The 144,179-nt window shown below is 45.0% G+C and overlaps 7 protein-coding genes across 11 annotated transcripts in view; 6 read left to right on the top strand and 1 right to left on the bottom strand.

Annotated features, from left to right (window-relative positions):
- Nucleotides 1-1,633, bottom strand: part of LOC105695351 (toll-like receptor Tollo) — a 6,186-nt gene extending 4,553 nt beyond the window's left edge. Inside the window, exon 1 of the mRNA XM_012416852.1 lies at nt 1-1,633. This exon is cut by the window's left edge and continues 4,553 nt beyond it. Coding sequence (XP_012272275.1) covers nt 1-1,289 — 1,289 coding nt within the window. The 5' untranslated portion in view covers nt 1,290-1,633.
- Nucleotides 1,634-25,762: 24,129 nt separating this feature from the next.
- LOC105695344 (52 kDa repressor of the inhibitor of the protein kinase) lies at nt 25,763-27,876 on the top strand. 4 transcript variants are annotated; one of them, XM_012416843.2, is made up of 4 exons: nt 25,763-25,926; nt 26,077-26,378; nt 26,509-26,690; nt 26,799-27,876. In XM_012416843.2, the coding sequence occupies exons 2-4, from the start codon at nt 26,082-26,084 to the stop codon at nt 27,148-27,150; spliced, it is 831 nt and encodes a 276-aa protein (XP_012272266.1). In that variant the 5' UTR covers nt 25,763-25,926; nt 26,077-26,081; the 3' UTR covers nt 27,151-27,876. The 4 variants fall into 4 exon arrangements, with proteins under 4 accessions (XP_012272266.1, XP_012272265.1, XP_023289342.1 ...); XM_012416842.2 differs by having other exon boundaries at nt 25,763-25,994; nt 26,081-26,378; XM_023433574.1 differs by having other exon boundaries at nt 25,763-25,994; nt 26,077-26,366.
- A 143-nt stretch (nt 27,877-28,019) lies between these two features.
- LOC105695343 (major facilitator superfamily domain-containing protein 8) lies at nt 28,020-36,854 on the top strand. 2 transcript variants are annotated; one of them, XM_012416838.1, is made up of 12 exons: nt 28,020-29,384; nt 32,581-32,690; nt 32,847-32,949; nt 33,174-33,334; nt 33,444-33,591; nt 33,677-33,920; nt 34,040-34,128; nt 34,201-34,420; nt 34,824-34,923; nt 35,061-35,195; nt 35,260-35,369; nt 35,447-36,854. In XM_012416838.1, exons 4-12 carry the CDS (start codon nt 33,204-33,206, stop codon nt 35,959-35,961), a joined length of 1,692 nt encoding a protein of 563 aa, XP_012272261.1. In that variant the 5' UTR covers nt 28,020-29,384; nt 32,581-32,690; nt 32,847-32,949; nt 33,174-33,203; the 3' UTR covers nt 35,962-36,854. The 2 variants fall into 2 exon arrangements, with proteins under 2 accessions (XP_012272261.1, XP_012272262.1); XM_012416839.2 differs by lacking the exon at nt 28,020-29,384 and adding an exon at nt 31,124-31,599.
- Nucleotides 36,855-38,590: 1,736 nt separating this feature from the next.
- On the top strand, nt 38,591-41,255 carry LOC111674178. Its single transcript, XM_023433573.1, has 4 exons — nt 38,591-38,627; nt 39,538-40,473; nt 40,837-41,000; nt 41,142-41,255. Exons 1-4 carry the CDS (start codon nt 38,591-38,593, stop codon nt 41,253-41,255), a joined length of 1,251 nt encoding a protein of 416 aa, XP_023289341.1.
- A 1,217-nt stretch (nt 41,256-42,472) lies between these two features.
- On the top strand, nt 42,473-47,605 carry LOC105695393 (SCY1-like protein 2). The gene is made up of 8 exons (XM_012416918.2): nt 42,473-42,572; nt 42,658-43,410; nt 43,649-43,987; nt 44,066-44,368; nt 44,441-44,825; nt 45,024-45,399; nt 46,165-46,744; nt 46,859-47,605. The coding sequence occupies exons 2-7, from the start codon at nt 42,748-42,750 to the stop codon at nt 46,700-46,702; spliced, it is 2,604 nt and encodes an 867-aa protein (XP_012272341.1). The 5' UTR covers nt 42,473-42,572; nt 42,658-42,747; the 3' UTR covers nt 46,703-46,744; nt 46,859-47,605.
- An 8,312-nt stretch (nt 47,606-55,917) lies between these two features.
- Nucleotides 55,918-57,983, top strand: LOC105695384 (cell wall protein IFF6). The gene is made up of 3 exons (XM_012416903.2): nt 55,918-56,112; nt 56,618-57,310; nt 57,451-57,983. Exons 1-3 carry the CDS (start codon nt 55,990-55,992, stop codon nt 57,763-57,765), a joined length of 1,131 nt encoding a protein of 376 aa, XP_012272326.1. The 5' UTR covers nt 55,918-55,989; the 3' UTR covers nt 57,766-57,983.
- Nucleotides 57,984-85,475: 27,492 nt separating this feature from the next.
- On the top strand, nt 85,476-137,454 carry LOC105695206 (toll-like receptor 6). Its single transcript, XM_012416560.1, has 3 exons — nt 85,476-89,180; nt 136,183-136,330; nt 137,109-137,454. The coding sequence occupies exon 1, from the start codon at nt 85,476-85,478 to the stop codon at nt 89,154-89,156; it is 3,681 nt and encodes a 1,226-aa protein (XP_012271983.1). The 3' UTR covers nt 89,157-89,180; nt 136,183-136,330; nt 137,109-137,454.
- Nucleotides 137,455-144,179: the final 6,725 nt, after the last annotated feature.

Genomic DNA, 144,179 nt, shown 5'->3' with positions numbered 1-144,179 from the left:
TGCAGACTGCTGGCATTGGAAAAGGTTAATGGATGGATCGTCCGGAGTCCATTCCCGTCCATGAAGAGCTGTCCGAGAGAAACCAGACCGACGGTATGGCTCGGATCGAGACCGACGATGTCGTTGTACGATAGCGTCAGCAGGTGTAGGTTCCGTAGCGACGCGAAACAGCCCTCGGACAGAGCCTCGATTTCATTGTGTTCCAACTTCAGCACCCTGAGATCGTGCAGCCCTTTAAATATATTCCCGTCTATTCTAGTCAGCGAGTTGAAGGAGAGATCGAGCGAGGCGAGGCGCTCGAGAGAGGCGAACGTCTCCCGATTCACCCAGCGGCTGGTAAGTTCGTTGTTACCGAGATCCAACGAACGGAGCTGCCCCAAGCCCTCGAAAAGTCCCGGCGCCAAGACGGCGAGGGAATTATTGCTGAGCACGAGTTCGCGCAGTTCCGTGCTCTTGGCGAACAACTCCGGGGGTAGAGCCACCAGCCGATTCCCGGAGACGTTGAGGGATCTGAGATTTCCCAGGCCGGCCAAAGCGTGATCCCCGATCGCGGCGATGGCATTGTCTTGAAGCCTGAGCGTGGTTAGCCCGTCGAGGGCGCTGAGCGCCCTCTCGGGCAAGGCCCCCAGGTCGTTTCCGCTCAGATCCAATTCCTCGAGCTTCTTCGCGCAAGGGGCTCCCCAATCGGAGAAACCCAACGACACAACGTCCTGTAACTTGTTGCGCGAGAGGTTGAGGCTGCGCAGATTTTGCAGCGGACAGAAGAGCTCGGGGGGCACGGTCCACAGGTTGTTCTCGGCGAGGTCCAGATGCCGCAGCTCGGCGAGTCCGCGCAGCGCGTCCGGGTGGACGTCGAGGGCCATCGCAGACCAATCGCCGTTGCGGGTTCTCAGGGTCAGCCGGCGCAGCGCGTGGAACGAGGCGAACGCGCCCCCCGGCAGGTGGCGAATCTTGCACGAGTCGATGCGCAGCCGCTCGAGACGCGGCAGCGGCGCGCCGAGACCTCGCGCCTCGTCCGACCGGCTCTCGGAGAAGAGGACGTCGCCGCACTCCAGGCCCAGCGAGGTGACGGCGTCGGCCTGCTCGCCGGTCAGGTTGCCCACGAGGGCGGCGGCGCCGCCGAAGCTCCGCAGCCGACACACCAAAGCGGTGCCCTCTTCCTCCGCGCGCCACTCGCAACCTCTGGGGGCCTCGGGACTCCCGAGCCTGCGACCGGCGGTCTGGTCCGGCGCGGACAGCACCGCTGCCAGCAGCGCGACCGCGACGGCCAACGGACCGAAGTTGTCCATGTCTCCGACGCAATCCGGGGTCCTTCCGAAGACCCGACGGACCTAGGGGACCCAGAAGCCAATGGACTCGCGGCCGCGCGCACGGTCACGCGCTCATGGTTCCTCCCTCGACGGGCGCGCACCCCGACGGCGCGATCCGCTTCGCCGAGCACCCGGAGACGACTCCTACGCGCGGCGCCGACGGCGACGGTGGATCCTTGACTCTGCTTTGCCCTCCTTTGCCGGCCACCACCTCGCCATAAGAAAGCTCGGCACTCCGGGACGCGACGCTACGATCTGGTTCCGGCGCACGCGCGCACCAACCCTCGACTCGACTCCGCGGCTCTCAGAGTGCGACTGACCGAGAAGAGCGCTCCGCGTTCTCGGCCGACGATCTCGCTTCCTGCGTGTTGTCTGGTAACGTACATCCCCTCCACCGTCGACTCGACCTCTAACCGCCGCCGCCGCCGCCGTCGTGCCGCCCCACCTCCGCTGCCAGCGTCGACCCCCCACTCGCTCCGCTGAGAGCGTCTCGCTACCACGTGACTTCGAATTCCAGCCGACCGAGACCGACGACGAGCGGCGGATGCGACCGATGCTCCGAGACCGTCGAGCGCCGACGAGGTTAACCCTTGGCCCGCGACGTCGCTCTCGGACAGCTACTATCCTTGTTGATAGATTTCCTATGGCGGTTGAGCGTTTCTGCCAACTAGGTAGCTCACTCCTAACTCCTTCCTATCGCTGACTGTCACCTCGTTTGTTCTTCGCGAGTACCAAAAACAATGTAATAGGTAATGAAAAATACAGTTTATTTATCGCTAATGCGATGGATTATGTCAAATGCAAAGTATACTGTTGATTTTGATGGTTGGACCACGGTCTGCGAGACGGTCAGGAAATTCATTTTTATTTTGTCATTGGAGCGGATATGAACGCGGGTCTATGTCGCGTCATTGGTGTGTCTTTGGTTTCGTTACAATTTGAAGGCCAGTCCTGGCCAGGCATTCCGCGTGACCGTGAAAACTCCGGGTTTCCCTCGGTCGTTTCCAAGGCTCCAGCCGAGAAGGCGAGTCGCATGTCGGCGAATCATTTCTTCTCGACCTGTAATTAAAATATCCGTCGTATAATTACCGAAGTATCAAATTGCACGGGGCCGAAATGTCGTGCCACTAAACAGGCTGTAAAGAAAATGCCGAGACCGGCTCGGCGGATGCCTAAGCACTCAAGCGAGCCGCGCTTTCGACGAACTGGCCGAGAAGGGCCGTCCCACTTTGTCCCGCACGCCACCGAAACTACCGCGAACGTTTCTGAGCCTGGTCGACGTGTAGCAGCGTATAACTAACGTTTCGAGATTTTCTGGATAAAGGAAGGTTCCAAAATACCTGCCGCATCCTGCCCAGGGGACGAAAGTTCTGTTTCCCGGCCGCAGAGGACCTTGCATAAAATTTCACTGAATTCCAAGATGGCGTCGTACCGCTTCCCTCGGTTTTAAACGTAATCCGGATGTTCCACGGCGATCGGACCTTTTTCCTCCAGTTTTTGCTCGGGAATGGTTTCGCGGATTCACGTTGTACTTGGTTTTGCCTATATTTAACCGATCCGAAACGCTCTCGCAATTGGAAGTCCTTTTACAGGGCGAGGATGAAGTTGCGCCGCGATACGGTCATCACTCGCTGCCAAGACCAGATGTTCGGACTCGTCCGGAGGTTTCTCTCTCGACCTGGTAGCCCGCGTTTGTCGAGTGCCGTTTAGCTTCTTCTCGGGTCCCGACAAGCGCGATTGCGATATGCCGTGACTCGCTATGGAACGAATCCGAAAGGGTACAGGGAGATCCGTGTCGAAACGCGCGACCGATCGTTCCGCCCGATCGAGTCCTGCGCGGTGGGATCCTGTGGGATCCTGTGGGATCCTTCGGGACCTGGGACGTCGATCGTGGAAACGAGGGGTCCGAGCTGCAACCGAGATCCCTCAGTTTTCGCTCGGTACCGCCGGAAGTGCGCTAAACCGTTTTTATTCCGTACACAAGGGAGATACTCGAGCCGTACTTGCCGAGATTTTCTTAATTATGGGATCAAGATATTTATATCACAGGGAGTGTTTTATTTCCAAGCCCGTTTTAAAAGACAGGGCAAAAACCGCTTATACCTATTTCACTGTACCGTGCTGCTTAGCATACAATGAGATAAAAAGAGAGAACGAATGTATCATGTCTACGTATATGGAACTTGCCCTGATGATTGGACAAGATATTTCGCGAGGGAAAGAACGCGGATATTTTGTTGTGAAATAAAAGTAAGGGTTTCCCTTAAAAACTAATTCAGATGGGTATCTTAAGCCCAAGGTACACATTGAATAAATTATCATTTTTATAAGTCAGACTCGACATGGAAGAAAAACAATGATCAATCTGAACACGGCTCTTGCGGAATTCACAATTGCACTTTCCGGGGTAAAATATAATGGATGGAAACAAAAATTATTGCTTAGAGACTTGAACGTTAATAACCTTTGTTTGGCCAATGGTATTGCCATTGTCCCTTATATTTTCCCGTGACGACCCTACATTTTAATTTTGTCATTGTCAATTTACGTCCGCTTATTAAATCATTTTACATTGGAGGTAATTGACGGAGGGTTAGGGGAAAGCCACTAATTTCTCTATGCAAGAGTATAATTGCAGAGGGAAATGCTCAAGCCATCCCGACTGTAGCTTTAACCTTGACCCTTAAATTAGCGTACTATGACATTAATTCTAAGAAAATAAGGGTATCCCTTTATAGTTCCCTGGGACCCTAGAATTTTTCTCGTCGTCAAGGGCGGTGCTAGGGATTCGTGCAAATTCCAGCACGACGTTAGGTGCTCGTCCGCACAGGTTACAGTTTACTTGGGGGTAATTACTGCAATTATGGTTCAAGAACGCAATGTTAGAGTACCTCCCTCGACCGGGAGGCCACGACAAAAGAAATTTTATGCGCGGGCGAGCGTCTCGATTATACCTTGTGACGCGAGGTGCATTCCTCCTCTTTTGGTCCCGGAGAAATACTCCTTTTCCTTTGAAGTGGAACTTTTTCCCTCCTTTGTTCCAGGGATGGAGAAAAATTGATGGCGGCCCGACCCGAATTGACAGCAAACGTGCGCCTTCAAAATGGTGGCCGGTCACCTACGCTCTTAAATCTCCCTCGAAAAAAAATGCCCTCTGGCCATGGGAGGTTTCATCTTTCGATAAATCGTTTCCATTCAACGGAATCGCCGAACGCGTCTTAATTGAATCGGATTAATTCCCTTCCCCTATACTTAAAAGTGTAGTTTAACTAAAAATCCCATCGATCTCACTCTTCGGTCCGACTTACTTCATTGGGGAAAATATATTTTTAGTGCCACTGACAATATTCATTTTTAAGGATTTAATAAAGAAAAAAAATTTAGTCATTAGCTACACCGTTGACGGAATTTTGGGTACTCATTGTTTTAGAACACTCCATTTTAATGGAGAAACTTGAAATTCTTTTTTTTTTTGCGTATGAGGGAATTGCAACGCTTGGGAAGAAATGTTTCAATTCGTTATAGGTCATTTGGGTAGATACTATAAATTTCAGAAATTCCGTTATAATTATTGTATTGCTATTATTATGATGTCAGTTTATTACGCGTTGTATAACAATCTCTATAGGACGTTTTCTCCTTGTAGGATCACGATATGGCTCGCACCATGATGTCACTTACGTCCGGTTTCGAGCAAGTTTCGATGATTTAGCACAGGGTTAATGGCGTCGCGATGACAAATGTGTCTAATTAGAGGATATAGTAACAGGCAAAACCATTAGAGCCAGCCTAATAGAGTCGGGGACGAATTTACCTGTAATTGCCTGAATACCGACAAACGCTTAGATCGTCGCGATAGAACCGTGGATAGCTTATGGGAATTTCCATGAAATCTAAATTGCGAGAGAAAAGCTTTCTCAATCCACCTACTCAAATTAAGTTCATATTAAGCCAATGCGTTTCATCGTGATACAGACAAGAACACGCAGCCAAAGTAGCGGGGAAAAATGGCAGGCTACATTTTTTTACTCGTTCATATAAAATTATTAAACCGGGGAATTATTAAATGACGACACTTTTAAGTACGGTCCATAACGGCGCGACGCAAAGATGTGCAATTTAGAGTAACAGTCCACTTCTAGCGTACCGTACACGTCATATCCGTTCCTGTAAATGGTTTTCCGATCTCCTAATGTCACGGGAGTTTGTCGAATTTTATCACGCCACTTAAAGGGGTCATAACTCCCTCGGCAGGCAAACCCGATTTGCGGCGATCAAATGTACTCGGAGGTATTGCGCGGACTGGAAAATTGCGCTTCATGAATTTATTATCCCGCGATGAAAGTTTGACCGGGCGCGTTATCCGCGGCCCGGGGAAGAAATATATGAAGAAATTAGCGGGATCGAGAAAAACTGAAAACTGTCCGGCAATGAATCATACGCCAACCACTCGTGGCATCGGGTCTCTGTTACTTCAATATTTATAGACGGAGCAAACGCGCGCGCCGTGAAATATAAATGGGAATTCTGTCGGGAGGCCCCGGCCGAAAAAAAAAAAAATAAAAAAGAGGAAAAAAAAGATGGTAATGAAACGAAGCGTTTTTCAGGCCCGGCCTTCAATATCCGAGCAGCACCGCCTCGTTAAAATTCGAAACAGGTGGCGTTTCGAAGACGCCGGCACGGGCCGCGTCATTGTTCATGGAAACGGATTCCTCGCAATTAACCGCGTGCCCGCTCTTTAGAGATTGCCCGAGCTGCATTTCGCGTTGCAAATGTAAATCCCGACTAAAGTACGGATTCGCCGCTGTGATAGATTAAAGGGAAAAAGGAAGAAGAGATCGGCCCCCACTCATTCGGAGGCTTCATTCAAAACAGGTGTCTTCAAGACTTCGACGCGCGGTCTTGTACGTTTAATCAGATCCCCGCAATTAACCGCGTTTTTTACAGCTCGTCCAAATTGGAACATAGGGATGGAGTTTTAAGGTGAAGTGAAACACGTCGAGGAACTTGATCGACGTCGATAAAGAAAATTTTTCTAAATGCCTACGTTGCCGACGTTCGTTTTTATATTAACAGCTGGGTCGAATTATATTGTGTATTGTACCAAATGGCATACTCCACCAGTCGTTTTCGTACAATAATTATAAAGAAATCGAAGTAAAACTCAAGAAATCCTCTGGATTCATGCCTTCTGGGGCCCCAATTGACTGCGGAGGGACCCCCTGCGCCATCTGTGATTTCCATGTCAATTAAATTTTCACTCCGAGACCTCGTATTCCCATCGTTTTAGCAAAGAAGCGCATACAACACTTTTTTTGCCTTTATCCCGTTCAAATGCGAGTTTATCGATTACCAGAGTGTTCTAAATTGTCGTAAAATTGTCCTGACCCTTTCGATTCTCACATCAGAGCCTTCGATAATTGTATATTGATCGAAATATGAGAGCTCGACGCCATTTTGGTTCTGGTCTGGACTGAGTTAAAAGATTTTTTTGAAAAATCCAAATTTTGAATGTGTCAGGACAATTCTTAGATGATCAGGAGAGATGTGTCAAAGTTTCGGACAGTTTGGTCTAATACCCTTAAAAAAAAGTGTTGTATTCGAATCGACTGATTTGAAGGATGTTTCACTTCACCTTAAGGTGATATGAAAGAATCATTCTATATATATATATGTATAAAACTTTTCTAATAAATTTTTTAGCGAAGTTAAGACTACCTCAATTATTTGTATTTCCGATCCTGATACTGATTGTCGATGAAAGATGCCAATTATTATTTTATTCCTGATTAAGCCGTTCAATTTTTAATATGTTTAGGGCCTTCGATCAGTTTCTAGTTTATGTGTGAGAATATTTCCTTAATTGTTTTCCCTCCGTTGGTTTCGCCGTTTTGTAGGTTCTTTACGTACACGCGAGTACGTAGTCGGCCATTAAACCTACTTGGCTGTTGCTTAGCGGTGCAACGGCGTTATCCGATAAAGTGCACGAGATCCGCACTTTCAAGGAGTTTAAATAGCGGCCACCGCGAAGTAGGTAGTTGTAATCCTTTGAATTCACTTCTGAGATTAGACGGCGAACTTGGGCAGGTATCGTTAAGGCCAACGCGCCGAGAGTTTCTCTGTTGAGGAAACGGCTAATGCCAGTAACCGCACGCTGGCAACAATCGTTTCGAAATTATCCGAGCATCAGGTTCTCGACAACTGACAGACATCTTGTCCGTCCCCTGGAATCCGATGAACCGAAATTTAATTGCAAAGTTTAATCTACATTCGCAGAATATTCTGCATGGACGGCGTTAAGGGCACCGAGCGGTTTATTAAAATAACGTTAAACAGGGGATTGCGCAAAACTAAGTGCCAGAGGTAAATCAGAAAGTTACTTCGTTTTGGGAAGTTACACCTGCTTACGGTCGAGGCAGGATTGCTCTAATGTGCAAACACGCGAACGCTTTTCTGCCTCAACTACGACATACATTATTCAGTTAACGCTCTTCAGTTAATGTTTGGGGTAACAACGCTCTGGGCCGATCGGCTTAGTTGCGAAGTTTGCCGGTAATGGATTTTCATTTTTAGAAATAAATTTCTAATACTACGGATAAGATGAAATCTTACGTGGGGGGAGAAATTTCAGGAAAATATCGGCGATCGATATTTACAAATTGCGAAGATGAAAAAGATGTTCGCCCTTAGTTGCAAAGTTTGCCGCGAATGGATTTTCATTTTTAGAAATAAATTTCTAATACTACGGATAAGATAAAATCTTATGTGGGAGGAGAAATTTCAGGAAAATATCGGCGATCGATATTTACAAATTGCGAAGATGAAAAAGATGTTCGCCCTTAGTTGCGAAGTTTGCCGTTAATGGATTTTCATTTTTAGAAATAAATTTCTAATACTACGGATAAGATAAAATCTTACGTGGGGGGAGAAATTTCAGGAAAATATCAGCGATCGATATTAACAAATTTCGAAGATGAAAAAGATGTTCGCCCGGGCTCGGCAGGTTTGGATAATGCCAGGTGGTACTCGCGACATCCTTAAAAGTCGAGCGATTTACAAAAAGTTGCCCTTGTTGAAATTGAATCCGGATTACTCCGATGTAGGAGCATGCGAGCTCCTTTTGCTCCCCCGAGAGGATCTTGTGTGCACCTGGCCGATGAAATTCTTCCTTTTTCTTATTATCACCTGTAATACCTTTTCATTGTGTTTACGTGAAATATGAGACCATGGGGTGTGCACGATTATTATGAAATAATTTCACGAGATTATAATAATTATCTGCTAGGGGTAAACTGTTCTGTCAGGGGGAAGACACCGTAGATCGGAATGTGAAAAATGCTCGGTGAAGAGAATGGTACAATGCCAGCTGGTACCTGGGACATCGTTGAAGGCTGGACGGTTCAGAAAAATTTTCTCCGCTTAAAGTCTAATCCAGATTACTCCGTTGTGCAAGCATGTGAGAGCTTTTTAACTTCGCCTCCAGCATCCATTATGCAGGAAAAACTCTTTGGGGTAATTCCTTTGGTAAAAATATAGGTCACCGTGTGACACCGAACTAACTGCTGGAATTCCACACGTAATTTCATTGAACATATGTTTATATCAGAGTTTTGGTTCGTGAATAATTTTTAGTGGCCATTGAAATCAAGAACAAAGGTGATATATTTCTTAATGTTCCTTCATCGTGCAAGAGATGATCTTTTCATTAGTTTTCATTTTATGAGGCAGTTTGCCCTGTACTATTACCAGTAAATTTGTAATACTAGCCGTCATAAGTTCAAAGAAACATATTTTTGGGTAACCCCCGACAGATGTTATAAAGTGGAGTAGGAATAACATTAATCGGGGGTTCTTGCAAGACCAGGTGGACCCTCCGGCGGCACCGTTCAAAGTTTCTCGATTTTGAGAAGTTGGCCGCCCTTAAAAATTAATCCGGATTACTGCGATGTAGGAGCATGCGAGCGCTTTTTGACTTGGACTATAAGATCCATTATGCAAGGACCACTCTTTCGGTTAATTCCTGGGGTAAAAGCGAAGATCGCTCGGCGGTGGTCGGCTTAAATATTAACTTGCTCGGTAACGCGTTTCCCTTTTTCCCTCCCCGGGTTTTCTGAAAAGGGTCCCGAGGGATTTCCAAGGACGGGAGGTCGCAGCCAGATACGGAGACATAAAAGGGAAGAAATAGCCAACAATGAACTAACAATAGGTCAGCGTGCACCCCGCCGCTGTCAACCGCCAGACTTCTGCATTTTGTGGGAACCCATTTATATATTTCCCTGACGTACCTGATTTTCGGAGGGCAGAGTTTCTCAAACTCGGAGACCCCGTCCAGGAAACGATTCGCAGGGACATCAAAACTTTTTTCATTACGTATCGTCGCAAGTGCCATCCGAGAGTAATCCCGAGATATACGACGGCCGTTGAGGAATCCCTCGACATTACTGCCGATAATGGTACATTAGTCCCGTGCCGCCTCATCTGCACGTTAAACACTTTCTCGGATTTTTTTTAATATCTAAAAACCGTACTCGTATCTCGCAACCGGGTTACTATACCGCGCGAAGAGGAATTTCCAATAAAAAGAACACCTCGAAAGAGGAGTTACTCACGTACTCCATATTACAAAGTCCTACAATGGTAACTCCTCTAAACGTTCCCCTGAAAAAAATTTATAGTATAAAATCGTCCAATAATTAGTTCCTTACCATGCATTTACTGGTGATTTTAACGAGCAGTCAAACCTCCTACTCGTATACCCTAGGATTGAATTCCACAGGTATTCTGGCAGGGTCCCTTCCTCCGAGAAATGAGTACCGCTGTAAGTGTTTCTTCTGCGGGACAATGCAGAATAATAGGATTACATAAACAACGACAACAAACCATTGTAGCCCGGGGTAGGTAGGTTTAAACGTGTGGTCGGCCGGGCGACACAGGCAGGAAATGTTTGCCGGATCGCATTCAGCATTTTGTCGATACTCCTCCGTGGATTTCAGACAATACCGTCGCCAGGGCCAGGTGGAGACGCGAATCCTCTCGGGGTGTGCGTGCGAGTGCGTGCTATTGGATGCCGCGGCATTCTCTACACGTGCCTGTATAAGTGTCTCCTCGAGGAAGAGAACGCCTCCTAGCCGCGGGTCCGCGCCTATAAATGCCGATATATTGTCCAAATATTGCGGTGGGCCATTCGGTTCGGGCCTCCCGGGCGCACCCCGTGCCCCGGGGTGACTTCCACCTCCGGTGGCCCTTCTGCTTTCCGCGCTTTCTCCTCTCTGTATCGGCCCGCTGCCTCTGCGGTTGCGGAGGGCATTTTGTGGTCGAGCCGAGGGACGCGCACGCTCGATCGAGATCCAAATGTATCCAATGGACCTTCGGGCTTTTCAGACTCGGACCTCGGACCTAACCTTTAAATTTAAGGTGACCGCTATCCCTGGTAACCTTCAGGATCGCGGATCCCTAAGCGGCCATCTTGGAAATCTTATTTCTTTTTAAGGCACCCTTCAAATCAATCAATTCGAATACAACACTTTTTTTTAAGGGTATTAGACCAACTGTCCGAAACTCTGACACATCACTCCTAATCATCTATGAATTGTCCTGACACATTCAAAATTCGGATTTTTTTTTTAAATTTGTTAACTTAGCCCAGGCCAGAACCAAAATGGCGTCGAGCTCTCATATTTCAATTGATATACAATTATTGAAAGCTCTGATATGACAAACGAAAGGGTCAGGACAATTTTACGACAATTTAGAACACTCTGGTAATCGATAAACTCGCATTTGAACGGGATAAAGGCAAAAAAAGTGTTGTATGCNTAAAAAATTTAATTTCACGAGGGTCAGGACCTTCCTTATAGCTTCTGTATTCAAATGGCTCCGATTTAGGAAGTATTGCGGATTAACGGTAAGCTGATGAACGCTCGGAATAAAATGGCACAATTGTGTTGTTAAATGTAATAATACGTTTTTCTCCAGAAAATTGTTTTTATAGGAATGTAATGAAACTTGGTAACGATGTCGACTATTCGGACTGCCAGGTGCAAACTATTCCTCGATATGACTCCTCCGATGGGCTTCCGGCTTTCTATCTTCTGCATTTCCCCGTTTCGACTGCGGTTTAAGACGGCATTTTGTGGTCGCAAGTAAGAGGGATGAACGCGGTCGATCGGTTTCCGCGTGTCTTCCTCCTCAATGGACTCCGAGGATTTTAAGTAGAAACGGGCCAGGCATTATACATTGTGTAACTGTAAACATTGAGGGTAAGAAATATCGAGGGCGAGGCGAATAAATGCCGGAAGCAAATAAGGATCGGCATGCCACTGTGTCAATGTCTCCAGTTGTATGCATTTCCGCTTTCTAAAATTACGATCCTTGGCTTTTCTAGAGGCGTAAGCTTTATTTTCTGCAATTCATTATATGCAAATACATATTTCGAGATATATATTAGTTGTATTATTTTATGGAAAGACGCTTTCTGCCTTTTAGAGCGATTATCCGCCTACGGGCTCGTCTTTAAACAGGTTCGCTTTAAGAATCCTATGAGATCAGTAAAACATTCAGAAACCGATAAAGGTCGGTCATAAACGTATAAACGTTGTAAAATATTAAAAAAGCAACACTGAGATGAATTTACATTTAGGGTCCAGGTGTCGAATGTAAGGCGTAGCGGAGCAGTTGTCCATATTGCATGCACTACTTATTTTGATATTTGCAATTGTGATTATTGTCAGGACTCGCATGGAATGCGGTAACGATGGTTTAATATTTCCCCGATGGGCCTTAAAAAATAATGTGGGCTCGAGGTTCGCTGCACGCATTGGGGAGAAATTCGTACGTTCGCCTCTTTAATACATCAGGGAATTGGAATTTTTCTCCAAGAAACGCATGAAATATTGAGGGATCGATAACGCGCGCTCGTAAATGCGTTAACGTTAATAAATAATAACGCGATCCTGGGACGAAGACCAGGAGGGATCTGTTCGTAGACGCTGCCACGCACTCCCGTTTAATGCACATTTTATATTTTCCACCGATAAATGTCAATATAAATCTCCCGTCCTGCAGTTGCAGAGTATTATAAAATAGTATTGCCGGGAATTATTGGACACAACGTGTGTGGATAAAACAAAAGCTTCCCCTTACAGAGTCGTATTCAAAATGTTGAAATGAACCCACTTAAAAAAAAAACAAAAAAAATGCAATTACTTCCAAATACTAAATAAGACTCGAGTAATTTAATCATTAGGGAAAATCTAAAGGAGGGTATCGGCGAATCTAACCATCTCACGATACCAATTAAGGGTTAACATAATACATGTTATCATATCTTAATAATTTCATGCAACGTTGTTATCAATTTTTTATTTCGTACATGTGCATGGTTTCATTCGTCATAACCATCTCGGGAGGAATGAAGGAATCTTCATGAAAGAATGAAGTTAACGAAATACGTTCATAACACGAGAGCCCTTCGTTTCGGCATTTCCTCTCCCTCTGATGATACCATTTACGTATCTCCAGGAAGGGGCTTGAAATGAGGGTCAGTTCTGCATTTTTTCCTGGTCTCGGGGAAAGACGGAGAGAAAAGGAGCTCCACCCACGGATCCAGGTCGACCTGTCTCCCTTCTGGACCCAATCGAATCTCCTTCGGGGATTTCTCTTCGCGACGCGTTAAAAATTGAGGAGCCGACAATACACACGCAGGCGCGGAAATTTTAATAATTAATGCCGTGTGTTCCGAGATGAAGACTGTGACTTCGGCCAATATTGGCCGGGGTGCGGACGATTGCGTAAATAAAATATACATTTTTATGTGCACAACGGGGCACCCTCTTCCGCGTACGAATTGCCTGGTGCCCTCGCATGACGTATCGGTGCGGATCCATCTCTGTGGTTTATCGCTACAAAAACTTCGTGTCACTCTTTGTTGCGGGACCGAACACACCGTCAAGTACGATCCTTTTATGCCAGGAGTGGTCTCCTGGATCACCGGGTCCACAAAAGGACTTCTCAAATATGGACACAACAAGAATTTTTCAAGTAGACGCGTGACCCTCCATTACACACGTGCTCGCTCAGATGCGCGGCTGCTTTAGAACGGATTACGGGAATGACATCCGATTACGCTGCCCGACTTGGTCCAGACAATGGGACGACGATTTGCCCAACCGTCCACGTAATTCGTTATTGAAATTAAGGGACATTACATGGTGTGGAAGTAATGCCGGCACCGACCGCGAGACTTCGGGGCTGAGGTGCAAGTTCACCAAAGTGGGGGCTCGATTAACATTACGCGAAACCTGGATAAACTTTTTACTTAAAAACAGTTGGCAAAGTAGTCCGGTAATCGTTATCACATTTTCCATCGAAAGGGTGTATTAATTCGACTATCTTATATTTATGCAATTGCAAAGTTCGGTATTACATCCTACAGTAGGGTTGGTTTCATAGTTCGTTAATAGCGTCTTTCTTATCCAGATTTTTTTATGTAATGTTCTGCTGATATGTTTGTAAATTTCGGTAATCGTTATCACATTTTCCATCAAAAGAGTATATTAATTCGACTATCTTATATTTATGCAATTGCAAAGTGCGGTATTACACCCTACAGTAGGGTTGGTTTCATAGTTCGTTAATAGCGTCTTTCTTATCTAGATTTTTTTAATGTAATGTTCTGCTGATATGTCTGTAAATTTCGGTAATCGTTATCACATTTTCCATCAAAAGAGTATATTAATTCGACTATCTTATATTTACGCAATTGCAAAGTACGATATTTCACCCTGCAGTAGGGTTGGTTTCATAGTTCGTTAATAGCGTCATTCTTATCTAGATATTTTAATGTAATGTTCTGCTGATATGTCGGTAAATTTGAAGTTAATTAATATGCTGGGGTGGGATAAAATGTTGGTTTCTATGGTTTATTTGTCTCGTGGCTTGCTGGAGCCGATCGTATCCTGTGACATATTGCAATATGGCACTATGGAGGAATAAATGAATAGTCCGAAAATGACTTGCCAGGCGATTAAGTTGTGGCGTTTGGAAATGATTCGGCTCAGGCGGAAGCTGCCAGTCCTTTTTAGGGCTTTCAAAATAAACCAACGTCTGTCGATTAATGCGTAGGAAAACTAACGATAAGTTTCTCCGCACGAGGGTGTTTTCCACCTGCAGCAAAAAAGAGCATTCTTCTATTCCACTAAGAGCGAGGCACTATAATAAACGACCATCAAGATCAATCTTTCCCTGCTTACAAGGGAAACGCATTACATTTTCCGTTTTCTCATAGTCATCCCGAGGGTCGCATCATTTTAGGAGGTCTACTCGCTGTTTGACGAAACGTCCGTGCTTTTCGAAATCCATTATAAATCTATTAGCCCTAACGGCGAGTCGATCTTAACGACCAAATGCGAAGACTGTACCCTATGTTTACGGGTAAACAAAATAGAGGTTGCATCTCCCGGGATGCTCGAATTGCCCTCGTCGATTCGAGCTCGACAATGCGAAATGACTATAATAAAAATACGACCGATGCCTCGTTCCGAGTACCCTTCTGCTAGTAATTTACCGGTAACGAGCCTGCAGTCCGTACCACGCGTTCATGAGTTTGTAAGAGTTACATCCGCATACGACGAGAGAAAAAAAAAATGAAGGTAATCTAACTTTTGTGAATCCAAAAGTCAATTCACTATTTCCGTTCTTCCGTTTCGCTCAAGATCCGTCAACGAAAGTATTTCTTAAATTTATTCTCTAAACGATACATATCAAGAATGTCGCCACTGACAAAATTATCACGCATCGTTAATCCATTCCTCCTTTAAGGTGAAGTGAAACACGTCGAGGAACTTGATCGACGTCGATAAAGAAAATTTTTCTAAATGCCTACGTTGCCGACGTTCGTTTTTATATTGACAGCTAGGTCGAATTATATTGTGTATTGTACCAAATGGCATATTCCATCTGTCGTTTTCGTACAATAATTATAAAGAAATCGAAGTAGCACTCAAGAAATCCTCTGGATTCATGCCTTCTGGGGTCCTAATTGACTGCAGAGGGACCCCCTGCGCCATCTGTGATTTCCAGGTCAATTAAATTTTCACTCCGAGACCTCGTATCACCACCGTTTTAGCAAAGAAGCGCATACAACACTTTTTTTGCCTTTATCCCGTTCAAATGCGAGTTTATCGATTACCAGAGTGTTCTAAATTGTCGTAAAATTGTCCTGACCCTTTCGATTCTCATATCAGAGCCTTCGATAATTGTATATTGATCGAAATATGAGAGCTCGACGCCATTTTGGTTCTGGTCTGGACTGAGTTAAAAGATTTTTTTGAAAAATCCAAATTTTGAATGTGTCAGGACAATTCTTAGATGATCAGGAGTGATGTGTCAAAGTTTCGGACAGTTTGGTCTAATACCCTTAAAAAAAAGTGTTGTATTCGAATCGACTGATTTGAAGGATGTTTCACTTCACCTTAAATGCGGCGCATGGCGCGCCTCTAAAGCCCCTACTTTAGCCACATTAAATACACATGTGACTAAAATACGTATCCGAGAGGCATCCCAAAAGAGACAGTGTCCACTCTTTGGTAGACAAATAGCCGGCAACCTGACAGGACGGCGTGACACATCGCGCACGTGGCAGCATACGTGATGTCAATAAGCGCCCACGAAATCGCCGGGAATCGTTGCAAATCGGTGGAAATCGCGAAATGGCCAATGAGTCGGTCAAATTGTCGAAATATGTGTCACCCATCGTAGGAGTCGCACGTATCGAAGAGGCTCTCCTCAGGATTGGCCAGGAAGGGATCGGATCCGAAAAGGTCGTCCCGGATAAGTAGGATCGCTTTCGACGGCGTAAGTCTCAATATTGTTCGTACGTGAGTTCGATTGGCTTCCGCAAATCGAACCTATCGTTAGGTCGGGCCTGATCGAATCATTATACATTCCCTTCATGCATGTATTCACGGCACGCGTACCAACCACGTCGAAGCCGGCTTCGGGTTCGCCTCGACAATACCTGCGCCGGGTTTTTCCTCGTCGCCTTAAATCTACGGGGGACGTGATTTGGGAGACGAAAATCGAAACAAACACGGACGTTTCGCCGCCTTTGTCCGTTTGTCGGCGTTTCCGACACGATCTGACAACTGCCGTTGTCCTTCCTCGGCACGTGCACAGCCGCTGGTTACAGAGGTTTCCCCAAAAAGTCCGATTCGATCGGGCCGGGTCGGGATTGCTTTCCCGGGCTTACTTGATACCACGGGGAATCTCGAGGACTTCTTGGCCGTGGCTCGGTCAGGACTGTTAAGGTGAAGTGAAACCCTCTTCAAATCAGTCGATTCGAATACAACACTTTTTTTTAAGGGTATTACACCAATCCGAAACTTTGACACGTCACTCCTGATCATCTAAGAATTGTCCTGACACATTCAAAATTTGGATTTTTCAAAAAAATCTTTTAACTCAGTCCAGACCTGAACCAAAATGGCGTCGAGCTCTCATATTTCGATCAATATACAATTATCGAAGGCTCTGATATGAGAATCGAAAGGGTCAGGACAATTTTACGACAATTTAGAACACTCTGGTAGTCGATAAACTCGCATTTGAACGGGATAAAGGCAAAAAAAGTGTTGTATGCGCTTCTATGCTAAAACGATGGTAATACGAGGTCTCGGAGTGAAAATTTAATTGACCTGGAAATCGCAGATGGCGCAGGGGGTCCCTCTGCAGTCAATTAGGGCCCCAGAAAGCACGAATCCAGAGGATTTCTGGAGTTTTACTTCGATTTCTTGATATTTATTGTACAATAACGACAGGTGGAGTATGCCATTTGGTACAATATCCAATATAATTCGACCCAGCTGTCGATATAAAAACGAACGTCGGCAACGTAGGTATTTAGAAAAATCTTCTTTATCGACGTCGATCAAGTTCCTCGACGTGTTTTACTTCACCTTAAGGACTGTCGGGAAGGACGATTCGATTGTCGCGATACGTGGCACTGTCAAAACCTGAGGTCCGCTGGAGATGAAAATCTCCCTCGTAAACTGCTGATCGAGGGGTAACCGCTTTTTATGGGGTGGACGTTACGTTGATTCCACGGGACATGTGTTCACTTACTCCGGGATATTACCCATCTTTCGGGAAAAGTAAATTACACGGGAGGGAAGGGATGCGGAAATGCTCCCGGAAAGCTCCGACGAAATTTCCAGATTGCAGATACTGCAAATTATCCCCCGGATCCGAAGTCATGAACCGAGGCAAATAATCGTCAGGTTCGTGGTTCATTAATTTCATTGGAGGAATTTTCCTGGATCCCTTTCGCCGAGCCGGGTCAAACCTGGATTAACTAACCCAGTTTGGAACTAACAAAAGTTAAACCCACCGGTATAGATATGATTTATCGGACCCAAGCAAATCTTGGGTTGATTGGAATCTTATTGTTTTAGGGAGATCGCGCGAAATGCATCGGTCTATCTGCCGGGGCCATTAAATCGAGGCGAAAGATTCGATCCGAGGGATTTCTCGACCATTTAGTATTTGCCGATGTTTTCAAGCCAGGCGAATTTACTGAGCTTTCGTGGATGTCCGTCCTTCGGTCAACACGTGCAAGTTGATGAAAAGCATGCCCGAGAGGCGCTGTAACTTTTCGATTTACACTCAAGGAAGGAAGACTCCCTATTCAAAGGGATTGATTAAACACCGTTAAAAGATCTCCATCTTAAAGAAACGTAAGTGGATTTTAATTGCAGTCATCCATTTCGCAAAACTCAATTTGCCTCTTTTATACGTTTTACGCTCTGCAGACGTGTAAGCTCGAATCGATCTTGAAAAGTCATCAGTCGCGCCGTGCTAACTGGGAGCGAATGTTTGAGTAATTAAAAATGAAAACAATAAACTACCTATCGCGTTTAGTTTTAACATTTCTCAGATGTTTGTCTGTCATGCGATCGCGCTGAATTAACTTTCGCGAGTAACAGTATTCCTGCTTTGAAATATAATTCTTCTAATCTCGGTCTATAGCTCGCGTGATGTCGAGCGGTTAAACTATACCCACGTGATGCAACTTTTGTCAGCGATGTGGTCAATGAAAGCCAGAACAAGACTGGTCGACGTGAGAAAGAGATCAGTGATAAAGAGCAAATGCCTTTTGCCGGTGACTTAACGCCAGAAATGTCACCGAAGACAAACAGTTACTTTCGTTCTCGGCTGTTGTTGCTCCATCGGATGGGAGAAAGTTCCTTGAGGATAAAAAAAGTTCCCCAAGGAGTTACTAAATTGACGCAAACGACTCCCATCGCTTATACTCAACCGCGACCACGGAAGTCTCTTCTTGTAACGTTGACATACATTTTTAAACAATACAAAACTAGAGTTATTTAAATCTCGAGTGAAATCCTACGTTCCATGAAACCTCCTGAAAAATAAGCGAACGTAAGACCATTCTTTTTTATTTAAATTCCGTTCTTAACCCATTCGCAACCAAGGGCGCCGAGTCCTAAAATCGTTTACACGTTATCATAAGTATTTAATTTTCCAGACGCAGCGAATGCGTTAAACAATGTATAATACTATCAATAGAGGAGGAAGGATACATTTTGAACGTCGATTACTCGGCACGCTGCATAAAAGACTCCGATTTACCTCCTGGTGGTCCAGTCCATTATCGGCGGAACCAAGATGGCGTCGATGGCGTCCGATGTGTTAATTAATGTGCGGGATTTCGCAGACTCGTTCAGACGACGATCATCTGCCCGGGAGTGCATCGTTCCTGTCACCGGCTGCTAAATAAGGGGCATTAAGATTAAGGCGCTTATCCTCTTACCCGCTACTTGGCGCTACCGCCACGAGGGGCGCCATGTGCCATCGAGATCCATACGAGATCGGAGGAAGACGCGTGAAAGCGCGAAATGAAGTGCGCCTATTTCATTCTTTACGACGCCGGGGATAATTTTCCGAGGTGATAGTTAACACTAGCGAAGTCTACGGACCGATGAGGAGATAATGGTAAGTATTAATTCCCAGTTACGGGCCGATAGCCGTCGACGAACCGAAATTCTTTCCACGCGCGTCTTCGCGCGCGTCCGGCGGCCATTTGCAATAATTATCGGCGCGCCCGGCGAGGACGCGCGCATATTCTTTTCGAGCCATAATTCAGCGGTTCGGTCCATTTGTCAAATCTTTCAGAAAACATTTGAATAGGCGGCACCTTTCACGGGCCACCCTTTGTTCCGTTCGCCGAGAGAAGATTAGTCGAGGTTAAATAAATAGCTGCATTCAGAATTCATTTATAGGCTCCGGATAAATGTTTCTCGCCTGAAAGGAGGTATCATTTAACTTGCATGAGGGACTTTTATTAGGTCCGTTTAACTTTGAGAAATTATAATTAAAATCTATTCGTAACCCGGAAAGAAAAAGGTCTCCCCTTGGAATAGGATAGACGGCGTAGGTCTGCGGAGGGAAAGAGAAGGTGGAAGGTGAGGTGGAATGTGTGACCGATGAATAAAAGAATTTCAAATTACCCTCGATCGTCCCGTGAAATACTCTCCGTGGGTGGGTACTGCCTCCGGTTATTTGATTGGCGTATTGAACGGGACTTTCCATGTTAATTCGATAATTTTCTGGATTCCCGTCAGGTACCTTGAGTCCCATTCGTATGCAATGATCCGGAGAGGTGGGGAGAAAGAGGTCAAACTCCGGTAAGGAAACGGGCAAAAGGCAAAGAAATTTTAAATTAGCCTCGACCACAACCCCCATCACCCTCCCTACATAGGCAGGACCCAGGGCTGTTTGATCGGCGCATTAAACGCGACCTTTCATTGAAATTTCATAATTTTTCGAAATCTCGCCAGCCCAAGTTTCCAACCCGTGCATCTGGGATATAAAAGGAGGGAAGAAGCGCCTAAGAAAGCTTGCACGAGGGGTTAGAAATTTCGGAAGAAACCTCAACACCAAACGTAACGTAATCGACCCATTGTACGCATTTCCTCTTATTTTCAATAATTCCGAAATATCTGAAATTCCCGCAGGTTTGCTTCTCGTCTGGAAACTCGTACGCAAGGAAGAGGGAAGCTCGCAAGAAAACTCTCACGAGAAGCAAAGGAATTCGGCGGGGACCTCCGTAGGTGGGCTCGGCTTCGGGCTATTTGGTTGACGTATTAAACGCATTACGGGCGATCCGATCTGCATGAGCTTCCGACATACGGCGGGGGCCAGGACTATTGTTATAAATTCCTCCTCCCTCGTGGCACCCTTTCTGCCCGGCTCGGTTCTAAAGCGGCCCGAGACCCGGTGGCGCACGCACGCGTGTACCAGGACATTTTACCCTCGAGTATCCTTCAATCTAATCAGCCTCATTCAAGCCTCGGCGAAATAACCTGCCACATGGCGGCCCTTGCGGCGCGGCCCTCGAACTCGTTGATATTCCCTAGTTTTATGCGCACATGTTATATCCCCTCGAAACGAATCGGTGGGGGGTTACTTTTATCGCGCAAAGGTTGCCCTTCTTTTTCGGCAACCCCCGAACCCTGTACGCAGGGTAGTCTACGCGGGTTTGCGAGGGACCAAGAGCCCACTCGGGGAATCCTAGGGAATTCCGCCGTTCGGCTTTGCATATCAAAGTCCCGGCGAGACGGCGAGCTTTTTATGCATCCTGTCCTGCTTGAAATTTCGACCGATCCTTCCTAAGGTCCACTCGCGTGACGGGGGTGAACGAATTCCTTCCTTGTCTCGCGTATCTTACGTACTTTGGCGTGGTCAAAGAAAATAGAGTTATGTTGAAAACCACGTGGAAAAAAAAAAAATAGTAATTTGGATACAATTACTAAACAATATCGAGTATTAAGACCGGGTGAAGGAATTCCTTCCTTGTCTCGCGTATCTTACGTACTTTGGCGTGGTCAAAGAAAATAGAGTAAAGTTGAAAACCACGTGGAAAAAAAAAAAATAGTAATTTGGATACAATTACTAAACAATATTGAGTATTAAGACCGGGTGAAGGAATTCCTTCCTTGTCTCGCGTATCTTACGTCCTTTGGCGTGGTCAAAGAAAATAGAGTTAAGTTGAAAACCACGTGGAAGAAAAAAAATAATAACTTGGATACAATTACTAAACAATATCCAGTATTAAGACCGCGGAGAAAAGAGACGAGCGCGTTTCGACGGTGGATCGTTCCATACGTTCGATCTTCGAGTTCATAAATATTATCTCCTCGTTATGGCCGATAATTGGCAGCTTTGATATTACTCCCTGACGCTAAAGGAAGCGACGCGGTGTTTTACAAATTTCGCTGAAATTGCTAGTTTATGAGAGGACTTTCCGCTATGTAGGAAGTTTAAGACCGTAAAAGAGGGAAAGTAGAGATGCTCGTATGCCCTATGTACGGTTTATAACTGCATGCCGTAACTTAAGAAAGTTGGGCTGTAACGTAAAAGTTGGTCCATCTCGTGTTATTACCCTGAGTGCTTGCCATCCGGCAATTAGAAAAGAGCGAAGACGCGCAACTTTGAATTCTTCGTCTATTCGGGGCGGTGCACTTCTCGATATGGATTGAATATGAAGTGGCACGGTACGGTAATCAGGGAAGGTTTCGTCAATTTTCTATTACCCGATTTATACCTATATGATTATTAGCCCGTAGTAAGAAAATATTATACCAATTTGTTGGGAGGAAATTTCAATAAAGAGACTTTCTTTATCGTAGATTTTTTTCGCGGAGGTCCGAATCACCTCGTGTACTTATCAAATGATAAATGTCGTTGTCAGAACTTTTCACCTCGGTGTGATGTGGATAAATCGTATATCTTTTATTTAAAAGTGTTTATTAACCCACGCAAAGGTTATAATTAGTTGAGCCTCGTAAACGAGGTTTACAACTTAAATGTCTTTCTGGGCAAAATTGCGCATTAACACCAAACGAAGGCCTCAGTGATTATGACAAAGTTTACGAGTTGGCTGGAAAGCTCGAAGTCGTTTAGTCTCCCTAAGACACGACTCTCTAGAGTAAGGCGCAATTATGCATATAGAATAAAAGATGTGCGCTTTCGAAAGATTTTATTTTACTCCCATACACATAATTGGTGAAAGTGAAGTTTATCCCTCGTGACCGAATGTTCGTTTAAGTAGGGTTCAATTAACTTTATTTCCCTATTGGAAACTTCCTTGTGCGGAAAGAGAAACTCCTGTCGCAAAGAAATCCGTTGGCAAAAATTTATCGGAACGGGTCATAAAAGAGTCGAATGAAACTTTAATAATTCAGAAAAGAATACCCGCGGTGGTCAGAGTTTTAATGCGAAAAATGTGCGTAAGAAATGCGGCGAGCGGTATTTTAACGTTTAAATGCTACGAGCGTAAATTTCTTTTATGATCCCCCTACTTTCAGCAAAACGGAATGAATTACCTTTTTTTTTGTTTCTGTTACGTTAAATTTTAACTTCCGTCCACTTTTTCCATTTTAGGAGGAATACATCTTTGTAATTTAGCGTCTGTTTATGTCAGGCAACTGTGTCGAACCTATGAGCCGTTCGATTTCTATAGTCTGCCGAACACTGGTATCCCCTTTTACACCGACTTCCCCTTCACAGATTTCCGGTGGTCCCGGCCAGAAATGTATTGTGTCAAAACCACCACTTTCTGGACATACAGCGCAGAAAATTACAAAGGGTCAGAATATAATTGGAAACGTATCGCAACTGGTCCCGCAAAATCACAAGAGAATATAATTCGGTCCAACAATAAGTGAAAATGTGCGAGCATTGCCCGGAATAATGAAACAGACATAACGTGGAAATAAGCCATTAATACAGCCATTATCACCGCAGTGAACGTTAAACGATATTTTATCACCGATTGAATGCGTACTTAGTGTAACTAGCTTAGGGGAAAAAATTATATCCGGATATTTCGAATGAAAAGTGCGTTCCCGGATTTACGTGGCATTTAAGGTGAAGTGAAATACCCTTCAAATCAGTCGATTCGAATACAACACTTTTTTTTAAGAGTATTGGATCAAACTGTTCGGAATTTTGTCACGTGACTCGTGATCATCTAAGAATTATCCTGACACATTCAAAATTTGGATTTTTGAAACAAATTTTTTAATTCGGTCCAGACCAGAACCAAAATGGCGTCGAGCTCTCATATTTCGAGCAATATACAATTATCGAAGGCTCTGATATGAGAATCGAAAGGGTCAGGACAATTTTACGACAATTTAGAACACTCTGGTAGTCGATAAACTCGCATTTGAACGGGATAAAGGTAAAAAAAGTGTTGTATGCGCTTCTATGCCAAAACGATGATAATACGAAGTCTCGGAGTGAAGATTTAATTGACTTGGAAATCACAGATGGCGCAGGGAGTTCCTCTGCAATCAATTAGGGCCCCAGAAAGCATGAATCCAGAGGATTTCTGGAGTTTTATTCGATTTCTTTATAATTATTGTACGAAAACGACAGGTGGAGTATGCCATTTGGTACAATATCCAATATAATTCGACCTAGCTGTCAATATAAAAACAAACGTCGGCAACGCAGGCATTTCAAAAAATTTTCTTTATCGACGTCGATCAAGTTCCTCGACGTGTTTCACTTCACCTTAATTCCTACGGTCCATCATCGGCCATTACGTAGCCTATATGTGCCCATAATTATGAAAGTGGTCTAAGTCAAAATTAAAAAAAAAAAATGAGTTTATCAGTTATTTCACGCCATATTATTTCAAACGAAATGAATTCAATGTAATTTCGAAGCAAAAAATATATGACTTAGACCACTTTCATAATTATGGGCACATATTACACTTGCTTCCCCATGACGTATTTTTTCGGTTGTCGGGGGCAGAACTTCATTACCCATAAAGTACGATTCATTGGGCAGGTAACGCGAAGAATCGCAAGGAGCATAATCGGTAGACTCGGGCCCTCTAGAGTCAAAGCCGTCCACGAGGAGCAAAAGTGACTCGGAGGCTTAAATATTCGGCTCTCCGAGAGGACAAGGCCAGAAGAGAAACGAGGGAGTATAAAGGAGGCGTGAAAAGCAAGGTCGTGCGGTAGGGAAAAGGGAAAAGGGAGAAGGGAAAAGTGAAGAGGGAGCGCCGGGACAGCAGGGGTGGGCGGACGAAGGACCAAGGCGAAGAGACAGATGGGTCGAGGGACGAGTCGGGAAGCTATGGCTGCTCCGACTGCCTCTGACTATTTACCGCCTTTGTTACAGCTTGACTTTATGCCCGGTGGTACGGCAGGACGCCGTATTTCCACCGCAGGTATAATGCTCCTGGCCAACAGTCGACGCGGTGCCAATATGCTGCGAAACTTTACGGCGGATCGTTGTCTCATTAGCATTTCGAATCCAGGCATAAACGATACCGGCCAGCCCCTACTGGGACCGGGGTTTCATGAAAATTCCCTCGAGCCTCCTATACGTGTCCGGAATCGGGGGAACTCTTGTTATTCGTCTTAGAAATCGACAAAAAGAATTCAACAAGATAAGTCGGTCATTTCAAGTTGCCCTGTTAAAAATAAGATTAAATTCACACACTTTCGGTACATAAGGTTGTAGTGAAATGATAAGATGCTTTTAGAGAAATTATGAATTTGATATTCGAAAGTCATTTAATACGCAATGTTTACAGTTTTATTTAGATGGGCTTTTAATTTTATGATCGTTTTCCGTGAGTTGATTTTTTAATAAATTTCAAGAAATTTAGCTTTGGGCTTTGTTGAATGTGGTTGGTACCTCGAAATTATGTATTAATTGTAATGCGTGAACGTGGCTTTTTTGGTAATCTAGTGGCATGCGTTTGCGCTGATAAACCTGCAGTTTTAATTTTCTGGTAATATTCCAACGTGGAAGTTAAGCCGAACGGAATGTAGGGGAAAGGCACTCATAAATTATCCCTTATGGACAAGCGCTGCTTCTTGCAACTGCAATTTTCACCTTTTTGGTGTACCTACCTACTAATAATAAGTCCCCGGCAGGTTTTCAATAATCGGCGTCGATTAGCCGACCCAAACCCAAGCAATTTCTGCGAGCCCCGAGATCGGGAACTAAACGTGGTTAGAAATTCGCTTTTACTATCTTATGTTCTATATGGAGAGAACGACGTAAAGACCCAGGGCTCGGATTTTTGTTTATATCGCACTTTGTATGCAGCAATGAAAAGTTGAAGATATTCTTCTGAAAATATTTTCAAAGCTCGCTGACTACTATTGAATTTGAATTAACGTTTGAAATGTCTGGCTCATTAGTCTCCGTTAGTTTTCTCTTCTTTCGGTTTCGACTGTGTCTATTGTTCCTAGACAATGAATATAGTGGAAGGTAGATTGGTAGTAGCAGTTAGATACCTCAGTAGATAAAGTAACATTATTCCTTACCGATCGAGCTGCTTTTTAAATTATGAAAAAGACGCATAGCTGGCGCAGCGTGCTTCTATTGGTCTCCATTTTCACTCGATATTTGCCATTCGGGATTTAACGTGTTGGCAGTGAAGAAAATTATCAACAGTAGTTTTATTATTATTTGGAGGTTGTGTTATTGGTTATGTATTTCATTGTTTAGCATTAACAATCTGCGTTGAGCAGTTTAAGGTTCAGATGTGAACGATATCCTGCAAAATCAGGTATCTTAACCTACTTATAAATATATACGCTACATTTGAAACGAGATTGTTAGCCTAATAAGTTGCACGTAAGTCAATGTGTATACTTGTGAATACGTCTGTTCACATAGTTTGTCAATTTGTTATTTATTAGAATATTTCATGATATAGCTAGAATGCCACCTTTAAAGGTTATTTCGGTTGGTCGATGTGTGGTTCCTACTTGCGGGGCTCAAAGAGGCAGTATTACCGTTCATCGACTTCCTAAAGATCCAGTTCGACTGAACATATGGAAGCAGGCAATTAAAAACCCAGAGATCGATAACATCGACCCTTCGACGTTAACGACGAGATATGTCATCTGTAAACGTCACTTCGATTCGGACTCTTATGTACCCAGCACAATGAGACCCACGCTGCGAGAGTGGGCAATTCCGACGTTACATCTTCCTGAAGAGAGTGTGAGTGCAAATGTTAGTATTTGAAATTTGTATGATTTAATATTTTATTCTTATGCTCTGCCATAGTTTTTCATAAATCTAATTGTGTTTGAAAAAGTAATGACTAATTTTAATATAGAATGAAGTTTATTTTTATCTTTAGACTATATCTTCAAATACTGGAGAAACTGATGACGATGCTGAATACGAGTTTAGTACGTTGACAAATAATTCTGATGAGGATGCTACGTACAATGATTATGGAAATCAAAGTTCATCTGGGGAATGTAATGAGATATATGAATCAGAGGAAGGTAATCTGTATGATGCCGAAGATGTAGACAGGTACAGGGGAATTATAAAGTATTATTTTATCGATCATGTATGAGTAAAGAATATGAATCAATCTTTATATAATTGATTAGTACAATTAACTCGGTTCCAATGTTTCAGAGGAGTTACCACTTCAGTTCCTCAAAAGGTTTATCATAGAACTTTTAAAAATTTTGGGGAGATGAAATCAGATAAATTATTAATGACATCGCTTGAAAAGCGAAGTCGAGATGAATTAATGCTGGAACTTATTCGAGTTCGAAAGAAGGTAAAAGTATTACAGCAAGCCAACCGTCGGCTGAATACTCAAGTGCACAACTTGAAATGCTTAAATAAAAACCTTAAAGATAGGCTTGTAAAGGATTCAAAAACTAAACTTCGGGCATTAAAAGAGTCCAATTACATTAATAATTTCAAGCTAGTGAATAACATTTCTGACGCACAGCCAGTAGAGGAAACATCAAATGTTTGAAGTTATATCATATTAACTCGTGATGCGAAAACTGTTATGTTTAGGTAAATTAAGGAAGTAGGTACATCTCACAGTTTTTAAATATACACACTTTGTATCATTTCTGACTTAATTCTGACAAATTCCAGCATATTCAAATTATTATAAAGGAAAGGAACAAAAAGAAAAAAATTCCAGATATCAGCAGAAATGTAATTGCTATTTGATTTTTCTGTTAAATTTCTTGTTGACTCTTATATTCTACCGAGAGATTTAATAAACAAAGGTGTATCTAATTCCTTAAATTATTTTCATATAATTTACACAAGAATAATTACGAATTTAAGAGAGAATACGCGTTTTCCCATTTTTGTTCTTATTGTTAGCATCTAACGTACATTATATTAAATACCGTGACGTGTTGTATTATTTTTGCTAAAGTATATGTATATAATGTGATAATATAAAATTGTATTTAGACGGAATATATCCCAAATTGGAATATATATCGTATCATAAGACTTAGATTAATGTATGAGGTATTTAAAATAAGTATGTAACTGTAGATTGTCAAATAATTTATAAGTCGAAGAATCTGGCTATCTTGAAGAGCGAATATTTCGTCTATCGAATGAAAAGATAATTTTTATTATTGTCAAACGTCTATTATTTACATCAAATTGAATGGGAGAAAATTTTGCATTTCATATATATTAATATATAGGATGTTTTCCATGATACACCAAATCTGAATCGTCTTTAATTTCTAATTTAGTCAGTGACACAAGTAAATTGGATCACCTCTTTCTTCAAAGAATTTGTTAACTCAATTAATCGATAACTATGCTTGTGGCAATATTAAGAAATGCAAGGAAACCTATATGCAATTGCTTTAGTCATTAACGTAGGACGGTGCCTATATTAAGGAATGTAAATCTCAAATGTTGATAACGCTGCATCTCGTTTGTAAACATCACATAGAAGCACCTAACAATACATTCTGGGCATGAGTAAACGTATAACAATTTGTCTATTTTGTCAGTTTAAAAAAGTGGTACTAAATAGATTACATAGTATAAAGTAAAAAAGAATAAAAAGTATTAAAAAAAAGATTCCATAAATGATTCAATAACCCTTTGTAAAGAAACATCGGATGAAAAATACCCAAAGGGATTTCTGTAGGTTCCAAAAACAAACGGATAAAAATTCAGCGATTTTCAGAGAAGTTCAAATAAAAAAAAGAAAAATACGAGCGGATAACCACTATCAGTGTTTTTGCTTTATGGAAAAGGGTAGAGGTATTCTTTTGTCAGAATTACGCCGCGAGAGGAAACGGAGGTAATAAAGTGTTTTCCGTGAATGTAGGAAGGCATTCTCTAGGCAAAGTTACGCTGACACGGGGAAATTGGAAAATCACGAATAACTCCGTAAAATGGATCGCGAAGACACGTCAGTAGTGGTTGTCGCGACTCTAGCGGCAAATAAATGAATGAAACCTGAGGAACCCGATAGGTCTCTCCTGAATTCTTTACATACAATATTTACATATATCGACATCGACAATTCCACCTAATCAGGGCAACCGCACATGACAGCAGTCTGTCATTGCGTTAAATCGGTGCAAAAGTGAAACTTCTCCCAGTTTAAGTTCATAATGTTTCAGTTAGATGTCCATCTTTCTTAACGTATCTTCTAAAATATCTTAAATACTTTACCCAATACCCTGGAAAAAACTGTCACCAGTTTGCGGTCGAATATATGGCAACACTATTTACTCGATTTCCAGGTAATCGTTTTGCCGCGGATAGACTCACGGCAACGAGATCGCTAAACAATTTGTCGACGGTGCTAACGCAATGGCGCGTTGTTTTAGCAAAAGAAATCCAAGATAGTTACTCGTGGACCCAAGTGCGGCGCCGCGCGAGTCTACTCTCCGCCTCGTGAAACGAGAGGGTCTGGGGAGCGGCGAAGTAGCGCGCGGGACGCTACATGTGGCCGTGGTCACGCAATGGTCGGGCAATGGTCGGACAGTGCACGCGAGTGACTCGTCCGTTGACCGCCGAATGCGACGGGTCGGTCGCTATTTCTGCTCGAAAATCTTCGCGGCGTCGCTGCCAAGTCGTCCGCGACGTGGATCTCGCCGAGGCTTTCTCCGAGTAGTCCCGAGTAGTCCCGAGTAGTTCCGAGTAGTTCCGAGTAGTCCCGAGCAACGCGCGATCATGTTCCACTCTTCGTCCCAGCTGTGCCGTTGGCAGGTAAACAAAGCGACGAAAGTTCTACCATTCCTTGTTAAAGAAACAGAAACCAGCTCGAAATAATTACGAAATGGAGTTTCACGCTCTTTGGATTTACTCCGTATGGCGATTCGAGTAGTCGGCCTGGTTTCTGCTGGTTTCGAGTGGAAGCCTCGGACGCGCGGAATTTACTCTCCGCTCCCATCGTTCATTGGTTTGACCTCAGGCTTTTAGGGTCCTACGCCGCTGGTGATGCGCGGTCGACGCTCCCTGGCCGACTGCTAGGAAAAAATTCAGAAGTCCTCATAGAAGCCCAGAAGGATGCGGACGTTCGATTCTCGATAAATAGTATGCTAGCCAACGGATGGCGGCGCTGTAATCACCCCTCCATCTCTCTTAATCTTATGGCGATATATAGCGAATTGCATTCTTTCTTTATCTTACACCCGATACTCGCCTTTCTATGTGCGTCTCTCTTCCTCCCGTATGCGAGATATCGTTGGTTAACACGTGCCATCTCTCTTTTACCCCCCACTTCTGGTTCCTTAGTCAACTTTTAATGCATCAAGCGCTAATCTGGGCTTCTATGGGACTTTTGAATTCCTTAATGTTAGGAATCTCGTCGAATGGAAATCCGCTTTCGAATGGAACCTTGAAACCCGACCGAGGGATTTGAAATGTGGCGTTCACCGGGAAACTGGCCGTCCTTACTACACGCAGGGATAGGTTATACAGAGATACAGTTATACTCCGTTTTTTGTCGCATGGTACTCGTAATTTCTCTTCTTTTCACTTTGTTATATCGGCCTCGGAGTAGTCGCGCAATATCGGGACGTCGGGGACATGCTCGAAGAGATAAGGAATACTAATCGAGACTACGAGGAGTGTAAGAGATAAGAATTTTCAGGTTCATCTATATACGCGATTTCCTCCTCCTCGTGGGTTTAATATGCGATGCCTTTGTTGGTTCGATATCCCGTTTCGGTATGAATTGTATATGGATGTCGCCTTTCAATTGAAATTATTCTTAATATATCCTTCGGAAGTAGCTGGAAATAATTCCCGGTAAATTCGATGTCTACGTTGCATTTCAGTAGGTGCCGATTAAGGTGAAGTGAAACCCACTTCAAATCAGTCGATTCGAATACAACACTATTTTTTAAGAGTATTGGATCAAATTGTTCGGAATTTTGTCACGTTACTCGTGATCATCTAAGAATTGTCTTGACAGATTGAACATTTGGATTTTCGAAAAAATTTTTTAACTCAGTCCTGACCAGAACCAAAATGGCGTCGAGCTCTCATATTTTGATCAATATACAATTATCGAAGGCTCTGATATGAGAATCGAAAGGGTCAGGACAATTTTACGACAATCTAGAACACTCTGGTAATCGATAAACTCGCATTTCAACGGGATAAAGGCAAAAAAAGTGTTGTATGCGCTTCTATGCTAAAACGATGGTAATACGAGGTGTCGGAGTGAAAATTTAATTGACCTGGAAATCACAGATGGCGCAGGGGTCCTTTTGCAGTGAATTAGGGCCCCAGAAAGGATGAATCCAGAGGATTTCTCGAGTTTTACTTCGATTTTTTAACAATTAATGTACGAAAACGACAAGTGGAGTACGTCATTTAGGACAATACCCAATATAATTCGACACAGCTGTTAATATAAAAACGAACGTCGGCAACGTAGGTATTTAGAAAAATCTTCTTTGTCGACGTCGATCAAGTTCCCTGACGTGTTTCACTTCACCTTAAGAGATACTTTTTAAGTGAGTATTTAGTCAGCCGATAATCGCACTTTGTTTTGAGATCTGCGCCGCGGAATATTTGACTCATCGCATCGTTTATTCGAAGCATGCGCGCTATTAACCCGCCGATGGCCAGAGTAGCGGCATCGAATCGATCGAAATGAGTCGATTTATAATTCATCGTAAGGTGTAAATCTTCAGGGTACCGTGTCGAGTTAACGTACCATATTACTCGAGGTATGCGCTCTTTTATTTCGGTACCGAGCGCGGCCCGCTTTTGTGAGTAGTCACACAGAATCTAACAAATCGACGATAGTCCTTCAGGAAAAAGAATTCAAAACGCGGAACATATTAACAATGGACTTTTGACTCGTGATTTACTCAAAGTAATGCTATTATTCTCCCGTTCTCTACAACAAGGCACGAATAAACTGTATGAACTTATGCGACGCATATTTTCCGCGATCTTTTTATACCCGGTAAGTAATGCCTCCGTTTACGTGGGACTTTTTTATACGCGGTCTTAGCTTAGTGCGATCTCACTTTACGTAGTCGGAAAATATATTTTTCTGCGATGTTTATTCATTTTCTTATTTTACAGCGGATGAAATTATTAATTATACCAAGGATATTATTCTGACCTGTTTTCGTTAATCTGTGGTAATGCTAATTTGTTCTTTATTGTTAATTCATTGTACGAGGGTCGGGTATCTACGTTCGAGGTGACTTAATCAATGGAATGAAGGAAATATTTCCTAGAATCCGGAAAGTTACATCATAGAGATATTCCGGTGCAATCATATCGAACCTACATTATTTTGTAATGTCTGCGATTTAGTTTAAACCCATGAATCTGAGGTCGCTGGGAGACTGACTTTTCTCTGATTGACCCGTAACAACTGGTCGACTACTGATTAAGCGACGCTATCTCGTACTTATCACTAGCAGAGAATTCTAGTTGAGCTTGACCATATAATTTGCGATGATTTCCCTCCTTGTCTTTTTATTACAAAAAGAACGTTCTTAAGGCTAACATGTATTTCGTGATATTGATTTAATATCATTTTCTGTAGCCCGTACTATCATTCGGTTAATTGTGCACGTAATAAAAACTCGTCCATGTTTCTAATATCAGGCATGTATAAGATACGTGATCGGTAAATTAATTTGCTAAGTCGGTTAAAAATTATGAGGATATCAATAATTTATATATCATTCAATTACGTGGAGAAGTACTGATAAGGTATAATTTGTAGATTATGTAGATAATGCACGGCTTGATATTGCATTATCTATACATTGAGTATAAAAGAATGATTGTTTTTAAGAATAGCACAGACGCTTCGCGAATGTAATTATTTCATCGATAAGATATCGGCGCAGTTAACCGAAGTCATCTTGTAATGCTGCAATGTCATTTGCAGTATAGAAGCAGAATCTTAAGTTTGCTGTTTTTGCAGAACTGACGACGTAAAGGCAGAGGTGCCAAGTATATCTTTGGCATTGGAATGTTTTCCTGGCTCCACTTACATGATTTTTAATGATCGATCTCTACTAGCAACGTGATAAGGTATTTAAAATGGAACGCTAAAGATTTATATTCAACATGTTCATTAACGTGCTTATCAAGAACTAAAAATTATCAGTTGAAGGATATCTTGTAGAATGTTGAATAAAATAGTAGACTGACATTGTATCTAAATAACATGAACGATCCTTTTTGCAGATCAAAAGGTGACTTAACGATGAGCAATATAAGACAGAAGACTAGTGATCACTAATCACTGATCAATTACATTCTTAAAGTGTAGTCACTAATATTAACGGAGGTAACCGTTTATTTATTAAAATAATATAATTTAATCCATTTTTCATCCATTCTGGTATTTCAGAATGAATATTTTTATTAGGCAAAAAGAAAGTCTTCCTATCTCAGCAATATTTCTTTACCAAGAGTTTGCTAGTGGGTCTTGATTGGAAATGATTAAACGGAGTGAAGATGAACGTCATCGAAGAACTGTTATTAAAGTCACGGTATACTTTTACTTTTCAGCTCATTAGCGCTCCACGAGCTTTTATATAAATGGCTGGAAAGGAAGCAAGCACTACCAATGTATCCGTTAAATCGGAACATCCAGTACACTTGGGAGGAGAGTCGTCATCGTCATTCTGGCATCACGTGATAGATTGGTTCAGAAAAGTCTGTCGTACAAAGTATGTTGATCGAGCTCGATCTCGTCTTGATTACCACTCTCTTTAATATTCTTATCGCTTCACTAAGAAACTATGCATTAGAAATCAGGGTTTAATATTTTCTCCGTAGTCGATCTCCGCAACATGACGATGATCTCGAAACAGCTCAAGAAAGGCGGGACCGATGGAAAAGCATTTACATTATTTACTTTACCATGTTTCTAATGTCTCTCGGATTTAGTATCATTCTTACTGGAGTATGGCCGTACTTAGACAAGGTTCGTACTATCTTTGTTTCTGATGGATGCTGCATGGAAATGATTAAAATCGTGTTATCGTTCTGACACGTAATCTCTGTTGTAGCTTGATCCCACCGCTGGAAAGGAATTCATGGGATATGTGGTTGCTGCAAACCCCCTTGGTCAGATGTTATTTTCGCCATTAGTTGGGTGGTGGGGTAATAAAAGAGGGTCGGTGAGATTGCCTCTTTTAATAACTCTGGCACTTTTCACATTTGCATCTGCTGGTTATAGTGCCCTTGAAGTTATACCAGCAAATCGCAAGTATACAATGATCGCTGCAAGGTTCTTCGTTGGCGTGAGTTCCGGTACGTAATGAAGTATTTCTTTCAAGTCAGTTTTATACCTGTCCAGTATTTATTGGCAACTATAAATCTTGGCATACATATATTTCCTTGATAATATATCTTGAAAACTGGCTTTATAGCAAATATTGCGGCGGCAAGATCATATTTATCAGCAGCTACAAAATTATCAGAAAGGACACCGGCAGTTTCTATGGTGTCTCTCGCACAGGTAGACGTAAAAAATCATTTATAATTTAATATTGTTGCTGTGTTGTTAATTTTTCGTTCTATTTCATTACAGGTGCTAGGATTTGTTGTTGGGCCTGGATTGCAAGCAGCGGTAACACCGCTTGGAGATGATGGATTCTACTTTCTGGGCTTGCCCTTTAACATGTACACTATGGCTGGATGGATTAATGTGATAATGGGCGTTATGAATTTTATTATGTTCCTCCCGTGGAATTTCAAGGAATGCAAAATTGCAGCAAGAGAGGCCATGCGTGATCAAGGAAAAACTTCTGGTATGTATAGAATCGGTCAAATAACGCAAGAAGTAGATCGTAAAGTACTTGTAACTGCTTATGTTCTTCGTATTTATCCCACTATACACATGCTGTAGGATAATGACCTTTTCAGTTCATGGCTTTGTCAATTAAATATGAGAAAAGACCATATCGCACTGAAATCAATTTATCGCTGTGAGTAATAATAGCAGGTACAGAGTGCACGACAACAAGCACGATGATAGCATATCTTTTATTTTACCCATAGGCATGGTAGAAACTATATTGTAAGAAATTCATTTTTAATTGTTCGTTAGACAAAGACATGTCGATAATTTTAATAAATGTGATTTTTCTGAAAAATAGGTATTTTTCATCAAATTTTGTTTACAAATAGTCTGACATTACAATATTTTTCCAGAGGAAGAAACATGGAAATCTATAAAACCTGATTACTTAGCATCTTGGACGTTGATTTGTGCCTTTTTTGTCATGGTTTTCAATTTTGTTTTATTAGAAACGTAAGTAAATCTGCTATTCCTTTACATATGAAATTATAATGGTATAATTCGGTGCTAAAGTATGGGAGAAATAATCGCGTATCTTATTGATTATACTAAGTTGATTAATCCAGTTACAAATGAATGCATTGTTACAGGCTTGGAACTTCTTTAACAATGGACCAATTTGCTTGGTCCAAAAAAGAAGCTTTATATTACATGGGACTTTTAATGAGCATCGGTGCAATCGTAGCGTGTATCACATTTGTAATGATCAAGCCACTTTGTGACAGGTGATTATTCAATCCACGGGATCTCTTTGTCTCAATATATTTACTTAACGGCTTAATATTCTAGGTTTGCGGAAAGAAAGGTTATGCTTTGGGGCGGCTTCCTTTTCATGGTAATTGGACGAATAATTTACATTCCATTTGGTTCCGAAATGCCAATAATCGCTGAAGTTGACCGTAAGTAAATTTCTGACACCGAAGAAAGTGAGTGCTCTATTTACGTTCACATTTTAATAGTAAATTGCTCTTTCTAGCACTTACATTCACTACAAGGGATAAAAATGGTACGGAAATACTTGGTTGTCCAAGTACTCAAGAATGGTGCCGTTATACTCCAAAAATGACAGTACTGCAATTTTTGGTGGGGTACGGATTTACCACCACTGGATACCCTTTGGGTGTCACTTTAATCCAGACAATCTTTAGCAAAATTCTTGGACCTAGACCACAAGGGGTGTGGATGGGGTTGATGACTGGTGCGGGATGTGCATCCCGGGTTTTGGGTCCAGTTTTTGTCGGCTTAATTTATACGCGTTTTGGTACCTATCATACTTTTGGTATTACTGGCGGAATGCTGGTGTTAGCTATGGTGTGGTTGCAAATAGTTAATAAGCGATTGATACCACCGCAGCAGATCAACGGTGTTCCCGTTAAGGAGGAGGAACGAAAAGAGGTTGAGCTTCCTCTGGTACATCGGACATCAAATAATGTAGATAAGGAAGACTCAGAGTCGCAAAAACTTGCTAATGATACATTGAATACCGTTTGATAATGCTCGACGCCAGTTTCACGTGGTGACTCGTAAATAATATATGTAGTATAGATTTACTACACACATCATGACTGCCATTTTTTATACTTACTGTAATTGTAATTCATTAGAAGCCCTATACTTAAATGAACAACCGCTTAATACTGAAACATCCTGTACAATACAGATGATTTTTTATATATGTAGATATAAAGTCGAACTTGTGATTATACACACACATATATATCTAGAGTATACGTTTACACATACTTAAACTTTTTTACATCTCAAAATATAGCCGGTGTACTTTTGGTGCGCGCAAACGTGATAAGACTGTGGTATGCCATATAAGACACTAATTTTTCTATAGGAATGGATCGTCAAATCTGGTGCCTAAAAGTGACTAAATCTAAGCAATGGTTACCTGCCTAAAGTAAATGTTACTGTAATATCAATAGCTTAACACGAGAGATTGCTTTTTATAACTATTTGATACAGTAACATATATTAAGATCTTTATAATGAGTTACTGTAGTAAATAATTAAGCTATGCCAACGATTGTCGACGGAATCAGCGTCATATTTATTTCACGGGTAGTTCGATCATTTGAACCGTTGAAAGTAGATATTTTTATGAACTTATAACACTGTTTGAAAAGTGATATTATCTACTACGAGATAAGTACCTTGAAACAATTCGTTTAACTAACGAACATTTTTACCAAACTTCACGTAAGTCGTAGGTATTCAAACGAATCATTGAAATTATTAATGAATTAAAATTACGACCAAAAATGTATATATTATAGATTTAAATATTGAAGAGTTCTGTATTGACGCGAGAATGTATTTCTATAAAGAATCGTATTTATATAAGGAAGAACTTTGTAATAAACTCCTGTGAAAGTGAATTTTTTGTTTGAGTATGCGAGGAATTCTTCGAACGATGAAACGGTTTTACGATGAAACGAAGTTTTTGAAACAGCCTAACAAGTTTCACTGATTTTCACTATTGCGAATGCATTCCTAGGTGGGTGTACAAAAAATGATATTTTAGGTTTATTTAGGATCAATAAGTTCTTGAGATGTGAATTGCGCGACTATGGCGTTAGGCGCACAAAACATGCTGCAAGTTATTGAATATTTATTGACTTAATTTAAAGGAAAGATTTCCACGCTAGGTGCATTGGATCAACACGTAGCGAGCCAGTTTTTGCATCGCTTATCAATCGAATGATAATTTGAAACGAAGAAACTTCGAGTCAAGGGCATTACCGCAGCGTACAAGAAAACTGAATAATCTTATTGCGGTTGATTTACTCTCTCCGATTGTTCGACTGCAATCAACTAAGTAGAAATCGAAATTTCTTTTACCCGATCGGCCCGAGATAATCCGCAGAATAGAACCCGGATTTAATCATCGTCAGCAATGGACGGATGTAGTTGCGGAGGCACCATGCGTATAGAATTCTTTCACACTTGAGGAACCGCTGTTCCTTTTCAAGGAAACCCACGTGAAATCGCGCGACGATAACATCGTCCGCTCGGACAAGGACGACCCAGAAATCATTTTCCTATCGGCACTTTGGGAATTTAAGGTTTAAGGTGACCGACATATCGCAATTTCCCGCAATGAGTTATGTTTATTGGTACGCACCGGAGACCTATTTTCGCAATTTGCGGCCGGATAATCTATACGATCCCAGAGGTATCAGGGTTCTCCATAGTCTAAGATTTCCCGCAAGTTTTGCAATCCTCACGAATTTCACAATGCTTGTCTGGAAAAAGTTGCACAACCTTCGAAATTAAAGAAGGGCAACATTGAAGGTATCGCTACGATCGCGCAACCGCTTAACCATATAACTATCAAAATAGAAATTTGTACCCGCTGCACGAGTTCCTTCCTTTATTAATTCTATAGCTTGACTAATCGTTTCTTTGTTCCGGGATTTATTTGCAATTTCTTCTACGATTTGCAGCCGAGTAGACGAGCAATGTTCTGCCATTAACGTAGCGTCTTTTTTTATTCGGTTAGAAACTTGCAACCGAATTTTATTGCAAGAAAATATTGACTTTATATTAAGCTCCTAGTAATTACACCCGCGAAAGATTATTTTTACCAGTGCTAGCACTTTGTACAGTGTATAATGAATTTAAACCGTGCCACCAATTTGTCTCCCATTTGCGGGGCAGTCTTGCATGTAGAGCCTTGCACAAACTTAATCACGAAACGCAATCGAGGAAACATCTTATTATTCCTTGCGTGAGCGCTTACGAGCTTAAAGGAGCGCTTTTGTCGCGAAGACAATGATACATTTCTTTCACAACGGTGACATTGTGAGAACGAGCAGACGAACGAGCAAAGAATGATGTCTCACTTTCGTGCACCCCGTTCAAGGGAGCTGGTGCGATCGGTCAATTCCGTTGGTCGTGGGAACTAGAATTCGTTACCAATACCTCAGGCTTCTTTGCGGGGGTACTTTCACGATCAAAGCCAGGTTTTTCTCATTTTGTACTTAGATCTACGAGCCCTCCCTCCAAGAACCTTAGTACGAGGTTACGAGCCGTGAAGGATCCTTTGGGTCAGTTTATACGCGACTTTTACATCGGTCAGTTGAGCGATCCTCTTGGAAGAGGGTATAACACTATGAGGACTATCCTGACTCATATCCTGTTCTTCACGGGTCAGTAATCTAGCCACCAGGATAAATAAACTTGAATTCTAGAATTAGCATCACAAATGCGCTTCTGAGAGCGTTTAGGAATTTCATTTAAATAACAATGTCAATTATAGGAGAGGGCGCGATAGACTTTGACATTATCTAAGAACGGAATATGTTCCTTGTGTACCGATCATATTGCATAAATCCTACGGTTAGTATAAGGTCGATTTAAGGTGAAGTGAAACACGTCGAGGAACTTGATCGACGTCGATAAAGAAGATTTTTCTAAATGCCTTCGTTGCCGACATTTGTTTTTATATTGACAGCTGTGTCGAATTATATTGGGTATTGTACCAAATGGCATGCTCCACCTGCCGTTTTTGTACAATAATTATAAAGAAATCGAAGTAAAACTCCAGAAATCCTCTGGATTCATGTTTTCTGGGGCCCTAATTGATTTCAGAGGAACTCCCTGCGCCATCTGTGATTTCCAGGTCAATTAAATCTTCACTCCGAGACTTCGTATTATCATCGTTTTGGCATAGAAGCGCATACAACACTTATTTTGCCTTTATCCCGTTCAAATGCGAGTTTATCGATTACCAGAGTGTTCTAAATTGTCGTAAAATTGTCCTGACCCTTTCGATTCTCATACCAGAGCCTTCGATAATTATATATTGATCGAAATATGAGAGCTCGACGCCATTTTGGTTCTGGTCTGGACTGAGTTAAAAGATTTTTTTGAAAAATCCACATTTTGAATGTGTCAGGACAATTCTTAGATGATGAGGAGTGATGTGTCAAAGTTTCGGACAGTTTGGTCTAATACTCTTAAAAAAAAGTGTTGTATTCGAATCGACTGATTTGAAGGGTGTTTCACTTCACCTTAATTGGAAAGTTATCAGCATTGTGTTACATTGTCTGTTAACAGGACTCGTACATGGGATGTACACCGACGGGGTGGAGCAAACGACAATGGGCCCGGGTAGAATATCAGCGACGAAGGCGAGCAGTCGTTACAGGGATCCTCTGTTATCAACAACCTGGTCTAACCGAACAAGTCCGAGCAACTCCGTCCGCGGGAGATCCTTTTCGGTCGCTCGTCAGAGTCCCGAGAGACCTCAAACCACCAGAAGGTCCCGGAAAAAGGAGGAGACCGAAGAGCCCCGAATGTTCTCCACGTTAATTCAACCTCCGGATCGCCGTCCGTCCGACGAAAAGCCTCCGGAGTTCCAGCGGAGGAACGTCCGCCTAAGGACGAAAATTCCCGGCGGAAGATATACCGCACCCTCGCCGATATTACTTCCACCTTACAAATCTTACTCGCCGGAATACAATTTCGACGAGGAGAAGAACGGAGATCCCACCGCCCTGGATGCCGACCTACAGGTGACGACCCTTCCGCCTAATACTACGCCCAGACGCATCAGGATTTATGAGATCACCACCGCAAAGCCGCTCAATGTTACGGATTCCGCTCCCAATAAGGATCAGAATCCTCCCGAGGATCCCGAAACGAATCAACCGAAGAGCACGCCGGGCTCCTTGGATGTCGTCGAGAGACCGGTCACTCCGGAAGCCTCCGACGCCATCAATGGACCGGAGGATTATTCTTCCGGGACTACCTCCACTCATCAGAGAAACGTTTACTCCTCGTATGACGATGGAAGTGTGACAGTGAAAGCTCTGAGGGTGAGGTTGAACGGTGGCAGTGTCGACGAATCCTCCTGGGAAAGCGCCAGATATAGACAAGATACGGAGGACGAAGAACCTCCACGGAGACCGGAAGTGACTTCCCTGCCGACCAAGAAGAACGTCCACTGGAGGAAGCGGCCGACGGAATTACCCAACCACTTCAAAGTTCTCGGTGAATGTTAAATAATCATTCGTCTCGGATGAGTTAATTGGTTCGGCGATTAAAATTCACCTGGATTCGTTGAAACCCTTTTACAACTTTCGCGGGATAACTTGATGGAGCGCGAGTTTGCACATTTCCGTTTTCCCTTTAATTCTTAGGGAATTACATTTTTTCGCCACCTCATTTTTTTTTTTTTTTCAGGAGATTATAGCATTGGGCGCACATACTGCTTTATATTTCTGGCACGGTATTATGTCGCGATGTATCATCGCTAAGCACTCATTTAGACCGGACTGAAAACTGTTTCCTCGAAATCGAAGATAATGATTTTAATAATGGTAGATAGCTAAATTGCCGTTTTTACGGAAACAGGTGCTGCCAGGAAAGTAGGGGCGATACCTGGAGTTCCAGGACGAGACTATCCCGTTCATCGGCAACACACGCATCATCGTTTAAGATATAACACGAATAGATTCCCGTGTCCCGTTGCACCTGGTACCCATATTTATCTAGCAGACAGAGCATCCAGATGCCAGGTGAGTGTTTTCACCCGGTTTACAGATTTCTCATCCAAACTGAACAAAACTACCAATTGGAATAAAAATCAATCATCGTTATAAGTATATAGTACAATTTCGTTACGCGATGTATACAAATGACGTATTTTATATTTTCAGATCTTTTACGTCTGTTACGGAGATCAAAATGGCGTCCCAATGACGTGCCCCAACGGCACTCTTTTCAATGAGTCTCTTCAGGTGTGTGACTGGTGGTTTAACGTTGCTTGTTGATCATTTTGTTTAGTGAGCATATCGTTTCGTAATAAAATTAGAAAAATCTTTACGAAGTGATTAATAACAAGTACCGGTGCCATTCCCGAGCCTTGAGGGCTCCGCATTTTCAACAGGCGCCTTGAAACGTTCATTTCTCATCTACCAGCTCCTATCTCTCTTTATTTTCATGTTGTAAATAGATATCTACGGTATATGGCTGCATAAGTGAACAAAGTTCCACATTAAGAGACGTTGCGTCCTCTCGACGGCCAGCACGTGTTCCTCGATATCGGCGACTTTTCGCAAGCAGAAGCCGGATATTTAGGTAGGGTAAGTACCGAGAGGATGAGCTGACGGTACGAGTTTATCGGGCAACATCGTTTCGTCGGTTCCACCCGACGGAGCCGACTCTTTGGTGGAATAAAGCGGAGCCCGGTCAACCTAGAGGAGGACGTCGAGGGAGAGCACATGGGCTGGTGCCTTGCGGAAGATATTCATGAAGGAAATTACGTTGTGCCTCGTTTACATAACTCGAATTCGTTCCCCTCGTCGGGTCGAACCTCTGTACAAGAAGGAATCGTAATCCAGATTATTGGAAGCCCGATAATTCCCTTCTTTGACATTGCGTGCTCTTTTATCTTCCTTACCGAATTATTCTACGCTCTCGAGACTCGCAATCGAAATTGATAGTTGTGCAAAAGGCAGACGCTATTGTTTGGCTAAATACTTTCCTATTGGCGCAATAAGCCTTTGTGCGAAGGATTCGAGTCGTGGTACACGACTAGCGAGCGATATGAAGAGTTTAGATGGCTATCGCTCCAAGGAGCGAAGCGAATGTCGATCAGCTCCTGATTCGTAAGTGCACCTATGTCCGTGACGTGTAATTTGTCGGCAAGAAATGAGGACTTACGATTAAATTGGGTTTCAAGAACCGAGGTTGTCCTTACTTCTCTTATCTTGAGGACTCTTACAATGCTAAGCCATTGGGAATCATCATAAATTAGATCCAAGATGTGCCGAAGAGAATATTTTTAATATTTCCATTACAAGAATACTGTACGACCATCGCTTTCGACTGCAGCGCTATTTCGATGGAACTATTTTCATGTTTTCGCATCTTACGACGGATGATATAGGATATCTATGTTAGAATCAACACCAAGTATATATTCGTATTCATTGGTATATTCTTCATGGATTTAATGGTAATCCAGTAGCTGACACACCTGTTCACACCTGTTTTCGTGATAGTAGTTGGGTGCGTACATATCTACGTAACCTCTGGTAGCTTCATTGATTTAGATAGATTTACCTTACAGGGTTATGTTACCAGAGGTGAGTGAAGATGGAGAATTGTTTTATAAATTTTGCATACTATTTTACTTAAAAAAGTTGATAATCATTGTTTATTCGTACCTAGGCATTATAACGGAATTCCATATGTGAAAATCCCCTCAACTGTCAAAAGGGGAGTGTTTACATTACTGTTTCTCAAAGCTGTCAAAGTACAATGGATGTACTGAACAAGTTACGAAATACTGTCAGTAATACTATTAGTAATACGGTAACCAATACAGCTTATGGGCTATCGCAGCTGTCCACTGTATTACCTGGTAATTTAGTGACTAGAGAGTATGAACTGACTGCCCATATCGCCAGCGCAGGGCCTGGTCTTTTGTGGAAAGTCTACAGTGGTTATAAAAAATCAACAAGACAAGAAGCAACGGTATTCGTATTTGAGAAACGTCTTCTGGACAGATGGGGATCCAAACATGAACGCGAAGCCGTTCTGGAGACTTTGAAGCGAGGAGTGACGCAATTGACAAAATTGAGGCATCCTCAGATTCTTATTGTCCAGCACCCACTGGAAGAATCTAGAGATATTCTCGCATTTGCTACCGAGCCTGTGTTCGCCAGTTTAGCTAATGTGTTGGGTCGTTCAGAAAATTTACCGCAACCGTTGCCAGCAAATTTACGAGATTATAAATTACTTGACGTTGAAATTCGCTATGGGCTTCTACAACTTGGAGAAGGTTTGGCATTTTTACATAGTGACGTTAAGCTTGTACATAGAAATTTGTGCCCTGAATCAATTGTTATTAATGGACACGGGGCATGGAAAATTTTTGGATTTGATTTCTGTGCTTTAAATCAAAGTCCACATGATAAACAGGTGAGCATATTTCAAATTCATATTTTATGAAAAGAGCAGTAATAGTATGTAATGTGCAAAACTGCAGAATCATCGATTGTCTTATTATATGATTAAATTTTACAGAGTAATTTGTTATGAGTTATCCATATCAATTTTACGTATATTTGTGAATAAAATTGTTATGCTTTAGTTATCATATATTATTGATAATAATTATTAATGTGTATTGAATTAATGATTACACATGTTCTTTTAGCCCTCTTGGTCATATAATGACTATGATCCAACCATTCCAGCGATAGCTCAGCCAGATTTAAATTATCAGGCTCCAGAATGTATTATAGCAAGTAGTACCGGACCATCGAGTGACATTTTCTCGTTAGGAATGCTGGTTTATGTATTATTAACGCCAGGCAATCGTACTCTCTATGATAGTCGTGGGGATCCATCTAAATGTCGCAGATTTTTAGAAGATTTAAAGAGTTCATCAATTGCTTCCAAACTGACTCCGCTTCCTGATTCTATTCGGGATACTGTTAAACTCATGTTGAGTCATAATCCAGAACTTAGACCAGATGCGCATCAGTTTATCAAGGTATGAAATATCGTTATAGTTTAGACAAAGTAAAATTGAAATATTGTATTTAGAATTTAATTATGTTCCCTTTATTAGATCGAGTATTTCTTAGATATTGGAGTGAAAACATTAAACTACTTGGAAAAGCTTTTCCAATGGGATAACTTACAGAAATCACAATTTTACAAAGGACTTCCTCAAGTTCTGAAGCAACTACCTCATAGAGTGGCGTTGCACAGAGTTTTGCCTTCTCTTTACAAAGAATTTGTTAATGCGCAAATGGTTCCTTTCGTAGTGCCAAGTATATTACAAGTTGCAGAAGATGGAACGATTGAAGAATTTCGAGAGTATATACTTCCTAATCTGAAAAGTGTTTTGGCTTTAGAGGAACCTCCCCAAGTAAGTCTCTGTTCCTTAAAATAATACAAGTAAAGTAGTACATGGTTTTAATAAGAAATACTTCTTTTACAGGTTAGTTTAGTTTTAATGCAGAGAGTCGACTTATTATTAAAAATGTGCCCAGCAGATGATATAAAAAGCGATGTAGTACCAATGCTAACACGGGCATTAGATTCTAATTGGGAGAAGCTTCAAGAGCTTTGTTTAGCAGCACTACCCTCTATTGCATCTCTAATCGAAGGACCTTCTATGAAAAATGCAATTATACCAAGGATCAAAAAAATCTGTTTAGGCTCACAAGACAATCGCAGTGGTCTTGGAGTTCGTGTTAATTGTCTATTGTGCCTTGCCAAAATGCTAGATAATCTTGATCGATGGGTTGTCTTTGATGAAATATTACCATTCTTGCAACAAATACCACATGCTGGAGAGCCTGCTATTCTTATGGCAATCATTGGTATGTTTTGGTAAATAATTACCTGACAAAAAATTGCTGAAAGAAGTTTTAACTTGAAACTTGGCCATCTGCCATCAAGTTCATTACTGAGTTTTAGGATACTCTGTATACTTTGCATATTCATTAATGAAGAAATTTATAGTGCATTTGTTCTTCTTCGTTATAATGTCACTTTCATTCACATATTTCCTTTTTTAGGTATATACAAGCTGATGCTAACTCATAGTAAGTTGGGCATGAGCAAGGAAATTCTAGCGACTCGGGTTTTACCGTTCCTATTACCACTTTGCGTGGAGCAAAGTCTTAGTCCGTCTCAATTTGAAGCCTTGGCATCTTTAGTTAGTGATATGATTAATCGTGTAACTACTGAGCATCGTGAAGCTTTGCATCAGTTGGATGCGGTTCGTCGTGAGGCTCAGCAGCTTGATGATGCAGTCGCACAAGTAGGAAATCAAACGAATGTTAACGTCGACCTGAATGATAGTCTTTCTGGGCTCGAACTGAATAAGCCATACGTTACTACACCTAAATCCATAAACAATGGAAAGGCACTTTCACTCGGAGACAAACAGAGGTATATAATATATTGTATATAATTGGCTCGTTACTTATTATTCAAAAGACTAAAACTAATATGCCATTTTAAAGTATTTGAACGCGATCGGTGATTAAGTGGAAACATTACGAATGTTACAGTTTATTACCTACATTCATTTCTGCCTCATTAATGTACTTCACATCTTTTGAAGTGCACGTGCTAATTTTATAGAAGGCCGTTGTTTACCACCTTTCAATGATAGGGTCTTAATACATCCTTCGTGAACAACTTTTCTTTATTGATGTTTTCTCCTAAGGATACAAAGGAGACGATGAAGTCTTGAAATACAGTACCCTACAAAGTATAATTTGTGATAATTCATCCGTGACATAATAGCTACCGAGGTGTATGTTAATCTTATGGTTTTCCTTCGAAGCGTACGACATGAGTCTGGTTAAGCGCGCAGTGAATTCATCTCTGCATGTTCAAACTCATTATCCCAAGGTTGATTCACTTCAGTGCCCGGTGAAAAATACTTATTAAAGATATTATGCAATTTTTATTTCTGATTCCGCCTTATGTCGAATGCAACGTAACAATATTTACTTTGACATTAACTATGTAAAATGTACATTAACGGTAAAAATATTGTTGCACGTGTTAAACGCCATGATCTTAACACTATGATTCTCTAATTTCTATACGAGATAAGATCATTATGTTTTTATGATAAAAATTTAGTCTATGATTGTTTGAACAAGTTGAAACGCATTTTCTACATTTACTTAATGTCACTTTCAGGCTGGCTCAACAACAGGAAGTTCAACAAAGGTTGCAGTCGCAATCTCCTTTGACCCCTGGAAAAATTTCCATGTCGTCACCACCAGAGCCGAAAGATTTAACGAAGACGTTGATGCAAAACAACTTGAAACAGCTAAACTTGTCGGCTAGTAAACCAAAAGCCGCACAGCCAAATTACACTCCGTTTCAGACGTCGACATGGAAGAATACAAATACCGATCAAATTCAATGGAACAGTGGTTCCATTGCTGTGAGCTCTCATGGAATTTCGAATTCAATACAGAATCGCTCAATGCATGATATGAATTCGCCCATTGAGTGGAAATCACCGCAAACCTTGCCTAATTGGAATCAAATGAAACCACAAAGTAACGCAAATCAGAATTGGAGCGGAATGATGAATTCCAGAACGGATACTCAGTGGAGACCGGACACAAACTTGATGGGAATGTCACAACCCTTGGTTATACAAAATAATGCGTCGGTGGAAGCAAAGTCTCCTTTGTCAAACCAAGATATTATGGACTTACTTAGCTAATATACGAGTGTTTAGTACATTCCGACTAAATCAATCTCGAAGGTGAGTTGAAAACCACTTTTAATAATTTCATTTTCAGAATATATTAAATATTTTAAATATAGTTTCGACACGCGCAATGTCGGAAAAACTTTTTAATTTTCTTTATGTCTTTAGGTGAACAACCGTAATCATTAGCATTGGGATCACACCTCAGGGAATTTCAAACTCCATACAGAATAGCGTTAAATTCAGTATGAATTCATTTATGGAGTACAAATCACCGAAATCACCAAATTATGTAATTAAAAATTGAAGCAGAACAATGATACTTTTGGGGCAAAAATAATAGTAATTCGATCACCTGATCGAGATGTAGTCTTATGTAAACTGAACTATCTATGGAAACAACACCTACATCTTCCGCATAAGTTGTTTTGGATCTTCTCAACTCCGATAGGAATATTTTAAACAACATCACTGAGTTAAACAGCAAATAAATAACATTCAATAAACTATAGATGCTGGGATTATCGTGTATGGTTGACGATAGAATCAATTATTGAGCACGTACCGATTAACTACTACGGTCTTGTAAATCAAGATTTTATAATGCTGTAGTGCGTAGTACTTATTAATAATACAACTTTATCCAACTAAGAGATCCATTTACAGTTTTGCATTAAAAGACGGGCAAACACGATAGCCTTGAAGTCACTACATTATTTATTTTTTAACTATCATTCATTTATATTGATTATGTAGATTCGAAAATGATTTTACTGTGATGTCTGTGTAGTAAGATTGTCAGTACCCTGATCGACAAAGGGTAACGGACATTCGGTATTTAGATTTAAGTTGTAGGTACATGAATTTATGTTATCTGAATTGTAAATAATTCATTAAACTTACTCGATATCGCAAGTATAAACTAATCATTTCATCATATTTTTCTTCCTCGCAGTCTACCTTTTTTTTTTTTAGGGCGAAATAGTCGTTATTTCCAAAAACATTAGTAGAGTATTAGAGAAAAAAGAATTCATTCGTTTCCTGTTACGGTCAAGTAGTTTACCATACGTAAAAAGTATTGAATATTTTTCATTAAATATTTCCCGCAAAGTCCCGATATAATCGATGCGGAATAATATATCGCGTAGTACGGTACCTCCCGAAATTCCCAAAGTTGTTTTAGTTCCACTTGAAGTTGTTCAAGAATCTCAAACTGGAATGTCAAAGATGCAATCTAATTTGTAATCAGCTTATATCATCGGTTAAAGTTTGCAGACGTTCCAAAGTTGTTCCGGTGATAACACTTTCTAAGTTTTAAGGTCCACACGTATAACTTAGAAAAACGATATCCTATGGAGGAACTTCAACCCGACTACACTTTGGTTATATCACACAGCTTTAATAACTACACTTTAAATCTGATTACGTTCAAGTGAGGTTCGAATTTTTTGAATTTTATAGCATTTACCAGTAGAAACAAATTGACGGATTGGCCATTTAAGAAGGAAAAAAAATAACAAATTTCCTGTGGTACCGAGTTCGATTTCTAAGAAAAATGACGTCATTCATCATCTCTTTCGATTTTACAACGGCCCGAGATGAAACATATTTTACTGAACTCCAAGACGTATTGTAACTCGTTTCCAATTGCGCTTCGTTCAATCAACTTCGTTTTAACTAAAAGTATCGTTTCCGCGTTTCGCTCCCATTTTTCTTAGTCGGTCTTTTTAGTTGCTGCACTCCGCGATATTCCCGGTTTTTCTTTACACCCCCGTTTCATAATAACGCAGCCGTAACGAAATCGTTTCCGGCGGAGGATCAATTTCGTTCCTTATATCAGGCTCGGTTCGTCCTTTATATCAGCAGTTCTTTAAGGTGAAGTGAAACACGTCGAGGAACTTGATTGACGTCGATAAAGAAAATTTTTCTAAATGCCTACGTTGCCGACGTTGGTTTTTATATTGACAGCTAGGTCGAATTATATTGTGTATTGTACCAAATGGCATATTCCACCTGTCGTTTTCGTACAATAATTATAAAGAAATCGAAGTAAAACTCCAGAAATCCTCTGGATTCATGCCTTTTGGGGCCCTAATTGACTGCGGAGGGACCCCCTGCGCCATCTGTGATTTCCAGGTCAATTAAATTTTCACTCCGAGACCTCGTATTACCACCGTTTTGGCAAAGAAGCGCATACAACACTTTTTTTGCCTTTATCCCGTTCAAATGCGAGTTTATCGATTACCAGAGTGTTCTAAATTGTCGTAAAATTGTCCTGACCCTTTCGATTCTCATATCAGAGCCTTCGATAATTGTATATCGATCGAAATATGAGAGCTCGACGCCATTTTGGTTCTGCTCTGGACTGAGTTAAAAGATTTTTTTGAAAGATCCAAATTTTGAATGTGTCAGGACAATTCTTAGATGATTCAAAAAAAGTGTTGTATTCGAATCGACTGATTTGAAGGATGTTTCACTTCACCTTAACATTTTAAATTAATGTAGCGTCACTTTCCTGCCTTTGTTTGTTCATCGACAATGTACGCGTTATAAGTCATGGTTATGAGGCACCATATACGCGGTTTAACGCCCATGAGAAAGCAACATTCCTTTTTTACCACGGTGCACTTTAAATTACGGTTTTATAATCAAGATACCAGGGGACCAACTATTCCATGCAAATGCGGACACTATTGCAGGATGTTTACTTTCAATTACATTCTCTGCAAACAGTTTCAAACACCTGGGAAGACGTGCCGGGGTAGAATGCACAATAATAATGGGAGCGCTTCATTTTGTATTCACGACCGTCCCTTGCAACGCGATTGTCGTAAAAGAAAGCTCAAGAAGTGACACTTCTTTTTTTTTTCCTTTATTTTTTTTTTCTGCCAAACCCGTGGACCGTGTGTCAAAGTTCTTAGTGTTCCTATCTTATCTGCAACAGTCTAAAACAGCAAATTGACATAACGAATCGATTCCATATCAGAAGATTCCATCGTCGCGTCAACTAATATAAACAAACATTGTTATATCTCTAACCACTCTATGATGTATTTGTATATGGACAAGATATTGTTAAAATAAAAAATATACACGTTGCAAACCAAACTGTTGAAACATTATTTAAGATTTATTTTAAACCATTCACGTTTATTTCACGTGCGTGCATTTAATCCGCGAAAACGCCATTTTTGCTCGTAGAAAAAAATGCTAAAATGTATGCGGGTACACATAAAATAGCTCGTGCGGGCCGCAACAATTGGATAAAGGGTATTATGTTCTTTGGACGTCAAAGTAAACGTGGAAAATACGATAAATTCATTAGTAACGGGCGGGGGCTCTCATTAGGCAATTTGCAGCGAGAGGCAAAATGGTCGCGAAATCGTCTAAATAAAGTCATGATTTACTGCATTTAGGGTAAGACAATTGAATGGCTCGAGTAATAATGTGTTATTTCGCGTCCGTTTAGAATTCAACGAAGCTCATTGTTCTCCGGAGTGCATCAATATCAGCAGAAGAAATACTCGCTTTAAGAATTTCATGCAAATTACGTGATTAGAGGTGCCGCAGTTGGTCCAGATGATCTGCATGTCGACTTGTTGATTTACCGATATGTAAAGTATATTCATCGCAGAACGGCGTATAATGAAATTTAACAATAAGATTGCAAATGCGACCTGGTATATTGTTCGAATAGGAAAGTGGCTTGCTGCAAGGATATCGATAGGTTGACGGTTTCCCTTTAAAATATGGGTACATGTAAAAGCACGTGGCGCCGGACATTTTTCGACAAGACATGCTTCAATTCCTAACAAAAGACTAGGGAAAAAATGTATGAGAATTTTCATGGAAGGCCAGTCATGCAAAAGTCCCCTTCGGATTGCGGGGCGTGGAGCAATCGCTCCGGAATCGTAATAAAAAGGGTCGCAAAGTATCGTACAAAATGATGGTGTTTACTCAGTCTATGGGGAAACTTCAGGAACGCTTCGCGTCGCCGAAAGTGGCCTCTAAACTTCCGAAGGATATAAATCCTCAACTCGCCAATCGTAACTTCTCCGTACAAGGGGAATTACCATTTTAAGCATAAAATTATGCGATTGGTCACTTTCTACGAGGCCCACCCATGGCATCTCATAAATCGAGCACGTACACCCCTCGCTGCAACGGAAAGGAACAATATACAGAATCGCGATTACCCACTTCAAGGACCTTCAAATAATCGAAGTGAAATGCCAACGAGACAATTTTCATATATACTCACTAAGATCATGGATCTTATGGTGAAGTGAAACCCACTTCAAATCAGTCAATTCGAATACAACACTTTTTTTAAGGGTATTAGACCAAACTGTCAGAAACTTTGACACATCACTCCTGATCATCTAAGAATTGTCCTGACACATTCAAAATTTGGATTTTTGAAAAAAATTTTTTAACTCAGCAGTATACAATTATCGAAGGCTCTGATATTAGAATCGAAAGGGTCAGGAGAATTTTACGACAATTTAGAACACTCTGGTAATCGATAAACTCGCATTTGAACGGGATAAAGGCAAAAAAAGTGTTGTATGCGCTTCTTTGCTAAAACGGTGGGAATACGAGGTCTCGGAGTGAAAATTTAATTGACCTGGAAATCACAGATGGCGCAGGGGGTCCCTCCGCAGTCAATTAGGGCCCCAGAAGGCATGAATCCAGAGGATTTCTGGAGTTTTACTTCGATTTCTTTATAATTATTGTACGAAAACGACAGGTGGAATATGCCATTTGGTACAATACCCAATATAATTCGATCTAGCTGTCAATAAAAAACGAACGTCGGCAGCGTAGGCATTTAGAAAAATCTTCTTTATCGACGTTGATCAAGTTCCTCGACGTGTTTCACTTCACCTTAACGCTCGAAATCATGTGGAAGTAATCTGGAAATCCCAGTTAGAAATCACCAAAACATAGCCATCGTTTTATGACCGACTGCCACTTGTTACCGAATTGTATTGTTTATAGGACGCACCTACAAGTGCGCGACACGATCGACGTCCATTACCCCTATGAAGAAATTAATTTCAAAATGAATTTTATGCCCGGTCGCCTCCATAACTCGGCTCTAGCCGCTAAGCCAGCGATAAATGTGCAAAATGATGCGATTCGCAATTTCCCATCGAGCCCACCCGTGATCTCCCATAAATCCCGTCCGCGAGCATCCTTCGTAACTTAGATGGTACCTCTTGTAAGTTAGAGGGTAAGAGCGTTCAGACATCGCGTCTTTATTGCGGCCCATTATTAACGCTGTCAAGCGCATTGTCAATTGCCTCTTCGAGTCTCGTTACCCGTCAATTCCCGAGGGCAGGGTTTGAGGTACGAGGCCGACGTCGCGTTTCCTCCCCCGAGTTTCGAGGACCGCTAAATAATCCCACCGAAATCGTAATAAAAGGAGTCGCGAAGTGTCGAGTAAATTAAACTCGCAGACCGTTAACTCGGGAGTTAAACCGAGAGCTCGGGACTTCCGAGGGATGGATATGCTCTTATGGTGTGCCCCGGGTACACGGGGAGCATGCACGCGTGTACACGTACACGGGCCCCGTAATAAAGGAGTACTGTATCCTCGTGCCGGTTAACTGCTTATCGCGCAACACACCATCCAATTACCATGGCGTTGTCTTTACTGTTATTACCGTTGAGTAATGACCGATTTAAATTTCACGGTGCATTACCATCGGGTGTTTTAACTTTAGAGGAGCGATCATGCTTGTAAACGCATTTTCGATGGGCACGTCTGTGCGTTAAGGGGGTACTTCGTTTTCGCGGATGTAAGGATTACGCTCGGGGAATTAAATGGCAGGCATGTCCTCCGCTTTTTATGCGTCGAAAGTGGTTTTTCCACATTTTTGCGTAATTTTTTTAAACACTCCCCTGGAGGGAAATCCAGTTTACACGTAGGCCGAATATCGGGACGCGTGGAAATCCATTTCGTAATTTACGGCCGGCTCAATTTTACAGCTGACTTACCGAAATACCAGTTGTGTCAGCTGCGACGTAAACTGCGATAGGAAACGATTATTAACTCCTTGGCGAAATGTGCTGTCGTAGCAAATTAGTCTTGTTAACCTTTAACTACTGCGCTGCGGTCTCTGGGGCCGATAAACTTCGGGCTTATACCGTCGCGACAGTAGTTAAGGGTTAAGTTAATCAATAATTTGATAGAATTAATTAAGTGGATGTTTCATGCCCTTCCCATTGAGACCGCGGGGAATCTCGTTCTTTCTGCACCGAGAGAGGCTTAAGGTGAAGTGAAACACGTCGAGGAACTTGATCGACGTCGATAAAGAAAATTTTTCTAAATGCCTACGTTGCCGACGTTGGTTTTTATATTGACAGCTGGGTCGAATTATATTGGGTATTGTACCAAATGGCATATTTCACCTGTCGTTTTCGTACAATAATTATAAAGAAATCGAAGTAAAACTCCAGAAATCCTCTGGATTCATGCCCTCTGGAGCCCTAATTGACTGCGGAGGGACCCCCTGCGCCATCTGTGATTTCCAAGTCAACTAAATTTTCACTCCAAGACCTCGTTTTACCACCGTTTTGGCAAAGAAGCGCATACAACACTTTTTTTGCCTTTATCCCGTTCAAATGCGAGTTTATCGATTACCAGAGTGTTCTAAATTGTCGTAAAATTGTCCTGACCTTTTCGATTCTCATATCAGAGCCTTCGATAATTGTATATTGATCGAAATATGAGAGCTCGACGCCATTTTGGTTCTGGTCTGGACTGAGTTAAAAGATTTTTTTGAAAAATCCAAATTTTGAATGTGTCAGGACAATTCTTAGATGATCAGGAGTGACGTGTCAAAGTTTCGGACAGTTTGGTCTAATACCCTTAAGAAAAAGTGTTGTATTCGAATCGACTGATTTGAAGGATGTTTCACTTCACCTTAAGGTGATATGAAAGGGTCATCCTATATATATGAAACGTCAAAATATTTATGAGACCTTTCGCCAAAGAAATTTTCGAAATTTCATGAGCACCATGTTCTTCCTTAGGGCCTATATAATCACGTGCTGAACTTTCAAATTGTTCAGAATGACCCTTTCATGTCACTTTAATAATCGCGACTCTTCGACGTGGCCGAATGATCGGCGTTTATCAGTGATCATAATTTATCGGTTGAAAAATTAGGTCCCATTGGAAACGGAAATCGGTTCCTGCAGTACTAATCGCATAATCGCACTTTGTCAGGAATAATCGGAGCTTAATTTTGTCCGGAATAACACGGTAATTGTTTAAATCAATCGAATTTCCCAGCCGCACGTGTGCCCTTAAATTCCCTCGATTTTGTTCGAATTGCGTAAATGTTTGCTGCGAGCAAGTATTTAATCGGCCTACAGGAAGACAATGAGAATGTCTTCTAATTGCATCGTCATAAAACATGGCGATGATCAACACTACCGTTCCCCGAACTGTTAGTACTTTGGATAATTCCGAGTTATCAGTCCTCGCGATATCAGACCCCCTACAAGTCGGTGGTCAACATCTTCGAGTGTTCCGTACACTCGCGAATCACGAAACTGATAAGACCTCCGATACGAATCAGGTGAATCGAAATCACATTTTGTTTTTACGCCGTTACTCCGAGCCGTGTATTTATTGTTACGTAAGCTGTTCCTTTGAATTTCGTAGCTTTCAGATATTTTGGTAGCCATGCCGTATCAGCTGGAGATATTCTTGCAAGCAGACGGGCCTGCAATCGTTATCTTTGACTGCCGATATGACATGCTAATTCATATTTCGGAGCGGACGTTACGTGAAATAGAAGATACGGAAAATGAGCTACTAGACACTTTGTTGATACGATCAGCCAGGATTGGTCAAATTAATTTATTTTAATTTTCTCTTCAGGTTTAGAGTTTTTATTCGAGCCCAGGCAGCGAGGAAAATTTTGTCTCGATGAACACGAGCCAACGCGTGTTATTACGAAATCAGGCTGTTGATTAATATTGTTTGTCTTGAGTCTGTTAAGTCAAAGGAAAGAACCCAAAGACCTTGTCGGTGATTCGCGCAGGTTCCTCGGAAAGTTTTTTTGTTATACTTAAAATTGTCTCTTCTCGCTAAAGATTAGGCACCTTGATATCCGGATATAGAGCTAATCGTGATAATTAATCATGCACAGTTTTAAGAAAATATTGAGATAGGCAGATTTCCAATTTTGGGATAACAAAAGAGGAATTCTTTCGATGACATTTGCAAGGGAGAAACTGTGGACTTGGCACTTTCGGACATTCGACCGTGAAATTTTTTTCACCTTTCGCTACCTTTCAAAAAATAATCCGGCAGGCAATTTTTATGCGATATCGATCTGCGCGTACAATTTTATTCGGTTGACGGTTAGACTTGCAAAGAGGACTCGATAGTCTTGTTTTCTTTTACTGTCCTTGCGTCGAATTTCCTCGCGGAGGTACAAAGTTTCGGCAGCATTTCCGAAACGTAACCGAAATTTTATCCGGAAACTTTACCCGGAATTCAATGACTTTTCTGTTGTTAAACTTGTTACAAACAGCGCACACCTACTATCGTAGCAACTCGATAGACTATCTCTATTCATTGCTCGACATGAGAAGTTGCATTACTTCGGTAGCAATGCCCCACACTACGAAAGATATAACAAATATATTCAATGGTTATTTTATAGAACTCCACGACTTTTCAACCTCACTCCCCCGCCATGTCAAATATCATCGTTTATGAATAAAAAAAAAAGAAAAAACATCCCCCATACATCATGGCCTAAAATCCTTTCCGCAGTTATTTGTACACCTTTATTTATTTTCCAAGCAGCAAGCTCGACCCACCATTATAAATTATCGGCACCGCGCGACATTCATTTTCACATTTTTTTGCGCTTTTTAAATAAAACCCATTGAAAAATCTTCAATCGATATCGACGGTAAGTCGGCACAGCCACATGTCACCGCCAAAAATGCCAGCAATTACCGCCATACGTGCGCGTAAAAAATGTAAAACTTTCGTTTCGCTTTATTTCAAATAGTATAAGCTCCGTTGACGTTGCAGCTTAATGCGATTTTTCCCGAACTTTGGTGGCAAACAGCCTTACGTAAGTTCTCTGTCACTCGTTCGATGATAGGAAACTCTCGGTTCCGTGAGACCTACGATTTTTCTGAGAAGCGAACCTGTCTGCTGATAACGCAAAGGTATAAATGCTTGCACCGATCCACGATTCGAGCAATCGATCAGTCGCGAGGAGTGTCGACTCAGAAACTTAAATCGTAAACTTGGGCTCAAAATGCGATTCGCCATTTTTGCAGTAGTGTGCCTCTCTTTGGCCCTTGGCACTCTTGCCAATGATCTGATTGTTGGGGAACGCGAAGAGGGAGATGTCTTGGCTACAACCAGATACCTCTACAGGGTAAGTGGAACAAATGCATCCTTACACGCATAATTTCGAATTTTCGAAATATTTCAAATTTCAGACGGAATTGAACTAAGTGGTCTAAAAAAAATTCGGCAAACGTTGCATTTTATAAGTTGCCAATTGTCCTACGTTCCCACTGCTCCTTGAAACATCCATGAGAGAAAATATGCAACAAATGTTATAAAAATTAATTCAACTGCCGGTGTTAGAATTGGGTTTAATTCAATTTAACAAAATGATATGACCCTTCGACCGTATCACGATATTCTGCCTTGGACTTTGATTACGATCGATAGGATGGGAACTTTACGTAACACCGGCAAACGATATCTAGAGGATTTCTAATCAACTCTAATAAATCGTTCAAATCTGTATCTAGATCGGCAACGGATAATATCAAAAGAGACATGCTTCGCGGATTAGACTTTTCCCGACGAGGCTATATATATCCAGATAGAATGGGGTAATGCAAATTAACAGTGCAATTGTTTGTGTGCAGCTTCCGATCCCTTTCAAACCAATGGTGGCTAAAACTGGGTACGGGCTCAAAGGAAAGATCACTGCCATAGAAGCCGTAAACTTGGGAGAAACGGATGCCACCATTGTGATCCTCAAAGGCGGCGTCGGTTTCAAGCACGTCGTAATCGCAGCATTCGGAAAGCCAGGGGAAGGCATCAACGTCCGAATTAAGATTTACGGTACCCTTAACGCTCTACCAAAACCGCCGACGACGGAGGCACCATCCGAGGAGTCCAGCGAATCGTCGTCCGGAGAGTTACCGGAGAAGCCGTCGCAGGAGTCATCCGAAGAGTCGCCGGAGAAGCCGTCTCAGGAGTCATCGGAGGAATCATCTGGACAAGGCACCGAGACCCCAGCTGAAGGTTCAACGGAACGGCCTCCTCAAGGATCAACCGAAGGATCATCGGAGCAGACCACGGAGGGTCCATCTCAGGGTTCAACGGAACGGCCTCCTCAGGGATCGACCGAAGGATCATCGGAACAGACCACGGAGGGTCCATCTCAGGGTTCAACGGAACGGCCGATCCAGGTACCAACCGAAGGATCATCGGAGCAGACCACGGAGGGTCTATCTCAGGGTTCAACGGAACGGCCTCCTCAGGGATCGACCGAAGGATCATCGGAGCAGACCACGGAGGGTCCATCTCAGGGTTCAACGGAACGGCCAATCCAGGTACCAACTGAGGATCGGAGCAGACCACGGAGGGTCTATCTCAGGGTTCAACGGAACGGCCTCCTCAGGGATCGACCGAAGGATCATCGGAGCAGACCACGGAGGGTCCATCTCAGGGTTCAACGGAACGGCCAATCCAGGTACCAACTGAGGGATCATCGGAGCAAATCACGGAGGGTCCATCTCAGGGTTCATCCGAACAGCCGATCCAGGTACCAACCGAGGAATCATCGGAGCAGACCACGGAGGGTCCATCTCAGGGTTCATCCGAACAGCCGATCCAGGTACCAACCGAGGAATCATCCGGAGACGGTTCGGGAGCTCCTGAAGGAACGACCGAGCAATCCTCGACCGGAGAATCAAGTGAATCTTCCAGTTCGTCATCCAACGAGTCGTCTAACCAATCCACTGGCGAACAGTGGCCATCAGTACCTCTGCATCCAAAGTTCCTCTAATTGGATGTGTTCCCACGAGAACCCCGTGTCCTCCAAGGGGTTCGTATTGTGTCGAAGCGACTGCTTCGCGGAGAGACATTAGTAGTATTCAATTGTTAACGTAAGCGGTATTCAAGTACTAAAAACGAAACCATATCCCTTCGCCAATACTCGAGGGCCCGATGCTAATGTTCGATACCGATACAGTAATTATTAAATAAAGAAGTACCTGCATTTAATCTAGCGTTTCATATGCTGCGTACCATTGGACGGACCTGAATTAACAAGCGTCATTACGAGATTTAGGAATTAATAATAATTATTCCTGGGAGGTAGTCGAAATTATTAGTCCTCCCGTCACACATTTCGCAATTCTTTACAGTTTTCCCGCCGGCGAAGCAACGAGCTGTGAAGTCATTTTCCATGACAGTATTTATGGCTCCGGTACTCCACCGTTAACAGTTTGGTGCAGGGCCGTTCGGCGCCGATAACGTTTAATTAAAAAAAACCGAGCTTCGGAGAGGTGTAGCGGTTCGACCCCACGGGTGGAGTAATACCGGGGGCCATTTTTTTCTTCTTTGCCAACATAAATGTCCCAAAACCATCATTTCCGCTCGCGCGGTTGAATAGATCTATGGAAACGATTCGATGTTTCATTGAATCTATAAAATTGTAATGGAAACGAAAAAAAAAACAAAGTAATGATACCTTTAACTTTTTAGAAAATTAATAAATGAGGCGAGAGACGAGAACAAATCTGGGTGGGAGTACATTAATTTCGTAAGAATAATTAAATTTCACGTTCTATCGATGCCGTCTTACGGGGTCGAATTCCCTTTGTCGGTGATCTAACGCAAAAGTCCCGCCCCGTCTTCGATCGTTCCACTTTCAATTAAAACTTTCCCTTTAGTGGATTTTGATTTCACACGAGATGTAACATGGCGCACGCGGAGGGGGCGTACGTAAATTAAAAGTTTATCGGAAGTTTCAATTGGTAGTGGAACCCGAAGCCTTGTAAATGAAATCGGAAGGCATGAATTATTGCCTGTCTGCTCGTGTAAAGATCGAACTTCATCTTTCAAACTCGAACGGTCGACTTGAGTTTCCATTGAAGCTTTCATGGAATTGACATCTACGCCCGCGGGTGTCGCAGACTCCTCGCCGACCCGCCGATATCTCCTGCAATATTAATCGCCTCTACCCTCTGCACCATGGATTTTGCGCCAAAATTTACCTTTCGAAAACCCAAAACCCGCGAGGCTTGGCTGCACCAGAATTTCATTCGCGTACTGCTTCCCTCATAGGGACATTAATTTTCCATAGAAGAAAATTTCGTCGACAGGTACGCCACGGAAATTCAAGAGCCTTCGTAACTATTGGCTACCCTCTGTTCAGTATTTTGAAAAAATAATAAAAAATAAAAAATAAAAAGAACAATCAATCAAATTTGGAACCAACGACGTGAAAATCTCTCGGGAACGTGTTGCTTTTTTTTTTTTTTGTTGCCAATTTGTGAGAAAACCATCGTCAATTTGACACCGAATAAAATAGCTCGTTAACGGAAAGTGTTCGTTATCTAGTTTGAGTTTTGTTCGGTCCCCAAATGGGGTCAAAAAGTGACGGATCGAGGGGAGATAAATGGTTCTCGGTCATACCGAAGGGGTTCGTTTTCGTTCCACTTTTTAGGAAGGGTGACGTGCTTCCTACGGGTTATGGTATGTTATACGCGGGCTTTCTCGGGAAATTGCGTTATTGCGTTAAAATTGAATACGTTTTATCGGTACGTTGATATAATTAAAAGGAAAATAGGAAAAACTCGATATCGGATGCCGAAGAGACGTTGCAGTCCATGAAGGCCGCGCACTAATTATATGCCCCGCCGATCGCCATCAATTAATTTCTCAATTTATTAACAAACTCTCCCTCCGAACAAACAAGCAATCTAGTTGATTTTGCCTCCAAACAATCAGTGATTTCTTGATATAACCCAAGTCCAGGGAAATTTCATTTTAAGGAAGAAAATCGTTTTATCGAACTAGAATTATTAAGCCGCTTTTATCGGACATGTTTGAAATAATCGAGTAAAAAGATGTCGCAAAGGTTAAGAATTCGGCATTATTTTACTATTTTACTTTTGTACGACATTCGAAGCCACGAATAACGTGTTATCCCTACTGTTTCTCATTCCGAGAGAAAAGTCATTTATTGTTCGCAAACTTCGTCGCTCCATTAATTAATTGCTCCCAGTTGATTTCTCACAATTTATTCATATTTCCCCGAGCCCTCAGGCGAATCCGTTGTTCCTACAATCCATCTTAAGGCTGTTGAAGCTGTAGAAATAATAATTTTGCCTTTTCTCCCCTTTCTTCCCAGAATGTGCACAATGACCCCTTTGACTCTCTTCGAGGGGCCGTTTTAATTGGAATTGAAAAATTAACAAAGCTATTCAGCACTTCGGTTTTAAATATGAGTTCCAAAGTAGGTAAGTTTGATTCTCCAGATTTCTCAAGTGCTAACGGAATAATAACGAGTCGCGGGCTCATTTTTTATTCCGTGGTAGTTATTTCTCGGGAATTTCATTGAAACCGGGGCCGGACCACGGGGTTGTTCAAGTTAGCACAGGCTATTTGCTTTTCGGTAGGAAAACAGTTTTAAATTGACGGGGGATTTTAGTAACTCCAACATTTGAAACATTGGTGACAATGATACTGCGGAAGGGTCGCGATGTTGGCAGCCGAGGTTGCTGCAAAGTTCGCAACAGGTTGCTAATGGCAGCTGAAATCCCGCGGGTGAAAAGTGCGTTTTTCGCCGCGCCAAAACATTCTCCTACTCATGCCGAATCTAGGAAACAAAAATAAAAAAAATAACCGCGAAGGAGGCAGCCAAAAAAGGAAAATTCAGAGGGAAAAAAAGGGCCGCGGAAAAGCCCCGGCGGAAAAACGTCCGGGAGAAGAAAAAAGCGCCGGTTGACGGAAAGTCTGGGCTTCTAGGATGCTGCGATCTCCCGATTTTCTATTCACATAAGCTAGCGTAAAGAAAAAAAAAATTGCAATACATCTCTGCACTCCAAAATGTGCTGCCACCTCCGCTTCACACTACACAATACGTTCATTTATGTTTAAATAAAATACGTACTTGGCTAATTCAATGCTCTATAAATCTACGTATCTGCAGCGAGTGATTTCATTTTCCGCAATTACCATAACGTGCAATTTTATCGAAATATAAATTCTTCCGATTTATTGAAGAGGTCTCGGTGGTGGTAGAGTATTAGGCGCGGTTACTCGCTCTGCCGCAGGATGTTCAAGAGCCGCTCGCAATGAATTAATTGGCTCTGATTAATTTCCTATATTAATTGATTAGCCATCCTTTCCGCTCCCTACGTCTCCTCCCTCCGTCTTGATACGGTCGCAGATGCAGTAATAACGATACACAGAGTCACCGTTCTTCTTGCGCCGTCCACGTTCTTCATTACTTTAATGGAGTGCGCCCCGGGGCGTGGAGAGTTCCTCGGGATATTATTACTGTTCATTTTATTGACAAGTCCCCGCCAACTAAAAAGGCAACAACAATCGAATCAAGTCCTCTGCAGGGCGGTCGAAATGTTTTATTGGATTTATTGTTTGACCCGACCGAATATTGGAGGCCGCGCTCGTTCCGCGCGAGGTCCGGACTTTCGAGCGTCCTCTCGGGGCGAAAAATTGTTATTAAAGAGTGATGGCCGATTCCTGAAAACGGCGAGGTTTTTCACCATTTTTACTCTAACACGCATTTCGGCTCGACAGAACGAGGCATGCAGTGAAAGGCTCGTTTTAAGCCAGCCGGAGACCGCCTTGCTAATGCGCGGAGGCATCATCGTAAAATTCTCGTTGATGATAGCTGATGGCTACTTCTTTATCACCCTCCAAGGCTTTCCCGTTGTCTGGGGAACACTTCCACACAAGCTAAGCCCCACAATAAGAATTGTCAACGTCTCGAGAGAGGATTCTTTTCGACTTTCCTCGGGGAGCCGCGCGGCATTCTCCTTCGACTGCCTCGCTCCAATTTTTCAGGGGAGAAACTGGACCTTTTAAAGAGATAAATTTCTTCATTTTTATGCGAGAATCTAGAAGCCTTCGGAGTTCATTTAACCAAAATAAATGTCGCCGCGAGACGTTTATGTAAATATTTAAATGGACTTTTTAAAGTCTTAAATCGGAGACCGTCCCGCCTTCCGTTTCTAGGAAGAGAAAAATTCGTTCGTTAATGATTAATAAATTTATTTCATGATCATGTGTCGAGAATCATTTGTGGGGTTTGTAGATTTGAGTATTCAGCATAAGTGGCAGGACTTTGAACGAAAAGAAACGCCATTTTATGGTATTACGAAGGGAGATCCTGTCGATTGCATTATTGCTCTCCTGGAGAACCTCGTGTATGATGTCTTCAATTAAATTGATTAAGAAGTTATTGAGGTTTAAACTGGTGAACTTCTCTGTCCCGTCATGCAAGAACATTCTCTACCCTTATTGTATAAATTTTCTACAACCTTCACAAAATGTATGAATATCAATGTAATACGTCTCTGCGTGGTGAATCGAGATTAAGTTTTATCATTTGAAAAATCGCATGTCTATAAAAATCCCTCGATTTGCAGAATCTCGAGATCAGGATGGATTGAAAATATCGAGGGAAAAAATTCGCATATTTACCGAGAACCAGGTCTTCCCTTCACCGTCGTAACTCCCAATTCTAGATTGCAACCCGAGGGATTCTCATTAGCCCGTTCCAGAAACTCGAAGGTTTACAACTCAGTACTACCCGTAAAAGGAAAACGAGAGGTGCAATTACTCATTGGAAAAATAACCCAAAAACCTCGGCGGAGTCACGTCTAAAATCGTGTCAGGGTGAAAATGTACTGGTCATTGCGAATACTCGACATTTCTCGAGTTATCAACTCCTTATGAGCGTCTTATCAAGGACGGCCACTTGCAGTGGGATTAACGAGATCGGAAAAAACGACGGTAGTTATCAAGGGATGACTACTCGTGTCCAGGATAAATCAGACCTTGAAGAATATTCACGATGGATCGAATTCCGATATCTAAATGGCAGTCCTATCCGATGTACGCTTTTAATTGATAGGGTGTGCTCATACTTTGCGTCCTGACACATTTCTCGGGAACAGATTTCCTGAGAATGCAGGTACAGGTAATCGCACCTGATTAGTTGGTGAAACCTTGTGAAAGTAATTTCTTTACCCCGATTGGAATTTATTTAAAGGACCTACCGTTGTTGCAAAAGTTTCATTATGTATGATACTAGTAGCAATGCATATTTGTTTAATTCTATGGCGGGGACTTATTGAAATACGCGGTATTGTCAGAGAAGAAGAGCACGTGAAATCGACGTGATCGAACTAGATCGAAGTCTAGAGAGCTTAGGACTCTGAATAGTCCGTCGCAAACTGAATCTCAAGGATTTGGGATTTGGGTCAATCGTTGAACGGCTAAGAGTTCCTTATTACGGATTTTTCTCCAAGATATGAAACGTCGAACGTCATATAATCTCTTGTCTTGAAGGCTCCTTTGTGTTGTCGCGAGAAAAAAAGTTATCCCGATGTCGCCGACGTGACAAAGGAAAGCTTCTTAACTATTTCTTCCTCCCGCTTCGAGTTTTCCAATTGGCGAAATGTCCGTTTCGAAAATGAAGGTTGTTACTCATTGAAAGATGGTTCTCGAGTTTTCTGAGATAGGATGGTTGTTAACAAAATTCAAGATAATTACCGAAATAAGAAGAAAGTCTGCTTTAGGTCATTTGTGGGATGTACATTGGTGTATTCCCGGTCCAAGGAGCTGGATGCGTTGAATGGATCACCGCAATTGGTCTGAAGGATTTTGAATCCAGGTCAGCGGAGGAACGGCTAAGAAGACCTTATTACGGATTTCCCTAAAATATTTTATCTAGAGAAATCCCGCCCACAACCATTTCTTTTTTTTCTCGAATAAAGACTGAAAAGTTATCTGCCATATTCGATGAAGAAAATTCAATTGTATGTCGCTCGTTATTCCCTCACTGTACCTTCGAAACAATGAAGCACCTTTTACAACCAAACGAAACTTTTATTGGACCGTCTCATCTTATTCAACGTGAAGAACTTGAAATACAGAGCGGTCGGAAACGAAACTTTTCATTATAAGTATTATTTACTAATCAATGTCAGCCTGAGAATATTCAAACTTCCTGGCCGTAGAATCATTGATATATGGAATAAAAGTGCATCTTTAAGGTTAAGTGAAACACGTCGAGGAACTTGATCGACGTCGATAAAGAAAATTTTTCTAAATGCCTACGTTGCCGACGTTCGTTTTTATATTGACAGCTAGGTCGAATTTTATTGTGTATTGTACCAAATGGCATATTCGACCTGTCGTTTTCGTACAATTATTATAAAGAAATCGAAGTATAACTCCAGAAATCCTCTGGATTCATGCCTTCTGGGGCCCTAATTGACTGCGGAGGGACCCCCTGCGCCATCTGTGATTTTCAGGTCAATTAAATTTTCACTCCGAGACCTCGTATTCCCACCGTTTTAGCAAATAAGCGCATACAACACTTTTTTTGCCTTTATCCCGTTCAAATGCGAGTTTATCGATTACCAGAGTGTTCTAAATTGTCGTAAAATTGTCCTGACCCTTTCGATTCTCATATCAAAGCCTTCGATAATTGTATATTGATCGAAATATGAGAGCTCGACGCCATTTTGGTTCTGGTCTGGACTGAGTTAAAAGATTTTTTTGAAAAATCCAAATTTTGAATGTGTCAGGACAATTCTTAGATGATCAGGAGTGATGTGTGAAAGTTTCGGACAGTTTGGTCTAATACCCTTAAAAAAAAGTGTTGTATTCGAATCGACTGATTTGAAGGATGTTTCACTTCACCTTAATGTGTATCGAGTAATGGTCGGTAGACTAATATATTACGTGAGTATTCCTGACGTAGTTACGTGCTTGTCTTTTTCGATCCAGAGTCAGGACGATTTCCGAGAGTTTATACCGTGAAACAGGAAAGGCAAGCAGTTGCATTACCGTAATAAATTCAACTTGGACGCAAAAGCAACAGCTTGGTTGGTCTAAAATTCCAGGAATTCATCCTGCAGAACAGCTCACCGCATTTGAGTGAAATGGATGTGGGAATCCAGGTCAACCGCGAAACGGATAAGAGGATCTTGTTATGGATGTTTCTGAAATATGCAAAACGCCGGATGTAATTCCGTCTACGAGCTGTCTTCTCAACCCCGAAGTGATGAGGAAGCTATTTCGGCACACTCATCGATTCGGATACCCCTGTTAATCATTTATCGCCTGTCTATCAGTCCCCTGACGTGACGAAACCTCAAACGAGATCTGCACGACACATGGCAATCAATCATAAGATACTTGTTAAAATATGCAAAAAGTATTATAAAGTATTTACTGAAACGTGTAAAAATTCTCACCGACGATGGAACAAATTTAAACGATAACGCGTTCGACGGTTTAAGGGGTTTCAAAGTCTGAGGGCTCTTACGATATTAAGGTGAAGTGAAACATCCTTCAAATCAGTCGATTCGAATACAACACTTTTTCTTAAGGGTATTAGACCAAACTGTCCGAAACTTTGACACATCGCTCCTGATCATCTAAGAATTGTCCTGACACATTCAAAATTTGGATTTTTCAAAAAAATCTTTTAACTCAGTCCAGACCAGAACCAAAATGGCGTCGAGCTCTCATATTTCGATCAATATACAATTATCGAAGGCTCTGATATGAGAATCGAAAGGGTCAGGACAATTTTACGACAATTTAGAACACTCTGGTAATCGATAAACTCGCATTTGAACGGGATAAAGGCAAAAAAAGTGTTGTATGCGCTTCTTTGCCAAAACGGTGGTAATACGAGGTCTCGGAGTGAAAATTTAATTGACTGGAAATCACAGATGGCGCAGGGGGTCCCTCCGCAGTCAATTAGGGCCCCAGAAGGCATGAATCCAGAGGATTTCTGGAGTTTTACTTCGATTTCTTTATAATTATTGTACGAAAACGACAGGTGGAATATGCCATTTGGTACAATACACAATATAATTCGACCTAGCTGTCAATATAAAAACCAACGTCGGCAACGTAGGCATTTAGAAAAATTTTCTTTATCGACGTCGATCAAGTTCCTCGACGTGTTTCACTTCACCTTAAGTGGCTATTGTTACAGAGCGATCTCGATGAAATACTTTGTCGCACGTCAACATCTTTGTCTCGTGCAGCTGATGATATTAGCTCGAATTATTCGATAATAAATCATTTGCAGTAGATCGGATAACCACAACTGGGTCTTTAGGTTCCGAGATTCGTTTCAGCTTTGAAGCATCTGAAGCTCTCGTTACGTTGTTTCCCTTTCGAGTACTTGTCCCGATAAAATGTCCACTTGGCAAACAAAAGCTTTTACAGCACTCTCGAGGGGTCTCATTGAATATTCTAGCATCACATTTCCGAGTCCAGAGTCAGGGACGGGATCGACTAGGAGTTCATCTCATCGTCAGCCACTTTGCAAAACTCGAGTAAAATATACTGCGTCAGTATTATATACATAAGATGATTTTATACATATCCACGCACGTCACAGAACATGTGCCGTAGTACATGTGCAATTTCCTAGGGCATCTTCCGTCTTCTCAGAAATTTAGTGCACCTTGTATGTAGCATGCCGTATGAAGCTCACGTCAACTTAGCCAATTTGCAAAGTTCAAGCACAGTGAAACGGCAGAAGGTGAAAGATCCGTCTTCCAGGGTGATTGGTACCTGAAAGGTCGGATAATGGGTCCAAAGTTTCCTTCAGGACTTACGTTAAAATTGATCTCTGAAAGGAAATATCCATGACGGAAAGAAATTCCCAAGGCATGTGTCGAGGTAGATGTCAATATGTATTATCTAATTTATCTAGGTTTTTACACTTTCGAAGGAGGAAATGTTCCAGAGGATTATGACACGACGTTTAGAAATTATCTTATGTGAAACCGTTGAGTCTGCTAATGACTTGCACCTTAACTTGGCCCTCCTTGAGCTCCCCCGCGAAGATCCACCCTTTCCGTCTAACAGTTTCCCTCATTAGGGATGATATCCACAATTTTAGCCCCTCGTCTCATGCTACTCAGCGGAGTCTCGACCCGAACGATCTCCAAATTTAATTCGTGCCAATTTTCCGTCTCTCTGATGGTAGACTATTTATTTATCAGCAGGAAGTCAAGCTATCGTTTCACAGTTTTAAGGTGAAGTGAAATATCCTTCAAATCAGTCGATTCGAATACAACACTTTTTTTTAAGGGTATTAGACCAAACTGTCCGAAACTTTGACACATCGCTCCTGATCATCTAAGAATTGTCCTGACACATTCAAAATTTGGATTTTTCAAAAAAATCTTTTAACTCAGTCCAGACCAGAACCAAAATGGCGTCGAGCTCTCATATTTCGATCGATATACAATTATCGAAGGCTCTGATATGAGAATCGAAAGGGTCAGGACAATTTTACGACAATTTAGAACACTCTGGTAATCGATAAACTCGCATTTGAACGGGATAAAGGCAAAAAAAGTGTTGTATGCGCTTCTTTGCCAAAACGGTGGTAGTACGAGGTCTCGGAGTGAAAATTTAATTGACCTGGAAATCACAGATGGCGCAGGGGGTCCCTCCGCAGTCAATTAGGGCCCCAGAAGGCATGAATCCAGAGGATTTCTGGAGTTTTACTTCGATTTCTTTATAATTATTGTACGAAAACGACAGGTGGAATATGCCATTTGGTACAATACCCAATATAATTCGACCTAGCTGTCAATATAAAAACCAACGTCGGCAACGTAGGCATTTAGAAAAATTTTCTTTATCGACGTCGATCAAGTTCCTCGACGTGTTTCACTTCACCTTAACGTAACAATTATCTGAATGTGCTCGGTCAACATTTAGTTGCACTCAAGTTATTTTGCTCAAAATGGTGGGAACAAGAAAATTGTAAGATACCCTTCCGAGCTTGTGGTTGTCTTTAATATTTCAGGATTTCATTCGTTTTCTATGAATACTCTTCAATCCCAGTGGGATATACATCATTCGGTATGACTCCTTTTCATCTCACCTGCGCATTTCGAAATGCGAAGTTGATTGCGGAAGAAGCGCAGATGAGTCATAAGAAGTTATTGGACGTCGAGGAGCCAATTAATAACCTCCATCTTATCAATATCTGTAAAGCGTCTCCTTCAAGTCCTGCCTTTTTTACATTTCCACTTTTCCGATATGTCCGATAACCTCGTTAAGCGTGATATAATGATTGGTTCTTCGGTATATATCATTGATCGAGGTCACGAAGTTGCCATTAACGTCTAGTTGGAATTCCCACACCTCCGGAATTTAATTAATCTCAAACATGCTTGCCTTTCCATGCAAACACTTCCAAAGGAAATAAGGATGTTCTATACCGTTTCCCAGAGAAATAATGAAAAAGGTGGTTAAATTGAATTAAAGAAAGAAAAGGAACAGGACTAATTGCTGGCACAGCACGGGATTTATTTTCCAATATTCTCGGACGTGAAATTCGATTCTTTCACTAATTACCCTGTTATCATAATAGGGAAGATAATACCAACGAAAATACGGACTGTATGTACAAATTACGTCATGAACGGGATTTCGGTATTTCGAAATCCTCGCGTCGGAACGGTATACCGACATGAATAAAACGCGATCAGAGCGATATTTATTTATTAACAATGGACTGGATTTTCGTACGTGATTTCGCCTTCGTAAAATCGTTGCCAGTTAAAAGAATTAGGTATACATTTGACATGCATTGCGCATTATTCGTGCATCATAATACACTCTCGATCTCCTTTTGAGCCTAATGGAAATCTGCAAACTATCGCGTTACATTATCCCGTGACACGGATTTTCATGCACAAATACATTTCCCTCTGTATACACGACCAAGCATTATCCGCACGATTGCCTGTGCAGATTAAAATGCACATATAATTCTCTCCTCGCATGGCTGAAATCTTTTTTAATTATTCATGCACCGAAACTCCGGCCAGAATTTCGGTTAACCAGGTTCGGTTCGTCCGGGATGAAATTTTTTAAACCTGCTCCCCGGCCGTGATGAAGTTACCTCAAATATCGATGATATCTTTAGGATTAATTTCGCCAGTAATCGAAATTTCCTGAACCGGTGACGGACATTTATTGGAAATAATCCTCTACCTTAATGACCCGATACAGTCGTCCGAATGACCACCGAATCGACGCTACGTTTATATTAAAAATATACTTAAACCATATTAAGCGTATTTTCAAAATATTATTCAGATTTCATCCGTACTGGAATACGTTTTCAGTGGGAAAATGGACGCAATCGCTAACGTTTCAACTTCGTAAAGATTTGCCACGGACTCTGCAGAGACGCCATCATTAATCCACAATAAAATGGGTAAAAACTTTTCCCCCGTGTTATTAAAGCCCTCGTCGTTTATTTATACAGCGAAAGTTTCTATACGTGCCGAGGAGAAAGCTCCTCCAGTTGGTGTATATATGTACAGTGGTAATCTGGCACGAAGCGGCAAAATTTCCCGTTGTTTCCTCGCGACATTGTCCCCTTTTCCGGATTATTTCTCGGTGTGTCATGGAGGACGAAATTGCTTGGCTAGGTGATCTCGGTATCGATCCTCCGGAAAATTCCGCGGACTTAACCCATTCACCGAGGGCTCGGGTCCGTTACGAGTTTTGCTTGACACATAATGGTGCCGTTCCCATCGGGCTGTCTGCTGGCCTGCCTGGTTATTACAGTTGTTCCCCAGAACCACCCGGCAGTCATCCATTCAGCTCGAAAAGATTGCACCACTTGAGTGCATTTAGCCGCGCGACTCTTCTTCCTTTGCGGGAATCCCCATTTTAGCCCGCGACTCGTTCCCACCGCACCAGCGCAATATCCTACCGCAGATTGTTCCGAAGCAATCTCGCATTTAGGAATTAATATAAACCGAGTGTTAACAAAAGTAGATTACCCAGAATTTCGTATAACGAGTCCCGTCATACAACTCGAGGAGAATATACTCGGACGTCGACTGGTCGTATCCAATAAACTTCAAGGACTCCTCGGTATCATATAATATTTCCTAAATATTTTTTCCTAATCTTCATTAAACATCTCAACCGACAGATTTTGTAATATTCTCGTTCCGGTATTTCACTATGTTACGACAAAACGTGTGATTTTGATTTTAAATACTTTTCGTCCGATGATATTAAAAAGAAAAAAAAAACACTTACCTTACAATGAAACGAGATGTTTTGTACGTCTGTAAGAGAGATATTAGAAAAACATACGGATATTGTACAAACACGACAAAAAAAAATTCTAATCGCAAGACATCTTCGGGAATATATGAAATGCCTGCTTTTTATGAAATATACGATATTCGTTAAATATACAGAATATATAAGAGAAATATTTTGCGCCACTAGGTGCATCGAGTGACTCGGAGAAGATCGGTATCGAGGAGGTCCCGCTTATCAGAGTCCTATCTAATAAGTCCTCCGCCAAAAATATGCTTTGTATAAAATATACGATATTCGTTAAGTATACAGAATATATAAGAGAAATGTTTTGCGCCACTAGGTGCATCGAGTGACTCGGAGAAGATCGGTATCGAGGAGGTCCCGCTTATCAGAGTCCTATCTAATAAGTCCTCCGCCAGAAATACGCGACGTCGGATAACCGCGTTTGACGATTTCGTCCTGCGGGGGCCGCAAGTTTCCTCCGCGTCCTGCGGAGCATTCCGGGGCGTCACTCGCTGACGAAATTGCTTAGCTAGGTGATCTCGGTATTGATCTTCCGGGAAAATTCTGTGGACTTAACCCGTTCGCGTTTCCCCCGTCCCGGTCGTGACGGCGTCGTTTCGCGCCGCGTTCTGGCTCGTTATTGTTGTACCCACCGGCGAGCCACGTTATAGGTTAGGTCGGCCATTCGGCCGTTCCGAAACGGACGCAGGGCTCGCGGATCGTTTGACGACTTAACCGTGCGCCCGCGTCTCCCGAACGGCTAGAAGAAGCTCCCGAGTTTTCGCAAGTTTAAACCCTTCGACCCGCGAGGCGACGTCCTTCCGCCTTTACGATCGACTTCCTCCGGGCGTACTCGGAATTCCCGGCGAACGCGGCGACCCCCTGCGATACGTCAGCTGCATCCCCGAATCGGCGTCGTTTCTTCGACATTTCTTGAATCTTTAAACTTCCGATCCGTCCGTGGTCGCGTCCGCCATCACCCTCCCCCTCGTATACGAATGCGCCTCTTCCCTAAGCGCCCCAATCCAGGGAATATCACAAGGGTCGTATAATTTGGATTTCGACCGTGAAAGGTGGAAATACTATTAAATACTACGTTGACTACGATATAGCAGTTATCGCTGCAGCCGCGATGGCTAAAACGACTAGAAGTTGTAGTTGCGCATATGTGCCCATAATTATGAAAGTGGTCTAAGTCAAAATTAAAAAAAAAATGAGTTTATCAGTTATTTCACGCCACATTATTTTAAACTAAATTAATTCAATGTAATTTCGAAACAAAAAGTATATGACAGACCACTTTCATAATTATGGGCACATATAACAATTGTGGTTAGAGTCGCAACGATACTTTAACATGGTGAGCGTTGTTAGAGTTGATTTTAGGGAATTTCTGGAATTTCTTCGATTCTTCGTGGAATTTCAACATTTGTTCAAACGTTTGGCGGATATCGGAAATGTTCAATGGACGGTGGCTGCATTGATCTTGTGCTTGTTACTGTTTATTAACTACGATATAGCAGTCATCGTTGCAGCCGCGATGGCTAAAACGACAAGAAATTGTAGTTGCGCATATAACAATTGTGGTTAGAGTCGCAACGATACTTTAACATGGTGAGCGTTGTTAGAGTTGATTTTAGGGAATTCCTGGAATTTCTTCGATTCTTCGTGGAATTTAAACATTTGTTCAAACGTTTGGCGGATATCGGAAATGTTCAACGGATGGTGGCCGCATTGATCTTGTTGCGGTTGGGGTCGCCATTCACCTACAAGAACCATTTATGGCCGTTATTATCGTAGCTTTATTACACGTATTATACGTACACGGGTGCAGTGCACCCGTCGACATTCCTCCCTGAATGCCTGGACCTAGGATGACCTGTAAAATCACCGCAAATGGCCGGGGCCGTTAGAATTATATGAGCGCCATTGTTTTATTGCCTAACTGTTTATAAACTATAGTTAACCTCGCGTCAAGTGGTCGGATTAATCCTCCCGAAGTTTAAGCCGTTACGCGTCTCTGCGCTTTTTGTTACTTTCAGCAGCCGTGGTTGAAAGAAGAGGTACGTAGACTGAAAACAAGCACGACGAGCCCCTAAAAGCAGTTATAAAGAAATTCTTTAAATTCCAATAATAAATCAAAGGACATCACAATTGATATACCTAGTTCGATACAGGATTTTTTAAATAACTAATCCACGTTACGACGAGCGCTTCTAAATTACACGTACCTGGTGCAACGTTGCTCGACGTTAAACCTCGGATCCTGAAATGTGAAACATCAGGATTTAATATATCTGCAGGAAATTTTTCCTCTCACTTTCGGATGACGGAGTCGTCCTTTATCGTCAGCCGCGCGTTCCTTAAGCGCTCTCAGCGCGCCCTCGTGGCACACACGCGAACGAACGGCGCGTCGAATCAATTTTGCATTTATATAAAATCCTAGCCGCGGCGTTCTCAAAGTTGCCGGGAACTCTCGCGAGGCCGTACGTGAACCACTTTGCGCGGCGGAGCGCGTTTACTGGCGCGCGACACATCTTTTAAAAACTCAGACGTCCAAATTACGGTTTGTCACGGAACGGTTGAGACCCCGCGCCAGGACGAAAAGGCGGAATGAATGCGGCGTAAGTGCAGCTCCGGCCCCTCGCTCCCTCTCTCTCGCGCTCGCGGCGCCTCCCTATTCTCCGTCTTCCTCGAGCTGGGCACCCTACCGCCGTTCGCGCGGTCTCTCAGAAGCGGAGTATTTGTAACGAATTCTTTGCCGTAACCGGTTGCGCGCGTTATTGCGCCCCTCGCCGCGCCAAGAGTAACGAGGCGGCCTCTACCGAGGTTTATGCGAACAAATTTTGACTATCCGTTTCGCCTGAAAGGTTCGCGCGCATAAAGGGGGCGTTGCACGTCCGGCTAACGAATCGGCTCTCGCGGCGCCGCGCGCCGCCATTCGTCTGCGGCGCTTCGAGCAGGTAGGTACCGAGGTAAGTAGCCTCCGATCGGTGCATGCCTCGAGTCTTAAACTCCTGTCTTAAAATCTCCCCTTTTAGATTAATTCAACTCGAAGCGGCTCTTAATCCCGAGGAAGATGCCAAGAGAACCAGAGGTGGCTGCGCCCCCGAGAGTTCGCTCAGTTCTTTTAGGTTAGTTTCTTCTTATATTTCCTAAGTTACCGCGCGAGGAGGTATCCACATTTTCGGAATGCGCGGACGTGGAGAGAAATCAAAGGTAACGTTCGAAGGTGTATTTAATTTCCCCCGGCCGCCGACGTGCTCTCGAAACGGGCATTGTCGTGGAATGTGTATTTTTGGTATTCCGTATTGACTCGACCCATTTGGGAATTTTCCAGGCTTTTCTTTTTAATTAAATCGCTTGAAAATATGCGCGTTATTTGGCGCGGGCTCGGCAAAATATAGGCGCACGGATCGAGGTAAAGAGAGAGAGAGAGAGAGAGAGAAAAAAAAATTCAGAGGGAAAGGGAGGTACCGCCAGCAGGGGAAAGACCGTGCATGGCGTGAAAAGGGGTGCGAAGTGCGGGCACCCCTATCAAGGACCAGGTTAAGCTTGATTGGTGTCGGTGCCAGTCAAATGGAATTTAAACCTTATCAAATACCGCCGATGGAATATGCTCGAGACTGACATCGCTATCGATTTTGCCTGCATTATGGCGTGCGCATATAAAGGGGAAGCTGCATCACCTGTTAACGAGTCTTAACAAAGTATCTGTACGCTTCGACATCGATCCCGGTAAAGGTACACGTAAGGGTGCTGACTCGATAATTCCTGAATGGCAAAACTCCCGCATACGGTTTTCCGTTCCCATCTTATGTGCGCATCGCGTTTTTATACGGAAAGCATTCCCTCGAGTTTCTGATCTACTTTCCTAACATATTTTTAGAAACATTGAAAAGGCGAAAGAATGATGTCAACTCCCACCTCTTATAGACTGGATGCTGCTTAACTAATCAAATTTAAGTCATTCTCCACCGAGAACATCCATCTCACTGGTGAACACACATCAGGGCATTATCCACAAAGTCCAGCAGTGGGTTGAAACGTTGGAAAGAGACGGAACCGTCCAGTTCCGAAATTCTCGCCCAGGGCGGAATAGTTGGGGCGAGTTTTGCGAGGAGGACAGGAGTTTCGGGACACCCGGTCCAAAGTACCTGTACGAGGTACGAGCAGTAATACATTCGGCTAATGAATCAGCGTTTCCGGAGCGTTTACGTTGATACATGGCCCCGCGTCATGCTCGTCACCATTATCCGGGAAAATAAATCCAGCCCCGGCGAGAAGTCTGCCGATAACGATTCCCGCCCCGACGAGACACCCGTGCCGCGATTCGGCAAGATTTAGAGCTTTGATATCCACACTTTACGTCGGTTGGCAGAAAAATCTGCCGCCTTCCTGGAGATGTGCCCTTGGTCTGGCGTTCCGGAAAAATATTCCCTTCACGGCGGCCTCCAGGAAGTCTCGACTCTTCCCTCGAAGCGAGCCGTAAAGGCGCGTCCTGGGGCATTCTCCCCCGCGTAGGTCGATCCTTCGAAACTGCATTTTGCAGTTTCGCATAGGGCCACGCGTGCGGGGCATTTCAACGATCGGGGCCCTCCCCTTTGTTCACCGCGTGGTAATATTTTTTTATACACCGGGGCTGCTCTCCCCAGTCGCCCTCGGAGTCGGCACGACTGGGTGCAGCACCCCTTGGGGTCGATCCGACCCCACTTTCCGGATCACTGACGTAAGGTACGCCGCTCCCGACGCTTTATGGCGCAATGCTGCATCTAAAACGGCTAATGCATCGGTCAATAAACATTTGAGGGTTCGTTATTAGCGCGGATCTCGGAGCCCCTCTTCGCCTCTTACAGGACGGAGTCGAGAGCGCTCGATCGCGTTAGGGTCCGTTCGGATCGGGTGGAGTTGCGCTTCCGTGCAGCGGATGCAAAGTCATCGGAAATTTCTTCCTTTTTAACGGCAAATTATATTTTCCCCACCGACTAGTTTCCCTCGAGGAAGGCCGAGAACGCGCGAACCCGAGACCCTCCATGATTGCGTAATAATTCGGGATTGTTTCGTTTTTACTCCTAGTACTCTTTTTACTGGTAATTCCGTTAGCGAGATAGTGCGTTAAAGTCCCTTCGGGACGTCCCTCCTAACGCGCGGCGGAGACGTCGGTCGAGGGCTTAAAAATAATTTCAACATTTTTCACCAGGAAGGAAATACCCCGGTAAACTTTTCACGAGGGTGGAACGTAAACATTCTTTATAGTTAATTGCATATGATTTACACGCGGGATCGGCGGTAGGCGTTATACCGAAGCGGTAATGAGATGGAAGCATAAAGAAGCCGCAAAGTGGCGGGTCGGCCCGGATAAAGGGGCTTCGGTTAAGAGAGCGCATTCTTTCGGTTGATAACCAGTATCTCGGCTGCCTCCTATTTATGATAAGGTAGGGCTCCTCCTGCCTATGCAGAGGTGCATGCGGATGCCGGTATTTCCCGTGTCCAATGTGTCCCACCTGGGACATCCAAGGGTCCCAACCCTCGTCCTTGTGGACAAAAACCCGACCGCGGAATATATTTTACGTGCGGTATTAATGGTCTCGTAAGAATATATAGAAAGGGTTAAATCCTCCCTTACGCGTCGAGGCCACGCGTGCCCGCGGATGGGACGAACGAGATTTCCGTCCACCCGGTGAGACGGGACAGGGCAAACAGTCTGCCCCAATTTGCGCCACGTCCCAAGATTTCCGTCAGAAAAATCATCCCGATGCAAATCCGACGCAAATCTTCCCCGACTGCCGTGGGTTCTGCTTCGAGGGAGCTCCTCTTCCTCCCTAAACTCTAATCCGTGCATTACTTTTATTTCTAAGCGAAGCAATTATCCCAATTATACGCCGCCACGATATGTAACATAATGGCTAACGCCATCTCCGTTACCTGAGATTTCTCGTTTAAGCCCAACCTGTGCCTAGCTTTTAAGGTGAAGTGAAACACGTCGAGGAACTTGATCGACGTCGATAAAGAAAATTTTTCTAAATGCCTACGTTGCCGACGTTGGTTTTTATATTGACAGCTAGGTCGAATTATATTGGGTATTGTACCAAATGGCATATTCCACCTGTCGTTTTCGTACAATAATTATAAAAAAATCGAAGTAAAACTCCAGAAATCCTCTGGATTCATGCCTTCTGGGGCCCTAATTGACTGCGGAGGGACCCTCTGCGCCATCTGTGATTTCCAGGTCAATTAAATTTTCACTCCGAGACCTCGTATTACCATCGTTTTAGCAAAGAAGCGCATACAACACTTTTTTTGCCTTTATCCCGTTCAAATGCGAGTTTATCGATTACCAGAGTGTTCTAAATTGTCGTAAAATTGTCCTGACCCTTTCGATTCTCATATCAGAGCCTTCGATAATTGTATATTGATCGAAATATGAGAGCTCGACGCTATTTTGGTTCTGGTCTGGACTGAGTTAAAAGATTTTTTTGAAAAATCCAAATTTTGAACGTGTCAGGACAATTCTTAGCTGATCAGGAGTGATGTGTCAAAGTTTCGGACAGTTTGGCCTAATACCCTTAAAAAAAAGTGTTGCATTTGAATCGACTGATTTGAAGGATGTTTCACTTCGCCTTAACGAAAGTGGCTTTCCCAGGACGGGCTCCGAAAAGGCAGAAGTTGGAGGTCACATCCGAGCCATTTACAAATACGTGTTAGAAACAACAAAGCGCGGGTTATCCGAGGCTCGACCTACATTTCCCCGATGTGGGAGGAGATTGCATTAAACTGAGAGAAAAGAAGTGCCATTTCCAATATAAACTTACAAGTGGTCCTCCGATAACGTAATCGTTCCATCCAGCCGAGTGGTCGGAGCGCGGCCAAGAGAGGTTCCTGGCTCCTCGTCGAAGGCGAGTGCGGACAGCGGGAACGATCTTCCGGGGGGCATTACTGGGTACTTCGAGTGTGCGTACGCTCTTGCGGGTATATTTACTGTTTCGACGCATAATTACCGCGGCCCCGTCGGCTGTAAAGAGGCCCTCGAGGCTCGCGCCAATAAATCATTTCTCGGCCACGGCGTTCTCCCTCGGTCCCTCCCGGGGGCGGCGATGCCTCTCTCTCGGTCTCTCCCGATGTTTTTCCCCTTTTCCAGGCCTGCCCCTCCGCCCGGGGGCTCTTCCCCCGTTTCCTCCGTCCTGTCCTTCCCGCTCCCACTTCGCCGGCGCCACCCATTTTCCTTTGCACGCCTCTCTTTCATCCTTCCGCCTCCTGCCTCCCACCTCCCACCTCCCGAGCTTCTCAACCTCTCACCTTTTCGTCTCTCCCTCTTCCTCCCCCTCCTTCTCCGGTTCGCACTTTCTCATTTTCCACGTCATGTTGCTCTCTCCTCGCGGAAGCAATCGAGCGCCGTTGTTGTTGTTGCTCTCTTATTGTACCCCTCCCGTTGTCACTTCTCGGCACGTGTAACGCCCGTTATTAACGCGATTCGATTCAAAGAGGAAGCCACCGCGAACTTCTGCCTCGCTTCTTACCCCGGGATCCGTGCAGCCGTTTCCTCCCGTCCTTTCCGCATCTCTGAAATGCTTTGTCTTCGCCCGTCCCCGGGGGTTAGCCGTTAAGAACCGCGGAGATTATCCGGGGAAATTGTTACCAAGTCGAAGGCCGCTTCGCTGGAGATCGCCAGGTCCTTTTCAAAGGATCTGAGAAATGACTTTGGATCATTTGCAAATTAACTCCGTATCGCGAACGAAGCACGGATATCATCTTCGAACGTGTACCCTAGGCGATTTTCCTGCTTTTTAGGGCTTCTCTAATTTTTTTTTTTTACTTCATTTTTGCATGTTTATGCAGCCCAGCATTATCGACGCTGCATGCATCGGAGCTGTACGGGCGAAACTGAAAAAAATCTATTAAGCGTCTATTAGCGTCATTCGTTATCCCGTCTTGTTTATTTTCTCCCGTTTTATTCGTTACTGTTCTATTCTCGCGTTTTACATCTCAAGTTTTTGTGCCCTCCCTTCCTGGCTCACTGTTTCTCACTCCTACGTCCTATTCCTCCAAGGCAATCGAGCATTATCGACGTTGCCCTCATTGTATCCGGTCCGTTGGCACTTTTGAAAAAGCGTAAGGCCCGTTATTAACGCGATTCGATTGAAAGAAAGTACCGCGAACTTTTTCCCTCCCGTTCCTCGAGGCGGCGGGTACTTGTCTTCCGCCGTCTCTTTCGCTTTTCCGGGAGATCTGTTTTTCCTTGGCTCCTCCAAGAGCTCTCCTCCGGCCAAGTATTTGTGCCAACGTCGGCTCTGGAAGATTAGCGGACACTAGTTACACCTCTTCCCTTCCCGAGGAACGGCCGGGACGATTAAAAGCACGAGCAAAGACACCTACCTTCTTTCCTCTTCATTTCCGCCATCTTGTATTTTTTAATCTCAAGCGTCCTCCGAAGCGACGTCCCGACGAGCCCATTTTGGTGGCTCTTAAAACCTCGTTTCATTGCCTCGCGGCATTTATCCACTATCTGCCGGGGCAGGGAACATTGTTTTTTATTACTCCGATCCCTTCCTTTGACCGAGGGGTCATTAATATTTTATCACCCCTGCGAACGGCAGGTAACGGGCCAATTTGCGAAAGAGAGTGGCGCCATTCGGCACCGGGATCGGCGGGGAGAAATAAACCTCCCCTTTCGAGTTATCAAATTTCCCACGTAACGCTCGTTCGGAACCCTCCATATATTCGGGTCATAGGTGCGAATTTCCGTTGGCGGCCCTATTAACGGCGATGGCGAACTCCAAAGCGCGGGGACGCGTGGGCCGAGTCGTCCGGCCGCGCGTTTCTCCCTCATCGGACTACCAAATAGGAGATTTTATTAAAGTTGGCCCCGCAGTTTAGGTCGGAGGATCGACGAGGAAGAGAGGGCCGGAGGTCCCTCGGCGGTCTGCGGCTTCGCCGGGAAACTTTGCCGGCCATTATGACCGCGAAAATACCGACGGAATCGGGGTGGCCGCCCCACGAGAGGAGCGGCCACTTTTTCGGCCTCCGTGTCCCGACATTGGCTATTTCCCCTGGGGCCGAGGCTCGTTCCAGCGGAACCCCCGGCCAGTCGGAAAGCTCGGGGTTTCCGCGTTTCAGAAAATGCAGATTAACCGGCTCCGAGGAAAATTCCTCCCCCCCGCGGAATTTATCCTCCCGGCCCAAGTTGCCCCACTTGACCGCTTCCCGTTCGCGGCCGCGGTTCCCCGGAAATGTAACGACCCCAGAGAGGACTCGTTCCCTTTCCTTGGTTCGCACCTCATTTCCGGCTTTTTTCCTCGGCTTTATGGCTAAAAAGCTTCGCGAGCGGGTTATCGGCCCCGGCCGGAACGGGGGAGGGAGATAGGACACGGAAAAAGGGACGAGGAGACCACTTGGCTATTTGTTTAGGGACTTTTTCAACCGCGCGAGGATTCCCCCCTGTATCCACAATCTGGAAGAGTGTTCATCCTTTTAATACCGAATTTGAATAAACGCTGCCCCGACGCGCCAACCTCCGCCGCGAAATTAATGTCGCGAGAGAAATGTGCAACCCCGCCGTGTCAGCACGTACTGTAAACGCGCGATAATTTTACGCCTTTGCGTTTTGCATTCGTTCCTAGAGTTTGTGGCTCGGTATCGGCCGAAAGGAAATTAAACTCCGCGGTTTTTTAGCCTTTCTTCGGTACCAGGGAAAAAACGCGCGCTCCGGTGTGCCGCGTTTCGCGAACGTTTCCACAGTAATGAGGAATTCCATTTAATGTTATAATTCATCCTCTTTGAAAAGTATTTCGATCTTGTTCGATGACAGTATGTAATTATCGGTGATGGGTTGAAAATGGGTAATATCGTGATTTTAAATACGTTATGTCGAGTATTCGTTCCTTTTAGAAGGTACCTTCCACTGGAGGTCATCGTTTATGTAGAACGATTGTTGCCGTCCCGTTAATAATTGCAATTAAAACGATTGGTCAGGACTTGGGACGACCAGTTATCGCCTAGTTATTATTGGTTGCCGGTCATAACAATACGTTGTACCCCCGAGGGCGTTGCCAATTTTTTTCCAATTGTTTTATGGTACGTTTATTGGATTGGCTCTTTTCCAATGGATCGTTCTTATTATAGATCCGCTCTACGGGGATGAACCAATCGCGGGAGCGCACCATAAAACAATGAAAGATGTTGCCAGCGGTTTTTTTCTATATATCGACGAAGTGCAAATATTTTATACAAATCCGTATGCTCGCTTATACAATTGATGCAGAATGACGTTAATGACATTTCTCGCCGGATTGGGGGTACCGAATCGTTTGACACGGGTACAAAACTCGGTATTTCGGTATGGAATTATTTAATTTTTTCTTCCTCTCATTGTGCAATCTTGCCAAGGAGTCCTGAAGAACCCTTTGTTTTCTTTTCTCGCGCGCTTAGTCCTACAATTAGCCAACTTTTACGGCTGAATAGCTTCGTAATGGCGACTACGACAAAGGGAGACCAACCGAAATTCTGGAGAACGAAGGGGCGGAAACTCGTCCGTATGTTTGTCTAAGGATACCTTTTGTTTGGGATGTCGGGACTGACTTTTAGGGAAAGGAAGCAAACCGCGGGAGTGCCGTGGCCTCTTCATATTTGGACGCATTAGCGTTTAATGCAGATTAACCCTCTAACGCCAACGCCCGAGTTAAGGTGACAAGGGTCTGAAAATAACAATGGGCTACTTACCTACGAGGTAAAGGGTTAATCAGCGACGAGGAAACTCACTTGCACGAACGTGCATACCACCGAAAGCCGCGTTGGCTTTTAACGGGAACATCAAATCGCATATGATTATGCCAAACCGTGAAACAAAGGGTGCTTTTTTTACTTAGACTTAAAGTGATACGAAAGTGGCGTCAAAGAGGTCTCGTACGTGAAACTTTTCTCCCAACTAAATGTACCGAATTTCGTCAATCTTTACAACGTGAACATGGAGGCTATAAGGAAGGTCCCTGAAATTTCAATTTTCTACAAATTTCCTTACAGGTATATTTTTACATTTTGTACATAAAATGAAATTTCACGGGTGAGGGAACTCCATTATAGCCTCCATATTCACGTTGTGGAATTTTAAACGAATCGGTACATTTCTTAACGCGGATTGAGATTTATGCTTTGCTATGATGATTATGCCAAACCGTGAAACAAAGGGTGCTTTTTACTTGGACTTAGTGATACGAAAGTGGCATCAGAGGTCTCGTATGTGAAACTTTTCTCCAAACTAAATGTACCGAATCTCGTCAATCTTTACAACGTGAACATGGAGGCTATAAGGAAGGTCCCTGAAATTTCAATTTTCTACAAATTTCCTTACAGGTATATTTTTACATTTTGTACATAAAATGAAATTTCACGGGTGAGGGAACTCCATTATAGCCTCCATATTCACGTTGTGAAATTTTAAACGAATCGGTACATTTCTTAACGCGAATTGAGATTTACGGTAAAGATGCAGGGGGTAAACTTCCGGATGCTCCACATTCGCTGGAATTTTCAATAAGTCTCTATTGCTAGACATTTTCCTTCCACGACTTTCGAGTCTACGAGATCCCAAGGGAAGGAGTAGCGAAGTTGACTACGACCCTTAACACCTTTACTTACCGCTCGTTCCCTTATTTGAGTACGTAAAAGTTTAATGTTGATTAAAAGAAGGCTAGGGAATTGTCGTATACCCGTTAACGCAAAATATATTGCATAGACCATGCTCTCGCTTCGTTTGATCATTTTCCTCGGAATGGAGCTCTGTTGCATGATGCTCGCGGAAATGTACCAATCCGAGAGAAGCCTTTGTTCTCATTCCTTATTTAGCATCTAATTCCAGACTATTGCCGCTGTTTAAAAATCTCCGCCAGTGAAGGAGAGAAAAAGGGAACGGTTTCGAAACCCCCGGAAGAAAATAGACGAAATCTGCGGTTGGGCTATTTATCGGAAATCCTCTTTTTATTCCGGCTGGTTAGAATTATCGAACCCGCTGGTACTACCGCGGTCTCGGCGAAACAATATCGGATCTCAGGGCGTAATTTCGAAATTCATTTATCTAAAGGCATGGTACTGCAGTAGGAGATACACGAGTAAAAGAACATTATTCTCTTTCCTTTTCCACAAAATAACGCAACCACCTAACGTGATATATGTATATACCATTGTGTCGTATTGCGTCGATAGCGGGAAATTCTGTACATATTGACCCGCCACTTTTCTCCGCGTGGTCGAAATTAATAGTAGATAATTAACCGGCAGTTTCGGGATTTCCAAAGGTCAATTTACGAAGCGAGAAGCCGGAGGCACCTGTCTAGACATTTTTAGTTAACACGGGGGTTGGTGGGAAGGTTATAATCCAGAAGGAGTCCCCGTCCTCTTTCCTTATTTAGCGCCTCATTGCGGACTCGTGCTGGCTGGTGAAAAAGCTCCAGAGAGGAGCGCGGAGGAGAAGAAAGGGTGATGGGACGTGAAAAAAGGGACGAGGAAGGGAGGGAAACGGTAGCCGAGCTATTTGTTGGAAACCTTTTGTTTGGGCCGTTGAAGCTACCTTCGGCCGAAGGTGGCGGACGTGGTCGGGCCTGTAACGTTGTAACCTCTTAATATTTAAACGCATTAGCACTCGGCGAGTTCCTCCCTCTGCCTCAAATCCCGATTCCGAGCCCGATTCCGATTCATTTCACTTTCGACCCCCATTACGAGCGAGCGGACTCGAAGGCAGCGTTTCATTTCGGGGCTAAATGAGGCGTCAAATTGACTTCGAAATTAGCAATGGGAGCCTCGAGGAAGCCCATTCGCTCCTTAGGGCTCTTCGTGTCGTGTTTCACCTTCTTTCTCGGGGTAAACGTACCTTTCCGTGAACGGAAGAGGTTTAATCGTTAGGAGGGTCCGCCACAAAGTGCCGACTTCGCTGTCAAAAATCGTGCCAATTTCGTAATACTTAACGATTTGATACACTCAGTTCCCTAGGAACTTTTTTCCGAATTAAGTGTACCGAATCGTTTCAAACTCGACGATGTGAACACGGAAGGCATAAAGAAGGTCCTGACACCCCTAATATTTTAATTCTTTAAGAATTTGTTTACAGACGTTCTCACAATTTTTNTGAATCCAGAGGATTTCTGGAGTTTTACTTCGATTTCTTCATAATTATTGTACGAAAACGACAGGTGGAATATGCCATTTGGTACAATACCCAATATAATTCGACACAGCTGTCAATATAAAAACCAACGTCGGCAACGTAGGCATTTAGAAAAATCGTCTTTATCGACGTTGATCAAGTTCCTCGACGTGTTTCACATCCCCTTAAGGCTCTCATTCTTCTCCGGGGGTGCGTTACCCTCAGGTGGGTATCGAGAATTCCTCGGTATTTACATTATAAATGCCCCGGGAGCCCGCATCCCTAGGATCCAATTGCTCGTAGAAATCAAAGGACAGGAGTTTCAGAGTCCCTACCCTAAAAGACGGGAAAGTGGGCTCAGGCCTCGGCAGAAAGTCCTCTCGGTTTCCATCCCTCGACCCCAGTGAAACGGCCCCGAAGCGTGTCCACCCCGGACCTCAAACGAAGAAAACCTCCGTCCGCCGACATGCCGTCAGATATCCCGAATCGTCGGGAAATAAAACTCCCTAGCCCAGGTTCCGCCCCCTAGGCGCGTACCCCGTAAGAGCATCGGCTCGACCTCATTTGCCCGATAACCGGCACAAAGAGTATCCGACATCCCCCGGAGCCGAGTGGCCGTAAAAATCAAAGGGCAACAGTCGGGAGCGAGTCCTGGGTAAAAGGACGGCATCCGCGACGTCCAGGCGGAGGTACTCGGGCAGGACACGGCCGCTCCGAGGTAGACATTCCTATTACGCGTGGCATGCTCGGTGCGGACAAAGGTTAAAGAGGGAAATCGTCCCGAAGGGTGGATCGCAGGAGTAAGGGGCGTCGCGGGAAGTGCGGGGCGAGGAGGGACGCGCGCCCCGACGCCGCAGAGGGTGCACGCGCGCGTCCGCGCCACACAGAGTCGCGCTTTGTCGGCCGATCCAACTGTGAAATGCCGCTCCCGAATATCGTGCGTCGAGGAGCTAGACAGCGGAGGGGGGTGCGCGGGGAGAAGAAGGTCCGGCATAGTAAATTCTTTGTGCAATTTGACAGTCGAATCTGAGACCGGTGCAGGTCGCCGTCCCCTCCCGCGCGTCCCAACCCCCCGCGTTGGCGAAAAGCGTCGAGGAGAAGGTTGGGTCGTAGGGTGGCGGTGGCGGAGCCGGCGATGTGGCGGCGCGAGAGAGACGGAGGGAGGGGGGCCGACGGGGGAGCGAGCGAGAGGAACCGAGCGCGGTGGAGCGTAGCTGAGAGAGAGCGCCGCGCGGGCCGGGGGGAGGGGAGCGACGCGCCGAGGGTGGGGGGCGGAGGGAGGCTACAGAGAGACCGGCGGACGCTGCGTCGAGACGCGGCGGAACGTAGTGATCTCTCTCGTCAGTCGTACGATGGCCGCCGATCGAAGCGGGTCCGTCGCGCCAGTCGAGTACAAGGGACACGCCAGGAGTGGCTTTGTTCGGTTATTGACTTAGTTTCGCGAGCGAGTCCGACCGGTTCGCCGGAGGGAGATCTTCCCCGACCGGACGCGCGCTTCTGCCTCCCAACGCGCGTCGCGACGGACGCCGAAATTTCAGGACTTCGAGGATACCTGGGGACGCGAGACGCTCGGACGCGGTCGCAGGTGGTCCCGCGTGCTCGACGTGGGGACGCGGATCATCGCCGGGACGATCGATCTATCGAGTAACGACTGCTCGTTCGGTCGAGATCGATCTCCTTGGCGCGAAGATCGTCGGGGTCTTTGCCTTCCTTTTACGCGCTCCGAGACGCGGAACAGGGGCAAAAGGAGCTGGAGGATGTACGCCTGATACGGGAAATTATGGGCCAGAGGATGCTCGCAAGGATACCTCGCAGCGGCGGGCCGTGGGGAGCACTCTTTTCGAAAAGACGCGCCGAGGACGGAGCCTCGCGGAGACCGGCCGGCCGCGAAGAGGAGCGCGCGATCCGCGAGCCCGCGTCTCGGCGCACCTAGGGAACCGACGGTTCGGCGGACGGCGGCGCGCGGAGCCCCTGGGTCGGCATCATCGCCAGGAGTGATGTGATTTCGAGGAGAGAGGAACCGGCGGTTTGTTTCGGCGGGAGATCCTCGGAGCCCGGTCTCGAAGGCGCTTCCCCCGGCTTCGGGTCGGAGTGATGGCGACGCGACGCGGAGGCTTCGGAGCTTCCTCTTGGCTCGGAAGGTATCGCGTCCTCTGAGGAAGCGACGGCGACGACGTCGGAGGTCTGGGCGCGTACCTGTAGGATGCGCGCGGATTTAGGATGAGCAGAGGAGAAGGAGGGATAACAACGAGCCACCGATGATGCGAGCGCTCCTCCGTTTCGCGGGAGTTGGGGGATCGTTATGGGTTCTGCTAACCAGTCTGAACCTCTGCCACGTGCTCGGCCGGTCTAACGAGGCCGTCGCCGAGCCCCGAGACGCCAGGAGCGAGTGCGCTCGGGACCCCGCCAACGAGGACTCGCTGGTCTGCGACTACGGGTTGACCGGGAATCGGAGCCTGGCCCTGGATCTGGAGAGGATCGACCACGAACTGGTCACCTCCATGAGCGTGAGCTGCGCGCCGGAGGGGGAAGCCGGGGACGGAGGGGCCTCGGTCAACCTGGAGCAATTTCGCCGGCTGCCCCGACTGAGGAGTTTGAGGATAATTGGATGTTCCGGAGTCAGGTGGCCGAGTCAAGCTCTGGCGGGCCTGCAAGACCTCAGGAACTTGTCCGTCAGGCTCTTGCCCGACGCCGGGACCGGGGCGACGAGAGGTCTGGAGCTCGAGGCTGGAACCTTTGACGCGACCCCGCAGATGGAGAACGTCGATCTGTCCTCGAACAACCTGTGGCTGATACCCGAGCGCCTGTTTTGCCCGCTCGGCACCCTGGTCAGCCTCAATTTATCCCGGAACGTGCTGAAGGACGTTACGGAACTCGGCTTCGCGGAGCATGCAGAAGAGGAGTCGACGAGAGGAGCGCGGACGGCCGGCCCTTTGGCGCCGCAAACGTGTTCCTCCAGCCTTCAGGTGTTGGACGCCTCCAATAATCGGATAGTCGTCCTGCCGGACGGCGGGTTCGCACCTTTCAAGCGGCTCCGCGTGCTCAACCTCCTCGGAAACGCGATTTCCGTCGTCGATGACAGGGCCCTTCGCGGACTCCGGTCGCTGGAGGTGTTCGACGTGTCCGATAACCGAATAGTCGCGTTGCCGGCGAGCGCTTTCCGAGAGTGCACCAAGTCGCTCAAGGACTTGCGCTTAAGGAACAACTCCATCGGCGTCCTCGCGCCAGGACTGCTCTCCGACCTGAACCAGCTGGTCTCTCTGGACCTGTCCAGGAATGCCCTGACCGGCTCTTGGCTGGACTCCGCGACCTTCGCCGGCCTGATCCGCCTGGTGCTCCTCGATCTCTCGTACAACCGAATAGAGAGACTGGACCCCTCTCTCTTCCAGGACCTCTACACCCTGCAGATCCTGAACCTCCGACACAACGAGATCGCGACGATACCGGTAGACGCTCTCTCGCCGATGAGCAATTTGCACACCCTCGAGTTGGCGAGCAATCGTCTCGTACATCTCGACGCTTACTCGTTGAACGGGCTCTTCGCGCTGTCTCATCTCGCTCTGGACTCGAACCTCCTCGAGACGATTCATCCGGACGCTTTCAGAAATTGCTCCGGCCTCGAAGATCTCGATCTCTCGCGGAACAACCTGAAAACCGTGCCCGTCGCGCTCCACGACACGAGGATGCTCAGGACCCTCGATCTCGGGGAAAATCGGATAGAGAGTCTCGAGGAACCGGGATTCAAGGGCATGTCCAGCCTTTACGGCTTGCGGCTGATCGGCAACGAGATAGGGAACGTGACGCGGTACGCCCTTGCGGAATTGCCGGCGCTGCAGATCTTGAATCTTGCCAAGAACAAGATCGAGCGCGTCGAGGAGGCGGCCTTCGCCGACAATCCGGCGCTACAGGCTATACGTCTCGACGCCAATCTCTTGCGCGACGTGTCCGACGTCTTTCGACGCTCGCCGGGTCTGCTTTGGTTGAACCTTTCGGATAACGCCATCGAGCTGTTCCGCTATGACTTCTTCCCGGACACGCTGCAATGGATGGATCTGCACGGGAACGCCATCGAGAGCCTCGGGAACGCTCAGCCCCGCTCCCGACTCAGAACTTTGGACGTGTCGTTTAACAAGATCACCAAGATACATTCTAAATCTCTGCCGAACTCCATCGAACTTTTCCTGATCAACGATAACGCCGTGGAGGTCGTGGAGCCGCACACTTTCTTTGGGAAGGAGAACCTCACCAGGGTGGACCTCTATACCAATCGCATATCCAAGATGGACCTCTCCGCCCTTCTGCTCGCCCAGGTTCCCGACGATAAATCTCTACCGGAGTTTTACATCGGGGGCAACCCCTTTATTTGCGACTGTAGCATGGAGTGGCTACAAGGAGTGAACTCGCTGCCTCTTAGACAGCATCCGGTCGTGATGGACCTGGGGTCCGTGTACTGCAGGCTGCCCCACGACCGTCACATATCCTACGTGCCGCTGCTAAAGGCCAAATCGTCGCAGTTCCTCTGCGATTACAAGATTCATTGTTTCGCCCTCTGCCACTGCTGCGATTTCGACGCGTGCGACTGCAAGATGACCTGCCCCACGAACTGCACCTGCTACCACGATCAATCGTGGTCGGCCAACGTGGTGGACTGTTCCCATGCCAGCTACGACCGGCTGCCCAGCGGCCTGCCCATGGACGCCACCGAAGTCTTCCTCGACGGCAACGATTTCGGGGAGCTGACCTCGCACGCCTTCATCGGCCGGAAGAACCTCGAAGTGCTCTTTGCCAACAACAGCAACGTCGTCGCGATACGCAACCACACCTTCAGCGGCCTCCGTAGACTTCGGGTCCTCCACCTGGAGAACAACGCCATGGTCGCCCTCAGCGGCGTGGAGCTCGCCCCCCTGGAGAACCTCCGCGAGCTCTACCTGCAAAACAACCTGCTCAGGTACTTGGACAACGACACGTTCGCTGCCTTGCGTTACCTCCAGGTCCTGCGCCTGGAGGGCAACCGATTGGAGACCTTCGCCATGTGGCGCCTCGGCGAGAACCCCCTCCTCGAGGTCGTCACCCTGTCCGAGAACCCTTGGAGCTGCGAGTGCTCCTTCATGGAACGCGCCCGCCAGTGGATCTCCGGGAACCTGCCGGTCGTTCTTGACTGGCACCTCTTGGTCTGCACCACGGGGATCCCCGTCGTCCTCCCGGAGAACGCAACCTCCTCCCAGCCGACGTGCACCGCCCTCGCGGGGGTGACTTCCATCGTGGAGATCCGCTCCCTCGAGGCCCACCTGCCGATCATCCTGACGGGACTCTTCGTCCTGGTGGCCACCATCGGCCTGCTCTGCGGCCTGGTCAGACATCGTCGGCTGCTTCGCGACTGGATCTCCGGGCGATGCGCCCTGAGGAGCGCCCGGTACAAGACCGCCGCCGCCTTCGAGGACCGCGAGAAACCCTTCGACGCCTACATCTCGTACTCCGCCATCGACGAGACCTTCGTCTCCAGGGTCCTGGTGCCCGGCCTCGAGAACTCTTACAGACTGTGCCTACACTATCGCGACCTCGGGGTGCGCGTCAACGTCGCGGACGCCGTGGCCGAGGCCGCGGACTCCTCGCGGCGCACCATCCTCGTCCTCTCGAGGAACTTCCTCCACGGGGAGTGGGCCAGGTGCGAATTCAAGATGGCCCTCCGGGGCGCCCTCAGGGAGAAGGGCAGGTCCGCTATTCTCCTCCTGGTCGGCGGGGTCTGCCCGCGGGACCTCGACGCTGATCTCAGGAAGAAGATCTCCTCCCACACTGTCCTCGTCTGGGGGGACAAGCTGTTCTGGCAGAAGCTGCGGTTCGCCATGCCCGACGTCCTGCCCATCCCGGTCCTGGAGAGGCCGCTTCCACTGCCACCGCCACCACCCCCGCCGACGCTGACGCCCCCGCGAATCGAGCACTAGTATCCGAGGGGGAGCGTTCTTTAGGTAAAATCTTCACACTAATTGTAGCGTTACCTCTGATCAGAGGCCCCTTTTTTCCCCACACTCGGTGCCGATCGTCTACAAGGATACGACGCGTTATCCTTCCCCAAGGCACGCACCTAATTCGAGATGGCATGCTCAGGACTTGACGATTTTTATCTCTCGCCAGAGAATTATTTTTGGGAACTTATTAATAATAGCTGGAATAAAAAGATGGCTCCGGTGGGCTGTCAAAAATCGCGTCGGATGTTTCGTATACTCCTCGGCAGTTGTGGCCGAAAAATCCTCCAGGAGTTCCTGGCGCGTTAAACGCAACACCTATTTTATTCTCGCGCTCTCTTTCTTTCTCTCTCTACCTCTGTCGTCCTCTTTTTAGCGAATTTCCGACTCTGACTTCTTAACTTAGTGTTCCGCCAGACAGTACTTAGGGGATAAAAAAGTTACGCCCCGTAGCGTTATGCCTCCCCTTTGTGTCGGGCTCGAAAAATGTATTCCCTTTGATTAATCAAATTTACGTAAATTTCACACCGTCATGCATTTGAACAAGTATTTTAATAACGCTCGTAAAATCGCCCCCTCCAAGCAGGCCGGGTGTCGGGAATTTTCATTAAACTCTGATACTTGCTGAGTTTTTAATTGGACAATTTTCGATGTAGCTCAATATACTTTCGGCACGGCCGCGCTATAGGGAACCGTTTGCAATTAAAGTGAACCTTTTCATCGAGCCTTAATGAATTTAATAGATGACCGTAAACTTTTCGTTCACCTTCGGAAAGAGTCTACGACTCTGCGCAGTCATTAGCGAATTTACGATTGACATACCTGTCGCCCAGTTCGGCGGATTTCCTCGTGGAAATGATATCATACATTATTAATATCGCTCGACAGGAGCCGTTTCGAGCGAGGAGTTCTTTCCAATTTCCATACGTTAATGCTCATTGTTCTTTAAAACCCGATTGAGTTATTTCTAGATGGGTGTCAGAAACCCCGATAATTTTTAAACGCTCGAAATTTGCAGTGTTTCGCGGCAAAACAGTTCAAGCCGTGATTTAACTGCGCGGGATGGTGTAATCATTTTAACATAGCATATGCGATTGAATTGAACGAACCATTAAAGATTTTAAGATCAACGTTCACGTCGCGAAGTACCGCGAAACTCCGTACAGGATTTTAGTCTTGTATTGTTTATATCTTTTGATGGGAATTATTTCCAGCGCGCCGAATTATGTCCAGTTAATGCTCATTGTGTTTTAAAAGACGATAGAACCGTTGATAGGCGATATTCGGTTTGATTGAGGTTCGGTCACTGGTGGTCAGTTTCGGTCACATTTTCGGACGTGTTACGAGGTATGTTCTAATCACTTGCGGTCGCGCTAAACATTGCATCCTAGGGCACCCACTCAGCGACATTTACTGACCCTGCCGTCATCCCTGCTGACCGAAGCAAATCGTCCGAGCTAATTAATTCCGACCGATTTTCAAAGTGTCTAATCAACTACTCCACCGGTGACAATCATTAATTCGATATATCCCGTTTAAACGAAAACCGCATTTCCACCGTGCTCGAATCCGACCTGCAAAGGATGCTTTAATTCTACGTCGCGGAGAGAAGAGTTCTCCTTTTTTTATTTTTATTTTTCACCGATTACTTTAGCGTCTCCTCCATCATGTATCTAATTCCGGAAGGGACGTTTTTACATTGAAAAATGGCCATTGCGTGTGCCAAAGGCGCGGATTCGTCTTTCCCGGGAGCGCGATAAGAGCCTAATGAATTTTAATTCCCTACACCGGACCTGCGCAGGGATACGTTTCTCTGGGATACTTTTCCACGTCCGCCGTTTTTTAATTCCTGAGGAGCGGAGCGATCGTTGCGGGACTCCGTGGGCAAGATTTTTGTACTTAAGGTGAAGTGAAACACGTCGAGTAACTTGATCAACGTCGATAAAGAAGATTTTTCTAAATGCCTACGTTGCCGACGTTCGTTTTTATATCGACAGCTGTACCGAATTATATTGGGTATTGTACCAAATGGCATACTCCACCTGTCGTTTTCGTACAATAATTATCAAGAAATCGAAGTAAAACTATAGAAATCCTCTGGATTCATGCTTTCTGGGGCCCTAATTGACTGCGGAGGGACCCCCTGCGCCATCTGTGATTTCCAGGTCAATTAAATTTTCACTCCGAGACCTCGTATTCCCATCGTTTTAGCATAGAAGCGTATATAACACTTTTTTTGCCCTTATCCCGTTCAAATGCGAGTTTATCGACTATCAAAGTGTTCTAAGTTGTCGTAAAATTGTCCTGACCCTTTCGATTCTCATATGTGCCCATAATTATGAAAGTGGTCTAAGTCAAAATTGAAAAAAAAAAAAATGAGTTTATCAGTTGTTTCACGCCACATTATTTCAAACTAAATTAATTCAATGTAATTTCGAAACAAAAAATATATGACTTAGACCACTTTCATGATTATGGGCACATATCAGAACCTTCGATAATTATATACTGATCGAAATATGAGAGCTCGACGCCATTTTGGTTCTGATTTGGGCTGAGTTAAAAGATTTTTTTGAAAAATCCAAATTTTCAATGTGTCAGGACAATTCTTAGATGATCAGGAGTGATGTGTCAAAGTTCCGGACAGTTTGGTCTAATACCCTTAAAAAAAAGTGTTGTATTCAAGTCGACTGATTTGAAGGGTGTTTCACTTCACCTTAAGATGGTTTTCAATTTTCTGCTCGCGATAGAGCCGGAGGCGCCGCGGCGTAATCATTCGCCTCCCTCGTATCCGAAAGTGAGAAATCGCGCGCTACGGGGCTTTTTACTTTCCTCAAAAACGGAAGTTCTCGGTCGGGAAAGTTTCCTGAACTCTCGTAGCAGAGGAATAATGTCGTCATCGGAACTCCAACATAGCGTCGCATATGGTGCGGTAACTTTCAGGCCGGGTTATAACGCCATGCGTGACACGCCGCATATTGATCTATTACGTCGGAAAAACAGATTCAAGTCGGTAATCAGGTTTTCGCATTCAAATGCAAGAAGTTGGGACACGCCGGCGGAGAAACTGTATTTAACTTCTCCGGGACGGGGGAACCGCGGAAACGTGTCACATATGATGGTGATTTTCAGCCATAATATATCTCCCGCTACGCGGAGCTACATAATGGATTTACATTGTTGTACATCCAAGTGCTTAACTCGGCCCCGTATGAAGATATACGAGCCCGAAACGTGGAACGAATCGTTAGGACCCCCGCGATTTTACATTTGGCGTAAACATTAATACAGCTTACCGGTGGAATGGCTTCCGCGTTTCGTCTTTTAATCCCGTAGGATTTTATTTTATTTTATTTTATTCTTTTTTTCCCGGGGTTTCGAAAAAATGAATATTCGCCACCCATCCAACCTGTGGGGGAAAAATTCGGTCACAATGAACGCGGCTCCACCAAATTGTGCGAGGGCGTCGATCCCCGAACGATTTTTGACCCCGGTGGAATTTTTCATTTCATTTCGATTAACCTGCCCGAAGAGATAAGGTGAACTGTACGCACTGTGTATTACTTTGGGAAAATTGTAATTTTGCGAATGGTTCCCCGATTTGCGCGGCCTTTTAATTGAACGCCAGAGGTTTTTCATGTGCGGTATGTGCGAAATGTGCGATGGAGAACGAACGATGGATTTTCTATTTGCGTTTCAAGTGGAAACAATACATTGCGTGTAACGTGCCCCGCAGTCGAGGGCATCCCTCATTGTTAATAACACGTAACAAATAATCCTCCTAATGTTCTTGGGGGCGAAATGTGGAAATTCTTTTATGCCCGGGGTATTAAAATCAAAATGAAATCATTTAGGGGTAGAGTAATCGATCTGGCCACCGGTAGTATGTTCTGCATTGATTCGGCCGTCACCTGTTCAGACCCCATTAATCCATCTGCTTCACCCTGGGGTCAATGTGGCTCAGGAAATGATAAATATATTTCGATCCGATTTTCCTCCCGGCTTGGGCTGCAATACCGGGGAAAATTCTCCTGCTAAATGAAGTGTGCTACATTTAATTAAACGCGCCGTCCTGGCGAATGTTATACAAATTGGCAATTATCGCGTGGGTATAATATGGCACCAGTCGTCCGGGGTGATCCGTCATAACTAGTATACGTATGGACTGTCGTATGGCAGTTACGTCTGCTGATGAGCCCAAATAATATTTGATTAATATCGGCCCCCGTGAAAATCAATTTACCCGTTCCCTGATATTTAGCGAAAATAATATCCTCGAGAGGAGAGGAACATTTGTAATAGTATAACATGTACGGAGAAACCGTGACTACTCCAAGAATGGTAAAAATGTTAGATTTTAATTAAATGGATTGAACGTTTCTTCTCGCGACATACTTTTGAAAATATGTCACTCTCAACCGGAGGATGTTGAAGAGAAATTAAAATGCTTCTTTCTGGGTAAACGTTTGTACTTTCATCCAGGGGTCGCCTTATACCCGTTAGTCCTTTCCAAACAATATACAGAGAATGTTTATGGAATATGAATTAAACATTCAAGCCCGAAGGGTTCTGCAAAAAGATTTCGGCCACCGAGCGGAGGTAACTGAATTTATTTCGGGCCGAGATGAAATGCGAAAAAGGAAATATCAGAAGCTGAAGAGCATGAATTAATTTCCCCGAGGGAGGTGTGCAGGCGAAAGCTCGGTACTGGCCTTGACTTTACTATTGTACCCAGAAATGTGAAATTAGAGTATATTGAAGTCTTTATTGCACTGTACACTCTCATTAGGACATTGTTCTCTCGGCTTGACTCGGGATATTTGTAAGGTTCACCTGGAGCGCTCTTTATACAGGTGGGTTGGGGCAAAACTACCCCTCGCAGGATTCATCCCCGTGTTATCTCCTGCGAGGAAGGCGCGAAAGACACGCGGAGGATGTGACATGCCGATGACAAAAGATTTAAGCGTTCCATCGCGAAGGGTCGACAAAAAGACCGTATCCTCCAGGGTAGTTGAATTTATTTCGGTCGGGCTAAAAAGGGAGGAAAAAGGAAATCGGGATAGGCGGAGGGGTGGGAAATAATTTCACCGAGAGGGGGGAAAACCGAGGGAAAGAAGAGCGCCCGGGAACGTTCGCGACTGGCCAGGACTTCGCGGCAGGATCATCTCGACCCACCAGGACGGAAAAAATTAAAATACCGAGAGACTGGATTTATGATTGTACGATTTATGCTCCTTCAGAGAGGCTCGCGCCACTTTCCTACGAATTGCTCTCTTTCAATGGTCATTTCATTTCACGGAGGACCCAGTCGCCGGGCATTGCGGGGCCGCCTCTTTATGCCGACACAATTACGCTTGCCCTCTGGGCGATTTTGCCTCTCTATTTTAATATCTCACAATGCAAAGGGGGAGGAGGAGGAGGAGGTAGCTTTACGTGTAACACGCTCTGCCGGGGGAGGGGAGAAATTTTTTAATCTCCTTATTGTCGGGGACCTGCAAAGGGAGAGCCGGAGGTCGGGGGTGGTTGATGTGAATTTTTTGCCAGGAGGGAAAGCAAACGAGGAAGGGCCAGAAGAGTGTGAAACGACTTCGTTCCGAGTCGCGCGTTCCAGACTGTTTACGTTTTAACTTTATGGCCGGTATCCTTCAACACATCCGGACGCAGGGACTCGGGAAGCGCTGATGTGAGAACTCTATTTATGACCGGCTGATGTCCCGACTTCCCGGTTCCTTCGGGGGAAGGTCATCATTTTTCCGAGGACTGCTTCCTCCTGACGTTAATATGATTCTCCGGACTGTTACGACATGAATGGGCCCCCCTATCTATTTGAGTTAGGCTTCGCGAAGAGAATTTACGATCGAGGATAGGCGAAATAGATTTCTTATATCGGATCACGGATCCATCGAATAACACTTTCCACGCTGGACGACCTGGAAAGCAGTGCTTGGGAATTTTTACACGAAATAATTACTCCATCTCGCCGGGAATTGCCAGGAATCGTCTTCCCTCCGGCCCACCTGCTCCATCTGCGTAGAGCAATGCGTAACGCATTTGACGAGCCACCGGAAAGGGAGATTTAAGCGTCTCGTCGTGTTAAGGTGAAGTGAAACACGTCGAGGAACTTGATCGACGTCGATAAAGAAAATTTTTCTAAATGCCTACGTTGCCGACGTTCGTTTTTATATTGACAGCTAGGTCGAATTATATTGTGTATTGTACCAAATGGCATATTCGACCTGTCGTTTTCGTACAATTATTATAAAGAAATCGAAGTAAAACTCCAGAAATCCTCTGGATTCATGCCTTTTGGGGCCCTAATTGACTGCGGAGGGACCCCCTGCGCCATCTGTGATTTCCAGGTCAATTAAATTTTCACTCCGAGACCTTGTATTACCACCGTTTTAGCAAAGAATCGCATACAACACTTTTTTTGCCTTTATCCCGTTCAAATGCGAGTTTATCGATTACCAGAGTGTTCTAAATTGTCGTAAAATTGTCCTGACCCGTTTCGATTCTCATATCAGAGCCTTCGATAATTGTATATTGATCGAAACATGAGAGCTCGACGCCATTTTAGTTCTGGTCTGAACTGAGTTAAAAGATTTTTTTGAAAAATCCAAATTTTGAATGTGTCAGGACAATTCTTAGATGATCAGGAGTGATGTGTCAAAGTTTCGGACAGTTTGGTCTAATCCCCTTAAAAAAAAAGTGTTGTATTCGAATCGACTGATTTGAAGGGTGTTTCACTTCACCTTAAGCCCGAAGGGAAAGGACGCGGTCGACGAGGGTCGTTGAAATGATTTTTCTCGAGTTAATAAGCGCAAAAGGAACGAGACCACGGAACGAGGAGGGAAGTACGGAACGATTTCGCGGTGAGCCGCGCACTCGGCGCTGATGGGGACTGCTCGGGGACTGTTGGCAGCCTCTAGGGAATATGTACTAGAGACCGGGGACTACTAGGGACTGGTACCTTCCGAAGGCCCCCCATGTCCTCTCGAGCTAGCTCGGACCTTTCCGAGTCCTGTAGGGCCTACATGGACCGTCGAGGACCGTTGCGGACCGGTCCGGACATTACGCCAGACCTCGGGCATACTTGCGGTAAACGCTGACCACGGATATTATCCGACTTGGGCTTTGTGTACAGTTCCTATCTCCGCACTTGTGCGATCTACGGAACGGTTGCCCAGCCTCGGTCGGATCCGCTCGTACTTGTCCGAGTGCGGTTTACGCAAAACGTGATCGAAAAGGAGATTAACGGCGATTGCGAGACCCCGGGGCTCGATTCGCGAAATCGCAAGAAAATTATCCCCCGGCCCTGGGACCCGTTACGCCATCGCAATTGGGTAACTATCCGTAAAAAGGCCTCATTAGGCATGCGGTGACCACAGGCCTCCTCCCGTTGGGCACCCTCGACGGGGACGAGCCGAGGAAGGGAGGCGGCGGACGTAACGAGGAAGGGAATGTGCTCCTACGGTTATAAAAAAGCAAAATAAAGATAACGCGTTCAATATGGACCAACAAGTATAGCACTCGAAATAAAAACAGACCGACGGGTTCCAGGGCAAACGCCAAACATCGCTCCCAAATGGGTTCACTCGTTCGAATATGTTTTTCTTCACACGCGTACCTTCCTAAATTCGTGCACGTGCAAATTCAGAACGGTGGTTTAAATCCGGGCCAAAAGTGCCGGCTGCTGTAAAAGGGATTTCCGATGGAACCTAATCTCGATTTCGAGGCTACCGGGATATTTTGGCGCGAAATGGGAATCGGGAGGTGGGGCAGTCGAAATGAAATTAATGGCGAGGGGGAAAAAGGAAAAGACGAGCGCCCTTCGCAATTATTAGTCCCGGGCTCATTGTTTCCCGAGTCTTGCGCCCCGGTTTGAACGGCCTTTGTTTAAATCGGGGCCGGTAAATAATGATCGACGCCGACGGATTGGTTTTTCTTCGTCAGGAGGGGCCTGGCGGCGACAAGCATTCTCTGGGGTCCTTCTTTTTTCACCCTCGGGCTCTGCTTTTTCTTTTTATTTTTTTTTTTCCTGCCTCGTATTAGTTTAAATCTAACGACTCGGCGCCCAGTGCATTGTGTCGCGCGCAACCCTGCGCCCTGTAATGACTTTACGTACCTGAATACGGCCTCGGCCGCGCTAATGACTTTCCCACCGAACCAAATTAACGGAAAAGAGAGCGGAATAATCGAACGCGCGAGTCGAAGCACACGGATGTAATTCGTTACACGGGTACGTGTACGCCTCCTTCGCTCCGGGAAAAGGAGAAACGACGGAACGCCTCGTCGGGGTTGCTCGCTGAGCTCCCTTTTGTGACCTCTTTCTCCCTCGAATTTCTTCCTTTTTACCCCGTGATATGTTGTACCGTATAACGAGAGACAGGGGCGCATCGTTAGGTTGCTTCTAAAAATTTCGTTTCGGAATTTCGATCCATCCCCCGAAAGTTCACGGTGATACTCCCTCCGGCTTGTTTCCGCTGCTCTTCTTTTTTTTTCATTTACGAGAACGTCCCCTAATTTTCTCACGAAGCAGTGTAAGGAAATATAACCCCGTGTATCGAAATCGTCCCCAATTTAGGCGGCTCCTCGATGAAATGTTCCAATTTTAAATTATCGTCTGCTAGTCTTTATCGCGTTAGTAACATCACATTCTGTGTATCATGCGCGGATTATCGGCTCGTTTAGCGTACCTTAAGGTGAAGTGAAACATCCTTCAAATCAGTCGATTCGAATACAACACTTTTTTTTAAGGGTATTATACCAAACTGTCCGAAACTTTGACACATCGCTCCTGATCATCTAAGAATTGTCCTGACACATTCAAAATATGGATTTTTCAAAAAAATCTTTTAACTCAGTCCAGACCAGAACCAAAATGGCGTCGAGGTCTCATATTTCGGTTGGTATACAATTATCGAAGGCTCTGATATGAGAATCGAAAGGGTCAGGACAATTTTACGAGAATTTATAACACTCTGGTAATCGATAAACTCGCATTTGAACGGGATAAAGGCAAAAAAAGTGTTGTATGCGCTTCTTTGCTAAAACTGTGGTAATACGAGGTCTCGGAGTGAAAATTTAATTGACCTGGAAATCACGTTATATCAGCGAAAATCTGAGATCCTGGGATCACTTTCTGTGGAACGGATCATGTCTCCTAATACTACTTCGTGAATTTAGTTTCGCGGAATTTCTAAACATTTATGGTAAAGTGAGGAAGTGCGTCCGTAATGAATTATCGGATTCGGGGGATGTCCTCCCCCGGGAGAAATGTCGTTACGTCCCTTTCTGGTAGCTTTTAGTTGCATCGTCAATATCGAATATTACGACATAAGCCGTTGAAGCAAACGAATAAACCCGCGATAATGGACCGGGGGAATTCCCTTTTATAGGAATTATCCGGCGAAGGGGCGCTGAGACTAATTGCCAAGTAAACCTACGGAAGGATCGATTAATCGACTCTTGATAATTACGTTGCGAGCGGAAACGGAATTATCGGGACGCATATTCGAAATATGCGAGAAATGTAATTTGTTGTCGGGGAAATGCACTTCTCGGGAAATGCCGGGCTCCTTTGGCGACCGACGCGACGGCTCGTTGAAATAATTCCCGAAAATTAATTCCCCGATTTCCGCGATTCGAATGCTCTCGCGGCGAGTTTACCGGAGTTTCGAAAACGAGTTAATCAGGGACCTCGTTAACGACGGAGACCGATTTGCACGCGGCTGGAAAACAAAGGGGCGCGGAAATGATTTAAGATTGACTTATTGGATTTTTCCCCATATCCGACGAGAAGAGAACCTGTGATAAGTCGATAGAGACGCTCTCTTTTGCCGGTACCATCCCAGGATTATTTCATTAATTGTCGGACGAGTACTACAAAAATGACCGCTATCCGAATCTTGATCCTAAACTGCCAGCAGATTTTATGTCCGCGATTAATTCCCAATGGGGTGTCATTTTGCGAGACGGGATCGAAAACATTTCTGGTAGAACTGTCGATATCAGATCTGTAACTCCGATTTCAGGTATTGTTTACCGTAGCTTGTATAATCGTCCCCGTGTATCGATTTCGTGTAACGTGACGTGCGACAGGACCGCACACCACTGCTGTAAAAAGCAAACAGAGGAATGATTTGTGGAAACAGCTAATGGATTTGCAAATCATTATCGCGAAGGGTACCGTACCGTAAAGGTTACCAGCGAACCGTGTACGAGAAAGTTGCGACAAGAATTACACGAGGAAACAAGAATCAATTATTAACGTCTATTAACATATTTTCTAAACGACGTTAGAGCTGGAATTAAAACGGAATAGTTACAAAATATCCGTTCCGCGTGGGATTCGAAGTGCTGGAAAATTTCAATGAGAGTGACATTGCGATGAAAAATTTCATCTCATCTGATAGCAATTCCCTCGACAAGGAACAAGGTCTCGATACAAGACGCACCGCGTATACGTAATAACCAATATTTACCCGAGGCGCGTAATGCGATTTTCCTTCGATGCGATTTTTCCTCAAACGAAAGCCGGAAGCCTTCCGCATGCCCCCTTTCTGATGAAAATCCGGGGTTTAGAGAAACATGATGCGCGGCAAAATGGCACTGAAATTGCTCTCGGATAATGGGGGTACTCGCAAGATGGCGGGGCCATTGTCTTCCGCGTGCGGATAAAACTGGTGGGTTTATCCGGTGCGGAAGGCTCTCGTCATCCGGACGTGGTCGATGCTTCGACGACTGGCGTCGGTCCTGGTATCTGTTCGGCATAAAAGGGTCCTCACGATTTCGACGGCTCCAGAGCTCCCTTTTCACGATTTACAGACTTAGCCGTCGCCGAGCCACGGAAACATCGAAACGCTTTCCCTCAACGGCGAGGTCGATCGATCGAGTCTTTTTATTTTCTAACGTTCCGTCGCCCTTGGTGATAAGCAAATCCAAGACCGAGATTACGATTCCCTTGGTCAAGATTACAAGACCGACTTCGCTCTTATGATCTTTCCCGCAGAAACATACGCATGTGCGATATCTCAGATCCGCTTGATCGTCGGCACGAAGATGAATATGGCTCTCCATGTGTTAGATACTAACACTCTTATGCGATTAAGGTGAAGTGAAACACCCTTCAGATCAGTCGATTCGAATACAACACTTTTTTTTAAGGGTATTAGACCAAACTGTCCGAAACTTTGACACATCACTCCTGATCATCTAAGAATTGTCCTAACACATTAAAAATTTGGAATTTTTAAAAAAATTTTTTAACTCCGCCCAAATCAGAACCAAAATGGCGTCGAGCTCTCATATTTCGCTCTCATCTAAGAATTGTCCTGACACATTAAAAATTTGGAATTTTGAAAACAATTTTTTAACTCAGCCCAAATCAGAAGCAAAATGGCGTCGAGCTCTCATATTTCGCTCTCATCTAAGAATTGTCCTGACACATTAAAAATTTGGAATTTTGAAAACAATTTTTTAACTCAGCCCAAATCAGAAGCAAAATGGCGTCGAGCTCTCATATTTCGCTCTCATCTAAGAATTGTCCTGACACATTAAAAATTTGGAATTTTGAAAAAAAATTTTTAACTCAGCCCAAATCAGAACCAAAATGGCGTCGAGCTCTCATATTTCGCTCTCATTTAAGAATTGTCCTGACACATTAAAAATTTGGAATTTTGAAAAAAATTTTTTAACTCAGCCCAAATCAGAACCAAAATGGCGTCGAGCTCTGATATGAGAATCGAAAGGGTCAGGAGAATTTTACGACAATTTAGAACACTTTGATAGTCGATGAACTCGCATTTGAACGGGATGAGGGCAAAAAAAGTGTTGTATACGCTTCTATGCTAAGACGATGGTGATACGAGGTTTCGGAGTGAAAATTGAATTGACCTGGAAATCACAGATGGCGCAGGGGGTCCCTCTGCAGTCAATTAGGGCCCCAGAAAGCATGAATCCAGAGGATTTCTCGAGTTTTACTTCGATTTCTTGATATTTATTGTACGAAAACGACAGGTGGAGTATGCCATTTGGTACAATACCCAATATAATTCGGTACAGCTGTCGATATAAAACCAACGTCGGCAACGTAGGCATTTAGAAAAATCTTCATTTTCGACGTTGATCAAGTTACTCGACGTGTTTCACTTCACCTTAAAACTCATGGCAAAAGTGAAGAAGCAAAGAATGAAGGAAAGAGAGACTATCTCTTTTTTTTTTCTTTCCCGTTGACGAGGAGATGTATTTGATTTTTCAATCGCGTCTCAGAGATTTTAGGTGGTTCGGGTCGACGATAGGAGCAAGAGGATGGATCCAAGTTTTGGAAGGTTCGGGGAAATTTTGCAAGAGATTCGAATTTAGGGTTGTTTTTTTTCCACCTTGGGAGTCCGGAACGAGGGAACGTCGGTCACGCGTGGACGACGGACAGGGTCGACGTCTCGACGACTGGCGTCGGTCCTGGTATCTGTTCGGCATAAAAGGGTCCTCACGATTTCGACGGCTCCACAGCTCCCTTTCACGGTTTACAGACTTAGCCCTGCCAGAGCCGAGAAAACATCGAAACGCTTTCCGTCAGCGGGGAAGCCGATCGGCCGGATCTTTACGACGTGGAATTCGGCCCGGGAATACTCCGGGGCTGTCGGAGGCCTCGGGAAAATCGACTTTACGGTCTTAAAGGACGAAAGCTCGGATCAGGGAGCCAGCCGGGCGAGCTTACGTCGGGAAGACCGGAACACGGACGGAAATGCCTCCGCCGGAAATCTCTCCTCGAGGACGTTTCCTGGTGTTAACTGAAAGTTCGGCCAGAGCCAGGCGCGCCGCCATTCGGGGAATAATTTCACGATGAATACAAATTTCTGACAATCGACCCCGCCGAGCTTTCGGATTTAAATTCCGCCCGCGTTCCCGGACCCTTTTCGGTATCCAGAGATAATGTCTGAGCCCGGAGATTCGCCGACTCCCAGGGGGTTGACCGATGTAGATTTCCGGGCTCGCCAGATTTCCACGTCTTCGGCTTCTCCGGGTCCCGAGAGACCCGCCTGATTTTTGGGAACCTCGCGAGATTTCAGTCGAGCCTGCCTTTAGGTTATTTATGTCTCTTTAGGTTTTCTTTCCACTCTAACCTTCTTCTCCAAGTGTAAGGGATAAAGTATGATACGTGAGAAATATTTCTTGGACGTTTGGTCCGAACTTTCGAGCCGCGGTGGACGGTTTTTGACGCTCCACGTGGGTTGCGTTGTAACACTTTAGATGGATGGAATTAAGGTGAAGTGAAATATCCTTCAAATCAGTCGATTCGAATACAACACTTTTTCTTAAGGGAATTAGACCAAACTGTCCGAAACTTTGACACATCACTCCTGATCATCTAAGAATTGTCCTGACACATTCAGAATATGGATTTCTGGAAAAAATTTTTTAACTCAGTCCAGACCAGAACCAAAATGGCGTCGAGCTCTCATATTTCGATCAATATACAATTATCGAAGGCTCTGATATGAGAATCGAAAGGGTCAGGACAATTTTACGACAATTTAGAACACTCTGGTAATCGATAAATTCGCATTTGAACGGGATAAAGGCAAAAAAAGTGTTGTATGCGCTTCTTTGCTAAAACGGTGGTAATACGAGGTCTCGGAGTGAAAATTTAATTGACCTGGAAATCACAGATGGCGCAGGGGGTCCCTCCGCAGTCAATTAGGGCCCCAGAAGGCATGAATCCAGAGGATTTCTGGAGTTTTACTTCGATTTCTTTATAATTATTGTACGAAAACGACAGGTGGAATATGCCATTTGGTACAATACCCAATATAATTCGACCTAGCTGTCAATATAAAAACGAACGTCGGCAACGTAGGCATTTAGAAAAATTTTCTTTATCGACGTCGATCAAGTTCCTCGACGTGTTTCACTTCACCTTAATGTCTGGAGGAAGATGAATTGTGCGCCGTAGAGTTTTATTAAAATACGACTAAATTAAAAAAAAAAAAAAAAACATGCAAATTAAATTGACTGCAAATTCGAAATTCCCGCTTTGGAAAACCGTGCCGAGGTTTCAAATTATTCGGTTTGGAGGGAAGTTTTATCAATATTTTGACGTTTTATGTAGAATGACACGTCATATCACCTTGGAGCGATACCTTTCGGCATCCCACGTGGATTGCCTTTCGACGCGTTAATGTCGAATGAATGTTAACGAAGCGACGCGGGTGCGTCGTTTCGGGTTTGCTTGGGCTGGGATTCGCGAATTGTTTTTGCCGGAGCATGTCCCATCGGGATTGGACCGTGTCCAATTCAAAGATTGAACGGCCCGGTCCCGTGGCCCTATTTACCCGGCCCTTTCTAGGCGGCCGGGAACTCTTGGGAGCCGTGGAAATGAAATCTTGGGAGCCCCGCCACGGGGCGGGATTAAAAAATTTGATCCGCAGGGGCTCCCAAGAATTTCTAGGAGGCCAGAGAGGGCCGTGAAAATGGGGAGTAAAAGTGTGTAATACGGGGGAGAATTTTTCCCCGGCGCTTTTCCTTGCGCCGCTCTTCCCGTACTTTACATGCATTACTCGCCCAACAACGTTTGCGAGCAGTCCGGGACAAGTGACTCCGAGGAAAACGCGCCGACTAATTAATTTCCATATAAATCCGTGCTAAAAACGAGACAGGGGGTAAATTTTTGCATCAAATTAAAGGCACGATTACGGGTCGTTGACGGTTTGTTGCAAATGCTTTAATAAGGTGCGGTGGATTACTCCCCCGTGGACTTCTCTGGGGGACTGTGTTTTCGAAAAAGCTCGGCAGCAGTCTGAAGGAGTTTCGTTCTCTTTGCCTTTTTCTAATTTGTCTCGTTTTACGAGTCGGAGAGCCGGCTGGAGCTCTTAGGTCGGGAAAGGAAAGCGCGCAAAAATGCCCGGGTCCTTCGGAAGTTTTTCCTGGCAGACGGTTTCCGGGCACTGGGGTCGGATTCAATAATGAGGGTTTTCGTGTCTCGGGGAATTCCTCTACTCGAGACCGCAGTCATTACCACCTGGAGATCATTAAGTTTTCATTTAACGGCGTTGACGCAGCCTCGAGCTTTTCATTTAACGGCGTGCGAGCGAAGTCAATATCACCGGAGCTTTACAGCCTCTGAAGACGTTGTAGAGGCTTTCCGGAGGGTTTGCATTTGCTTCGGATTTTAGGGGCCCCTCAACATACGTACTTAGCCCTTGGCCCCGCGAACGTAGCAATTGCGCGAGATCATACCGTAGAAAAAAAAAAGAAAAAAAGAAAAAAGACACGCGTCATACTTTCCGAGTTCAGATTCCAATACTCATATTTTTGGGGGAAAATGGAAACTCCATCTTGGGTAACGCCCCGTCATAAAACAGCGCCAGGTGGCGAAAAGCCATCTTCGACCCTTTATACGGTCCCCGATCCCCATATCAACCCGTCTCTCGTAATCACTTCCCCATAAACGTCCCCCTGCCCCCGAAGAAACAAATCTCCCGTCGAGCAGTGTCTCATAATCACTGGCCCCGAAGGAACCCCAGCCAGCCCGAAGGAAAGAAATCTCCCCGTTGGTTCTCAAAACCCAAAAATACTGCCGTTTCACCCTACCTTCCCCCACAGGGAGGATCCCTGGAATACGTCCCTCTCTACCCCGGGTTACGCCCTGGTTTTACGAGGCCCGTTGAAATTTTTCCACAGGATTCCTCTCTCGCCTCGGCCCGTTTCCCATCCCGGGGACGTTTCCCGCCGAATCGAGTGCCCGAAAAACGCGATCCCAGGAGCGGAGCTACACTTGTCGATCCCAGTAATCCCTAATTTCTCGATTCCGCTTCCCAGCCCGGTCCCCAGGGGGTAAGAGCCGGGTCGAGCTCCGTCGACGTAAGTCGAGATTTCCGGGGCGCGGCGAAGAGGGTCTTTCCCCGAGGTTCCTCCGGAGTCCCACAGGAGACCCGGTCCGATAACGAGTCCCTTTCAATTCGCGGCTTTTTCCCTGAAAGTAGCCCCCCCCTGCTCGGGGCGATTATTGCGCCCGATGGCGTCGGGAGAACGACGCCCCGCAAAGACGACCCCGGCGCTCCAGGGCGGCTCGTCCGGCCCAAGATGGCCCTCACGTATCGGCCGTCCTATCCCTCGGGATTTATGCTTTATACTTTCCACTTGGCCGTATCGGAAGCTCTCTCGGGAACGATCGGCTCGCCAGACTCTCTCCCGGGCTCTTCGCTTTAACCGCTAACGAGTTCCCGAGGGCGATGATCGACTGGTCCAGCCGATTCCACCGCGGTCGTATCTTCCCGCGGAACATCGAGATTCGGAACGAGCTGCTTCCGGCCTCGTGCAATTTATTGCCGGTCCTGGGTCCGGATGGCCGACACCCACCTACGTCTTGTACCCTGGTTCGCCGCCCTGGGGCCAGGAGGGCCGATAATCGAAACCGTTCCGGAAATCGGGGACGGGGGGAGAGATATCGTTTTTCGAGGGAGTCGGAAAGAATTCCGGATTAAATACCAATCGGACCTGGAATACGGGATACGTATGGGAGTTTTGACGCGGAATTATGGCTTTCTTCTCTTGGTACATGGGGTACCGAGTCAGCGTTTCGAATGTCAGGAAAATACCACTGAATGTCGGGATGCATTTAGAATAGATGTAGAAATATTGTACGAGGAGTTTTTCTTGTGTTTTTTTTCTTGGTCGTGGTTTGCGGCAACTTTTGATTATGAATTCTCCCATCGGCGGTTCATCGACGTCTTATGAAACATACAAAGCTAAACATTTCCAAGGGAATTATACGGTTGCGCTACGTGTCGGAATCGAGTTCTGAACTTTGCCGACTTTGAATAATGGCTCCTGAAATTGTCCTACCGCAAACCTGCACACCGCGGTGCTCGAACTCGGACTCGCATTATAAGTTTCGGCATATTTTGTCAAAAGCGCGTAAGTCTACGGTCGACACTTTGCCGTATGATCTCAGGATTGCTATTTTTCGGTACGCGCGAGGAGTAACCTGTTGCACCGGGTCTTTCCGATTTTACTTGCCTTCAATGCATCGTTAAGTCTTGCGAAGTCAGTTCCTCTTGTCGCAAAGGGTACTAAACCAAAATGCACGATGAAGTAATCGAATTTTTCAGGTGCGTAAACGAACACGTAGGAAAATAATCGATCAAGTTAACGCCTAGTCTTCTGATATCTCGGAGGAGGGCGTAAACCCTAAATTCGTTAGGACGAGAAAGATAAAGGAAAGCTTCGAATTATAGTAACTAGAAATTCTCAATTATGCAAATTCGAGTAATTTATTTCCACGCTAGGTAGTGCAATCTCCTCGGAGGAGTAATCCCCGTACTTTTCCGTCAGATTTACTACCCCCCTCGCTTACGTAGGAGGCGTGCAAACTGTGTACAAACACCACCCTTTTGTTTTTCCCCAACCGGGAAACTTTCCCGGCGGCACTTCCCGGGAATAAAACTATGGTTTATATTTTCTTACCAGTGGAATATACGCGCGGAACATGTATCGCGTGGTTTATGGGAGGTGCGGTCCCTTATGGTGGACGCGCGAAGGGAAGGAAGGGATCTCGAGCCTCGACGGGGCTAATTTTCCGACGAGGGAGAAAGAGCCGTTCGACTTTAAGTCCATCTTGTGGTCGCCCCTGTATGCGAGGGGAACGAGACCGAGGACACTTTTCACTTTATCCGAAAACTCCCCTGAGAATATTCCTTCGGGCAGCCAAGTCCATTCGAGCGACGAGACTTCTTCGAGAATCCACCCCCGCCGTCCGAGCGTTCGACCGATCTGTCGTCTTGTCCGCAACCATTGCTCCCAATGGTCGAGAGTTACGGCCAGTTTGTCCCTGGTGGTTTCACGTGACAACCGACTAAATGCCCAAAGTCGTAACTTCGTGCATAAAATTTCTCCTAGTTCTGCCACGTGCTCGAAATTGATATATTTAAGGTGAAGTGAAACATCCTTCAAATCAGTCGATTCGAATACAACACTTTTTTTTAAGAGTATTAGACCAAACTGTCCGAAACTTTGACACATCACTCCTGATCATCTAAGAATTGTCCTGACACATTGAAAATTTGGATTTTTCAAAAAAATCTTTTAACTCAGTCCAGACCAGAACCAAAATGGCGTCGAGCTCTCATATTTCGATCAATATACAATTATCGAAGGCTCTGATATGAGAATCGAAAGGGTCAGGACAATTTTACGACAATTTAGAACACTCTGGTAATCGATAAACTCGCATTTGAACGGGATAAAGGCAAAAAAAGTGTTGTATGCGCTTCTTTGCTAAAACGGTGGTAATACGAGGTCTCGGATTGAAAATTTAATTGACCTGGAAATCACAGATGGCGCAGGGGGTCCCTCCGCAGTCAATTAGGGCCCCAGAAGGCACGAATCCAGAGGATTTCTGGAGTTTTACTTCGATTTCTTTATAATTATTGTACGAAAACGACAGATGGAATATGCCATTTGGTACAATACACAATATAATTCGACCTAGCTGTAAATATAAAAACGAACGTCGGCAACGTAGGCATTTAGAAAAATTTTCTTTATCGACGTCGATCAAGTTCCTCGACGTGTTTCACTTCACCTTAATCACGGGTAACACAGGGCGATGCAACATTATCAAATACCCCTTTAAGAGTCAGTTTATGTGATAAGCGTTGAGAAGCTTAATCGTCATCGGCGAAATCACTCAATTGCAATATGAATTACTTCTTACAAAATTACACTTACATCCTTGTAATTGATATTTGATTGTATTATAAAAACATTGAAGTTAAACTTCCGAAATCCCCTGAATTCCTGATTTTTTCATATACTTTCGAGTGTTCCGCATGTAAGTAATGGGAGAACGTTTAATCAGGATGTCGTGCCGTTTCTGGTCTAAGCTGGATAAAAAAATCTTTTTAGAAAGGCGCAAATCTTGAATGTCAGGAACGGTCTCGGTACGTCTATAACCTTGTAATTACATTTCCGACAGATCGGACCATGGCTCTTTAAGAGCAGTGAACTACGGCAGCTATTGTTAGCGAGACTTATTTTTAGATAAAAAGGAATAGAAATTTTCGTTCGATCGCCTTCTGTTCTCCTTTCCCTAGAATATTGCCAAATGACGCAGAAATGCGCAATATGCCGTACGTAGCAGTTCGATAGGTCCGCCATCAGGTGGCGGCGACAGTTTACTGCGTCCAATTCGCTCGCGGCCCATGAAACAGCATGATCGCCACAACCTCACCGATCTTCATTGCCCGCCCTTCCTCTACATCATAGGACGACGGGTCGCAATATGCTGAATACGTTTTCCTACGGATAAAAAACGGGCACCCGGGGGTTGTTCATTCCACATGGAGGGCTCGGGTACTGCTACTCACCGGTTAACCCTTCTGCACTAGTGTGTGGTCTCGACGACCCGTCTGCGTTATTTTCGCCGTTTAATCTTCCACCTCTGGAGGGTCAATTAATGGGCTACGTACGTTTGCCGAGGCTAATTTTTCCCTTCCAACTTGAATTATCGGAGAAATTGCCGATCGAAGGACTCCCCCGTGCATTGTACCTCACTTTTAACGCGAATTGGGCAAAGGATCAAGTGCAACAATTTCGCTGGCGTGCAGTTAGGATCTATCCGAAGTAGAAATTATTACAGATTAACAAAACCGTAAGGTTATCAATGAGCGGATAATTGTATTTTAATATAGAATTGTAATAAGAAAATTCGGGTTTCAGGCCCATTATTAAATAAAAAAAAAAAACGGTGCGTCCTTAAAGGACCGAGGAACTCAGACAGAGAGATCTTCGCCGTCGCCTCGTTTTTTCTCGTCGACGCGGTGGCAAATAAAGTCGTGGAAGATTAGGAGTTCTTAAGAATTCCGTAGTATGTAGAGCGCCGCCTGGGACACATTTGTCCGTGATTCGCCGGAACGACGTCGAGGCGGCCGGCGTCGGGGCGCTCGAGCGATCGTGCTCTCATTTACTCGCGCTGCTCCCAAGGTGCTTGCTCGCATGTCACGACCGAACATCCGACTGTCTCGGCTTGTCGAGCTCGTGCTGGCGCGGTTTGATTTATCAACTCCTGAAACAAACGGCAATCGCGAACGCGGTTACGCTGCACTTCATCAGGAAACGCGGTGTAGTTCCGACATATCAAGTGCTTGCTAACTGGGGGCTAGGGGCTTGTCAACCCACGAAAAACCATTGCTACTTGTACCTTATCGCCTTTCTTAATTTCTAAAATATATTTGATTTTGTAGATAGCGGAAACAAGGAAAAATTCGTTGTCGAACGCGGTTACGCTGCACTTCATCAGGAAACGCGGTGTAGTTCCGACGTATCAAGTGCTCGCTAACTGGGGGCTAGGGGCTTGTCAACCCACGAAAAACCATTGCTACTTGTACCTTATCGCCTTTCTTAATTTCTAAAATATATTTGATTTTGTAGATAGCGGAAACAAGGAAAAATTCGTTGTCGAACGCGGTTACGCTGCACTTCGTCAGGAAACGCGGTGTAGTTCCGACGTATCAAATGCTTGCTAACTGGGGGTTAGGGGCTTGTCAACCCTCAAAAACCATCGTTACTTGCACCTTATCGCCTTTCTTAATTTCTAAAATATATTTGAATTTGTAGATAGCGGAAACAAGGAAAAATTCGTCGTCAGCTATTGCTAGTAAGTCTACTTACGCGATTTTTTTTGTTGCAAAGACCACCGATTGCGTTAATAATTGTATCAATTTTCTGGAATTGTTCTCTGAAGACATTTGTCCGCGATCCACTCGACTCCATTTATTGGTGTTTCTATCGAGTCGCCTCCTCCCATGTCACGACGGCGTCGACCTGGGTCGCTCCGGAAGGGCTTGACTTATCAACTCCGGAAACGAACTGCAACCGCGGATGCTGTTACGGTGCACTTCGATGCACTCCGTCAAGAGAGGCGGTGAAGTCTAAAAGTTGTTAGCCCTCTGTTATTACATTGTCACAGCGAATTCCACCCTGTGAGTGAAAATTAGGAGTGAACAAAAATGCATCGTGCCCATTGTTGCCCATCGTTTGAGAATGACTACCCACTGGACGTTAAGGACCGCATCGATTTGGCGTCGTTCTTTTATGTGACAGATTTGTTCGGGTACGCTTATTTATTGGTGTTTCCATCAAGGAGCTTCCTCTCGTGTCACGAGTGCACGTCCGACCGTCTTGGCTCGTCGAGCTCGCGGTGGAGGGGTTTGATTTATCAACTCCTGAAACGAACCTGCAACCACGGACGGTGTTACGGTACACTTCGGTGCACTTCATCAAGGGACGGAGTCTCAAAGTGTCAAGTGCTCGGTAACTCAGCGCATAAGAGACGTAGAGTGCACATGAAAGAGCATCGGCACTCCGCGGCTCGCGGGGGCCGCTATCAGAGGCTTTCATTTCTTCCCTTAAGCGCGAAACTTATTCGAGATGAAGGGAAAAGAGGCGTCAGCGGGAACCGGGTTATTCACCCTCCACGAAGGGAGGATCCTCCCGAAAGGCGTCTTCGGGATCACCATTTGGCAAGGGACATCGCCGACGCTCCAAGAATCGAGTCGCGCATGACGCATTAGCCCGTGATCCTCTCGAGCGGCGTCGAGACGCCGAGCGTCTCGATGATGCGCTCGGTCGATTGTTCTCTCGTTTACTCGCGTTATTCCCAATGTGCCTGCTCGCGTGTCACGACTGCCTGGAATTCTCGAGCTCATATTGTAAGGGGGATTGATTGCGCTCGCGCGAAAGTCATTTGATTTATCAGCCCATGAAGCGAATGATAATCTCCGCATTATATGCCACTTGGTACGATAACTTCTCGCGTTAGATACGGACGTCGAGCGAAAAAGTGGGTCGCTAACCACGTAACCCACGTCGCAAGCATCGCGGAACCCCAAGAAGTCCTTTCTTCCGCAGTGCCCGAGTCCACTGTAAAATCGCCAGGCAAAACGAACTCGATAAGCCCGAATCTTCCCTAATCCCGGTTTAAGCATCGTAGGAGAGCACCCAGGGTCCAAGAGATCGGATCTACCCGGTAATCCCAAAAGGAACTGCAAAAGCAGTTGCCCTAATTGCACGCCGGTCTTGGAGTCCGAGAGACCTCGCGAACCACCCCTTCCTGGGCGGTTCCGTCCTCCGGACAGGGGCGAACCAATCCCATCGAGCGGTATCGTTCGCCGTTACCGTCAATTACCCCTGGCAAAATAGCACATGCCAATGTGGAGCTTTCCCACGGGGTGGGAGCGAATCCTCTCGCTGGTCGTTCGTGCCACCAGCTCCCGTTCCCGAAGCGCCATGACTAAGGGGCTACGGCCGGCGGTTTTTCACAGTCGACGAAGGAGCCCACTCCGGCATGAATATTTCGTCAATGGGGAATCAATTGGCTCTAGGTGAATAAAAAATGGCCGTTCGGCCTGCCAGCAGCGGCCCTCGTGGTGGTCCTCGTGGCTCCCAAGGCGCCCCTCGAGCCGGGTCGTCGAACTCTCGCCCGGAGCCGTTTGATCCGTCAACCGGCGAAATGGCAGAACGGCAACCGTGAATCGACCGGCTGCCGACCGGATGTTCCATCGGCGAGAGAGGCCGATTCGCGATTGCGGAATAATCCGATCAGCGGAGCCCCTCTCTCGGGCTCCGTCTATCCGTCTGCCGTCTGTTTGGCGGGCTACATCCGACGAGGATCTCCAGCCGGTGGAGGCGCTTCTGCGGGACCAGTTCGCGGTTCGACTTCGCCGCTCGCTAATTAACGACGTTTGCCCGATCGACGCTCAACGGCGCTCCAGTCGACGACGTCTCGTCGAGGGTGAGATGGCCTTGCGATCCTTGCCGAAGGGAGAGACGATGCGCCGGAAATTGGGGAGGTGATACCGCCGGTGGGTGCATTCCTGATAAATATCAATGGGATCTGGGATGGCATAAGGGAAGGTTCTGGCGTTTTGGGTCTAATCAGACGAGATGGGGGAGGGAGTCCTGAATTTCACAGGCTGCTCCCATTCCATGGTCTGGGAGGCTGAGATAGGGCTTGGATTGAATTTTCAATTTCTGCCGAATGTATCCTTGGGGTTGATTCGCCCTCCCTGATTATGACGTTCATCTATTAGCTGGGTGATAGCGCTTCGATGACGACGCAGCCGTCGATGTTATGTCGGCCGAGGTCGAAGGTTTCAATCACTTGCCAAAGGGAGTCCCTAGGAGCGAGTGGAGGAGATACCTCGGGAATTGAGGGGGTGATACCGCTGCTGGATGTACTCGCGATAAATGCCGTCATTAGGGAATCGCAAATGGCACCGAGGATGATTCCGACGTCTGGGGCTGGGGAGAGGACTTGGAACAGGGAATCAGGGACCGCTTCAGTCTTGTCTCATGTCTTTCGGGGGGTTGGTCGACTTGAATTTTGAATGCGTTTCGTGGTTCCTGTCGAACGGGTCCATTGGGTCAGTTTGCGGTTCGGCTTCGATCCCTCTAATTAATGACGTTTACCTGATCGATCTTCCTTGATTTAGGGTCCTGTTCTCTCTAAAGGGGTGGTGAATACCGAAGACGACGTGTTACGGATAGGAAACGTTATTTAAATGTGATTCTTGATTTAATTGCCGCAAAAAGTTGGGCAAATCTCTGCCGAGGACGCGAGGGCATTTAATTCAGTTTTGGCATCTCCGCTCTTTTTCGGAAACTGCATTCGGATCCAATTTCGGAGCTGCCCTGCGGCGTCGTTCGGACATGTCCGTGAGCTAGCGGTTTGATTCCGTTTTCCACTAATTAACGTCGTTTACCCATTCGACGCTCGATGGCGTCGAATGGCGTCCCTGCGTCCATTGGGGCGACCGTCGACGTCTCGGCTGACGTCGAGGGACAGTAACCACCCGATAAAGGGACCCGGTCGGGAGCAAACGATAAAGACGATACGCCTTAAATAAACGAGGTGACACCGCCGACGGGCGCATTTCCGACAAAGGCCCGGTAACTCGATCGACGCTACGCGATTATAGAGACAACGACCGTGGCCCTTTATCGCACTTTTTTTTCTTCTTTTTTTCCCGAAGATTGAATTTCACTCGAATTTTTGGGGGAACGCAGGAGAGTCTGGCCACGGTTCGGCTTCTTTGCTTATCATTAGGGATTACCCGGTTAAAACTGATGGCATCCTAATGATTTTGTCGGGACCGATCGACCGTGAAAGTATCCTTCCCCCAAAAAATAAGCTCTATGAAAGAACCCCTTCAGAGTTTGACGACAAATATGGTAAGCTGGAAATAAAGAACCGGGCCACTCGTTTTGACGTTTAGCCGACGGTGGAGGATCACGAATGGTTTTTAAAAATATTTTCTCTTCCTTAGAAGACCATAAAATGTTCTAACTAGTCTCGTTCAGGGGTACTAGTTGGCGATTCGTTTTCGCTTCCCGTTAATTAACGACTCTCGCCCACTCGATGCCGTCTCGACGTCTCTCCCGGTGGTCGTCGACGTCTTGCTCGGAACTGAGGGACCGTAACCACCCGATAAAGGAATCCTGTCGGAAGCGAACGATAAAGATGACACTCCGGAAATAAACGAGGTGGCATCGCCGCCGGACGTATCCCCCACAAAGGACGGCGTTACAGGATCGCAAACGATATCAAGCTCGATCCTCGCGTCCCGGCGCCCCTGAAAAGGGTTATTATGCTTTCATATCCCACAACGGCGGAAAAAGTCCGCCACTGGTTTGGCCCAAAACTATTTTGGCGCTAGTCTGCCACGACGTGGCATTCTCCTTTGGACGGATACCATTGATATATAAGTTTTAATTGGATGGATTGACGTTATTGCAATCGTAATGCACCCGGGAGTTGAAACGTAGAAACTGAATAATATCCCGAGGAATAAATACCCTAATGCACTTCTAGTGTCCTTTTAAATAGCCGAAGCCTATCTGGCTAGACCGAAAAGCTATCTAATTCCGTTGCACGATCGGCGCTATTTAATTAGAGCTTAAACGTCGTTATGGCGTCTCTTTTGTCTCGCTCGGGAAGGGCGCATCGAAGCTCCGCGCAGAATTCGGTATTCAAGAAACATTATTTTGGGTTCAATTACTATACAGAGTCTGTACCAACGCGGCCCGTCTTAGTATTCCGGCTGTACTCGCGTTAACTCGGCTATCTGGCTCCTTTGTACTACGGGCTGTTTCCGCGTTAATTAGGCTGTCTTCCTTCGTTCCATTACAGTGTTTGGAAGATTTATCGCCTGGAAGAGCCGCTAAAGCCTTCCAAGTTGGTGCTATCTCCCCGGCTACTTATTTGCATACTTTACAAATTCTTCCGTACGTTGCTCTCGTTAAGAAGCAAACCGCGTTAACGATTGATAACGTACCGGCGCGTCCCGAAGTCTCTTGTTCCGATCGTTGCCGTTTCCAGGATAAACCAGAAAATGTCCTGAACCATTTATTATTTCGTTAAACCAACGCAATGCATCTTATACTTTTTTAATACAAATAAATAACACCTTTGTATATAATGTCGCGTGGAAAGTAAAGGTAAAAGTCGAGACGTTAAGGTGAAGTAAAACCCCCTTCAAATCAGTCGATTCGAATACAGCACTTTTTTTTAAGGGTATTAGACCAAACTGTTCGAAACTTTGACACATCGCTCCTGATCATCTAAGAAATTGTCCTGACACATTCAAAATTATACATTTTTGAAAACATTTTTTAACTTAGCCCAGACTAGAACTAAAATGGCGTCGAGCCCTCATATTTCGATTAATGTACAATTATCGAAGGCTCTGATATGAGAATCGAAAGGGTCAGGACAATTTTACGACAATTTAGAGCACTCTGGTAATCGATAAACTCGCATTTGAACGGGATAAAGGCAAAAAAGTGTTGTATGCGCTTCTATGCTAAAAGGATGGGAATACGAGGTCTCGGAGTGAAAATTTAATTGACCTGGAGATCACAGATGGCGCAGGGGGTCCTTCCGCAGTCAATTAGGGCCCCAGAAGGCATGAACCCAGAGGATTTCTGGAGTTTTACTTCGATTTCTTTATAATTATTGTACGAAGACGACAGATGGAATATGCCATTTGGTACAATACACAATATAATTCGACCTAGCTGTCAATATAAAAACGAACGTCGGCAACGTAGGCATTTAGAAAAATTTTCTTTATCGACGTCGATCAAGTTCCTCGACGTGTTTCACTTCACCTTAAAGAGACGCGCCTACGTATGCGCGACGACGTCGGGGCCGTAAGCAGGCATTTGGTCCACCCCTGGAGGCGTCCCGACGCCCCGCGAGATACGCGACGTCGCGAGACGGGGGTGCGTCGCGATTTCGGGGCCATTCGGGGCTCTCGAGCGTCCCGACGGCGCCGTAATTCCTCCAAGTTTTCCGAGTTTATTCGCCGACCGGCCGCGCTTAGCCCGGCGATCTCGACGGGCGAATGGCGGGGGCGATCGCGATCAATTTCTGTTGACCCCGCTCGTGGCCGCGACTCGTATCCGCCGCCCCGTTAAAGCGTCGTTACGATCGCGATCTGGACGCGGCGCTCGCCGAGCGGGATTTACGGCCTCCTGGTATCGCCCGGGCGGAAGGACCGGGCGCGCCCGCTTTACTGGCGAACTCGTCGCCCGGGCGGAAGAGTCGCGCGCTTTCTAGGCGACTCCTAGGCGGAGGACTCCCGACGACGGGACGCAGACCGCCGAGGGTGGTTTAACGAGGGGGCGGGTTTACCTAAGGGCGGAATTTTTTCCCCATAAGAAATGCCTTGGCGCGTACGCGACGTCGCGCGGACTGCGTAGAATTTCTCGCAGCTTTCCTCGCTGATTAAGGGGCAGAGGTGCGGCGGGAGATGAAACGATTGCGGGGTTAAGGTGAAGTGAAACATCCTTCAAATCAGTCGATTCGAATACAACACTTTTTTTTAAGGGTATTAGACCAAACTGTTCAAAATTTGACACATCACTCCTGATCATCTAAAGATTGTCCTGACACATTCAAAATTTGGATTTTTCAAAAAAATCTTTTAACTCGTCCAGACCAGAACCAAAATGGCGTCGAGCTCTCATAATTCGATCAATATACAATTATCGAAGGCTTTGATATGAGAATCGAAAGGGTCAGGACAATTTTACGACAATTTAGAACACTCTGGTAATTGATAAACTCTCATTTGAACGGGATAAAGGCAAAAAAAAGTGTTGTATGCGCTTCTTTGCTAAAACGGTGGTAATACGAGGTCTCGGAGTGAAAATTTAATTGACCTGGAAATCACAGATGGCGCAGGGGGTCCCTCCGCAGTCAATTAGGGCCCCAGAAGGCATGAATCCAGAGGATTTCTGGAGTTTTACTTCGATTTCTTTATAATTATTGTACGAAAACGACAGGTGGAATATGCCATTTGGTACAATACACAATATAATTCGACCCAGCTGTCAACATAAAAACGGACGTCGGCAACGTAGGCATTTAGAAAAATTTTCTTTATCGACGTCGATCAAGTTCCTCGACGTGTTTCACTTCACCTTAATCGCCCGATGTTAGAAGTAGATTTCACTTGTCTTTCGAGGCGATCAATATTATTCCGCATCGGGGAAGAAGCGCGGCTCGTCGGACTCCTCCGGTATTGACGATGGGGATGAAGGCTCGCGCGTTTACGGGAATTTAACGAGGGCGCGCACCCTTCGCCCTCCGCGAGGGTGAATATCCGCGGAAAGAAGTGCCTTGTAAACGTTACGTGGATTGCAGTATGTTTCAAAGCGGTTCGGTTTGCGCCAAAACCAGGTATTCAGGGTGATGAACGTTAGATCGTAAATGCGACCGATGGCGATTGAAACCGAAGATAGGTGATAGAGACGGTTCCTTTAAAATGCTCCCGATAAGCGTAACGTGATAAGTTAAACAATTACTTTTTTCGAGAATCCAAATTTTTCAAGGGTCAGGATAATTCTTGGGTTAAAGATGGATCCCTTGTTAATAGCGAAATTTAACTAGATGCCGGTTTACCAGAAAGCGATTTCATGTTCACCCCTTCCGTACCGAGCATAATCACCGAAAACCTCTTCACCCCTTGGCGCCTCCCCTGCGTTTTTTATTGCGCTCGTTCGAGTGCAGGTAACGCAGGGGCGGTTACTCTTTCGGGGTGTCGCAACGAGGGCGCGCGGAGGATCGTGGCGCATTTCGCTCGGCAATAATGCGAGTCGGAAATATATTTCGCCGTCCCGCCATATTGGCTCTCCTCGTTTTTTCCCCTCTTGCCCTCGTTGCAGAACACGGCGTGTACTTGCGCAATGTACACGCCCAGGGGAGAGAGGAACGAGCGTCGAGCCGGCGACGTACGAGGTACCTCTTTTCTCGTCCTAGGAAAATGGGAAATTATCATCCGCGACTTTACCCTGGCGCCCCCAGAGAGGTGCGAATGGATTTGAAATTAACCCTCTTAAGGTGATGCGAAAGTGGCGTCAAAGAGGACTCATTTATGAAACTTTTCGCCCGACTCGGTGCACCGAATTCTTTCACTCTTGACAATCTGCATATGGAGGCTACAAGAAACTTCCCGACACCCGTGAAATTTCAATTATTTTTTTTTAAATTCCTTTATAAATATTTTCAACATTTTTCAGATATAACAATATTACGAGGGTTTGAAACGATTCGGTACGCACAGTTCGTTGGAAAGTTTCGCGAACGACGGATCCTTCGGATGCCACTTTCACATCCCCTTAACGCCGGCATTCGCTCGACGACCTGTAGATACCGCAGCTATGATCGGCATCCATGCTACGACACGTAGATGCGGTGACTATGCGACGACCTGTAGAGATTCTAGTGTTGGAAGGGGTCCACGAAGGAGATGACGCGTCAGCGCGTTATCCTGCAAAATTAGCGTCTCAGGCTCCGCAGTTTTCCTTTTTAAGGTGAAGTGAAACACGTCGAGGAACTTGATCGACGTCGACAAAGAAAATTTTTCTAAATGCCTACGTTGCCGACGTTCGTTTTTATATTGACAGCTAGGTCGAATTATATTGTGTATTGTACCAAATGGCATATTCCACCTGTCGTTTTCGTACAATAATTATAAAGAAATCGAAGTAAAACTCCAGAAATCCTCTGGATTCATGCCTTCTGGGGCCCTAATTGACTGCGGAGGGACCCCCTGCGCCATCTGTGATTTCCAGGTCAATTAAATTTTCACTCCGAGACCTCGTATTCCCACCGTTTTAGCAAATAAGCGCATACAACACTTTTTTTGCCTTTATCCCGTTCAAATGCGAGTTTATCGATTACCAGAGTGTTCTAAATTGTCGTAAAATTGTCCTGACCCTTTCGATTCTCATATCAGAGCCTTCGATAATTGTATACTGATCGAAATATGAGAGCTCGACGCCATTTTGGTTCTGGTCTGGACCGAGTTAAAAGATTTTTTTGAAAAATCCAAATTTTGAATGTGTCAGGACAATTCTTAGATGATCAGGAGTGATGTGTCAAAGTTTCGGACAGTTTGGTCTAATACCCTTAAAAAAAAGTGTTGTATTCGAATCGACTGATTTGAAGGATGTTTCACTTCACCTTAAGAGCGTTTAGGAGTTGGAGTAACTCGCCAAGTGGCACTCCGGGCGCGAGGGTGCGCCGAGTCGTACTACGATCGACATAAGAAGAGAGCTTTGCATCTCGTTACAATTGTGGCATTTTATAAGAATGAAGGGCCCTTCGGAGTTGTCAGGAGGCCAAGGAGATCATCGCGCGAATGGGCCTCAATGGAGTCGAATTGAGCTCCTCTTGTCGACCGACAATGGTTGTCACGGATGTACAATATTTTGTTTCGTCTCCTTCCCCGCGGAGGGCGGGAGGGGTTGACGCCGTTATTGTGCGAAATTAGCTCGTCGAGGCGGATGGCTCCGTGTATTGCCTTTTTGAGGCCATTCGAGAGGTGGAGTGGCTCGCGAAGTGCCATTCCGAGCTTGAGGGGGCGCCAAGCCGCTGTTTGACATAAGTTACCGATATATGAAGGAAGATTCTGTATCATATTGGAATTTAGGGTCCTCGAGGGGTGCTTAGATCTTTCAGGGGAAAGGCGAGCTTTTCAATGGCCGACAATGGTCCTCGCATATGTGGAATATTTTATTTCGCTCGGGTGGGAGGGACGAGAAGGGTTGTCGCTTCCCTCGTTAGAACCAGAGTGAGGTCGACACATCGGGCCATTATCGCGAGAAATTAGCTAGTCGAGGTAGATGGCTCCGCGTTTTGCCTTTTTGAGGACGCTCGCGCGTCGGGACGCCCGTGAAGAGGCACTCGAAGCTCGAGAGGGCGCCACATCGCGCGGTGGTTTGACGTAAGCAAGTTAGAGGCTGATGAAGAGAGCCTTGCCGGTTTATTCCGACTCGAGCGATATCTCGAGGGGAGGTCTGGATTTTATTTCTGCTCGTTGGGACGTTCCGTGGCTAGGAGGGGATTATCCGTAAAATCTTGAGATTTTTAAGAAAAAATCCACCGAGTAAAAGGCGATCGATGCGGTAATCTCCTCAAGGGGGATCGAATCGAAATTTTGACCGGAGCAATTTACCACCCTGCCCTGAAAGGAGGTATTACCTTATTTTTCGAGGGTTTCCTATCGTAAATACTCGAGGGGGAAATATTCGGGCGCTAAAGCTTCTCGAATAGGGCGTAGCGAGCTCGACGGCCCTGCGTCTTAAAGAACGCCCAAAGTTCGTAAACTATAATAAATAGGATTACGGAGTTACCCTTAAGCTTGCCGAAACCCCGTTAGGGTGACTTCGGCCCGCCTTATGGTGCATTTCCGCCGTTAATCTTGTCCACGATTGGCGGCACTATGGCGCCCCGGTAATTACGTTTTTCAAAAGTGAACGGCACATTGAACTTTACCTAGGAGTCGACGGAAACGATCCTCGCGCCATTGGAAGCTGGGGCTAAATAGTTCCCACGATTGTCTAGGGTAAACCAACGTATAGCCGAAGAAAGCGCGAGGGGATGATTTCGGCGCGATTGCCAGCGTTGAGCCTGCCCGCGAAAGTTCTCCCATTTTACGATATCAAAATAGTTTCCCTAAGCCAGCTAATTTAGCCGAACGAGTTAAACAGAAGTTGAGCTCTTCTCCCGCAGGAAATTCGGGCAGCTGCTGTAGCAAATTCCTTCTTTACAGGGAGAACTGGAGCGGGCGTCTCGACCGCAGCATTGCAACGCTCCGAAGCGAATTTCGGTTCGACTTTTGATTTAGCTGGGAAAGCGTTCGGCGAAATGCAAGGATCGATACCCCGTAAGCCGTATATTTGCCCGGGACGATAAATCTACCTGGGATTTATCGCAAAATTTAACACCCCCTAGGACGTCGTATCGCTGATACGAAAAATCTGACAAAATCCCGGAAATCTCTCGCGCTGGGTTAAGACGAGGCACCGAGTATTTTTAGGGGTTGGAACTCCGCGTCGAACTCCGTCTTATCAAATCATCAGATTGATCCCGACGGAAGAAATCCAATCCGAGGATTCGTCTGTCGCGAAACTTGGAGACATTCGACATCCTCGGTGCGCCTTTTGCGCCCTTTTCTGGCGACAAACGGAGAGTCCGGGGTGCACGTGGACGAGAAGACCGCCGGGTCGGAACTTTTCTCTTTTAACTCCCTCATCCGGAGTTTCGGGGAAAAACGTCGAAACGCGACTTGGGGGATGCTCTCGGTCCGCCCCCGGGTGCATTGCACACCCTCGCGATCGATCCCGAGGCTTTTCCCGAAGAAATCCTACCCCAGCGGCGTAACCAGGAGTTTGGGATCCGGGGAGTGTTCGAGACTCGTCGCTTGGGAATAATCCAAAAGCTTCGCCGTCGCCGTATTCTTTGATGGACCACGAGAAGGGAGAGGCGTCGGGACCCCTCGGAGAAGGAACGCCGACGTATGAGGTTCCCATTATTTACCCCATTGCTTTCCTTTGGTCGGGCTTTCTGGACCGATGGCCTTTCCGCATTGCGGAGTCCCGCCACGCGGCACGTACGCCACTGGGTCCTGCCGAGAGCAGAAAAGTTAGTAGGTAAATTGTACCACTTTTAAATTTTCACGGGGAATATACCCAGCTCTCGACGCAGCGCCGAGGTTCCGGAGGTTCGAGGGCGGACCGACTAACTCCACCGGACGGACGTTTCCTGGCCCGTCTGGGAAATAGCGGGTAACTTGAAACGCTGGAGCGAGTCGATTCATGCCTGGCAAGATTAACGGATTCCTCCGTGACCCATGAATTTCCCAAGCGATATCTCGGTAGCCATCGAGAGACCGTGCTCGTCAAAATGATCTCTTGATTCGGACCTCTGCCTACCTTGGAGTCTCCACCCAATCGCGACTTCTTTCCACACTAAATTCGACGGCGGGGCACCGTTGCCTTCGAATGGGCTAATTTGGCCCTTTGGAAGGCATGTCGCAAAGGTGGCGCGACACGGGTTTCGGATCGGGACCGTTTCCCCGGGATGCGTGCCCTCGATCCACCTCGATCCACCTCTGTGGGATCGCCGGGAGCTCGCGGAGTTAGGGAGTAAATTGGGCCACTTTTAAATTTTCATGGCGAATACACATCGACTCTCGGAGGTCCCGGAAGTTCGGGGGTGTAGGGTGGTGCAATTTGCTCGGCGGGTCCCGCCACCCGCGGAGTCCCCGTGTGGCGTCGGGACGCGGATCGAAATTGTCTCTCAAGGGGAGGCTCGCTGGCGAGGTCGGGATTCGGGACTTGGACGCGCTCTGCCGTCGATTCGAAGACGGGGCTCGGACGTGCGAGAACGATCAATGACGCTTGTCGGTCGTCAAAGCGCTTCCGCACCGGCTGTGGCCGGGCCCGGCTCGTTTAATCGAGCCGCTGTTTCCGGCCGAACGTCGCCGATACGTGAAACGAAACGCGAACGAACCGCGTGGCCGCGATCGATCTGCCGCCCTGTCCTGCCCTCAAAGCCCGACGCCTAAAACTCGATGCGCGGTGTCCAACGCCCGCGCTCATAGTCGGCGTCCTGTACCCGATGACCGGTGCCCGGTGCCCAACACCCTACGCTATCTAACATCCGATGTCCACCACCCAGCGACCAGTGCCCGATATCCAATACCCGATACCGAGTGCCCAGGGTCCGACGCCCAATGCCCGCAACGTTCGGCGTCCAGTGTCCCGTGCCGAATGCCCAACATCCAATGCTCCCTGTCCAGCTTTCGATGTCCGCCACCCAATGTCCGGCAGTTAAGGTGAGGCGTCTCGTGTACAGTTCTCAACGCTTAGAACCCCATCCGATGCTCCGCGTCGAATGTACAAAGTCGAACCACAGATGCTGAACATCCGACGCCTAACGACCAACAACCAACACCCGAGGTTCAGTGGCCAGTTGGACGCCGTAAAGCATCCAACGTCCGAAACGCCATTCCACGTCGAATGCTCATCGTTCAACACCTAGTGTCCACCCCTAGTGTCTGGTGGCCGGTGCCCGACACCCAGTGTTGGGTGCCCAGTGCGGAACGTCCACCATAAAATACCCTCCACGTCCAGCGCCCCATGCCCAATTTCCGCGGCTGAATTCCTAACCCGCAATATCCAGCTCCCAATGTCCGACGCCGAATGTCCAGTTCCGAACATCCACTGGGCAGTTCATAGCACCCAGTGGCCAGAAGCTAGGCGCCCCGACGTCACGTCCCTCGCACCCCAGGCTACCCCACGGGCGGTCCGTCGCTTTTACGGGTGGCCCAACCCCCACGGCGGGAACGGAGGGGTCTTCGAGGAGACTCCCCATGACCGTGGACCCCAGGACTTTCCTGCGGTGGTAAATAAATTCACCGTTGATATTTAAGATCCCGATGATAGCTCGGTTGCGCTGGTTCGCCTTTGTCGCTGCAGCGTCACCGTTTTAACGTGATGTCACCACTGCTCTCGCGTATGTAGGCGCAGTTGATATTTACCTCGGCGACAAGAGCTCGCTCTAGGACAACACGGTTGTTGGCTTTCTCGGTAGCTCTGCGGGCGGCTGCACTCTCTGTTACGGGGCTTTTTACCGCCTCTGGAGCTACACGCCGAGCCCAGGGTACACACTCCGCCAGTGATTTAGAGAACGATTTAATTAATATTCTCGAGGTAAAATCAAACATACGGTTGGGTCCTTCCGTCCTTCTTTACGTGTCGAGTAAATTTATACGCTGGGTATGTCCTCTTCACTCTTGGGACGAGCAAATATGGTGCTCTGTATGGAGGAGTTATTTGCCCCCCGTACATTTTTTAGGGAGAAGCGATGGGGTGTCCGTTAACGCGGCAGTCAAAAATGTAGACCCGTTGAATCGTTCCTTTTTTTTTTTTTTTTCAAAGCGCTGGGTGTTAACGCCGAGCTATTTTTTACTCGTCCTCGGGTTACCCCATCGTTTCACCGCGATGTCACCGCCGGCATAAATGCGGTCCGCGTTTGGTGACAACGACGCATTCCGTGACAGCGCATTACTCGCCTCCTCGGTCGCCCTGCGGGCTTTTTATCGCCTTCAGCGCTTTGTGACAAATCTAGACCGTGTAGAACGAAGGATTTCCCAAAAATATTCGGCCTACAAAATTTGTTTAGACCCTCCGTTTACCCGTGATGGATAAACCCAAAATTTTTCAGAGATTAGTCAGGCCCGCGAGCACTTTTTAATGAGCAATTCGGTAACACTGGATACGCTGGCGTGAAAAAGTCGCTGTCGAAAAAAAGCGATGAAGACGCGCTAAAAAGAATGATCTTTCGGTTTCATCTAAGAAGATTTATGGGACATATTTTCAACCCTTCCGTTTGAATTTTGATGCCGTTTACAGGTGGTACTTAGACTCGCTCGAGCAGAGTTGTTACCGTACCTTTTACCTCTTCCGGGGTAAATGGCGAGGCCAAGGGGCGAGTTGGGAGTGACTTAACGACGCTCTACGCAAAAACCTGAGCTTAACGATACGTTTTTTCAATTCCTTCTCAATAAATAAATTTCACGCTTACGAGCATCCCCCGGTCCGCCCAACTTTCGAGGAAAGAAACGGGAAAGCACCGGCGGAAAGAAGTCTCGTTACTCGGTTCCTGGGCAGCGAGCAACGAACAAGTGTGGGTCTTATGGGGCTTTTTACCACTTCCTGGGTAACTGCCGAGTCCACGGGACGTGTCGAGAGCTACTTAGCACTATTCTCCACAAAAAATCAAGCCCTACGATGTATTCAATTAATTCCACGTAATAAGTAAACCTCACGCTCGCTCGCGCCACTTGGCTCCAACCATGAAGTGGTACAAGGAGAAATATCGCCATTGATCGATTCCACAGAATGTGACCCCAGAATCTTGACTCAGGGTCTCAGATTTCCCCTGTAATAATGATTCTCGGGATAATATTTAATTGCAAAAATTTCACCGAGGAGGCGCGATCGGAAAAATCTGAAGATCTTGGACCCCTAAAGTGGGTTTCCCCCTAAAGAAAGATTTCAACCCATGGCGTTGCATCTCATCAGGATAATGCGGCTAACTTTTGGCAGAAGGAGTTACGTCGGCCAGTCAGTCTTACGGGGTTTTATATCTTCTTCTGGGGTTATACGGGAGTCAGGAAGAGTCAAGGAAGGTGTAAGAGAAGAAACCCCCTGAAAGATACCGGGCTCGCCGAGGTGCCCTGGACCGGCCGCCCCGAGACGAGACGCGAAACAAAAGGAGCACCCCATGGACGTGACCCAAGGCGCCGGCGCTCCCTCCTTAGGGCGATATGGAATGAATATTTTAGTACTTAGGTTCGTGACTCGGCCGGCGAATGTAATAGAGGCGTCTCGCGGATTCCCGGCCGCCCCGATATTCTTCGAGGGCGGAGCGGAGAGTAAGAGGTTATACGTGTCCTATACCGAATCGAAGAGCCGACCCTCTTCTCGATTATGATACTCGCCAACTTTTATCATTTCACATCCTCGCCAGTGGATATCGGCCACCTGAAAAATGAACACCGCGGGGGTAAACGCGGCCGCTCGTGTTTTTTTCGACTATCGGGGATGAAACGCGATCACTCCTACCCTGACATGGATTTCATCAAACGCCGAAAAGGCCTTCCGTACCCTAGGCGTGTCGGGGGAGTTTTTCATCATTTTTGATATTTCTGGAAGAGACTCCCGAAGAGAAAAATATAACCGCTCTCGTGTTATTCCTGGTACTTCGCTTGGATCAAGAGCGATATCGGGGGTGCCTCTCTTCCGGGTGAACTTAATCGACGTTGACCCTTCTCGATCGCGGCCTTAAGGTGAAGTGAAACACCCTTCAAATCAGTCGATTCGAATACAACACTTTTTTTTAAGGGGATTAGACCAAACTGTCCGAAACTTTGACACATCACTCCTGATCATCTAAGAATTGTCCTGACACATTCAAAATTTGGATTTTTGAAAAAAAATTTTTAACTCAGCCCAAATCACAAGCAAAATAGCGTCGAGCTCTCATATTTCGATCAGTATATAATTATCGAAGGTTCTGATATGTGCCCATAATTATGAAAGTGGTCTAAGTCATATATTTTTTGTTTCGAAATTACATTGAATTAATTTAGTTTGAAATAATGTGGCGTGAAATAACTGATAAACTCATTTTTTTTTTTTCAATTTTGACTTAGACCACTTTCATAATTATGGGCACATATGAAAATCGAAAGGGTCAGGACAATTTTACGACAATTTACAACACTTTGATAGTCGATAAACTCGTATTTGAACGAGATAAGGGCAAAAAAAGTGTTGTATGCGCTTCTATGCTAAAACGATGGGAATACGAGGTCTCGGAGTGAAAATTTAATTGACCTGGAAATCACAGATGGCGCAGGGGGTCCCTCCGCAGTCAATTAGGGCCCCACAAAACACGAATCCAGAGGATTTCTAGAGTTTTACTTCGATTTCTTGATAATTATTGTACGAAAACGACAGGTGGAGTATGCCATTTGGTACAATACCCAATATAATTCGGTAGAGCTGTCGATATAAAAACGAACGTCGGCAACGTAGGCATTTAGAAAAATCTTCTTTATCGACGTTGATCAAGTTAATCGACGTGTTTCACTTCACCTTAATCGACGTCGAACGTTGTTTAAAGATTCCATTGCGAGTTAACGAAGGTCTCGGCTTTATCCCCCCTTCGTTCGGCGAACCGAGAGATCCGGGACAATCGTAATACTTTCTTCGCCAAGTAATCCGAACCCGGAAAGTGGCACAATTGAACCCTCTGCTCCCTTCGGCGAAGTTCAACCCCCGAAAGGGTTTGTTTCCTCCGCTGGTCGAGCGCAAACGTTCTGCGCGAAAGATTTACACCGGTCCCCGAGTAGCGATGTCCAATGACGCGACTCGATCGGGAACAATCCCGAACAACCTGCGAACAATGGGGAACAATCAAGGACGATTCGGGGTAGCACGTCCTGAAAGCGCGGCCAACCATTGTTCCAGGCTCTCTCTCTCGAGCTCTCACCCTCGATTTCCACTCTGTGCCCGGGAACCGAGTCGTCTTAATTCAACTGTTAAATATTCATATCTACACTCTGTACGGAGTGTGTTGTACCGACGTCTCTTCGTGGAACTTACTCCCCGCGCTAGATTACAATGTACTCGCTTCCTCCAAGTGGCCGCCCCCGAGTATTCGATTTCACCCCCTTGCGATTTGCCTCGAAGGCGTTGAAACTCCCGTTCCCTCGACTAAGGGTGCCTTATAAAGCTAAACTCGAGGGAGCAGAGCCGTTTCTTCCGAGTCCAAAGTAACCGGGCGTTACCGCCGAGAATTTCCCGCCTAAGGTAACGTAAAGTAGATTTACGGGGAAAATCTCGAGGAGGCAGATGTATGAAGAAGACCACTCGAAATCGAAATTTCTTCCCTGGATGCTGACCGAGGGAGAATCGCTTACGGGGAAAGGCTTCTCAGGGAAAATCAGAAGTTTTCCACATTCTTGGCTCAGAGTTTTCCGGGTTAAGGTGAAGTGGAACACCCTTCAAATCAGTCGACTCGAATACAACACTTTTTTTTAAGGGGATTAGACCAAACTGTCCGAAACTTTGACACATTACTCCTGATCATCTAAGAATTGTCCTGACACATTCAAAACTTGGATTTTTCAAAAAAATCTTTTAACTCAGTCCAGACCAGAATCAAAATGGTGTCGAGCTCTCATATTTCGATCAGTATATAATTATCAAAGGCTCTGATATGAGAATCGAAAGGGTCAGGACAATTTTACGACAATTTAGAACTCTCTGGTAATCGATAAACTCGCATTTGAACGGGATAAAGGCAAAAAAAGTGTTGTATGCGCTTCTTTGCTAAAACGATGGTAATACGAGGTCTCAGAGTGAAAATTTAATTGACCTGGAAATCACAGATGGCGCAGGGGGTCTCTCCGCAGTCAATTAGGGCCCCAAAAGGCATGAATCCAGAGAATTTCTGGAGTTTTACTTCGATTTCTTTATAATTATTGTACGAGAACGACAGGTGGAATATGCCATTTGGTACAATACGCAATATAATTCGACCTAGCTGTCAATATAAAAATGAACGTCGGTAACGTAGGCATTTAGAAAAATTTTCTTTATCGACGTCGATCAAGTTCCTCGACGTGTTTCACTTCACCTTAAACGCCCGTTTACGGCGCGTTGTAAATCACGATCGGCGGTGCGGGGGGGGGGGGGCACGGAGTTATTTAAATTATTTAATATCTTACGAGGTCCTTGACATGATAACGCGGTATTTCGCGGAAAATCGCCTAAGGTGGAATTCCACGGTCTGGGAGTTCCAAGGGGAGGCGAAAGAACTGCACCATCTTCTCGACGAGTGAAACGGCCCGGTTATCGCGACAAAAGCGTCGCGTCCCGGGGGCGAGATATCCCAGAAGGGAGCCTGAAAAAATAAAGACACACAGGGCGAATGGAGTTTACGGGGTCGGAATCCCGGTCGTTCGGTGCATCGACGCCGCCCTTATTAAAGATGTAGAGAGGCGCGCGGCGCGCCCTGGGTGGCATTTGCATAACAGAACTCGGGGATATCCTCGAACGGTGTCGAAACTCGAATTCCCCGGCCGGGAGCACCCCCTGCGAGGGCTGTAAAGGGGTAGAGATTTTTGATAAGCCGAGTAACGAACGGTTATTGCAAAAAGCGCCGCGCCGGGAGAGACGCGGAGGGCGTTGCATAAGGAACGCGGGAACATGTATATGTATGTATACATGTATCCACACACCTCCCTCGACGAGGGGGGCTTATGGTGTACGAAGTTGCAACTTGTTCCGCGCATCGGCCCTACTTTCTCGCATTAAAGATTTACACCGAGGGAGGGTCGGCATTTTTTACTAGTTTCGCGAGGGCCGCGACTTCCCGGCTAAGTATTTCGTCTCGTCGACGCCGACCTCGTCGCTTTTAAAGTAATTGAACTCGTTATCGATTATCCCGCGGGGGACTTTATCGCCGGCGGGGCATAGCCCGCCAAGTTAATGGCCGGGAATTTTCCAAACTTCGGCACTTTTTTCCCCTACTTTGGCTCGATCGTGAATATCGCGAGAGCAAAGTTGCCCGTGACTGCTCGTTCGGTCAAGACTACGACCTCGTCGAGTTACGTGTTCCCCGGAACCCATTTACTTTTCTTTTTTTTTTTTCCCCTCAACCACCAAGGTTTTCATAGCCGAGTTTTTAAGTTCCCTAAATATTTCAGAGCGCTCCCCGCGACCGCGATAAAAATATGGTCACTCTCGCGGAGCCTATAATAATTTTATATAAAATGTATGACATGCCCGACTAAGATAGAAATATGGTCACTCTCATTGGAACCCTCTCTCTCTCTTGCTGATAGTTATTTTATCCCCACGGTGAGGCATGGCTGGCTTGGAATGTTCACATTAAACGTTTTATGGTTACTGGCTCTTTCTCGAAATTCATCCCGATGTTGCATCCCGGTACGCGTAATAACGTTGAAATCTGAAAAATGACGACCGGCCCGGCTGCCAACAGGGCGGGAATTAATTCTAATCGAGCTCTCGTTAAATCTGCCTCGCGTAGGACGGCGCGGCAGAAAATGATTACGGCACTCGAATTAACCCTCCGGCTGGCGAATTATACCACGCTGACACGACAACCCCTTCGCAGTTAGATATGCGGAGGGCGTAGAGCTCGATGGCGAGTATCAGACTTCCGCTTATTTAACAAATTCCACGTCTGCGCCTGCGCTCCGACTATTTCCATTACCGGCTGAGCTGTCGCTAAGCCGCATCGATACGTCCCTTCCTGGCCTGCAGGTATCCGCAAAAAGCTGCATCTCTATGTGCGGCTCCGATGGCTTCCGGAAGACGGGGGATCCTCCCTTTCCATGAAAAAATCGGACCCCCCATGGCGACACAGAAGGGAAGAAAAATAGCCTACGGTCTTCGGCAAAAACTCCAATTTTTCGGGAGCGGTCTTTGTTTCTTCACGTCAGCCGCAAAACTTCTCGGAGATGACGACGGGAGAAATGATTGATAGGAAACGCGTTAAAGGGTCACCATTTTTTTAGCCGACTCCTTGGGGGCGCTCCGGAAGTGGATCTAGAATTACTTTTTTTCCTTTTTTTTTTGTTCCGCGCGGATGCTTGGAAATATTTTCCGATTAAATGCATCTTCGTTGTTGACCGTGTTTTATTTCAAAATACACTTCGGTCGTCGATTTGTTTGTCATCGGGTGTACCCGTGTACGGGGGGTGTCGACGGTACGTGTATATTTTTTTCGAAGTGGTCGATTCTTGTCCGCGGATGGTTTTCGGGCATTTTCTCCCGCGATACTCCGGGAAATATCATATCAATGGAAGAGATAGAGTGTCGGAAAAGGAAAATACTGGAAGGGACGCTCACGCGCGACGTGCAAATAAATGACTGAGTTTCAAAACAGAAATGTTTTCATATGGTGGACAAAAATCGCTCCCACCATCGCGGGGTGGTGCTTTGAAAAATCAGACCGATCGATGGAGTGCACCCGAAAGAATAAATACCGTCGGAAGTGCACTTGGTCTAGTATAAATAAACGATCCCACCCGCGACGAAAAGGATATTTCCACGACGCAACAAAATAAAAAATCACTTCCCGCGTACCAATATGTCCTAAAAAATCGAACCGGTCGATAACATATGTACTCGGAGAGACTAACATTTTGGAAGAGCGTCCTCCGATTGAAAAATCAACCCTAACAGTGATTTTCGGAGAATATCCGCAGGATTAACATTTCATGGTAACGTGATATATTATTTTTTTACACACATTAAATACAGAGGATACGACTCGCATCGTAAAAATAAATAACAGAGGGTTTAATCGTAACAGGTGATCGAGTCTTCGTTTCCTCGTCTCGAAGTTTCTCAATTAATAAGATCTCGTATAAAATGTCATCCTCGCAGTTCGCGGAGGGAAAACTTAGCGAATCGTTTTACGGGTGGGTGGCGTCGTTAAGAAAAGAGATTCCCTCGACTTCCGGTCCGCTCTTGGATTCGAGGATGTCGTTATATCGCGTTTACTCGGCTTAACACCTCGGAAGCGAAACAATGTGCAAAAATGGATTAATTCGACCTCCTCGGGAGCTCGCGGAGGTATTAAATATCGCTCGGAAGCATTCAACATTTTCCTGGGCCGCCCCCTTGCCCCGGAAATGTAAGAGATAAAAAGGAAATCCGCCAACCGGGTGGATGTAGACCAAGGACTCCGTTAGTAATTACTGGTAACATACAGTGCGGCGCAATGGAGTGCTCCGAATGAAAGCCTTTTTTCCGCGGGAACCTCCGTCTCGTGCGACTACTCGGGGAAAAACTGGATCAGGCAATAAAATCCGGCCGCGATGGGGATGGGGAGAAAAAAATCGGATTAACTCGGGAAATTCTTGGCAGGGCGTAATATTTCTTCCAAGCTGAGGGCTCCGGCGATTCCAGTAGGACTTTTCAGTCGCAAAGTTTGGAGGACTTATCGAGACGAAGCGGAGCATTACGAGTCGAGCACTATCCTATAGACTATGTGTCTATGTACCGTGAATGACCGAAATTAGAGAATGTCGACTATCACCGGTGAATGTCAACAGATACCAAATACGTCGGTGAAAGATCGAATATTTCATTACATTGTTGTACATTCGGACCCTCTCCAGTGTGTGTCGACAATCACACACCGGTGAATGTCAACATTTACCGGTGTAAGTCAGGAATAAGGGCATTAAAGGGTAAATAAGGGTGAAAGTCGACATTCTCCAGATTTCGGTGTTTCACCGTAACATCTATACAGGGAAACGCGTCGATATCCGTGCACTATCTCCGAAGTGATACGCATTCCGCGTAATGATAACGAGGGACGTAGAGTCCGTTTAGATGTCTCGGTGTCTGGATGAAAGGGGGAAAGCACAGAAAATAGAGCTCGTATATCGTAGTAATTTGTGCGAATATACGGATTAAAGGATACGCGTATTACCGCTGTTCTTCTTCCTGCAGTAGTTAACCTCAGTACGGGGCTTGTGCACACGAAAGGGGACCGGCCTACAAAACGTGACCCCATCAGATTTATTGCTTTCTGAATTCCGCGAAATCGATTCCGAGCTCGACAAAGCAGAACCGATGGAAACTGCGTTCCTCCCTCGACCTACGGGAGACCGTGCACATTTTTACACGAATTCTAGGACTGCATTGGCAACGACTCAAAAAAAACGTTTTGGAAAATGGGAAGGTTGAGTCTATCCACGAAATGGTTTTAATCACTTTTTTTTTTGTCAATCTAAAGCCGGGGATAAAATCAATAAATTTGCATACTGTTTTCTGAAGGTCTCCTTTCTACTGAAGGGTGCAGGAAATTTTGAAAGCGGAACGAAATGGATGGGTACGAAGAAACGTGGTTGTAAGATTTCGACGGGATAGTCAAAGAGGGAAATCCCTTTTTTACGTCATTGTTATAACAATAGAGCTTCTGTAATTTATGCAAATGTCCTGCTGAAAGGGGACATATTATTATTTGTTATTCATGCTCTAGGTGGCATGCGTTTATGTATGCACCTGCTTCATGTATATTTAAAAAAGCATCCGGCCTACAAAACGTGGGTCGTTCGGATTTACTGCTTTCTGAATTCCGTGCAATCGATTCGAAGCCCAACAAAGCAGAACCGATAGAAACTCCATCTCGCGTCCTACTGAGGGCTTTAAAAATAATTAAAAACATTTTTACAGGATTTTTCCGGGAACAGTGGAGGGGCTTTACGGAAGCGTCCGTTCTTTATAAAATGGGAAAAAGCTTTTAAGCATTCAATCTGCGCACATCGATTTAACCAGCATGTAACGAAAGGCTAACGATATTCCTGTCCTTTTTAACGGTAGAAAATACAAGAGGCACTTCTGTACTTCCTAGTGAATTGAAAATAACGATCAGAAATTATTTATGAAATCCACGTGAACTGGACAAATATTCGGGTGGCGTTAAACGAGTACCGTACCTTTCAAACATTTTTACACTTTTTTTTTAAATCTCGGATAGGTGTTTACTTTTTCATGTGGAAATTCCCCAATTTCAGTAATTCTACGTGGTCGAAGAATTTGTTAAAAATGTTCAGGTATTAAAGGGGAATTTATTTTATATCTCTAGTGTTGGCATTGTGCTCAAAGATAAACGCCGGGGGTACCTCCAGTCAGACTCTTTGTGCATCGGGGATGAGATCTAAGACTATATATATACTCGGGTATTAAATTTAACCACCCCTCCCGTCGCCGTAACCCCCGCGTCTTGGCAAATTAATTTTCTTCGAAAGAAAAACACGACGACCATGCCGGTTCGGCCGCGTACAATTTCGCCGGCAGATTTAGCCGCGTAAAACGGCCGTTTACGAGGAGCTAATAACGTGGGAAACTTCGAGATGAGAAGCCACCGAGAAAGGGTGCCTTCTCTTCCTGCAAGAAATACATAATGAAAGAGAGGTTTACGGGAAGGAAGGACCTTTAATCGGTTTCCCCTCACAACGGGGTCCCTCGACTAACTTTCCTTCGGCGAAATGCCATAATACTCGCCAAAGCTTCGGTTCTTATTTTTCTTTTTTCTCCCGACAATTATCCTACAGAATTTTCCGCCCCTGACATTTCGGCCTCTCTCCCGTGGATTACGTTTCCGATGCATCGTAAGTTTCGAGCCGAGGATTTTCCGGCACTTGGAAATGGCAAACCAGATTCGCGAAAATCCATTTGCCGTTCGCACAAACGGCGCTTTTGTGGGGGGCCCCGAGCTCGTTAAAAATGTGTAATTACGTTTCGACGTCCATGTCAGGCAGCGACATGTAAAATGTACAAGATGCAAAGTCTCCGTGCCCTCGAGCATTTTAACGGAAGGTAAACTTTTTCCCTCGGTATCCAACCAACCCTTCGCTTTTCCACCGTGTAGGGACACTGCGATTCCACTGACAGTCGCGCGACAAGTGCACTTGTCTGCAACGACCTCGAAGAGACACGGTCGCCTGCAACGCATCGCTCATGGAATATTTCATGCACCCTGGCAAACAGGGACCGCCATGTTTCCTTTCAATGAATATCTACGCAGCGTACAAAATTCAACCGGTAGAAGAGAACTCTGGGATTACATTCCTACACTTTGTGAGAATTCGTCCGTAATTAGGATCGTCTTCTAGTACCACGGCATTAAGGTGAAGTGAAACACGTCGAGGAACTTGATCGACGTCGATAAAGAAAATTTTTCTAAATGCCTACGTTGCCGACGTTCGTTTTTATATTGACAGCTAGGTCGAATTATATTGTGTATTGTACCAAATGGCATATTCCATCTGTCGTTTTCGTACAATAATTATAAAGAAATCGAAGTATAACTCCAGAAATCCTCTGGATTCATGCCTTCTGGGGCCCTAATTGACTGCGGAGGGACCCCCTGCGCCATCTGTGATTTCCAGGTCAATTAAATTTTCACTCCGAGACCTCGTATTACCATCGTTTTAGCATAGAAGCGCATACAACACTTTTTTTGCCTTTATCCCGTTCAAATGCGAGTTTATCGATTACCAGAGTGTTCTAAATTGTCGTAAAATTGTCCTGACCCTTTCGATTCTCATATCAGAGCCTTCGATAATTGTATATTGATCGAAATATGAGAGCTCGACGCCATTTTGGTTCTGGTCTGGACTGAGTTAAAAAATTTGTTTGAAAAATCCAAATTTTGAATGTGTCAGGACAATTCTTAGATGATCAGGAGTGATGTGTCAAAGTTTCGGACAGTTTGGTCTAATACCCTTAAAAAAAAGTGTTGTATTCGAATCGACTGATTTGAAGGATGTTTCACTTCACCTTAAGTAACGAGTAAATTGAGTTGACGTTTCGCCGTTTGCAAAATTGGACAATTCACCGATTAATGCGAGTGGTTATTCATTCAGGAAATCATGGATTTTAATGTTGGAAATCACGTGGAAATCAGCTGGAAATGGCAAGCAGAGCTCACTGGAAATTAAACGTCATTTGTTATCGAATCTCATTGTTTATCGTATGAAATCAAGACGATCAAATCATTTTCACTGATTTCAGAGCGAATAGCCCCTCGGATTATTGCGGACTGCTGTGTTAATGGGATAAAGAATTACGCGCGATTTTAGAAATATTAAAAAAAATTAGATTGATGCGCTGCTACACGCGTGGGTCGAATTTTTCGATAATGAGGTGGAAATGTAACACGTAGCAAACGTAACCGGGATTCGTGAATTCTTGAATTCCGATAGGCGATGTAGAGCGCGAATCAAAACGTCGGGATTTCTTTTTACCCGGCGTGAATCCCGTGGAAAATTGGATCGAAGACCTCCTCCGCGAAAGTGACAGTTGCAGACAAGTGCACTTGTCTGCAACGACCTCGAGGAGACATGGCTGCTGGCTACGTATCGCCTATAGAATATCCCGTGTAAATCTGTAAACATCGATAAAGTAGAGGGATCGGCGCGTTTCCCGTTCGCCGAATACTTTCAGGCTGACTACGATTTCTCAAATGCGAATCCCCGATGTATATAAAGCTGGAATTGCCACTTTAGCACAATTCAATAAAATTTGTTGCAAAATTCATTGCTAATTCATTGCTATTTTATTGCACAAGAAAAAAATTTTTGTGGTGGTTAGTGGTGATGTCAGCTTTATATAAAGCTAACACTGCCACAATAAAAAACAATTAATAAGTAAATGTTCATCGATGAATTATATACCAGAACTTATTGCTAATTAATTGCTTGCAGAGAAACCAAATTTACATTTTTTTTTTCTCACCCCTAAAGGGGTGAATCGCCACCCCTAGTGCTGATCGTAGGACAGAAACATGAAAAACATGGGAGAATCAAACTATTTCTTCACGTGGGAATTAATTGCTAATTAATTGCTCCAAGAAGAACCAATATCTTCGTAAAAATACGATTTTCAAACCTACGTGGATTAGCGATTAATTCCCACGTTAACAAGTAGTTCGATTCTTCCATGTTCTTCATGTTTCTGTCCTGTGATAAGTACTAAGGATGGCGATTCACCCCTTTAGGGGTGGGCAAAAAAATTTGAATTCGGCTTTTCTGCGAGCAATTAATTAGCAATAATTTCTGGTATATAATTCATCGATGAACATTACCTAATAATTGTTTTTTATTGTGGCAGTGCTAGCTTTACATAAACCTGACATCGCCACCATTTTTCGGAAAAGTATATCTGCAAAAAAATTGTTTCTTGTGCAATAAAATAGCAACGAATTAGCAATAAATATTGCAACAAATTTTATTGCATTGTGCTAAAGTGGCAATTCCAGCTTTATATACATGAATCCCCGACTTTTCCGAGTATTTAAAAAAATCTCAAGCATTGCTCCAAAGAAATACGTTTGCAGGTTAAAGCAATATTAATATTAATAATTCTTTTCCTTCAAGTTACGTTATCTACGGTCTCGCGGAAGTCCCGCTTAAAACTGCAGAGGTTAAAATTCGCATTGTAAAATGAGAAGCCACGTGCCATTGAACGTTAAGACTTAATAAGTAGCGCCGAAACCATCGAAATCACAAAGGCGTTTTATTTCTGCTTGCAGGATATTTGTTTCGTTCATCTGGAAGTTCGTTCTGACGTTTACTGCATGGAGTTATTGGAATCGATCTCTTATGAATCTATGGATGGAAAGCCGTTCTCGTTTCAGCTGTGAAGCAGCTATCGTGCCGACAGAAGCGTGAAGTTTATAGGTAATAAGGCATGTAGGAGTACGTGAAGTATTACGATTTTCCAGGTATCCTCCGTCGATGTAAATATTTTTCATTTCGTTACTTATCCACCACGCAGAGGAAAACATTGCCAGTAAAGGGTTCCGTAGATTTGCGAAGAGTAAACGGAAATGGCTGCCGTGCACAAAATGAGTATCAGCTTCGTGTCCGTGGTTCGGAGGCACCGTACACATCTACTCGCGTCATAAGAAATCGCTTTCGACATACTTAATGTCTTCCTCTCGTGGCAGGAAATTACGCGTGGGGCTTAACTAAAGGGAGCCTCTTGCGCGGGTTTCAGGCCCCGCAATGTTTTTCGGAGGATTTGCAAAATGCGTCCGAGAGCCACCAAATTACTCTTCGCTCTGGCCCAAGTAATTATTCTAGTAATTGCCTTTTCCCCGGGTCCGAGTAATTATCTCTTTACCAAAGGGGGTGCCATCTTGCCCTCGCGCGGTATTAAAGCGCGCCAGCCAAGGAACATATATCCTTTGCATGCCTTTTGACGGGCATCTCATTACCGTACATAGAATTCCACTTTGATACTCCCGCATAACGGGACGCGATATGAGACCGAGAAATTGCCGAAAAAGAGGCGAGGCCCTCGATAAAAAGCGAACGAGCCACGAGGCCTGGGCTCCGTCCCCCATCGGCTCGCTTATTTTTATTAATGCACTCCTTAAGCCCGCTTCTTCGGTTTTCCGCTGCACTCCCCCGCGGCTTTGTACTCTGTGTTCACCATTGTATGCGCTCTTTTCAGACAAACATCCAACATCCAACATCCAGCCAAAGGGTCGGGGTGTTCGGAAGGTTCGCCGGCGAGTCGAGGGGCGACGCACGAGGGGGCGACGACGCTCCGGGGATAAGGGAAGACTTCATTGGTTATTTCGAAGGAATCGCTTTTATAACCTGTAAGGGGCTTTAGGTTTTCTATAAATACAGTATATTATATATATTTTTCTTCTATAGAGTAAAAGTATTTTCGTGCGACGCGCAATACCAAAATTTATTCCGTGGTTCCCTATGAGCTAGAGTAGTCTCGTCGGATAAACAAATTTCATATTTTATAAAAAGGAATACGGAAACAGCGTCCCCGCAGGGGTTAATCCGTAACTCGCAGCTCCTCGTACCGTGGTATTTAAGGAATTATTTATTACGTTGCCCTGTGTTACTCGGCGATGCGCAATAATGTTTCCACGTTGTGTTAGACGTTTCTATGTAAATATAACATTTTTGACTACACACTGGAGTACCGTACTTTATTCCCCTCCTCCTCCATTGCGTACAGTGCCTAGTAAAAATTGCTAAATTATTATTCCGAGCTTCCGCGTTTCCGGATAAGCCGGAATTACCGGGGAATCTTCCGCACCTCAGGGTAACTCCTTCGAGGACGTTTTTCAAGATTTGTGGGATGCGGCATTACGTTTTAAAGTTAACGTTGCATCTTTTAATTCCGCTTCGAATCCTCTACTCGTTGATCCAATTTGTTGCTTGATTTGGTACCGAGTGCGCGGCTACTTTTTCCAAGTGCGGGTGAGGAAATTTAAAAAATTGGACTTGGTAAAAGGGGCTCGGTAAAAGGGGAATAATCGTATAAAAGGGCGTCAAAAGCCCTACGTACCTACTCGACTCATTTTTGGACGACTCCTTTGAGGCCGAGCATCCATTTCCACGTATGTGCGGCTATTTTACAATGTTATTTAAGATTGTGCAGGTGGCTGCGTTGCTTTGCATACCGGTACATAGATCTGCGTAAAAGAAGGTCCCTAGGAAATGTAAAGGATGATCCACTTAAAACTCTCCAGACTCCATAATCCCCTTATTATTAAAGATGTGGCGTTCTCCGTTGCCGACGGTTAATTAAGAGCTACATAATCGACGCCTTAATAACACCGAGAAAATTAATATCGACGGTGCGGCCTTCGGAATTACTGATAAAAGGAAACAAGGCACTAGACTTTTCCGCGGGAAATTTCATTAAAGGGATCTCTCGTTTCCGATCCGCCACGTGATACTTTCGAAGAGGAGTTACTTCATCAGGAAATGGTCATTAGGAATTAAATTACGGAGGATCTTCATTTATTCATTTTTTTTTTTATTATTATCCCGAGTTGCATATGCAGGGCTAAAGCTTCTTCGACTTCTGACAGCCTTTTTTTTTTTTTCACCCACGAACTTGGCGGCCGTGGGCAAAAATCCGTAACATGGCGCCATGGCATGAGCCATAATCAGAACGCTTAACACTAGATTGCCGGAACGAGTCAATTTGACTCATTTACAATTTTATTGCTATATATATATATATATAGAAAAACTTAAATAAGTTATTTTTAAAACATATGTTTGTTTTTAATAAAATTATAAAATGTATACAAATGCTGATTTCTTCCTCTCCCCCCTCCTTAGTTCCAAAAATCCATATGTGCTATACCTATTTTGACGGATGTGAGTCAAATTGACTCATTAAATATTTTTAAAGTTGGTCGTTTTACCCACATGTAACTTATTTCTTGGCCATAGAAATTTTTTGTAAACAATCTGATTCGATAGTTTATCAAACTTGTCAATTTACTAGTTAGATATCTATTGCAAATTTGCACATTCAATATTGTGAAATTATTTGTTGCAAGTCTTTTTTGTTGAAGGCTCTTATATGAAAGCTCTGATAAGAAATTCTTTGTGTTCTTCCATTTCGATTTATGGCATCGGAGAGAATAATGCATTTTTAGTAACACAAAAAAGAAATAAATTTTTTAAATTATTCTCGAAGAATTTTTGCGTACGAAGGTAATTTCAGAATTTATTTATAAGATGTATTTACGTAAATGTAAATAAATATTTTAGTTCTAGATAAGGGTTGCTATTATGACAAAAAATGTAAGAGATCTTGAATTGGGAAAAAATCTGATCCAAATAAGAGGAAACCAATCACATATCGAATCCGATGCATCTGATACTGAACTATATGAAATAGAGAATCAAGCTAATAAAGTGAAAGTGAATCACGTGCCAGTGATAGTGATCGCTATATAACTCTTGGCAAAAAAAAGAGTACGATATATTCCTGATTTTGAAACTGAAAGTGAATTAGACCCTGCGGATAGATCCGATAATGAAGAAATTTCAACACAAAGGACTGCTGATGGGACATTATGGAAAACATTGAAAGATGGTAATAATACTAGTAGATTTCCCGGTCATACCAAATTCAAAGACGTCTCAGGGCCAACTTCCTACTTCAAATGAAATATTATACTTGGTACTGTAAAGAGTGCTTCCTGAATATATACGTAATAATTGTTTTGAATAAAGTTTCGTTAAAATAAAGTTTTATTATTTTTCTTTTTAACTCAATTTTGATGTTTCAGTCAAATTGACTCATTTCAGGCAAAATAGGTATATACCCAGCATCCGGCAATATAGTGTTAATTATAGACTCCGTCCTGGACGGCGTATTAATAATGAATGGAAAATTAAATCCTATGTTTAGACAATGTTTAGACGCCCCGAGGCCAAGGCTATGATTCGATGGTCAAGGGTTCCTGTCCTTCTGGCCTCTAGGGTCGACCCGACGCACTCGGCGGGCACATAGGCGAAAACACGCGTAACACGAGGCGACGCGGCGAGTCGTTAGCGGAGTGCATAATTTGAGGCGCGAGCTGACAATTACGTTTCAGCCGGCGCGGTAATGGCGCGTAATAACTAACAGACATTACGGGGGCAGAGGAGGGGGACGCCGATTGTTCGGCCGTCCGCGCGTTGTCGGAGGTAGAGGGCACAAAACGCAGTGGTGTGCGGAGCGCGAAGAGAGGAAAGAGCCGAGAGAGACCCGGACAATGGAAACGGCGAGACTCGGGGGTAGACATTACGGACGCGGTAGAGCCGGTCGACGCTAATCAAGGATCGCCGATCGACGGAATTATTTCGGAGGGGACTTTCGCGGTCGGGTTTAATGCGCGCCAGTCCCGCCCAGGTCGCCACGGCGCGCGGATCGCTCTAATAATCGGAAATGCCGCGACCGTATCGAGTCCGCCCGGATTATCCACGAATTACAACGCTTAGATCATACACAGGGTGTACCAGACATGGTGGGTACGGTTTTCTACAGCGCTTGGTGGAAAAGGAATCGAAAAGTCCTGTACTGGTTTTCTCTACGGTGCATAAGTTTCCTGCAATCATTAATTGAACCACGCAATCGACATAGCGATCCCTGCGAAGATGCTGATTTTCTAGTATTTTTGTATAGTGACATTTTGAGGGATGGCATTTTATTTGGAGACTGGAATTAATCCATGTTTTGATAGAAACTCGCAGGGGAAAGGTGAGCGGATGCGAAGGTGGGTCGTACAGAAAATAGGATGGGCTATCACGCATTCGGGCATTTCCCAAAATAGTCCTCTCGGCCTCCCATTATAGATTAATTCAGAATGAAATGTTCATGACGCTGAATCGCATCCGGTGATCCCATGCAATTCCATGCACCGATCCAAAGGATAACGAACAGCCTCGTTGGTTTTCCTACTGTAGCTACCGGGAGGAGATTACCACCAAAGTAGATAACCAAACTATTATTAGATCGTGTTGGTCGCTCTTCGCGTGGTATGCATTCGAGATCCTTTTACTCGGTTTTGTGAAAACCGACGTGTCAGGAGAGAGCGTAACATTTTTTTTGCTTTTAATACCCTAACGTCATACATAGTTCATTAATATGGTAAACCGTATTTAGACAAGCAGGATTTCACGTAATCGAGGATATGCGCAAGGTCCTAATTTCCTCGTCCTATTTCGACGGCATCGGCACATTTCCTTTGGCCTAATTGGCTAATCGATTACATCGACCGGGATTTCCTCGCTAGTTAAAATCCAATTCCAGAAGTTTACGCGTAATGCGAAATCCTTTCACCGGTACAGACATTTTCCGACGTGCTAATGTCCATTACCGCCACTTTAATTATTTTCAGGGAAATATTAATCCAAGACCCATGAGTCCATCGAGTCATCCGTCGAACAAAATCCATGATTTCCTTTCACCGGTACAGAAATTTCCCGACATGCAAATATCCATTACCGCCACTTTAATTATTTTCAGGGAAATATTAATCCAAGACCCATGAGTCCATCGAGTCATCCATCGAACAAAATCCATGATTTCCTCAGCGAATAACCCCTCGGCTAGGGTCGAGCGGATCATCGCGAATTCGACACTCGGACCGGATGCGGAAGAGTTCGCCGGGGAAGTTTCCCCGAAGTCTTCCTCGGGGTATCCGGTCGCGAGGAACAAAGAACTGTTAGAGGGTCCCCCCGAAGGAATTTCTAGGGGGTCGCTTCATGACAATTCCGGTGCGTCCGTCCAGTTTTACGAGCTCCTTTGAGGGTATCGCCGGAGCCGTCCACGGGCTAACTCCGGGAAAGTTAGTCCACGGTCCTGGAGAGACTCCCTCGGAAGTATTGTCCGTTGTTCGGGCCTGATTCCACCGAGTTCCGCGCGTCGGACTGACTTCGAAACACCGGCCGTGCCCTCTGCTCCTGTCTCTGAAGGAAGTTAACGGGAGCCCCGCGTCCGACTAACGCCGACCCGCCTTTATGCCTTCAATTTTACAACTTTTCCCGACTCCCAATTCAATTCGAATCCCCAAATCCAAATCGAGTTTGAAATTTAAATTGCCGCCGGGGCGGACTCCCACGAACGAAATTCATAGGTCCTCGCTTCTTCGCGGGGGTCCTCGGGGATCTGGATCACCCGGGATTTAATTTCTTAAGGTGAAGCGAAACATCCTTCAAATCAGTCGATTTGAATAAAACACTTTTTTTTAAGGGTATTAGACCAAACTGTCCGAAACCTTGACACGTCACTCCTGATCATCTAAGAATTGTCCTGACACATTCAAAATTTGGATTTAAAAAAAAAAATGTTTAACTCAGCCCAAATCAGAACCAAAATGGCGTCGAGCTCACATATTTCGATCGGTATATAATTATCGAAGGCTCTGATATGAGAATCGAAAGGGTCAGGACAATTTTACGACAATTTAGAACACTCTGGTAATCGATAAATTCGCATTTGAACGAGATAAAGGCAGAAAAAGTGTTGTATGCGCTCCTTTGCTAAAACGGTGGTAATACGAGGTCTCGGAGTGAAAATTTAATTGACCTGGAAATCACAGATGGCGCAGGGGGTCCCTCCGCAGTCAATTAGGGCCCCAAAAGGCATGAATCCAGAGGATTTCTGGAGTTTTACTTCGATTTCTTTATAATTATTGTACGAAAACGACAGGTGGAGTATGCCATTTGGTACAATACACAATATAATTCGACCTAGCTGTCAATATAAAAACGAACGTCGGCAACGTAGGCATTTAGAAAAATTTTCTTTATCGACGTCGATCAAGTTCCTCGACGTGTTTCACTTCACCTTAAGGACGAACTCGCGGACTTGCCGGAGGATACTTACGCACGGGGTGATTCGCGTAATCTTATCAGAGACCGACTCGTCTCTTGTTTGGACAATAAATCGTGTGGGCGGATTTTCTAAAGGATAAGGGAATTTCTCATAAGCGTGTATAAATTATTCGTAGAAAATTTCTAAGTCTCTAAGCAGAGAAATTTAGGGATGGTTTGAGCTTGTTGATATTTAAGGTCCTTGTATTTAGACGAAGCAGGGCTAATAATGACTCTAAGCGGCCTCAGTTTTCGGCTCTCGAATTTTGGAAATTTCGATAAATCTCACCGTGGATAGAATCTCGGAACTCAAACTCAATTTCTAATTCGATTTCGATTTCAACGGACGGAAAGGCCGATTCGTGGAGGTGAAACCCATCGACCTGGACAGGGGCGGAAAAATCAATTCATCAGGACGAAATTTATTACACCCGAGGGATATGACGCGTGATAGCACAGATGACTCGGTACACGAATCATTGGCAATATCCCGGTGCATTTATTTGGCCCGAAAATTGGCAGGGCATCGTTTCCTGGGATTTGCTCCTACCGGAAGGTAAGAGACTCCGATTTAGCCCTCGTTCATCTTCCGGTTTCCCTGGCCCTATTTCAGGCTGGAATAAGTGTCCCCGGTACCGCGGGTCGGATCAGCCTTTAGTATCTTTAATTTGGGTAACCTATTCAAGTTCCTAAGTGGACCCAATTCGAAATGAAAAGTCGACCTGAAATTAGATTTGTAAAGACGGAATCGGTCGAGCTCAATGATGCAGGGATCATTTTAACCGGAGTCCCTCGAGAGCCGATCGACTTTCCACGACGACCGGTCGCATCGGAAGACTTAAGGTGAAGTGAAACACGTCGAGGAACTTGATCAACGTCGATAAAGAAGATTTTTCTAAATGCCTACGTTCGTTTTTATATCGACAGCTGGGTCGAATTATATTGTGCATTGTACCAAATGGCATATTCCACCTGTCATTTTCGTACAATAATTATAAAGAAATTGAAGTAAAACTCCAGAAATCCTCTGAATTCATGCCTTCTGGGGCCCTAATTGACTGCGGAGGGACCCCCTGCGCCATCTGTGATTTTCAGGTCAATTAAATTTTCACTCCGAGACCTCGTATTCCCATCGTTTTAGCAAAGAAGCGCATACAACACTTTTTTTGCCTTTATCCCGTTCAAATGCGAGTTTATCGATTACCAGAGTGTTCTAAATTGTCGTAAAATTGTCCTGACCCTTTCGATTCTCATATCAGAGCCTTCGATAATTGTATATTGATCGAAATATCAGAGCTCGACGCCATTTTGGTTCTGGTTTGGACTGAGTTAAAAGATTTTTTTGAAAAATCCAAATTTTGAATGTGTCAGGACAATTCTTAGATGATCAGGA

This window comes from Orussus abietinus, unplaced genomic scaffold (genome assembly GCF_000612105.2).
Source record: "Orussus abietinus isolate OABI.00-Male unplaced genomic scaffold, Oabi_2.0 scaffold227, whole genome shotgun sequence".
Taxonomy (NCBI): Eukaryota; Metazoa; Arthropoda; class Insecta; order Hymenoptera; family Orussidae; genus Orussus; species Orussus abietinus.
This window is presented reverse-complemented; position numbering and strand designations above follow the sequence as displayed.

Bases quoted from the DNA above. Each gene is read 5' to 3' on its own strand.
- LOC105695393 (XM_012416918.2), top strand. From the start codon at position 42,748: ATGGATGTACTGAACAAGTTACGAAATACTGTCAGTAATACTATTAGT. The intron at 43,411-43,648 runs GTGAGCATATTT...ATGTTCTTTTAG, and splicing joins AAAGTCCACATGATAAACAG to CCCTCTTGGTCATATAATGA. The intron at 45,400-46,164 runs GTATATAATATA...TGTCACTTTCAG, and splicing joins TCACTCGGAGACAAACAGAG to GCTGGCTCAACAACAGGAAG.
- LOC105695384 (XM_012416903.2), top strand. From the start codon at position 55,990: ATGCGATTCGCCATTTTTGCAGTAGTGTGCCTCTCTTTGGCCCTTGGC. The intron at 56,113-56,617 runs GTAAGTGGAACA...GTTTGTGTGCAG, and splicing joins CAACCAGATACCTCTACAGG to CTTCCGATCCCTTTCAAACC. The intron at 57,311-57,450 runs GTACCAACTGAG...CGGCCAATCCAG, and splicing joins CAACGGAACGGCCAATCCAG to GTACCAACTGAGGGATCATC.
- LOC105695343 (XM_012416838.1), top strand. From the start codon at position 33,204: ATGGCTGGAAAGGAAGCAAGCACTACCAATGTATCCGTTAAATCGGAA. The intron at 34,924-35,060 runs GTAAGTAAATCT...GCATTGTTACAG, and splicing joins AATTTTGTTTTATTAGAAAC to GCTTGGAACTTCTTTAACAA. The intron at 35,370-35,446 runs GTAAGTAAATTT...TGCTCTTTCTAG, and splicing joins AATAATCGCTGAAGTTGACC to CACTTACATTCACTACAAGG.
- LOC105695206 (XM_012416560.1), top strand. From the start codon at position 85,476: ATGCGAGCGCTCCTCCGTTTCGCGGGAGTTGGGGGATCGTTATGGGTT.
- LOC111674178 (XM_023433573.1), top strand. From the start codon at position 38,591: ATGAGGACTATCCTGACTCATATCCTGTTCTTCACGG. The intron at 40,474-40,836 runs GTGAATGTTAAA...TTACGGAAACAG, and splicing joins CAACCACTTCAAAGTTCTCG to GTGCTGCCAGGAAAGTAGGG. The intron at 41,001-41,141 runs GTGAGTGTTTTC...TTATATTTTCAG, and splicing joins ACAGAGCATCCAGATGCCAG to ATCTTTTACGTCTGTTACGG.
- LOC105695344 (XM_012416843.2), top strand. From the start codon at position 26,082: ATGCCACCTTTAAAGGTTATTTCGGTTGGTCGATGTGTGGTTCCTACT. The intron at 26,379-26,508 runs GTTAGTATTTGA...TTTTATCTTTAG, and splicing joins AAGAGAGTGTGAGTGCAAAT to ACTATATCTTCAAATACTGG. The intron at 26,691-26,798 runs GTACAGGGGAAT...CCAATGTTTCAG, and splicing joins GATGCCGAAGATGTAGACAG to AGGAGTTACCACTTCAGTTC.